Here is a 144,179-nt window from a genome sequence, read left to right on the forward strand (position 1 = left end):
TCTCACAAGTGGGCAAACCCATAGACCCAGGAGCGTTTATTCGTGTGATAGCACTTCCTCAGAGCTGACAGACAGTCCTTCACTCTGAAATCATTTTCAGGCCACCAGTGTACTCGGACACAGAGTGGACACAGCTGGGAGGAGGCCAGACTCATCCCACACACTCATACATGTTGTCCCAGAGACAAACCCAGGGCTGTGTGGGTGCTTTGCTTCCTGGGAGGGCGAACGTTGCAGATCGCTGCCAAGATGCTCCTGCCTGCAACACACAATGCAAACAAGAGATCTCCAGAAGCTGATTCTTCTGATAATAAACCAGAGAGAAATGAAGGGCAAGCAACACCAGTGTCCTTGAAGTTAAAAATACACACAGTTTAATACCAGATGCATTATAGGAACATAATAGAGAAATCTCTGTTCCAGTATGGGCCTTCCATATTTATGACACTTGGCTACCTTGTTCATAGATACACAGGGAGGAGTTGGTGGTGCCTCAACTACAGAAAGTAGTGGTATACCCATGTATATTTATGTTATCCAAAGCAAGATGAGCACACCACTATGGAAAAAAAATGATGGGGTGATTGTGATATTCATGGTTGTTAACTGGACTACCTATGGAGTTAACTCAAACCCAAAGAGCTGGTTACATCTGTGCTGAATTTTTGTTTGTTTGTTGAATCATTTGAGGTGGGAAAAAAAATCCACCTTAAATCTGTGCCACACATTCTCATGCCAGCCGATACAAGGACATGGAAGAGGGAAGCTTTTGCTCTTTGCCTGCTTGCCCTCACTCTTGCTAGCCAGTTCATTCCTTTACTGGTATCAGAGCTTACTTCCTTGGGATTCCAGCATATACTGAAGACCCTCTGAACCATCCAAACTTGTGACTGGATAACAGTTGAATTCTTGGACTTTCCATTGGCAGACAGCCATTGTTGGAATATTCAGATCCTAACTTCCAAGCCACTCTAATAATCCCCATTTTTACATGTACATAGATTGCATTATAGCAGTTTGGATTCTCTATATACCCCAACTAATACAGAGATAAATATATGCATTTGCTTCTGTTAGTGTGGAGAACCTCTGTGAAAAACACAGAAGGCATAAACAGCAGCAGTTGTCTCAGGGGTGGGGGCCTGAATGGTGGTGACAGAAGAAAGGAATCCACAGTCTACCCACTCATCTTCTTCCTCTTCCACTTTCCATCTCTGTCTCTGTAGACACTCATAGCTATTTTTAATGTGCCTGGCTGTTTTCTGTGGCTCCTATCCTGCTCCTCAAAACTGACTTTTGCTTAGTAGAAAATAAAGAAGCCGCTTCTAGAGATGGTTCTGTTTGATGGCCTCTTTCTTATGTACCATTTGACTCGGCATTAGGTTTTACTTTCTCTGCTGCCATTTCAGATAACAGCCCTCCACCCCTTCTTTTTTGGGTACTATTGAAATATAATGCTGTTTTCTGTAGTCCTGAAAGAAACTGCCCCTTATCCTTGATAAATATCACATCACCCCTCATGACTATGACATCAGTCCTCATGACTATGACATCACCCCTCATGACTATGACAGCATCTCTTCATGACTATGACATCTCTCCTCATGACTATGACATCATCCTCATGACTATGACATCACCCTTCATGACTATGACATCACCCCTCATGACTATGACATCATTTCTTCATGACTATGACATCACCCCTCATGACTGTGACATCAGCCCTCATGACTATGACATCACCCCTCATGACTATGACATCAGCCCTCATGACTATGACATCACCTCTTCATGACTATGACATCACCTCCTCATGACTATGAAATCACCCCTGATGACTATGAAATCACTCCTCATGACTATGACATCACCCCTCATGATTATGACAAACAACAAGGCAGTAAGGAAGGTGGGTCTTTCTGGGGTTCTGTAGCTAGGATACCTGTACCCTTCCAAATTCACATTGAAATTTACTAGTTCTAACATGCTAAGAAGTAGGTCCTTTAAGAGCGTATTGGTCATGAGGACTCTTTTCTCATAAATGGATTAGCACTATTATGAAGGATGAGAATTCGTTATCAGGAGAGGGGTTCCCAGTCAAAAAGTGAGTCCAACTGCCTTTCTATTTCTACCTCTTTGCCCTTCTGACTAGGCTAGTGCAACCAGAAAAGCCTGGGAAGATGCCAGCTCTCAATCCTGGACTTCCCGACTTCCATAATGAGAGCTTACAAATTTCTTGTTTGTTATAAATTACCCACTCTGTGGTATTTTGTTCTAGGAGGATAAAGCAGGTGAAGGTCCAGGGTTACCACACTAGCCTACACCAAATTGTTCTGTCTTCCTAAAATATGAAGCGATGGACCCTGGAGCTGTTTAACTCATTTTAGATGGATCTCTCTCTCTCTCTCTCTCTCTCTCTCTCTCTCTCTCTCTCTCTGTGTGTGTCATTAGCAGCTGAACTTCATCTTACCTTACACACACCTTAATATGGATACACTTAACATAGCTTGGATCAACTGAGTGTTGGAAAGGCGAAGCCTTTGGTTTTCTGATCCACTTATATCACAGAGATGAAGGATATCTGTCTAAATTAGGGAAAATCACAAAGGCAAGATGATTAACAGATCAACAGCATATTTCACACTCAGGGCTGGCTGGCTTGGTCCCGAATAACAGGCTTTGGGGGTGAGAAATATGAGACTATGTGGGATAAAGACATATGACTGTTACTCAGGACCACCACCAACCCCTTTTTTTGAGAATGGAGCTATCTGTTTAAACCTACTTAAAAGTGATTGGGTTAGTCAGTGCCATCTTTAAAAAATAAAAAGTCAATTGGAGTTTTTGCGAACTGATAAGTCTAGGAGCAAACAGAATTCAATCACCAAACCAGACATTTCAACACTACAGGAGCACGTTACTAGCAAGTGAGTTCTGATTACAGTGGCCGAAAGTAGCATCGGGAGGAAGATCAAGGAGCTACAGAGGCACCCTAATAGGGAAACACAAGTCTGGGTGGTAATGAATATTTTAATCTCTTCGAAAAGCCTGCAATTGATTTATCTTCAGCAGCATTCAAAGCATTTTGCAGCCATAATCTTAACTGATGTTTGGGAATAATTTGAATACCTGATGCATGTGAAGAAGTCCAGACTCATGTCTTCACACTGTAAAGCTTGATAAGCCACAGTTTTTCCCATATAGGCATGCAACTGATTTAACTATTAGCTTGACCCACAGCATTCCCTTGCAAACTGACAACCCTGAGAAAGCCCACGCCCGCAGTGAAACACTCCTCCTAAAAAGAGTGCAGGCTCCTTGCCCTTTCTCACAGTCCTCTTGGCTGCAGGAAAACAAGAATGCTCTTTGTCGGGGTAAAGCCAGGAGGGGCACTTTGGAGCTCATTTTTCTCATGATGCATTCAAATCAAAAGGAATGAAGATAATTTAATTTGAAATATGCCCTAGTGCTCCTTGTACTACCCCTGCGCTCCAACATGTTTCTGAAGAAAATGAGATGGTAAGAAATCAAACATAAAGAAATGCAGCTGGATGTCTAACATCTTAAAAATGTCCATTTAGAGAGCCTGCCTTGTCTTTCCTTTTATCCTCTCTAAGATGAAACGGCTGATCACTTGGTCTCCAGCACCAAAGACAAAGACAATGTATTTCAATGTATAAGGTAGTAGGTAGTATTGTGTGAGTGTGTGTGTATGTATGTATTTGTCCTTGTGTCAAGGGAAGATGCCAAGGTAGGCATCTTCCTCAGATGCTGTCTATTCTACTCTTTTGAGACAATACAGTGAGCCTGGAGCTCAACTATTCAGGAAGACTGGCCAGTAAGCCCCAGGGCTTCTCCTGCCTCTCCCTGCCTAGTGCTGGTATTACAAACTTGCTTGCTCAGTTTTTATGCTGAAGTTCAAATTCAGGCCTTTATATTGCATCGAAAACACTCAGCAACTCCGAGTCATCTCCCCAAGCTCTCAGATTGTTTTTGTTTAGCAATTTTATTTATTGTGTGGGGGGGTATGTACATGCCATGGTGTGTGTGTGTGTGTGTGTGTGTGTGTGTGTGTGTGTGTGTGTGTGTATCAGAGGACAGCTTGGTTCTCTCCTTTCACCATGTGGATTCCAGGAGTCAAATTCAGGTCTTCAGGATTGGTGGCAAGCACCTTCACCAATTTGCACAATTCACTGGCCCTTAATTACTTTTCAATTAAACAGTAGTAAGTTATCTCAAATAAAGTGTTCACTTTTGCTTTGTCTTTGGATAATCTATCCATACACTCACCAGTTAGAGCTATACAACCATCATTAGCATAACGCTAATGATGAAATGGTTCTATTAATTTAATCAAACTAATGTATTTGCATGTGACGAAGTTACAGTACTGGAGATCAAATGAGGCCTATGCAAGCCAGGCAAGCACTCCCCTAAAGAGGTGTATCCTAGGGGTGAATGCTAATTTCATACAAACACAGGAAGAATTTGAAGTTTTGCTAAATGTGACTTCTACAATATTCACGAATCAGGAAGGGTGAGAGAGCACACACTGTAGCCACACTGTATAAGAAAGGCCCAACCATTGATTCTCACAAGTTGTATGATCAGGGAAACCTCCTCAGAGGCAGGATAGAAGGACAGGGAGTCAAGGGGACATGGGAAAAGAAGGAAGCTCCTCATCCTGGGAACTGTTTTAATTTTGTGTTGGCTGAGAGTCAAGAGCGTCAACAAAACTGAATAAACCAAACCAGTTATAACATTGCCAGCAGAGAAACAATACTTTTTGTTTTCTTCTATGGATATCTCAAGTAAGAGTTAGAATAGCAATCTTTAAGTTTACCATAATAACACTCCCTTTTCACTCTAAACCAGATGAACATCAGAGACCACCTTGCAATTCAATTACAAAAGGAAAACTTTATAAGAAAAGCAATAAGTAGAGCCACTCATTTTTAACTTTGCACACTCTTTAAATCTGGCTCTATATTACCATTGAACATTATGACTTCAAGAACCACAGAGTCATATTATAGCTGTTGTTACAACACTCACACTTAAGTCTGAGGTGTTTACTGTCTCTTTCTTAGAAAGTCGTAGCTCTATTCCATACTGACTTGGGCCAAAATTGTTTCCTGTGGCCTATGTCAAGCTCCTGGCTTCATCTGAGTAAATGGAGGTCCTGGCAGGGGTGGGGGTGGGGAGGACTCCTCTGTCCAAGGCTGGATCATGCTTCATCTCCTACTGCTTACCTCATTGAACTCTCTCCCTCCTGTGTGGTAAATGGGATGAAAACAGGTGTACCTCTTCCAAGAAACAGCAAGGGCTGAATAAATTTGATTATGTATAGTAGAAGGCATCAGATATGGAAATGCAACTGAAAATCCTGAAGTCCTGGGGGAAGGGGAGAACAGCTATACTTCACCCTAAGGTATCACCATCTCCACAATGAACTTTAAGAGGGATAGTCTAAGTTTCAATTCGTTCTGTTCCCCTCCCCACATCACAAAGAAATCTGTCTCTCCCTGGCACTGGGCATACTTTGCTCATTTCACTGGAGACCAAAGAAGGAACCAGGGCCTGAGGGCATGCAGCTGCCTGAGGGACCCTCTGCTGGGTTTACAGTTTTGTTGACAGCTCTAAAAAACTAACAATGATGAAACAAATGGCATAAAATCACCTAGCCCTGTGAAAATCATGTTGGTTATACTATGTAAGTTGCAATAAGAAAAACCCTTCCTTCAGGTAAGCCACATTGTCATCTTGGGAAACAACTAACAAACACTTCAGTAACATTAAACAACAATAAAACAACCCAAATGCTGAAATCAACTGTATAGCATGAAGGGTGACACCAAAAATTCTGTGACACAAGACACAGATAACTAGTTGCCCTCAGAGTTCTATGAGAAACAACACTCAGTGACTACTTGGTCTGCCTTCATTGTTCTAACTGTAATTTTCCCAGTAGTAAATATAAAAATTGTTTCCCTAGCTTCATTGTATTTTCAAATATAATTTCACTCTTTTGAAGCAAAAGTTTGAATATAAACATTTCTCAAACAAAATAAAGCATTTCTATCCCAAGGTATTTCCACATAGTCACTAGAAACACAAATGCTGGAGAGAACCACATTTACAAAGCAGCTGGATAATATGCATAAAGAGGACTGAATAACGAACAGCAGTGAAGATGACTTCGACGACGAATAAAGCGCCTAGAATACTGGTGTATTTAGAGAACGCTACAAGCTTCCTTAGGTCCTCCGTGGCCGTGCATGCTTGAGTGACAGTTCTGATAGTACATTCTCTTGGCATGCTCAGATTTTGCTGCTTCCCAAGTCTTTAAGATGTGAAATGAAACCCCAAGGGACACATTAACGGGGCCAAAAGCACAAGCAACCAAAGCCAGCAGCCATGTCGCAGCGCCCTGGATTCCCATGAGAAATTCTGCAACCAGTTTATGTACGTCACTGAGTCTGCAAACGGGCGGCTGCAAGAGTTTAAAAATACTGTTTTGAGATTTCCCTGGTCATATTTACTTCCCCGTCTGACACTGTAAACAGAGAAAGGAGGATGTGCGGGTGCTGAAGTCCTCCCCCACAACCATCCCCAAGCCCACCATCCTCACAGCCCCCTGCAGCTTGCCCCCTCTCCAGGGAAGCTGCAGGCAGCCCCAGGTACTGCTCTGACATCCCTGGACATCTGCTTGGTTTGTCTATTTTCTGCTGCAAGCAGAGGACAGGAAGGAAGGGTTTGTTTCCTGTAAACAGAGGGAGAGAAAATTACAGCTATTATTGTTTTGACAACGGAAGTCCTAGCTGAAACTGGTAGCAGAGTTCATTCCTGACAGGCAGCGGGTCTGAGAATGGCTCTTGGCAAAAATTCCTCCCAAGGGGTCTCAGAGGAAAGCCGAATGCCTTGATGGCTTTGCACTAGATGTCTAATGGCATGGCAGAACCATTCTGAGCCATCCTGATCCTGGGCTCTGGAAATGGAATGCAGCCTGTGTTTTGATGAATGTTTTTCATACAAACCTCCACCATCCCAAGTGAGCATGACGGTTCTTGACCTTCAAGCACGTACTAAAGTTTATACAAACATATACCCCATGGTTCACAATGCCTTGATAAGGCAATTCATTTATATCTGTCTCCCCTTGTTCCTGTACTATCAAACTTCATTTCTTTTGCAGTCTTCTTGACTTTTTAGATATACACAGTTGCTGTGCATTTGGTGAAAAACTGTGAAATTACCCAAAATATCATAGGATCCTGTCTCTTGATTTCAGTTTCAATATTCAGTGTGTCTACATATTGCAATGCTTGGGTTTGACTCCTTAGGTCTGTATTTGTATCTTGAAATATTTTTCACTCACTTTTTAATCTGGTCAGTATTTGAAATCTAAAACAAACAAAACCAACCAAACAAAAGGAGGCTAAGAGATAACCAGATTCACTGGGCTGGGCACCAGGAAAAAGCCAAGTCAGGTAACTCCACCTACTAAAGACAATGGAATTTGTTATTTAAAGAGAATTATGAGAGCAATAAACTATGTTCGTATTTGGAGCAGGGCGCATGCTCTGTCAAGGACGTAAAGTATCCTTTAGATGCCTTTGATGAAGCTGCAACACTAGCAGAATAGTGGGGTTGTTTCCATCCTTGTCTGTCTTAACATCTCACTTGGCCGTCTTCCAAATGACAAGGTGTCTAAAAGTTCCATCACATTCTATCAAGGCTGATAGCTTCAATGATATCTATGTCCTTTGCCAACTGGGGACTCCAAGCGCCACCCGTAACGCATGCCAGATTCTTAGAAGTCACATTTACCTGACATAGTCACTTGGCTATCTGACATACTTCTTACACTTCCCGTACCTGAAACAGGACTCTACTTCCCATCGGAAACCTGCTGTTTCCCGGCACCCCATCTCAATGACTGTTGCCACCATTTACTTGGCTGCTCAGTTGGAAAGTTACTCCTTATTTTGCTCTGTATTGACAGTGAATCTTCCAGCAATCTCTTAGTTTTACTCCCCCCCCGCCCCGCCCCCATATCTTCTGTTGTGTCTCTTTCTCCATTCCTAGGTGCACTCTATAACTTCAAACCACCTTCTCTATTGCAGTGATTAACTGATGCATAGTCCGTAAGGTTAAGATAACTTTTAATAGATAAATGCCAACCAACAAGAAGCCAGAGCGTGACAAAGCAGCAAGGCCAGAGAGCTACCATGTGCCTTGTCTGTCCATTTAAAACTCTACCACGTCAACCTGACATCACCTTAACCACACCCTGATGGGCGTGGTCGGGCACACCTGTAGCCAGCCCTTAGGAGGCGTAGTTACGGTGTCTCCCTACACTTCTCTTTCACCCAGAATACTGTAGTAACCCCCACTTGAAAACTGTATTAGATGTTTACACTTTAATTTGTGAAACTGTAAATCATGGGGGTGGATAATACACCTCCTGAAAACCACAAGGTATTGAACAAAAATCTCAGTGTCAGGTGTAGGATACCTTGATTTGAGTTAGTTGTCATGTGGATCCCAAAGATACCTCCCTAAACAACACAAAGTATTGACACTGCTCTTGATTGCATACCAGAATTTGGTGGCAAGTTCCTATCGCTGAAATCACTACACTCTTTGGTCACAGAATATGAAAAAAAAAAGCTGGAACTCACCTGGAAACTTCCTTCTGCTGGCTAGTTTTCACAGTATTGGAAGATGCAATGTAGGCTGCTGGGGGTGGGGGAAAGTCAGCAAGATACAATAATGAGCTACCACCCTGGTAATGTGCAACAGTGGCTTGTGTGTTATAGGGAAAACCAATAACTTTCTGATTGAATTTAAGGCTGGAATCACTGCAGGACTCATGTTTTATTCATGTTTGGTAGTGTAAGCATGAATAAAAATATGTGGCTGGGTAGATCACAGTCCCTTGGGGTGAGCATACTGATATTATTTTGCTTGGTGGACATGGTATCAAACTGCCTTCTAAATACTTATATTTATACACATAGATTAATCTATCTCTCAGAAGCTTCTTTGTGAAGTGGATGGCCATTAATACAGAGAGTCCCTCTGGTCATAGCAGGAAATGCTCAACCTTAAATTGGTCATCTACAAATCCTCCCCTCTAAGGCTCAGGAAACATCACTGAGGAGGAAGAGCGAAGACTGGAAGAACCAGAAGCTGGGAAGGAGTGCTGAAGGGGAAAAAAAAAGTGTCTTCTTGGTTTGACCTAGCCATTGCACTCATGAAGTCACTACAGTTGTGGTTACCTGCAAAAAAAACCGGCATGTAATGGGGCCCTCTGATATTTCATCATGAAAGGGGGAAGCGATCATAAGGCCCACCCCTCCCTGAGGGATTATTGACAGCTAATGTTGGCTGAGGGAAGAAGTATCACTTTCTTTAATAGTGTAGCCACTCTACACCAATAAATAACCACTTAACCATGTTCATGTAGGCAACCCTATTTAAACTTAATAGGACATATGAACCAAAAAGCTTTGAAGGTGGGAGGGGTATTTATGGGGAATAAGAGGGGTTTCAACAGGAGAATAGGAAATGAGACAGGATAATAACGGGTAAAATGGACTAAAGTTCATTATATAAATATTTGGAGTTGTCAAAGAATACTTTTTGAAATAGTATTTGTTAAGTATGAATGAAATGAAATATGGAAGAGGTGGAATATCAGATATTGATCCTTATGCAGATGTTTTACTTTCATACTGTATTAGTCATTTTTCTGTTGTTATAAGAAAACACCCTGAACATAAGCAACTTAAGGAAGAAAGTGTTTATTTTGGCTTACAGTTCTAGAAGGAGAGAGTCCATGTAACAAAGGAGGCCTGGCAGCAGGCAGCAGGAACAAGAAGCTGGCTGATAACACTTCATCCACACATGAAGCCAAGAGAGAAGCTAAAAGCAAGGCAGTGCAACTCATGTGTAATCGCATTGATGGTGGCACTACTCACAAAAAGAGAAACTGAAAAGAAATTGGGGGAGGGGGAATGTTGCCAGGGCTGGGAAATGGCTCAGTTTGTAAAGTGCCTGATGCACAAGCATTAGGATCTGAGTTCTGGATATCCCAGCACCCATGTAAAAGCTCACAATTGTGCAAGCCTATAATTACCACTCTGGGGAAATGGACACAGATGGATCCCTGGAGCTTCTTGGATAGCCAAATCAATGAGCTCCAGGGTCAGTGAGTGACACTATTTCAAAACAATAAAGTGTTTTGAAGATGGCTCCGTGGGTAATAGCAGTTACTATTAAAATAAGTAAATCACTGAAATTGCTAGCATACACATAAAAAGCAGGACACAGCACCATGTACTTGTAATCCCAGTGTTGGAAGGTAGACAGCCTTACCCCAGAAGCTCACTGGGTAGCCAAAACAATGAATTTCTCATTTAGAAAAAAAAAAAAAAAAAACACCTGTCTCACAAAAATAAGGTAGACATCAATAGAAAAGGTGACCCCACCCAGAATTTTCTACTGGCTTCCTTGTGCAGGCAATCACATAAACATGAATATATATCACAAACATACACACATACACACACTTTTACCTCCTCACATATACACACACTAAATAGATGATGATGATAGATATATTGATAGATGGATAGATGATTGTAGGCTAGAAAGACAGGTGATAGACTATAGTCAGACAGACAAATAGATGATAGATACACAGACAGACAGACAGATTGCAGATAATTTTTTAAAAGGAAAACAATAAGATGAAGGGCAATCGAAGACAGCCAACACAAATATCTGGCCTCCATACACAGATGCAAACATTGCACGTGTACCCTGCGTGTCATATGCACACACCCATACAAACCTATACATATGCCACATACATATACACAAATTATCAAAAGGCTATTAAGTTTTAACGCCTTTAAGAAACCCAAGTGCAGATATGAGAATAGATAGTAGGATTCCTTCATGGAATTTCAAAGGAAAAAAAAGGTAGATAGGAGTAATAACCATGGGAGCTCTGATTAGAACCTGTGAACAACTGATAGAAGAACATTTCGTATTATGTCTTCACACCTTAAAGGCCAACTCACAGGCATAAGCAACCATGATCACTGTATGTGATGGGAAATTATACAGATTATTTTAAGGATATATCCTTATATATGTCACTATTGGTTAAAAAGAGTGGTGAGTGACAGCAAAGTGTATGTTTTAAGTTTGGCATGAACGTTTGCTATTTATTTTCCATCAGAAGTCTGAACAGGTTAAAAATGAAAAATTAAAAACTCTCCATTCTTTGAGCCATTCTTCAAAGGCAGCTTTATCGGGGTGAAGTGTAAATCCAATTAATCTTATCAATAAAAACCAGGAGTCGGAAATTAGGGTTAAAAACCTGAAATATCAGAGTAGAAGAGGAGCAACGGCCAGTTGCTTCCTACTTCTTCCATTCCTCCATCCAAAAGGGCCAAGATCCTGTGTCAGCCCCACCTTACCACTTCCTGTCTTCTCTCTACAGTCCTCCAAACCTCTATGGTCAGCTAGTGGCTCCTCCATCCTCTGACTCAAAGAAATCCTTATCAGAACACAAAATACCACACAATATTGGAGTACCAACATTGCATAGGTAATGAAACAAACATGTTCATTTGGATTTACTTATTTGTTTTTATTTTTAAATGATATATAAAAGTTGTTGTTTGTAGTTATGAAATTCCATATGGTGTTTCAATATATGTAATATTTAAATAAGAGTAAATAAAGATGTCTCCTTAATCATAACCTCTTCATGGGGAAACAATTAAAATTCCTCTAGGTTGTTGTTAAATATACTTTATCACCATCTATAACCATCCTACTGAGCATCGCATACCAGAGCCCCCTTTTCCCTTCTACCTGTAACTTAAGCACCCATTAATCAACCTTTCTCCATCTGTCCGTCACTACTCTCACCAGCCTCAGATGTCATCATTCTTTCATCTCTAGGAGTGGCTTGTTTTGACTTGATGTGAGGCCATGCTGCACCTGTCTTTCTGTGCCTGGCTTATTTCACTTAGCATAACAATCAATCTCCAGGTCATTCGTCATTCATCTTGTCATAATTGACAGAAGTTCATTCTTTGTGTGTGTGTGTGTGTGTGTGTGTGTGTGTGTGTGTGTGTGTGTGTGTATTAGTGTGTGTTTCTGTGTATGCACACATCATGTATATATATATGTGGCAGCCAGAGGTTGGTGTTAGGATGTCTTCCTCTATTGCTGTCCACTGTATTTTTTTTTTTTGAGACAGGGTCTCTCACTGAACCTGGAACTCAGCAATTGGTAAGACTGGCTGATCAGTAAGCCCTAGGGCGTTGCCTGTGTCGCCTTTCCTCTTGCTCCCTTCCCAACTCAAGCACCAAAGCTATAGATGAGTCGCCATATCTGGATTTTTATGTGGTTATCAGGTATCAAAACTTAGGTCTCTATTCTTGTCTGGAAAGCACTTACTGACAAGCCATCTCCTTAGCTCCTGAGTTTGTTCTTTCTTAGGGCTGAACAGTATTCCATTGTGTACATGTACCATGGTTTCTTTATCCAATTCAAAGATATTCAGAATAAAGGCCTTTGCTATAATTCTACTATAATTGTTTTATAGGTCAAAGAATCACACACACACACACACACACACACACACACACACACACACACACAAATCACACACTAGTGCATATAACACTAGTCACTCATCTCCTGATTCTTCGTCTTTTATTTTGTTCCAGTCACAATGGCAGACACTAATTGCCTGAATTGAGATTGAATGAGATCCTGTGTTTATCTTTGAATTGTTTGAAGCAAGGAATAAACCTGAATATGTGAAAGGAAAGGTGCATGTGACATACCACCAGATGAAGTGTCCACTTATCAGAAGTGAGCTCTATTCATTTCCTTGGGCTACTATATAAAATGCTAGAAACTGAGTGAGTTAAAATATCAGAAATTTGGAGCATCACAGTGTGGGAGACTGGGAATTCAAAAATCATGATATTGGTGGCGCCATGTTCCCTTTAAAGCCCTAAAGGAGAGGGCCCCTCCTTGTCTTTGGTGCCATCAAGCTTTCTGTGGCTTGTGACAGTGTAACTCCACCCTCTCTCTGTAGTCATATGTCCAGCTTCCCTTAGTAACTATGCATCTCTCTCATGATGTGACATTTTCATCCTTATGTCTCCATTTTCTTAAAAAGAAATCATCACATTGGATTAGAACCTACCCTAATCAAGTATGACCTCATTACATCTGCAATGAGCCTATTTTCAGCATCTTTTTCTTGAGAGGGGGAACGATTCCATGGATGTATTGGAAATGTGTGTATACTTACAAGTGCAGGCCCAGAGTAAGAGGGTTTGCAAGTTTTCCTGTGAGTGTGCATGTATATAAAATAAAGCACTCTAGCTAAGTGTCATTTCTTGCTCTCTATTTTGCTTCCTGGTTCAGATTCTCAGTGGTTATTTGGACAGCCTTTATGCTGTCCCATGTTTCCATTCACAATGAGTAATGGACCATTTCCGGGCTCTCACTCCCACTTTTAATGAACACCAACACTAATTAACTGACAGTAACATGTAGCTGCTCTTGGCTACACTCATCTCTCACTGAGGTCATAACGGGTGTTGGTAATGTAATTTATTACCATGTAAGGCACACTCAGAGACGCTCAGGGTGAGGACCACTTTTACAAATGCCAAAGCTGTGCAAGGCAGGCTTCTCATGGTAAGGTAATATGTTCCATAGCTCCTGGCCTTGGCTTAATGACACATCAAAGTCACAATGATTCCACTGGAATGCTGCAAAGATTTCCCAACACACTACCATCTGCTGGGAGGGACAGAGGGCCACTGTTTTGAATAAGGACTACTGCATACATGTTGAACTAAGAAGCTGCATTGAGACCCCCTGAAAGATCTGAAGAGCAAAGTGTGCCAATGTTCAGTCTCTGCCATAAATTCATTCTCCAACTAGCAGATCATACCTCAGGAGGAAAAAAACACTAAAAAGGCAGTATCAAAGATCTCTGTTTAGGAGAATGGCAGGCACCCAAGCCATTGTGTGCCCTGCAGTGAGGTCACCCAGGCAGGCTCCTTTAAGACCCAACTCTGCACTCCCTGTGAACTCTACCAAATTAGCTTTACACGATGAAGCCGTCTTGCTTCTTTAGAGGATCAAAGTAGTTGGACCGAGTCCCAGTGCTCTGTAGATAACCAGTCACAGGATACGTTTGCACCCTGTTGTGCCCCCCAGTACATCATGCTGCGGATTCCTCTGTATTTCAGTTTATTTCCATAGAGGGAACTTGGGTTCACATATTTCCCTGTATTATCTGCACTAATCTGTACACTCCACTCTCCTTACAACGCCTCTGGAACTGTGTAACATTGTTTGTCTCATGTATGGGGCTACTGTTCCCAATGGAGTCCTTTTATCCTTCCTATAATAACCTTTGTAATAGTAACAGCACCTCCTTGTAACACTTAAAATGCTTTTCTCACAAGGACAGCATGACAAGGGAAAGTATGTCAATATGATTCTTAAATGACATTTGAATTGTGAAAAGTCACAAGACTGCTTAAGCAAAATAAGTAACAATGAGAATGAAATGAAGTATTAACATAAAAAATGGAAGAGAATAATGCAAGTTAGAATGAATTTGAACTATCTAAGTGTGATATTTCTTTTTTACCCCCTGCTCTATTCATATAGACTAGCATGTCTTTCTACACACAGCCATATGTACAAATACATGATAAATGTGACCAAAAAAAAGGACAGAAATTGGCATATATATGTATACACATATGTATGTTTATATATACATACATACATATATATGCTATATATGTGCATGTGTGCCTGAGTGTGTGTGTGTGTGTGTACCACATGAATGCAAGAGCCTGTAACAGGCAAATGAGAGTATTAGGTCTCCTGGAACTGGAGTGATAGATGGCTGTGAGCTGCCATGAGAGTTCTGGGACTTGGACATGGGTCATCTACAAGAGCAGTAAGCATTCTTTACCTGGAAGCCATCTCTGTAGCTCCTGACTCTAAACTACTACCTTCTTTGATTCTGTATAGAGTACGGTTGTTCAAATGCTGTCACTGATCTCTAAAGGCTTTGTAATATCACTTAAAAATTCCTCTGACTAGCTTGGTCAGTACGTGCTAACTGCTTAGCCTAGTGCATAACACAATCTGAATGCCAAATGAACATCACTACTATTCCTAAATGTGCTGGTTTATATGAGAAATAACCCCCATAGCTTATTTGCTTGAAAAATTGGTCCCCAGTTGGTAAATGTTCAAGCAGATTATGGGAGTTTTTGAAAGAGGAACCTTGCTGGAGGAAGTGCATCACCAGGGCCATCTTTGACATTTCACAGACTGGACTCATTTCTTTGCTTAATATGTGCAGTTAAAACAAGATCAGTCAGCTTGCTGCTTCTACCATCATGCTTTTCCTGACTGTTCCTATGCCTTCCCCTCCATGAAGGGCTTGATCCCTCTCTAACTGAAAGCCAACATAAACCCTTTCGTCCCTAAGTTAAAAAATAATCCTTTGACTTCAGTTTGTGAAAATTGAAACACAAACAAAACAGGCTCATTACTTGGTAGCTGAATTTTAAATTTGTAGATTGAGTGTTTAATCACCCTAAATATTCATCATACCCAGACAATTTATTCCAATTGAGTTATTTTTGTTTCCAAAAATTGAGCCAGCCCTCTTTGGTGATGCACTATCATGTTTTTTTTTTGTTTTTTGTTTTTTTTTTACTTTATTAGATGTTCCTAGTTGCAAAAATGATGTATGCTCATTACAACTCAAAGAGTTCTATAAGGAAGAAATAATCTCCATCCAGCTGCATCTGTCTGACCTCCCCTGATGAGCAAATGAAAAGTCTATATTGAAGAATAATAAATAGCCATATGAACTAGTGTAGGGGGTTACTCACAATACATTTTAAAGGAAAATGATACCCTTTTGTTTATCTTTATACACATGTATGTCTAACATGGCTATAATATACTATGTGTGAACAGCCAAGATACTTGTAGTTTATTCACACTCGGGGTAGGAAGGATTATAGGAGCCACAGGGTTAGAGGACACCATGAGAACATGGTCCACAGAATCAACTAAGCAGGGCTCATAGGAGCTCACAGAGACTGAAGCAACAATCACAGAGCCTATATGGGTCTGAGCTAGGTCTTCTGCATATGTGTTATGGTTGTGTAGATTGACTTCTGTCTTATGTAGCCTTTTTATTGCCATGAAGAGACACCATGACCACAACAACTCTTATAAAGGAAAACATTTCATTGGGCTGACTTATAGTTTCAGAGGTTTGGTCCATTATCATCATGGCAGGACATGGTAGCATGCTTGCAATCATAGAAATGGAGCTGAGAATTCTGCATCTTGATCTGCAGGCAATAGGAAGTGAACGTAATGTTGCACTGAGACTGATAAAAGGAGACCTCAAAGCCCACCCCAACTGTGACATACTTCCTCCAGCAAGGCCACACCTCCTAATAGTGCCATTCCCTATTAGCTTATGGGGGCCAATTACATTCAACTACCACTGTGTTTTTGTGGGATTCCTAACAGTGGGACTGGGAGCATCTCTGACTCTTTTGCCTGATCTTTCGACCCTTTACTTCCTACTGGGTTGCCTCATCCAGCCTTGATGTGAGGGGTTTTGCCTAGTCTTGTTGTAATGTCTGTCATACTGAGTTGATATTCCTGGGAGGCCTGTTCTTTTCTAAAGGGAAACAGAGGAGGAGTGGATCTGGGGGAGAAGGGAGATGGTGGGGGAAATGGGAGGAGTAGAGGGAGGGGAAACTGTGATAGGGAAGCATTGTGTGAGGAAAAAAAGATGAAAAGTAGAGACAAAATAAAAGACAAAACGAATGCTTAAAGAGACTTTGTCAATAGCCAGCCATTATGTATGTGTCTTTTTTTTCTGTAGAAGAGATTCTCTAAAGTGGAAGCACTGAGCTAAATTATATGTATCACACTTATCATTACTTGTAGGAATAGTAGATGGGCATAGAATTAGTAAAATATCATAGAAATTAAATTAATAGAATAACTAAAATCCCATTTCTGTGTTACCTGTGAATGTGACCGGGGAATGCTAGCCAGAATATCTTATAATGTTGATGAGAATGTCTTCACATTGTGCAGGTAATTCCCCAATGGTCATAATCAGCTGTGTTGTTGGAGATATGACTTTATCACTCTTCAAGTGTTTATATAAGCTTTCAAAAAGAAAATGGCAATAATACAGGCAGAAAAGAGCTACAGTTACTTCCCTAATACAATCCAACAAAAAGGACACAGGAGATTATATGGGAATCTGACCATCCTGCTTAAAGACCACAGTGTTCCTGGCTATCCAAGTCATCCTTACATATCTCATGTAAATTTTGCCTGGAAAGACCAATAACTTCAGATTTGTGATATATTCTAGAATCATTCAATAAATAACAGAATAGCTTCTACTTTTCACTGTTGAGTTATTATCCCCATCACCTTTCTAATGTTATCACACAACTTGTCATATGTTGACAAAATGTGCATTGATAAGAACATGGTTCATGCCAGTTTATAAAGAGTACTTTGTATAGAGACCTTCAAATGTGTCCACAAATAATCATGACATGTTTCATCTCAGTATCCAATTATCACATAGTGTTTCCAATTGTTCAGAGGAGAGGGACTATTCATTGCACTTAATAATTAAAAGCAAGGTAATCATTGCAGAAAAGTTCAATTTTCTATGAAGCGTAAATTTTATTTCCTTTGACATACACTTATTAAGTGCTTCTTCTCCACCAGGATCAGTCTTAGGCATAAAGAACATAGAGATGGATGTACTGGTCCCTGTTCAAAGGAGTCAAGTTTCTAATATGGTCTCTAAAGCAGTGTCCACACTTAGCATATGAGAGGAGCTCATACTCAAAGATGTGTTAGTAAATATAACATGGCTTTTAGAACAATGTCCAACAGTTACTTTTCCACATAAGATATGACAAATAGGAACAAATAATATATTTGTACCATACTAATGTATAAGTACCATACTAAACTGGGATATATCATCTCAAGAGATACTCAAGACCTTATAGAAGTCTCACAGATATGTTTGTAATTTTCTGTCTAGATGATTAAGTCAATGGCTGTCAAGAAGCATTGGCACCACCCAAACCAACAATTTCCCATATCCACTAAATGTGGACTCAAGGTTTTCACAGCTAGTAGAAAGAGAGAAGAAATATTTGCAGCAAACTGCATATGGTGGTATATGTCTGTAATCGTGGCATTGGAGAGGTCAAAGCAGGAGACTCAGAAGTTCACGGTCATTTTTGGCTACATATCAAGGTCAAGGCCAGGTTAGAATACAGGAGAGAAACTCTGTCTCAAAAATATTAAAATAAATACATAAAGGGGGGAAGAAGAGGAGGGGGAGGAAGACAGCAGAAGAAAGAGAAGGAGGAGGAAGAGGAGGGGGAGTAACAATAATATGTAAATATGTTTATCTCACGGCCCTTCCCATAAGTCAGAGAGAGGCAAAACTCAAAACAGTAAATTCAAACAGTTACTTAATAAACAATCAGGAACTGTACGGGAATCATTATAGTGCTCCTCTCTTTTAACTGTATAAATGAATTATGAATATGTAATGAAGAGACAACACATATAAGGGAGAACTCCATGTCTGTGCATTCATTTATCTTATTGCCTGATTCCCAACATAAAGGATTTGAAGTGGTTTACAAGGATTGTGGAAATCTGACAGCTCCTCCCTGAATGATAATCCTCCACCCAAGGCTCATGGATCTATGTGGAAGTGGGGCAGAAAGACTTTAAGAGCAGGAGGTAGTAGATGACGTCACAGAAACATCATTTTCCAGACACAACAGGGCAGAGGTGGATATGAATCCAGAGCGTGTGAGCATGCACAAGACCTGCACAAGCTCAAGCCAGACAAAATCCCAGCACAGAGGAGGGAAGTGACGGAAAATCCCACCTCTGCCCATGAAGTGCTTTGAAACTGATAGCTGAGTGGAGAGGAGAAGTCAGTTTTCTTCAATGGAGTAACACTGGGTACACAAACCATGCTCCAGGGCAGACCACGTGCTCAGGAGTAGTTGACCAACACAAATTGGACTCCATGTTGCTGTTTTCCAGTCAATTTTGTTTTGGAGTGTGGTTCTTTTGTTTTGTTTTATTTTGTTTATTTATTTTCAAGAGATTAAAAAAAAAGAACAGGAAGTTAGTGGGGGAGGATCTGGGAGGAGTGTGGAGGGGAAGACAATCATCCAAATATATAGTATGACAGTCTCAGAGGATAAATAAAATCATTAAAATTATAACCTTGGGAGGGTGGTACAGATTTGGGGGATTAGGCAGAAGGATTTTAAGTTGGAGACTGGACGTGGAAACCTCTTAAAAGCAAAGCAATGAACTAGGTAAGGCCCTTAGATGAGAGCACACATCTTGGTTAAGAAGTATTTCCTCAAACAGCTCATATTTTATACACTTGGTCTCTAGCCAGCAGTATCCCTTTGGAAGGTCATTCAGGAGGTGGAGTCTTACTGGAGGACGTTGGTCACTGAGGGTAAGTTCTTGGAGTGTGCTAGGCCTAGTCCTCCCTGTCTGCCATGAGGTGAAGAAAGTCCTCCTCTGCCATGTGCTCCCACCACATGATGCCCTGCCAAGCACACCCACTATAAGCCAAGCTGCCACACAATGAACCCTCTGAAACCTTAAGTTGTCTACGTCTGGTATTTTATTCACAATGACAAAAAAATTGTAATCAAGAATATATTCAGTACCGCCTCATACTTCATGGTGAAATATAGTTTAGGATTCTCAGGAAACAGGAGAGGCTATTTTTCTCTCATTGCCTCTCCCTAACATTGCAGTCAAAGATCTAGCTAAGACAATTAACTAGGTAACAAAATAAGTTTAAAAGCATCCATATTACCCCTGAAGAGGTAAAATAATTTGTAAGAAATCCCTAACAAAGAACTAGGTAGTAAGGCTTACAAATGAACACAACTGGGAGGCAGAAAATTGCAACAGGGTGAGAGCACAAAGAAAATGTGAAGTAGCTTTTAAGCAATCCATATGCAGGAACTTTATGTGGATTTTGAATCAAGCTGTTAAACACACACACACACATACATACACACACACACTCACACACACACACACACACACACACACACACACACACACACACCATAAGCAATTCACAAATTGTAAACTATGAAGTTTTGGTAATAAGATCCTTAGCATCTGAAAAGAGGCCTATATTTTGAAGAGATTCTAAAATATTTATAATTCACATGATATCTGAAATTTGTTTCACAGTAATGAAGGGAGGAATGGATGAGTTTGCCTTGTGTTGAAATCACTGAAGCTTGGTACACACACTTTCCTTATCCTATTCTTTTCTTTCTACACTTGTGCATGTTTTAAATTTGGAATAATAAAAATTTCTCAAACAAAAAGAATTTGAAAACAAAGAAATACTTTAAGTGGCAAAAGGTGTTTGAAAAGATATATAAAGTGATGGGGCAATAGAATAAAAGTTAGACAAATGAGAAGAAAAAAAAAACCTTAAAATTAGCATCTCCTAAAGATCTACACACAAGCTACTGGTGGGTTGTGAGTTTGCTCAGAACTTTCTATAATTTAATAATAAAAGTGAAGTGTTTCATTTCCAGCATTTATGATGAAATCATTCAGAGAAAGCTGTCAGCTTAGTGTTTTATCGACTTGTAGTACTGGAACTCTTCTAGGATTCTCTGCATGACTCCTGAAGAGGCTGCTATGTAGTCACTCATGCATTCATTTATTCACTAAGTCCACTCTTCCTGCAATAGATATGCACGTGTTTCATAGGCAAGCTCTTAATCAAGAGCTGGGAACAAAAAAATACTTGTGTGCACAGTTTACCAGGGGAATTAAGATGGGGTTATAGCCGGGCACTGGTGGTGCACAGCTTTAATCCAGCACTGGGAATGCAGAGGTAGGTAGGTCTCAGCCTGGTCCACAGAAGAAGTTCCAGGGTAGTCTGGGATACACAGAGAAACCTTTTGTCAAAACAAACAAACAAACAAAACAATCAAACAAACAAAGATGAGATTAATAAATGGAGAACAGTCAGCAATGACACCCACACCAGGCTCATGGTGAAGGAAATGATGGGGGGGGTGATATCTGAGTAGAGAATGTAGAAATTACCCAGGAAGGGGAGCAAATAGAAAGCTGTTCTCAGACCGTAGAGAGAACTGGGCTGAAAAGAGAAACATCCAGGAGAACATAGGTGATGGAATAAGAGTCGCACAAGCCTAACATATCTAAAGCCCTAACCCCAGTGTTCTCTTCAGAACTCACTGTCTTCCCATCTTCTCACTTCAGGAAAGACAACCCTTTCCTGTTAAGTAGCTGCTAGCGCTGTCAATCATGGGGTTGTTGGGCAGCTTTTTTTTTTTTCACTATCATCTAGTCCTGCAGGAAAGTCTGTTTTAAAATTCATACAAAATCCAATTCTTTATCATCCATCTCCACTTCTGCTGTAGTTAAGTACCTGAAGGGTTCTTGCTAGCCCTTCCTCTCTTTGCTTCTATCCTTTTTATTTTTGTTTTACAGTGTGTGTGTGTGTGTGTGTGTGTGTGTGTGTGTGTGTGTGTGTGTAGGTATGTATGCATGTGGAGATAAGAGGACAGCTTGCTGGAGTTGCTGCTCTCCTTCCACCATGTGGGTTCCACAGATCAAATTCAGGTCATTAGGCTTGGTGACAAGTACCTTGACAAACTGAACCATCTCGACACCTACTTCTATCCTTGACTGTCTATTCCTTTCTCTTGGCACCAGGGGATTAAAGTATATAACCAAGTATATAACAACTTCCCTTTAATCAAAACTCAACAGCTCCCTCCCTCACCCAGAAAAAAATAAACAAAAGAATTCCTCTTACCGACTGGCCCTCCCTGGTGCTGATTCCTCCCAATGCCCTCAGCCTACTGATGGTCACCTGGCTCTTCCTTGTATGTGTCCTGCAAATCCACTCATTAGATATAGAATTTGATCCTGCTGGTTCCTCAATGTGGAATGCTATTCCTCCAGGCTTTTGTTGTGGTTGTTTGTTTCATCACTTAGCTTCCTAAGTATTACTTTGTGAGGATTTCTCCAATTATTGTGTATTAAGCAGTAACTTCTTGGTGCTGCAGAGATGTTTCAGTGGTTAAGCCCACTGGCTGCTTGTCCAGAGGACAAGGGTTCAAGTCGCACCATCCACACAGTTGCTCATAGCCTTCTTTAACTATGGTCCCAGTGGGTATGGCACCCTATTCTAGCCTTCATGGGCACTGCATACACTTGGTACACAGACATACATTCAGACAAATACTCATATATAAGAAGTAAAAATAATCTCAAAAACATTTTTTAAAAGTAATACCTCTCTCCAGAATTTTTTTTGTAACGTGCATTAAGTAAAGTTACTAATTTGCTATTTTTTAAAACAACTTCCAAATTTTAGCAGCTAAATAAAACAAAATGTATTTCTTGTTCCTACAAAAATCCAAAAGGATCCTCTTGATCAGGCAGCATTTTCAGGTAGCTTATCTTTCACTAGCAATTCTGGTCCCATGTTTGATTGCATCGGGGCTCTTCAGTCAACTTGAGCCACTGGAGTTTACTGTTGTTACTTGCAGCATCTGCCATCAGGTAGAAGGGAGGCAACAGAAAGTAATATCAGAGTTGATTTTATTCATTGTCCGCTACTTATCTCGTGGTTGTCCTTAACTACAGGAAATCAGAACATAAATGCTCTGTACCGGGGGTGGGGGGTGGGGGGGAAGAAACAGTATGACAAACAGTAGACACCAAATACCTACCTCACTCAGTCTCTGAAATATGAAAACTGTGTTCATTCCCCTGTAAGATGTCCCCCTGAGTTAAATTTCAGTACTTGTGAGCAATATAGCCCTCTCCATCTAGCACTGTGGCCCATAATCTAAGTGACAATTCATCTAATATCAACCAATATTAAATACTGGACAGGAATAGGAGGGTAGCTATAGTACAAACTCCTATTTGGAAAAGACAAAAACAGAGCCCTCCAAGCTCCTGGTCAAAGTTTTCTTCGGTCATGTTAAATGCATTATAAAGTCCGTCTTCTCAGAGGTCCCTGCTCAGAAGTGCAATGAATGAGTTCCTTTTTTTCTACTGGTCTTGGTAACGCCTGGCTCTTCCTCCTGGTGTGTTTTTGTGTCTTTCTTCTCCATGGTCCTATCTGGGGATGGAAACTATAGCCTCTCTGGGGAAAGAGTCAAGAGCCACTTCCTAGTGGGGTACTGTGGGGCCCAAAAGACATCTTAAGACCTAGATGGTGAAAGGTTTAGGTTTTTGATCTAGGATTATCCTTTCTTTGGGTATTTAATTTTTGCAAGAACTAAGGAAATTATTGGTCCATTTGCTGTTAATCAGTTCCATGTGCAAAGACACAAACTCATGTTTTGTTTTTTCCTAGCACAGCTCTCAAGCCTGATTTACTATCAAGAGTTCTTGTCTGGGTGCCTCTGTCTTCCATAGACTCGCAGTTCTCCAAGGTAATCCACACGAGGTGGGAAAACCACATCTTAATTTAATTTTCCTCCCTAGTTCAGATCATTTTGTTTAATCAAAACATTTTAGTGGTTCTGTATCCCTCAGAGACCTTTTCATCCTACATTTCAATGCTTAGCTACTTAGTAGCAAATTGAGTTTTCCTATATTCTGATGCCTCCAAATTTGAACTAACAGTTCCCTTTTCAATGCTATTTGTAAACAGATCCCTTTCTGGTTTCACCTCTGTCAAGAAGAAGTCAGTGGTAGGTGGCATATTACTACCAATCATTTTTTCCCAATCATTTCTGCTACAGATGCCAGTTTAGCAGGCACAGTGATTGTCTTCCAGGTTATCACAGGTGGGAGAGAGGGTCTATTCACAAGTGTCCCGAGCAAAAGCTAGATACTCATAGTTAATATAACAAGAGTAATATTTAATTATGCTGAGGGTCATCACACAAGGTTTACACTCTAAGTTCCTAATTACTGTCCTAAGCCTAGTTCCTCAAGGCTACTCACCTGTGCGATATATCTTAGCTGAAGGTCAGGTCCATTCTCTAACATACGTTTCTGATTCAAGGGATAAGATCTTGGGGCAGAGTCTCCAGCTGCAGGGCAGATCAAGGTGGCATCTCTCCAGATGTGCAGAGCAGAGCATCACAATTGGTCTCTAATTAAATACTGTCCAGTGGGCTATTGTGGGCTGTCTGGTTATCTTGAGTGAGTGATCACACTGGGTTCCAGTTATCAGTACAGACTTGGGTGTAGTGGGGTTCCTAACTTGGCTATGTTTACATGTCTAAAAGGCATGTTTTTACTATGCTCCATACACCAAGGATGAGGAAAGCAAGGTCAGAAGTCCTATCTTTAACCTCCTGTGATGGTTACTCTTCATTGTTAATGTCACTGAATTTAAGACTTAGGAAACAAACCTCGGCATATTTTTGTGGGAGCATTTCAGGAGGTTGAGCTGAGGAAGAAAGGTCTCCCAGCCTAACACTGCATGGTGGTCACACTGCATGGGGGTTCCTAGACTGAGTGACAAAGAGGAAGCACCCAGGGCATCAGCATTCGTGTTTCTGCCTCCTGACTGTGGGCATGATGTGACCAGCTGCCTGATGCCACCAGTCTAGTGGCCTGACACTCTCAGTCTAGTGGCTTCCTGTCATGATAGACTGCATCCTCAAGTGGGAGCCAAAATAAGCCGTTCCTTCCATAAGTTGCTTTTGTTGAGTATTTTGTCACAGTAATGAGACAAGTAACAAGTGCAACCTGAAATCCTACTACCATCCTGATGAGTGTAAGTAGTCTGAGGTCCTAAGCTCAGAAAGGAGGGAACAAGCAGACTTTAAATGGGCTTCAGGGTGCCTCCTGTAGTTTGGCCATTCACTCAGTGTCTCCTGTAAGACTGCCACTTACTCACAGGCCTCCTATAGTCTGCCACTCACTCACAACAACTCCTGTAGAGTTTCATTCTATTGTTTTTCAGGTAGGTCAGCAAAATTTTTTTCAAGTAAAATTTCAAATTCCTATTGTATCCATCATGCCTGTAAAATCAAACACAGTTGGGGTTTTTGTAGTTTGACTTATTTGCTTTTAGAGGCATCTATCTCTATCTCTATCTCTGTCTCTATATCTAGTCTGTCCTATCTAGTTTTATATTAAGTTGACACAGCTAGAGATAGCTGAAGGGAGGGGACTGCAATTGAGAAAACTCCTTCATAAGATCCAGCTGTAGGCCCAGCCTTCTCATTAAGGCCTGGGCTGCCTGGAAGACATCCACAGACACACCTGATCCCATTTGGCTCGGGCAGGTGCTAGCCACCCACAGGCCAGCCTGGGTCCTCAAGGCCTGGGCTGCGAGGAAGACATCCATGGGCCTGCTTGGGGCCTTGTGGCACCAACAGTGTGGGTCCGTTTTTGATAAGCATGTACGTGGTAGAGAAATGGGTGAGAAGGAGAAGCAGAATGGTCTTGGTGCTGTGGAAAGAGCAGAACTGAAGACGTGAAGGTGGTGAGGTGTACATTGATGTGATTGCCCTGCTTGCCCTCTGGGCCATGGTGATGTCCAGACCTGGGCTGCTGCTAAGGACCATGCCTGGGTCCCTGGCCCTACTGTAGCCAGGGTCTGTGTTGAAGTCCAAGGTCCGTGTTGCCACCAGAGATCACACAGAAACCAGGGGTCTGGACCACAATCTGTGGTTCTGTTGGTATCTGAGGTCTGTGCTTCCACCTGGAGCCATGATATCACCCAGCTCGAGATGTTGCTGTGGGCCATGTTTGAGTCCAAGGTCCTGCTGCAGCTGGGTCTGTATTGCTGTCTGCGGCCTGTGTACTGGAGGTCATAGGAACCATGCATGATAAAAATCAGAAGGTCATGGTGGCCTTCTGGCCCTGGGAAAGCTGGCCCTGCCCCTCACTGTACACTGCAGCAAGAGAGCTGGCCCTGCCCCTCGGAGGAGAGCTAACACACTTCCCCCAACCCAGGATAAATGGCCCACCATGGGTGAGAGGAGAACTGGCCCTGCCCCTTCCCTGAGGGGTAGTCCTAGTGGTCTAGACTGACCAGCTCAGTTACCACCCAGGCCCACGGCCAAGCCTTGGGTTGGCTCACCCTAACATCTACCCCATCTAGAACCTGTTGAAGCTCATGAAAGACTGGTCCTGTAGAACAATACTTGAGGATCTCCACAACTCAGGGTAGCTGAAAGGAATTTTGGTGAGGATCCAGTGATGATGGTGTCCCAGAAACCAGAAGCCTTGCACCGGACCAGTGACTCATCTGCAATGAACCAAGCCACTCATCAGTTGACAACATCTAGCTGGTTCCATTTCTTCCATATTGTAACTAGAATAGCAATGAGCGTAGACGTGCACGTATCTCCGTTGTATGGTATAGGATTCTTTGGGTATATGCCAAGGTGCAGCCTAGCTAGATCATATGGGAGTTCTAATTTTAACTTTTTGAGAAATCTAAACACTCATTTCTGTGGTGGCTAGACCAGTTTGAAACCCCACCAACAGTGAGTGACTATTCTCTTTTCCCCCCCACACGCCAGTCTTTCTTGTCATCTGTTTCCTTGGTGACAGTTTTTCTGATAGTGCAGAGATGGGATTTCAAAGTAGTTTTAATTTGTTGAAGATAATTTAGATTTCGAGAGAGACAAAGAACTTGAAAGTAAGATTTCAGGTTTCTGAAATCAGTCGAACTTTCTCTTGGTCACAGTGAGGTTTCCAGTCCCCGTGTCACCTTCCCTGCCCCTCACCATGGTTCTCTGAAGGGAGCCAGCTCTCCCCCCAACCATGCTGCAACAGTAAGCATCAGTTCCCCTCTAAATGTTTACCGCTGTTAGTTAGCCGGAAGTTTGAGGAGGAAGAATAGAGGAGAGCAAGATAAGAGATACCATAATAGAGGGAGCCATTATAGGTTTACAAAGAAATCAGGCACTAGGGAAATGTCTGGAGATCTACAAGGATGACACCATCTAACAATTTAAGCAACAGAGGAGAGCCTACTTTAAATGCCCTCCCCTGATAATGAGATTGATGACTAACTTATATGCTATCCTATAGCCTTCATCCAGCAGCTGGTGGAAGTAGAAGCAGACACCCACAGCTAAACACTGAACTGAACTGGAATCCAGTTGCAGAGGAGGAGTGATGAGCAAACAGATCCACACCAAGCTGGTGAAACCCAAAGAAGTAGCTGACCTGAAAAGGGGGAGCTCTTGGTCCCCAGACTGATCTCTGGGAAGCCAGCATGGGACTGATCCAGACCCCATGAAAGTGGGTGTCAGTGAGGAGGCCTAGGAAATCTATGGGGCCTCTTGTAGTACTTATCAGATCAGTACTTATCCCTAGCATAGGAATGGACTTTGGGAGCCCATTCCACATAGAGGGATACTCCCTCAGCCTAGACACATGGGGGAGGGCCTAGGCCCTATCCCAAAGGATATGACAGACTCTGAAGACACCCCCTATGGAAGGCCTCACCCTCCCTGGAGAGCAGAAAGGGTATGGGATAGGTAGGGTGTTAGTTGGGGGGAGGCAGGGGAGGAGGAGAGGGAACTGGGATTGACATGTAAAACAATCTTGCTTCTACTTTAAATAAAAAAAAAAAAGTGTTCTGGATGAGCATGAAGCACTTGGTAAGCTACTTCATGAAACCTCAGGTCTGGTGACTTTTAAAAAGTCAAGAGGGTGAAGGGAGTGACTTACTTGGGAAGCAAGGAATGTCCACCTCATAATGATTTTAAAAATGCTTCCTAAAAAGTTACCAGAACAACACATTGTGTGACATTGCCCCAGTTAATGGGGAATTCACCCTTATTCAAATGCATCACTAGATCCAGCTCGAAGCTTCCTGTAACAGTTCCTCATGTAGCTCTCAAATTCTTGTTAAGGAGAAGTTCACTATGGATTGAAATGCAACTCTTTTTTTGCATGTGTGGTAGAACACAAAGGCTATTTTGTTTCACAAGTATAACATGATGATTTTTATGGGGGAAGTGAAGAATAATGTATCCAGTGGGGGAGGAATATAATTAGCTTGAATACAGAGTACTGGAATTTGGCCAAGACAATAGCACAGTTATTGGGATGGAGGTGGAGGTGGCTCCGTTATGAATTGTACGGAAAATTAAAGTAAAAGTAGTTTGCCCTAGAATCTTGACTTCTCATGGTTATTGTTTTCCTTTCTCTCTCAAAGGGAAAATGTTCTGTAATAACATCCTGGGAGAAGGATTCGCAAGGATATTGGACCATCACTAACTGGTCCACAGTGGGAGGTACTGTGCTAAACCTTAGTCTCGTACCACTTCCCTGGAGCTGTTCAAGCAAGCTTCTTCCATATCCCTGCTAAGATCCCTTCTCTGTGCCCTTCCTAGCCCACCTGAGCCCTTGGTGCACTTTCAGAGAACCCTGAGAATTTAGGAATAACCCCAGACCATTTGGGAAGAAACTCCCTGGTTCTAGGAACCCAGATTATGATATAAAAGACAAGTGTGTGTGTGTGTGTGTGTGTGTGTGTGTGTGTGTGTGTGTGTGGTGTAACACAACTCCAGGTGCCCACGTATAATAGAATCAGGGCCTAGAGGCCAGATGGGATCTCTAAAATGTGGAGACAAGGAGGTCCCCAGGTCCCTTCTACCCTTTATTTGTCTGAGGCTAGTGCTGCTAACGTAAGTCAAAGTCCATAGTTCTGTTCTTACCTGTAGCCTAAATAAGTTTTATTAAACACACTATGCAAATTGCCAGCCAGAGGAGTAAGATTGGAGAGACACAGTTGAGTGAAGGAAACAGGAGTGGGGCAGCTCTCCCTTTGAAGTTCAGAAGGAAAAGCCTCGAATATTAAGTTTAAAAAACTGGAAAGGATTTTGAGCCAAAGTCAGAAAAGAGCTGACATTACTATTCTCACGAGTGTCAGCTGGTCCACCAGGAGCACCAACCATGGCTTATCCATTCAATAACGAAGGTCACAGCATGAGGTTCCAGATGCTGAATCTGTCACCACACTCCACCCACCACAGGCCTGGAGTAACTTCACAGCACATGAGCAGCAGCAGCCCAGATTCGTGGATGGAGAAGAAAAAAAATCAAGAAACTGAAATCTGTCTAATCAGCACCAAAATTATCCTCTGATTGACTCAGCAGGGCCTCCAGTGGGGCAGGCTGAGGTACTCCTCCTTTGAATTGTCTTTGAGTCAGAGGATCTCTGGGAATAAGAGATCCTCTTAAAACTTTAGAATCCTTTTCTATTTCTCAAAAGAAAAGCAGGGAGTGTGGGGTGGCTGGTGAATTGGGGGTGGGGGACAAAGGAATTGCTGAACAACCCCTAAGGGGTTAGGTTCAGATCCCTCACACCATGTATGTCTGGTGTGGTAGCATGTTCACCTGCAACTGCCCTGCTGGGAGGCAGATCCCTGGGACTTGCAGGCCACCTAAGCTAGCACAGAGCCCAGCCTCCAGACTCAGACCTTGTCTCCCAGAATAAAGTAGAAAACAACAGAGAAAGACAGTTAAAGCCAACCTGTGGCTTCCACATCACACCACACACACACACACACACACACACACACACACTCACACACACACACACCAAATGAATCCCACTGATGGAAATAATGATACTGATTTGTTGTTGCTCTAATATGCCAAACTCACTATTTCCTCCTCAATTATAACTTCCCCTTTCACCTAATGCTTGATCCCATTATTAAGAATCTTTGGAAACTTCTGTTTTAATAACTACATGATATCCCTTCATGTAGATTTGCAATTAAGCTGTGACTGATAATTCACTAGATGATTTTGTTTGAGATCTTTGTTCTTTGATGGCTTTAGCTATGTTGCTATTATATTTATTCTAATCTTTTCTTTAATAAAATGTTACATATAAAACATGTGTATGTGTAAAATGTATTCTAAAAATTAGGGTAACCAAGTCAAAGGGAAAGATTATTAAGATTTTGTCAAGTTGGTTTTTTAAAGCTGTGGATCTGGTTTAAGCATCAAATTCCCATTTTATTCCCCTCCAGCCAAATGGGATACTATTATTTGGTAACTACCTATCAATAAATGGGTGATCCTGGTATCCCATCCATTTGATTTTGTACTTATGTGAAAAGCAATGAAATTATGCCATGTTTCTCCATCAAATGTGTTAACTGTTTCCTGCATTTCTAGCAGTGGCAAATACTTTGGGACTTTACTCTGTGCCTAGCATTTTGCTGACTTACTGCTGTTTTTAAATCAGCATTTGAGATGTCATTGTCTCCTTCCAGAGGGGAAGCCTTCCAGCTGCATATATTTTAAATTGTGTTTAAACAATTTCACTTCCTAGCCAAGGAGTCTGGATTTAGAAGTCCAAATTCAATCTAACACTGAAGCTAGCTGGAATGATCGTGTCTTCTCTCCATTTAGGTTTATACATTTACTATGTTTCATTTTTGTTAAACTTCCAATTCTCCAAAGTTTGCATGCCATAATGCTTATTTTCAAAGGACAGACTTAACTTGGTAGCTTTCAATGAGGATTAATACCCAAGGTGATGTACTTAAAACCCAACAAGGGAAGAAGGCAGGTGTGAGCTCTACCAGCTGTAGAGGGGATCCTCACTCCAGGACAACATCCCAGCCAGACTTCATCAGGATGTGGGATTCTCACCACTGATGCATTTCCATTCATTGTCTCACTTGAGAACAGCAGAAGTGAGTGCTCTGGTTGGTGGCCTGAGCCTGTCCAGCCATTGCTGGGAAAACCGTCAAGATCACAATCCTTTGTTAGGTGACTTGGCAGTGATGCCAGGAGCTGAATGGATCACACAGACTGAACCAGTTAAGATCATGTTTGGTTCTCTTAAACAAGCAGAGAAACCCTCCCCCATCTCACAGCCTGGACACCGTGACACAACAACACGAATTTAGAGATGTTCCTATCTCCCATCCTACCCCCCCCCAACCACACCACACCATACTGCCAACTATATGCTGCACCAAGTTAGCTGATGGAAAATTTGGCCAGCCAAAGACCATTCAAGTTCAGGAAAAGCACCAATTGCACCAAAACTTGTGTAAAAAACCAGAAAAAAGAAAGTACATTGTGAAAACAAGAGAGTGTAGTGGTGTGTTAAGCCATCTTACAGCAATTTTGCTATTTATTGGCTAAATAGCAGAGAGGAGGGAGAATCTGTGCTTCACAGGTAAAAATCAGAAATACAATGGAAGGCGCTCCTAAGTTATGATATTTGCAATAGGCGAGTGGCTCAAACTCTGACCTGACCAAGGTAGGTCATAATGCATTTATAAGTGTTAAATTAAATCTTGTAGGGCCCAAAATTTCAGATTTAGATGCAGCCCCTACTGGCAGAGAGAAGAACACTGAACACATTGAAGAAGGTAAGGCCAAAAAAGAAAGAGAACGAAGAACCAGCAACCAAAAACTGAGTTGCTGTCTCTTCCAGCGGTGCTCTGCTACCCCAGACTCCTGGTTTTATTTAAAAAGCCCACTGCCTTTGAAAGTACACTGGGTCTTTTCAATAGCAGAAGATCAAATAATATTAATCAGGCCATGGGGCCTGATCCTTCAACGCAACTGTCTCTTTGCATTATAAGCATTCTCGCTGTGGAATGATTTTTATCTCAGCTTTCCTTTTCTTCCTTTTCTTCCCCCCTCTGCCTCTGCCTTTAAACCTGGAGTGCTGGCAATCAATACAGAATACCCTTTCTTGGCCACTTTCTCAATGGACAATTCATTGCCATGTCTTATAATGAGAAATGACAAGAAGGGGCAGGCTGTCCACCTCTCTCCTCTCTCTTCCCCACCCTCCTCACGCTTTGGCTTGCTCATCCCCGTCCACATCTTAGCGGGAAAACCACATCCTCATAGTTCAGGGTCCTCCCTGCTCATCACCTCGGCTGTCTCCAAATGGTTCTGCTTGATGAATTTGGTCGCACTAACCACAGATGTGTTTACAGCTGCTATCAATAGCTTTTCTGGAGACAATCTTTCATGTCGGAATAGTGTGATGCTAGTTTGCATCCTGCAGCATGTTTATAAAACCTGAAGAGGCACAGACTGTGGTGGGATGGTGCCTCCAAATGGTCCTCAGATATTTGACCTGCATCCTGCTGAAACCAGACTAGACTTCTATGGGAATTTAAAGCCACTAGGGACATGGCAATTAAACATATGGTGGTAAGTAGTCGCTTGAAACCTAGTCCCGGTTACAGACCCTCTCTCCACTGAGGTGCTAATACGCCTTCAGTAGAATACCAGTGTCTGGTAGAGCATAGCTTATTTCTTAGGAGAAAGGTGGAAGTAATCCCACAAATTTGGCCAAACTCCATATGATTTATGGATGTTTTTATTCCTGATATGCAAGGAGGTTGAGTATTTGGCAGATGCAGCAAAGCTCTTGAAGTCTTGTTTTGTTCATATGCTTTGTTTTTGTTGTTTTAATTCGGGAGAAAGTTTGGGGAAAATAAATTTTACCTTAGCCAACTGGAGCAATGTGATGAGAGCACAGACGAGAGCGCTCCGGATGTCTCTGGAGGCTTTGGAGCAGCATTCACTGAGGATGCTCATGCATCCACGGCAGAAACGAGCAGGGCTCTGAGTCAAATGAAAATTGCAATGCTGTCTTTTTCATGACCACGAAGCGGTTGCTGACCTGTAGAGTTATCAGATGCTTTCCACTGCATCAGGTTAGGGAAAAGAAGCCTCGTAGTTTGCTCTCTCTCCGAGTTCTGTATTAAACTTGAACCATGGTTGGCTAAGCCCCATGTTGCAGTTTGTACTTCAGGGTTTTGTTATGAGGATTGGTTATTTTGCCTTGGAAGTTCTGAGAACATGAAGCACTGTGTGCCTTTGCTGCTCCAGGGCTATGGTCCTTAAAAATGAACTCCTCCTACCTAAAGACCTCATCGCCGAAGATTGGAATCTAAATCACCAAGTCAATTTAACTAAGGCACATTAGACAATTGTGGTATCATTTAAGATTCTACGCTCTCCTCCATTTTAATTCTGAATTGGATTTGTCATGCAAAGGAATTTTTTGCGGCTTTATTTATTTACACTTATGAACAAATGTCACCTCTTAAAAAGAAGGAATGAAGTAATGCAGGAGGAATCCAGGGCCCACGGAAGGCTGGCGCCTCGGTTTTTGCTGCGGGCCTCTCAGCTTTGCTAATGTGATCCTTTGGTCAAGGGCGCCATCTCTCAGCAATGTTGCCTCCTGCAGCCAGAGTACAAGCAGTGTCGGCAAAAGCGCCTACAAATACTTCCTTTCGTAGCATACGGGAGACGCTCCTGAGTTGAACGGCGTTGGGTTTTCATGTGACTATCTCTGGGTATTTGAAACCCGATTTTTCTCTATTTTCACACTATCTGTGAAATCCATTTTTAAAAAGGATAATTGTCAATGGTACTCCTTTAGTCTGGATCAATCATAACATTTTTGGATGCTTTATTGAATGTTTCCAAACTTTCTTCCTGCTACGAATTATTCCTTATTGTTTTAGAAATCTCAGAGTTGCGCTCGACCTCTCTTATTTAGAGCAAGGAACCTGTGTTTCATCATAGCAGTGGCTTCATGGAATTTCCCCTACTCTTATCACAGCCATCGATTCCCACCCACCCTGGGGTCTGTGGGTGAGCGACTCTTTCCCTGACTTGGGCTCTCTGCATTTTATAACTTAGAGGGTAGAAGAATAAAAAATTGACTATCTGAAAATGAACTGTGATGTTCTAGACTGTATCTGAATACAATTTTGGTCTTTTTATATGCAGCATCTTTCTGTAACGTATGAAACTATAGGTGGTCGTTTCTATATAAGCATAACTCACAGTGTAAACCTCTTCATCCCTGTAAAGTGTTTGAAAAACCATTTTGGACCATTATAAGGAAGTTAAGGTGATGTGGGATGGACACCTGGTATATCTGGCATCCATATACTCTTTCTAAACATAACGACAAGGGAGTGTTACTATTACAGATGAAAGGTAACCTGATGAAGGTGCAAGCATTCAGGTTCAAGTCCAGCATCAGCTACAAATTAGCTCTGTGACTTAACCCAAGTCATGTCTACTGTCCCTGGAGAAAGGTGTGTGTGTGTGTTGGAAGACAAGCATGAAGGTAAGACAGGTGAAAAACTCCTTCCCCTTGGGACTGTGATCAGCAGTCAAGTTGACAATGTACTTGATACTTCTTTGATGGATGAATCTAATTTAGGTCAATATACAACAGCCAGAGCATTTCTCACAGCCAGGGAAAGAGACTGAGGTCTGTGATCTGTCACTTTGGATGGAGCTCTGGCTTCTACCAGCTGTGTGACATCTGCTCAGTTAGAGAAGATGCCTACATCTGGAGGCCTGAAGGATGCCAGTCCCAGCTCTTTGCATTCTGCAATCTGTGGAGATGGTGGGCACTGTGCACGCAGGTGCCCACCTGTAGCCAGTCCCAGCTCTTTGCATTCTGCAATCTGTGGTGGGCACTGTGCACGCAGGTGCTGTAGCCGGTCACTTTGTTCTCATAGCATGAGCTCTTGTTTATTTTTGTATGAGGTGAGTGACCTGGGAGAGTGGAGACATTGTTCAAGTCTCCTTCACCGATTATTAAACAAATTAATATGTTGTGAAATAAAATCTTCCTCAGCAAGGATTCCTGAGTGTGAAGGCAAAGCCCCAAGAATTTCTTCTTTTTCTTTTCCCCACTCACTCCCTTCTGAACAATAGCACTCTGAGAAATATTCAATTCTGAGAAACAGGTTGGCTTCCGGGTGTCTTCTGGACTGTATGCAAACCTACACTGTCCTTTCTTCCTTCCTTCATTCATTCCTATTTACTTATTTACTTTACCTTGAGGCAGAGTCTCACTATGGAGCCACTGTGCCTGGCAGCCTACACTGTCTTACTAGTTTACACTCTGTAAACTTTATATGGAATAATAATTATATCACACATATGTTTTTCATTTGCATCACAAACTGGTGTGTGTGCTCTATTTTCACTTTTAGATTGGGAGAATTATGCAGGATGAACTCTCTCCTCCCAGTGTGCCCAATATTCAAGCTACATGCATGATCATTGAATGCTTTGACATTAGATAAACATGGGCCAATGGTGATTCTTCTGCTTAATTAATTCTTTAAACTCATTTAAACTTAATCAATTCTTTAAACTCATTTATTTTGTGTTCACAAAATAAATGAAAGCAACCTGCAGAGTTTCTGAGAGTCTAGGAAGCCATACCTGAGAAGACTATAGCATATATTGAAAAAAATGCCAAGTAATATTTCTCTTAAATTATCTGTTAAGAATCTGTGGTGGTGGTGGTGGTGGTGGTGGTGGTGCTGGTGGTGGTGGCGGCGGCGGCGGCGCACGCCTTTAATCCCAGCACTCAGGAGGCAGAAGCAGGTGGATCTCTCGTCTGCAATGCAAGTTCCGGGACATCCAGAGTCGTTACACAGAGCAGCCCTGTCTCAAAAACCAAAGCCAAAACAAAAACAAAAAAGCCAAATCAGCAAACATAGGATGCTTGATGTCATCTGTCCAAGGTCCAGAACTGAGGAGAAAATGCTAATGAGATGGTGCCACCTTGTGGTTGTATCCCAAAACTACAGGCAGTTTCTTAGTAATGCCCTGAAAAGTGCCTCCAGTGTATTCCTTTCTTGCTTTTGAGAAGCTGGAAAGATAAGCACAAAGCTTTCCTGTGCATGACTTGTTCCCACATCCCTTCTCTCTCTCCCCACCCTGAGAGGGACTGTGGACATCACAGTGCATTCACCAGTGCCTAGAGATTTCCTAGTACCTTATACTATTGCATCAACTCTGGGCATATTCATTGGAGACTAGTCAGCAATTAGTTCGTGTATTCATCATCCTCAACATAACAAAACAATGAGATTCTTTTGGACGTTTGCAAGGTTAAACATGACCTTCATGACCAGTCTGAATTCTCTTTCCCCATCCAAAAAGGTAGATCCCTGGTACAGAAGCTTAAGAAAGAATTGCTCATCTTTAAGGGTGACAACTGTGTCCTTTCTAACTCAATGATGTTATGTAATGAAACCCAGAGTGTTTTCCAAACAGATAATCCAGTCTTGAATGCCCTAAAAAGAGAAAAGTGGGTAGATTTAGTTATCCTTATAGTATTCATCCACAGGTCTGTAATGGAACCCATGAAGAGAAACTATGTATACCAGGAGGAGGAAAGACCAAATACCCGAGTGTAAAGGAGTGTGATCTTCCAGTGTGTGGACATTTTCTTGCAAGGTTACATTTTTAGAGTTAAAGAGTACTTTCCACATTAGACGGTCTGGCTCCTTTCATAGGTTGTAAATAACTCTATGCTTATCTATCTTGTGTGTCTGTGATTTTTGTGTTTTAACCTTAATTGCTTTGTTTGGCTTTGTTGCAAGAGAGGTCTGGATCTATTAACAAGTCAGGTTGTAAAACACCTCCTACAATGTGTCATTTATTGGGAGGTAGTGAGCCCTGGAGAGAATTAGAAACAGCTGAGAGCTTACACAGGCCCATTGCTACTCCTGTTTTAAAGTTTAAAAGCTCCATTGCAAAGAGAGAACTCAAAGATGCATAAAGTTAAGAACAGATGTTGCTCAGCCATGGCGCTGACTGAGATGGACACTAGCCTCAGAGATGGGGAAGGACAATTCTGGAAACCTGGCATGCTTTGTCTTCTGATTACTACATTCCCAGTAGCACGGGAGCATGGGAGAAGAGAAACACACCAACGACACTCCTGCATAACTTAGGCATGTAGAAATTCAATGTCTCTTGAACCAACCACATCTGTTCTTAGAGAAATGATTGGTCTTATTTGTTGCATTCGTATTTTTGAGCCCCTTAATTGGGCTATTCTGAAACTACTGATGACTTACACCTTCATGTCATCTCTTGACCAAGGTGATTCTCTCTTTCAAATGGATCTCTGTTATGGAATAACCTTTTTTGCACACTGTGAAGATGTGTCTTCGCCAAGGTAACTTATTATTGGTTTAATAAAAGAGCTGACTGGCCAGTAGGTAGGCAGGAGGTATAGATGAAGCAGCAAGATACAGAGGGACCCCAGGAAGAAGAAGGGTGAGTCTAGGGAGAAAGGAAGAGGAAGCAAGAAATAAACATGCCATGCTGAAATAAGGTACTGCCACATGACAGGATGTAGATTAATAGAAATGGGCTAATTTAAGTTGTAAGAGTTAGCTAGTAACAAACCTGAGCTGAGCATTTATAATTAATAAGTCTCCGGGTAGTTATTTAGGAAGCAGCTGACAGAACAGAACTGATAGTGGTCCCAACAAAAAATTCCGCCTACAGATCTCCTTTCTACATCTGTCACCATCTTATCCTCACTGTATTCAGAGGAATGCCCTGGCAGGTTCTAGATTCTTGGAGTATAAAATAGCTCAAGCAATGTCTTCTCACACGACACTGTATTTATCATATTAACATGATAAAACTTCCCAAGAAATGGTTCAGGAACTTCAAAATATACTTCCAAAAAAATGGAGACTTTTTCAGTGACTTCATAGTTAACCATTTGGGTTACTCATCTAATTTTCCAATGTTTTGAAAGGAAAGGAGTGTCCATGAACTGCACTTGACTTGACAGCAGTTATGAACTTAAAGAATTGTGTAGGGAGACACGGTAACCATGCCTCCTAAGGGCTGGTTACAGGTGTGCCCAACCACGCCCATCAGGGTGTGGTCAGGGTGCTGTCAGGGTAACGTGTGAGAGGTTTAAAGGGATAGCCAGGGCACACCTGGAGGCCTGGTTACGGTGTCTCCCTACAGACTTGTCTTTTTTAACTATGATGGACCAAGTATTCTTGACACGGCTATGTCTTTGCATCCCTAAAGGAAGTTCTGGGTGGTACAGGTCAATTCCCCCAACATAGCATCTTCATACCATGAAGAGATGCAGGAGGCTCATGGCATACATTTGTTATAAACCTTTTCATGAGTAGAAGGAGGGCAAAGAACAGTATCCTAAAAATGTAAGCCAGTAACCGTCATTTGTTAGCCTTATCAAGTGTTACAGACTGTACGTTTTTGCACTGAAATATTTGCAGGATTACCTGTGCTGTAGGTACATATGCACTGGTATTACCACAAACATGTAAGAAATCCACTGTACTATGACTTACTGTGGTAGTTAGTTTTGATTGCAGAGTGAACAAAATGTAACATCCCCTGGAAAGGGAGTGCCAATGCTATTGGGGGTTTTGTATGTGTGTGTGTTCCTAAATACATAAATACAACTTGCTCAGTCTGCATAATGCCGTGTGTGTGTGTGTGTGTGTGTGTGTGTGTGTGTGTGTGTGTGTGTGTGTGTGTGTTTCAGGGCTGAGTATTTGGTGTTGGATAACCAACTGGTGTGCTCTTCTTGATCTCAGCATTCCTTAGCTGCCTGTGGTTGTATTTCTAGGGTCGAGGCCCCCTGAGCTTTTAGCACGTCTACTGGTGTCATCCTTGTTCAGATGATGTCCATGCAGCCGTGCTGGTGACACTTTATGGGTGTAGGGTCTAACATCTCTAGAAGACATAGTCTCACAGCCATCTCTCTATTCCTCTGGTTCCTGCAGCAAAGTTCCTGGCACAGATCAAATGTTCTTTAAGGAAAGAAGTCACCATTACTACACAGATACATCTTTTTTAAATCATTTTTTATTTGAATTAGAAACAAGATTGATTTACATGACAATTCCAGTTCCCTTCTCCCTCCCATCCTCCTCTACCACCCCCTCCCCAACCAAAACCCTACCTATCACATACCCTTTCTTCTATTCTTGCCCTGACTCAACCTTTCTGCTCCCTCATGACCTCTGCATCCTTCCTCTTCTTCCCTTCTCATTCTCGTAGATCCCTCCCCCCTCTTCCCATGCTCTCAATTTGCTCAGGAGATCCTGACCCTTTCCCCCACAGATACATCTTATATCTGCTCCCTTGAGTTCTCTTTCCAACTTCTGTAACTCAAAAGGAAGCAGTTACATGTTCCATGCTTTCATGTTTAACACTGCACAGGTTTTATTTGTGTGGGTAGGTCAGCAGAGCTGCTTATTGTGGTTCCAGGATTGAACTTAGGTCTTCTCACAGCTCTGAAGTTTTAGTAGCATCTCCATTTTTGCTTTCCCTTGTGTCCATCTGTCTTGTTACCACTGCAGTGTTCGCCACTTGCTGTTTTGGATGCTTGTGGATCTGTGCTCCGGGACACTTCTCTTTTCTATCATACTTCAGTTCTTAGCTCATGTACTAACGTAGTTTGCCTTTTATGATGTCACGGGCTACTGATGTGACTCCTCTTCTTCTGGACATCAAACCAGTAGAGCATTAGTGCCAAGTGTTTTGTTGGGCCAAATCCAATTCAAATTTTGCTTTGATTGTTCAAAAGCTGGAAACTCCAGATTTGGATTGTACATGGTTTTCACATTTAAAGCTTGTCTTACTTTTGAATTCTGTAAGTTCCACACCATTGCAAATGCATAAGATTCCTGGAATTTTGGTCTCTGGGGTTTGCTGCAAAAACCTTGCTTATAGACCTATTCTTTATCAGAGATCTAGTCTTTATTCACCTAGGGATTTCCTAGAATAGCAGCAATTACTGAATCCATTTTACTTGGAGGGAAGGAAGAAACCCTCCAAGTTATTGAAAGGTGGATGTTAGCAGAAACCTTTGCTCATTTAATATAACATATTCTACATAAGATAGTTGTCCCCTCTACATCAGCAGGTTTTGCATCCACAGATTCATTCAGCTGAGGATCAAAGATACTTGAAAGGGGGCTGGGAGAAGGCTCAAACATATAGTGGTTGCACAAATTCTAATTAGTATTAATAATAAAAACCCAGAAAGATCAGAGAAGCAGAGCAGCCAGCCACTAGGGATCTTACCTCTATGACTCTCAGTCTAGAAAGAGATTGAGTTCTTGTCTTCTCCTGCCTTACATTCCTCTCCTCACCCAGGCATATCACTTCCTGTCTATCTATACAGACCTCCAGACCTCTATGGTTAACTAGTGGCTATCTCTACCCTCTGATCTTCAGGCAAGCTTTATTTGTTATAGCATAAACAAAATATCACCACATATAGTGCTCACCACGCGAGCATGAGGAGCTGTGTTTGAATCCCTAGAACCCATGTAAAAGCCAAGTAGGCATGGCAGCCATCTTTATTCCTAGCATTTGGAAGGAAGAGATGGGAGGATTCTAGAATAATGTGGATAGATAAACTAGACAATGTGTGAACTCTGAGTTCAACTGCGGGAACCCATTTCAGTAAATAGCTATCAAGAAAGACATTTGAGGCCTCCATATACATTTAAGTACATATATGGCAATTCCAGGCCAGCCAGGCTGCATGACTGGAATTATTATTATTTGTTTTTACTTTTTGAGACAGTCTCTCTACATAGTACATGCTGTCCAGGAACTCACTATGGAGACAAGGTTAGTCGAGAACTCACGGAGGTCTGTCTGGTTCTGCCTCCCAAATGCTGGGATTAAAGGTGTGAGTCATTACACCTGGCCCAGGGAATCTGTTTTACAAGAAACAAAAAATCTAAACAGAAGCATTGCATGTGCACTAAGTATGTTGAGACTTTTTCTTGTCATTATCCTCTAAGCCATACAATCCAGCTAGTTACATAGCGTTAGGTATTATAAATAATGTAAGGATGGTTTCAGTTGTTTCAGAGGTTACATATAAACACATACACATATCCATTTCATGTTGTGGAATGATCTTTTTGTACATGGTGGAAAAGTGTCACTCTGATTGGTTTAATAAAAAAAAAACTGGATGGCCAAATAGCTAGGTAGGGTTTCCAGGCACAGAGGATGCTGGGAAGAAGGGTAAATATGAAAGGAGGCACCAGGGACACAAAGCAAGCAGCATGGGCATTACAAGGTAAAGGTAACCAAGCCATGGGAAAGAATGCAGATTGAAAGACACAGGTTAAGTTGTTGTAAGAGTTAGTTAGAAACAAGCCTAAGCTATCAGCCAAGTTTTCATGATTAATGATAAGTCTTGTGTGGTTATTTGGGAGCTGGTGGGTGGGACAGAGAAAGACTGGTTACAATTTCAGATGAGGGATTTGTAAATCATGGATTTGGGTATCCACAGAGGTCCCTGGAACTAATCTCCCATGGATGCTAACTACTCTATTTTAGTGTTGTTTCATAGAAGAGACAAAAAAAGTTTTAAAGGAGAAATGCTACTGCTGAGCACATACCACTGTCCACTTACACTGTCTAAGTGTAAGTGTGGCTTAGTGTAAGTCTAAGATGCCTGCTCGCTCACAGAGTAGAAGCTCGTCAATCAGAATTCCACATAAGGGTCTCTGAAATTCACTGGGAACCCTGACCCATTCCTTTTGAAATGGACAGATAATGTGGTCAATCAATAGTTTGGTTTCAGAGGGATAGAGTTCAAGTTTAACCCATGTGTCTAGAAAAGGATGATGAGTAACGGTAACCCCAGCCAACACAACAACTGTGTCTCATGGAAAATTACAAAGTAGTGGTCTATTCTGAAAGATGTATGAGCGACTAACCATAACCCTAGGCACACAGTCTGAAGCTACCCTAGATATTGGGGTCCATGGTGGAAGAAGTTTCATGGAGGTTGGTTTGTGTTTTTATGTTGTGGATGATTTGTTTTTGACAATCTCCCTATGTCACCTGGGATATCCTTGAGTTTGTGTTCTTCCTGCCTCAGCCTTCCTGAGAGCTAAGATTATAGTTGTCTATCTCTGTCTGGCTCATTTTTACCTGTTCTTAACTTTAAGGGTTAGTAGAAACTAAAATTCAGGCTTAGCTCTCTACTGTAAAATTCAATCTAATAGTCACAAAAACAGAGCTTCATGCCAAAAGAAGGATATCTATAGAGAAGACTTGAGGGTTTAGCAGGGACTGGTAGAAGGGATAATTGATTGATACCATTAAAATTGAAAAGGAACAACAACGACAACAAACCCTGTCCCTTACTTAATTTAAGGAATGGAGACAATGTTGTCACCGTCACCCCTGCTTCCATTCACTAGACTTGGTTCCTTGGCTGCTTCTTTTAGCAAAAAGCCAGCCCTGCCTCTTACTTTTATGAAACAGAGTCTTTGTAGCACAGGCTAGCCTCGAACTCATTCAGCAGAGGATGACTTCAACTCCACTTCCTAAGTGCTGGGATTAGAGGTGTGTGCTACCGTGCCAGTTTCTGTGATAATGGGAATCAAAGCCAGGGCTTCCTATGTGCCACTCAAGCCCTCTACCCACAGACGTACATTTTAACCTAGCCTCTTCTGCCCTTGGGCTTTAGTTAACGGCTGGAAATATAGGGAAGTTGCTTGCACGGGTTTTTATGCTGAACTGCAGTGCTCTGCCACAGGCATGAAAGTGGCAAAATAGAACAAAGCCTAATCTCTCTCATCTATCTCCCTTGAACAACTATTGCTTCTGTAATATTCCTTCCTTCCCAGGCTCCATTATCCTACATCTATAGTCTTTATCCGGGTTGCTCTCCTCTAACCTAGTTGCATAAATGATCAAAGTCAGCTTGTAATTCCCTTTATCTTCCCTGAGTCTGTCAGGGGAAAGAGTCTTTCCACGCTACTTCAAAAAGGAATTGTCACATAAAACTTGTGTATTCCTTTGTTCTTTTTAAATATACACATGAAGTCAGTTCTGATGATTGTGCCTCATCAATAATATAAAAGATGAAATTCAAAAACTTGCTTCTTGGATATACAGAATGTAGTTTCTTTGTCTCAGCACTCTGTATATTTTATGCTCAGTAATTCTTGTTGTAGAAGGAGTTTTTGTGCACTGGAGCCCACTTTGTAACAAGTAAAAGTAGTTGCAGCAATGGTACTTATTTCACCTCATACAAATAAGAAAGGTCACACAGCACTCTAAGGAACAGGTTTAAAGAACCAAGTGCTTCACCCAAGTGTTGGTGAGAGAGGAGGGGAGCACAGAGTTCTTGAGTGAGAACAGAATAGTGTCCTCTAGTTGACTCTAATGTGCATATTGCATGGACGAGTGACCCTGGGCAAAGAGAGGGGTGGGAGGAGGAAACAGATGAGCAGGAGAAATAAAGCATTGATGTGTTCAGCTACTGAGTTACAGGAGATGGGGGAGTCACATTCTCCTGCTATAATATATCTTGGCTTAAACTAGGCTGCCTCCTTAGGTAAGAAAATTGGAAGAGAACAGCTACACTGTCCCATGCCACATCTGTCACCGATAGCCATCACTTCCAGTGCCTTCCTCCTGCATTACGGGTGGTGAATTCTCCTCCCCAGAAGGCCAGCCTTTCATCTTGTGCACTAAACTGTATCCTTTCGTGCCAGGGCAAGATGTGCGGGGCAGAGGTTCCTCCACCTTGTACACTTGCTGAGGCCATTTCAGGTTCAACTAGAATTTGATCTCCTTGATGGAGAATCCTATGGGAAATTGCCCAACTCTATCCTAGGAACCCAAGGTCAGGATGTCCTAGCTAAGTTAGCTTCTGTTAAACTTGCTTCTGCACAGTGCCCCTGAAGCTGCTGACCAAGTCGTCATCGTGTGCTATTCCCTTCTCAGGTAGCTCTAGATGGTGTCACCTTGGCAACTAAAGTAAGATACAGTCCAAGGGGCACCCCCCCCAAAGCCACTTCCTCTAAATAGGCCCCCAGCAATGTCATCATATTATAAAACCATCAAGGGATTAATCCATTCCTTAATTCAGAGATTCCATGTTTTAATCCTCCCAGAAATGCCTTCACAGACACATGTAGAAATGTGCTTTACCGAAACTATTGGGTGTTTCTTAATCTAGTCAAATTAAAGATGGAGGTTAAACTTTTGTTTGTTTGTTTTCCAAGACAGCAATTCTTTCTCTGTGTAGTCCTGGCTGTCCTAGACCTCAATGTGTAGACCAGGCTGGCCTTGAACTCAGAGATCCACCTGCCTCTGGACTCTGAGGCTGGAATTAAAGGTGTGTGCAGATGTGCCTAGAGAGCAGAATTGTGGCTATTAGGCTTCAATGTGAGTCTTTTAAACGACTGGTTTAAGAACATAAAACTGCAGTTGGATAAGAGGCATGGACTCTGTGAAGTCTTGAAGTGTACTGAGAGCATGATAAATATGGTTGATAACAATATGCTATATTTTAAAAGTTGTGACATAGTATACTTTAAGTGTTCTCAAAACAAAAATGATGAATATGTGTGATATAACATGTTAATTGGTTTAACTTAGCCATGCCATTGTGAACATACTGTATTGTGTATCATAATTGTGCATGACTTTATTTATGACCTAAATAAATGAATGAAAAAAAAGTTCTTTTAAGAGTGAAGCTAAGCAATCAGATGTATCCCTGATACCTCCAATAGTGTTTGATATAAATTGGAGAAACAACTGAACAAATTGAGTGTTGTCTTGAATAATTATTGAACTTCTGTCATATGCAAATATCAACTACATAGAAGGATTTCAAGGGAACAAGTCAGTAATTTTCAAAAGGTTCACACTTGGTCAAAGGTTGGTGGTTCTGTGTGGGGAGGTTGTGGAACATGGAGCCTTGCTGGAGCCAGTATGTCACTGGGGAGGGCTTTGAGAGTTTATAGCCTCCCTCTATTGTTGTAGGGTATTCACCAGAGAAGACTGCTCCAACATGGGTTTAAACCAATAGAAAGTCTTTATTAGCTAGTTCGGTGTTTGAGAGCCCAATGTAGCCCTGAACCTTTCTCAGGGTGAGTCTTTAAACACAAATACCATGTTCTGGGTTGACATACTTCATTTAACAAGAACAGTTAGCCAGAAGCAGAAATACAGAAGCTAAAAGGCAAGGTTAGTACATTTTGAGAACTTTCCTAGAACTATGAACTTTGATGGATTAGACCTTTGTTTTAGTTTTTGGCAGGGAGTGCTATTTATGTGCTGAGTTTTACAGTCTGAATGGTACTTCCATCATGGAGTCAGCTGTGCTACAATCTAGGGGCCTAGTAAGGTCTGGGGTCCTGTTTTACCACTTCCTGTCCAGTTTCCTCACTCCCTCCTCCCCCCTTCTCTCTCTCTCTCTCTCTCTCTCTCTCTCTCTCTCTCTCTCTCTCTCTCTCTCTCTCCCTCCCTCCCTCCCTCTCCATCCTAAAGGAGTTGATATGATGTAACCTTTCAGTTTCTTGCTTCTGTCCCCATGCCACTATGGACTTAAGGTGCTGTTGGTCAGAGTGTTTTTGTTTGTTTGTTTGTTTGTTTGTTTTTACAGCAAAAAAGAGTGACTAACATAGTTAGGACCTGAACAGTATTTCTAAGGTGTATTTGGAGCCACGGGATTAGGTCTTACAGTACTCCACTAGTGGTACTGTAAAGCCTTTGCCTTTGGAGAACTTGTAATTGTTAAGAAAATGAATGAGTCCTTGAGAGTATGGAATTCTTTTTTTTTTTAATAAGCCATTTAGTAGATTCTACCTTGAGCAAACTTATTTGCATACAACATGGTAATAATAGCGGTTGTAACTCCATGTGGTTGTCCCATTGCTTTCCAAGCATTGGCCCACTTAAGCTTCAAACCCATCATAAATAGCAGCTATACAAGCAAGGAGACTGAGGGTTAGCAGGCCAGTGCCCTGTGGCACTTCCCTCCAGCCTATGCTTCCTCACTTCTGTAGGGCCAATGACCAACCTACATAGTGACAAAATGCTTACACTCTATTTGCCTCTCAGAAAGTTGCATTAAATTCCTGAGGCAACAGACACTATTTACATCAGTGAACACCACTGATGTTCTTTACAAGAAATCTTCGGGTAATGCTAGAGGTTTAAGACATCTGTCACCCTGTTCCCCAAACCTGTTTCTGGGGCTCCTACTCTAAGAGCCACTTTCACAAGCATGTTTACTGTGATGAGTTCTGATTTGAAACACTCTGACGGTCGCATGGTGGAGGGTGATCTACTGGGAGAAAACAGATAGGGACTATAAATAAAAAGAAGAATAAGACCTTCCTATTCCAAATAGTGATAAATTACTCACCCACCCTCAGAGCTGGAGATTAACTGGGGCTTCGGCCATGCAAGTGCTCCATCACTTTACCATAGCCCACTTCCAACATTGTCAATGGAGCTGACTATAATCCTGGGTACTGCTCACGGATGCTGGCTCAGGGTTCCATAGACTCTACGGAGCAACTTTCTATACCAACATTTTGCTAGGATGACTGACTATATGCACAATGGTGGATGCAAAATTTTCTAGAATAGTTCCTGCCTGGTACAGTAGTCTGGCCCAAATGGAAGACATGGCAGGTATGTTATGTAATAAGAAACAAGGACAGAGATGCCTGACCTATCAGAACCATCACAAGTATATTAATAAGCCGACCTGCTACATATAAAATTGAATTTCTTTTTATTCACAGATACTCCCTCACTTCCATTTCTCCTTGAATCTTGTCCATATCCATTAACTGCCTTTAAAAGCTTGACTGTTCAGTTGTCAATGGAAACAAGTCATGGTCCAAGCAGATGCCGATAATTATTTGTGTGTGTGTGGCGGGGGGGGGGGGGGGGGGAAGTGTGCTTCAGTACTTGGGGTATTAAAGAGGTTGTGATTTCACCACGAGCTTGCTCTTCCTAGCCCATTTTCTGCCTCCTCCAAAGTCGCCCGGTACATCTGACACTCATTTCCTCCCTCCATAGCTGTGCCCAGTGCCTCTGTTAAACTGGTTATGGATATTCAGCCTGTACGTGGAGCTCCTTAGAGCTCCCGCCAAGCAGACACTGAACTTCTAAGACGCAAGTAATTATCCAGCCTCTTCCTCCTGGGGCCCTTCTGCCCTTAGCATCGAACTACCACCAAGGTGAAAGCAGACAGTGGTTACTTGAGCACAGACTATGCAAAGTCCAAGCCCTGGCCTTCCACACGGAGAAGGTGTCCCACCCAGGGAGGAAGGGGGGAGGGAGGGAAGAAGCCTAAGGCGGGGGGAGGAGCCTAAATGGGGGAGGAGCCTATGGGCGGGGAGGAGCAGGGAGGGTGGGGAGGAGCCGAAGGTGGGCGGGGCGGAGGGTGGGGCCTAAGGGCGGAGAGTTGCTGCCGGCTGCTCTTCAGGTGCTCTCCATCATGGCTTCGGCCTCTTTGGGCCACGGAGCCGGGTTGCTACGTTTTCTGCGGCTGGTCGGGCAGCTCAAGGTGAGCGAGCGGGTGCGGCCTGGCCGGGAGGCGGAGGTTGGGGCTCAGGCTCCGGCCCCACGCCGCCTCCCTTCGCGCAGCCGGAGGTGCGCAGCCTGGATGTGCCGGGAAGGCGCTGGCGGGGACCAAGCCGACGGCTGGGGCTCCACCCGGGACCCGTGCACGTCCCGGGCCCCGCGCCGCCAGCTCTGGCCCTGGCCCCCACTACCCAGGCCGTGAGCCATGCAGCCGAGCTTCAGCGGAAGGCAGGGAGTCCTGCACATGAGCAGTGGAGACCTTCCCCTGTTGCTGGGACTTCCGGCATGACCATTTCTGTAATACAGTTTCAGCGTGCACCAGCCCTCGCCTGGCAGAGGTTGTGCAGAGTCTCCTACAGCCCCAGATCACCGGTTCCCCGAAACTGTGACTACTGTTCGTGAAATTCTTTAGAAGCATTGAACTCCCAGGGAAAGTGCAGACTCACATGATCACATCATGTCCTGAATAAAATTCTTGACCGAAACAGAAATTCCTCCAGTCCTTCTAGGTCAGAATGGGGTAGCCTGTCACATGTTTATGTACAAAACATTCTATTGTTTTCTTTTTGTGTGAAATGGGTTTCTAGATAGCAAAACCCACTGTTCTTGTAGTTCAGAAAAACGCAGGGCTTTGCTTTGTATTTTTCCTAACTACAAAGTACTGGTTTTGAGAAGAGGTTGGTAGCACAGGCTGGCAGCCTGGAACTCGGGTCTCCTTCACCTATTGAATGTTGGGGTTACAGCTATGCACCACCAGGCTTATCACCAGTTTTGCTTTTATTTCTAAAAACTTTGTATTTGGCCCGTAGTGATGACATTTGGACTTTACTTGTGAATTGCATTTTTCCCACTAGTTTGATCTCAGAGGTGGATCATTATTAGTTTTAATAAATAAAGCATTTTTAAAAATAAGTTTGAAACCAGGCCTCAGTGAATCTGTGGCCATCCCCTGGCATTGTCTTTAAGAGCCCCTGTTGGTTGTGTGGTTGTTTCCAGGGGTGATTTCTGTTTAATTCCTTATCTTCTTCATTAGAGAGTCCCACGGACGGGCTGGGTATACAGAAATGTGGAAAAGCCAGAGAGTGTGTCAGATCACATGTATCGGATGGCAGTTATGGCTATGGTGACCAGAGATGACCACCTTAACAAGGATCGGTAAGTTGTTGCAACAGTGATGCTTTCGAAGGTCTCTGGACTCTGTGAGGATTCCTTCAGTTGTAAACAACAGTCGACAGAGTGTATGTGTGTTGGTCTCCGTGGAAACAAATGAGAAATTAGGGCCTTGAAGGTATGTTTAAAATGCTATGGTTGCAGTAGTGTTTATTTTGCTTTTATGAATAGTGGTAGCCATTAGCGAGGCCATGCTGTTGAGGTTGTGTGGTAAAAAGTATATAGATGCTATAGAGAGGCACCCCCTTTAGTTAATCAGCAAGCCTTTAAAGTACTTGAGAACCCACAGGGCAAAGGCTTACATAGAAGACAGCAAATTATTGCTCAGGCCTGACGTGGCTTCAATAAAATTCACAAAATAATTAGGGTAGGGAATTAGACAGTTTTTCTAGTAGTTGGGGAGATGGCCTGCTCTCATTTGGTCTCCATGGATGAGATGGTGGCTGAGGTGAGTTCTGAAGGGTTGGCACAGGTCAGAAGTAGTAAAGGGCACTCCATGCAGAGAAGCCAGAATCAAAGCCCTGGGATGGGGTGGGGTGGGTGGGAGGGTACAATGTACTTTGGAAAAACAGAAGTCAGGTTGACTACAGCAAAGTGTTCCTGGGGAGCGGAGGGAGTCCTATTGCTCTGAAGATGGTGTGGAACATGGGGGATTTGGGGCAGAAAAAAAAAGCACAAAACAAAAGTGAAGTCAGTTTGATATGAACTCAGTCTGATATTTGAACTGGACTAGAAAGAAACTGGAGACAGGGAAACCTAGGAGGCTTTGAAGCCTCTTGTTGATTAGTGGGACTGAAAAACAGCCCATCCTTCTGGGGCATCTACCTCATTACTTGTATCTGTCATTCTGAGAAATATTATCGAAGACTAATAACCAAAGCCACATGTTAAATGACCAATGTGGAGCAAGAACATGATTTATCAAATGTAATTTTCATATCTCCACACCCTATTAAAGATGGTGGGCATCAAACTCAGGGCCTTGTGAATGGTAGACCAATACTCCATAAGCTAGAAGTCCCTGTTACCCATTTTACATTATAAAACGAAGGGTGGGAAAGGGAAGCATTTAAATTAAGTAAGTTAATTTGGTAAACTTCTGTAGCTAGTAAGGTCGGCAGCCAAATTCAAAGCCTTTTCTGTTCAGATGCATCCAATACCCTATGTATAGATCATTTTGGCACTAGGACATTGGAGGAAATGATTGATTCTAAATTTTGTATAAGTAAAACATTTCCTGGCTTTGTAATTTGAAGTTAGGAACTTCTTAAAGTGAGAATTATGCAATCAACCATTAAAAGAAAAATTCAGTTTGCGCTATACGCTCAAGTATTGTGTTAAATATTCACAAGCAATTTTGGTTCATAATTAGTGTAGGCTGGTGGAATATAATTACCTTAGAAAATGTTGTATTAAAATATTCTATGAGTGGGGAAGAAAGAAAAAACACATTATTAAATTTGAAAATAGTGTGGAAAAGAAATTTGTAGTGAATGTAATTTTGTGTAATTTTTCACCATTTCTTACCCGGTCAGATGTATACGCCTAGCCCTGGTTCACGACATGGCAGAGTGCATCGTTGGGGACATAGCACCAGCAGATAACATCCCCAAAGAAGAAAAGCACAGGCGAGAAGAGGTTGGTGCCGACCACTGACTCTGCAAAAGACCATCAGGAAACCTGTTGCTAAAGTGAAGAGGGTCGGAGAGGGTGTGCTTAGATTTTTAGGACCAAGATGTTTCGACGGAGCTCATCTGGTGATAGACAACTAGCTGAGTCTGTTTACGGTTTGGTACTTAATAGCTTAGACCTGGTGGGAATCGTGAGGGCAGGTCTTCAAGAGAGTCTCAAGTGTTACCTACACCATCTGTTTTTAGGAGAGAACAGTCTTCTCTGAGCAAGGGTGTCTTGGCCAGGAAATTGGTTTTAGCTTATTTTCAGCATTGTTTTATATAAGAATAGGGCTACATCCCTGTTCCAGCCTTGTTTGACACAGCAACAAATAATCATGTTGGCTTCAATTCTTGTTAGCATGAATAGGTAGATGGCATAGCTTTCATTAGAATAATAGAAATATCTGGGATTTAAGGCAGGTTGTGGAAATTATCACACATCCCCAGCCCACCAACTTAAACTATTTGGGGAGAAATTCTCTAAATCACAAACATATTTATTATTATATTGCTATTTAGTAAATTTTAAATTAGTCCTTTAGAGGCTAGAAATTTAAAAAGTAAAGAAAACATTTGCATTCATAGAAATAAGTAGCACTAATAAGATCCTAAATCAAGGTCAGTGGACAGAAGCTCTAAACACAGCGCAGGGCTAAAAAGAGACAATTTTGAGATCAAGGCAGGTAAACCCAGGAAGGAGGCTCCCCTTCATCCCTACCTCCCCCACCCCTCGCTCTTTCACCTTTTAAAGCTGAAGGGGTGGAACCCAGTGCAACCATTACTGTGAATGACTATTCCTATAGGCCTTTGAGATCGGTGCTAACTTATCTAGTGAGGAAGCCTTTAATGAGATGGTTTAATAGAGAAAGTAGGCTTAAGTAGCTGTTTTCTGAGCTGATGGAGACTGCAGTTGAATAGTCAATGGGGCTAAGATCCCATAAAGTAGAGATAATATAGGTTTCAACCCACCCTAAAATATGGGCACCTTGGGGATAGTATACGGCAGTGTCAACCATCCCTCTTCTTCCCAAAGGACAGGTCCAAAATATAGCCTGCATGTCATGATAGAAGGAACTGTTTCTCAATATAGGTCTAGACTGTTGTGAAAAGAATTCTTAGGTTTCTTGACAGAATGCATACAGAAAGAAAGCGTGCTGCTGAAATTCCATGTTGTAGAAAGGAATTGGTACTAGAACCAGAGGATAAGGGGTAATGAAGTGTCCCCTGGATTAAGAGGACAGAGAAAAACTCCTCAGTCATGAAGCTGGCTGGAGGATGTTGGTGTCATTGCTGTATAAATATGGGCATTAAAGTGAAAAGCCACGCTGAAGATTACCATGGCCTTAGACTGAGGAGCAGGCACAGGGAAATATGATAGAGAAGAGCGTTGCTGTCCCTCTGGAAGTACACAAGGATTTTCACCATGTAAGAGCATGCCAGAAACTTCCAGAAAAGAACCACAGACACTGTAAAGGAACTGCAACCACTGGGGGAGGAGAAAACCGAAGTCTCTGCAGACAGGTTGGGTCCTGATCTGTGTCGCCCAAGGGAGGATGGCAAGGCGCTGCCATCTTTTTCTGTGCCATATTCTGCTTAGGAAAAAAAGCCTTTCTGGCCCCTGTTGTCCTTGCTGCTGCCCACTACTGCTGATTCACAGAGGAATAAATGTCAGAGGCAGAAGGACTAGGGACACATCTTCAGGAACATCTAGTTCTTGGCCGAGAAACCCAGGCTGTGGAGAGAGCTGGTTCGCCCTTAGGTCTTCCTGCTGCTGATCTGGGTTTGGGCACAGGAAGGTTGGGATTCCTTATACAGATGGTGTTTGTGAACGAGATTTGTCTCTCTGAGCCATGCATTAAGATAATTAAATGAAGGCTTCTTGGCCTCAGGAGAAATGTGCATAATGTGAACCAAAAACATGATTTGCCCAGAAATTTCTTGACTGGCTAGCCAGGATTTAAGCTTGAAGGAGGGGCAGGGACTACTTGGTGAACTGAAGGATGACTATTTTAGAGGACATTGGATATTAGGATGAAAGGCAGAATGAGGGCATAGAAGACACAACTTGGCAAGGGGGCCAAAAACAACGCTTGTAGTCTAACTCCCTTCTTCCACCGTGACAACATGGACCTTCATTATAGATAACCCAAGCTCACCAGTGTTGTAACGTGGCCCGTGAGGATTAAGTGGCTGGGCTCAGAGGCTGAATATAGCAGTGACCAGCTGTACTCTTGCAAAGAGAGAAGTTTGTTCAATGGAGTGCAGAGTCGTGATATGCCCAAATCTATGAGGAGCAAAGTGGCTAGGTGAGAAGAGAAGAATGGACCTTTATCATGGGAACATTTGGAAGGTAGAGAAAGTGCAAAATCAAAGTGAACGTTTACAGAGGACTCAGGCTGAGCTATAAGGACTGTGTGTGTACACGTTCAGACCATACATCCCTCTTAGGAAAGTACCATCTTGCAAATGAGAAAACTGCAAGATGAAAGAGCTAAGTGGCCTAATCAAGGATGTTCAGTTAGTTAGTAAAGGCCAAGCCAACTGGATCTAGAATCTGAGTGAGCCACCACACTACCCAGCCGTGTCTTTCAGGGTGCCAGCCTTGCAGGTGCTTACCACGAAACTGGTAAAAAAAAATTGTGGATTTGGTGAGAGCTGAGCTCAGTTCAGTGGTAGCAACTTCTTGGCATAGTTTGCTAGCAAAGGAAGAAGCTAGGGGCATCATCACTCTAATTATGAATGAATGACACAGCGAAAGTACGGAAATAGGGTCTTGGCTCATGACCAGGATCTTCAGTGAAGTTGATATCATTTTTAAAGGTAGACAAATAAGGAATATTAGCTGAGGTCTCAAAAATGTAATTCTCAGCTAGTTGTGTTACTGTGGAGGTCTCATTTAGGCAACCAAATATCACAAGTCTTCAACTCTACAGGAAGAGCTATAGGTAATTAAAAGCTCCTGAGGACAGGGTCAGGGACAAGACCCTGATATATGGCCCAAAACCAACAGTCAGCTCTAAAACATGCAGGCACGCACACGCGAGCACACACAAACACACACATGTGCAACATTGGGTGGACTCAGAAGATTGTGTTTATTCATACACATGTGTGTACACCCATAAAATAATTTGAGAGGGAGTGGGTGAACAAAGGGGGAGTTAGAAGGGGTAAGTGGAGGGAAAGATAGAAGTGTTATGGATTTATGTTGTAGTATTTATGTATGAAATCCTCAAAAAATGGTAAAAAAAAAGTGTATAATTCTCATTGTATAACAAGTTATATTGATATGTATAGTATTAGGTCCAGAAAATATTCTCAATTTGAAGAGGAAAGCAACGTATTTGTTGTATTTTTATTTCCCAAAGAACATGGTAATTTTGAAGACGCTTCTTAATAAGTTAGTATTAATGCGTTCATCCGAATAGAGTAGCTTGCGTGAGGGAGACGAGGGCTGTGTTTTGTTCTGCCAGGTTAGGGCTGGGCCAATCAGCTAAGAAGAGGCAGAAAATGACTCCTGTTCAAAGCAAAGTGTTTAAGTATGTCCTCCAAGAAGGCTGGACTTCCATATACCTATACACAGATGCCTTTTGAGGAAAAAACAAAAAAACAAAAAACCAAGAAATAGTGTATTTCTGGAATAGTATAGTCAAAAGCAATTTCTAAAAATGTGTTTTCTCAAGTATATTGCTGAGATTTACAGTAAAGAAACAAGGATGCAAGTGAAAGATAGATTTTATGCCACTCAGTGGAATGACGCTACAGCTGTGTGAGTGAGCAGGCCACCCAGGATGGTAGTGCCACTTGTAAGAGCATACATAGTACTGGTACTGGTAAATACTGCTTGCTGTAGACGCAGATGTATTCTATAAGCCATTTTTCCTTCCAATGTCTTATAAGCAGACACACAAATACCCATTTTCATTTTCATTGCTTTTCTCTAACTCATTGTCTTATTTTATATAAGACCCTGCTATTACTGAAGTTGATCCTTTGGTTAACACCAGAGTAGAGGTAGTGGTAAACAGGATGAGATAGTGAAGGGATATAAGGCTGTTGGGAAGCCAGGTGCCCTTAAAAACATGCTATTTAGAAGAATACTAGAATGATCGAAGCCACGGAAGAGACTGGGCTAAGGCCACCGCACGAGACTTAGAAGTGTTTATAGAGTAAAGAACACCTTTTAGTCTACCTTTTCATTCTCAGTCTCCTCTCTTCTATGGATTTTGGATCACTCTCAAGCTTCTTGTGGTGACAAAGGTGTCTTTAGACTCTGCTGGACACAACATGGAAAGGCCCCAGAGTGATCACACATGATTTGCAAGGATATCTCCTCAAGTGGTTGCTGGGGATACAGTCACTCTGACCCCATTGGTTGTTGTCCTGCTGCTTGATACTATGTGTGATAATCAGAGGATAGGACGGTGCTTTCAGATGTTCAGCCTCTTGAAGTCATAAGGAGGACAGTGTTCAGCAGTGCATCCTGGGAATTTGTGAACCTCAAAAACTATAACTTCTGTTGTGTGGATGACAATGATTAACTTTCCATGTGATGATTTTAAGTTTTTACAATAATGAAAATAATAGGAAATGAATATAATACTTAAAAAAAAAACCTGTAAAGGCCAGCTTAGAATAAGTAGAATACTGGGAATTACTCTAAAGGATCTGAGCCTTTTTTGGCTTTTATAGACTAGATATTGACTTAGATGAAGGTGAATGTAATGGAATTGATGGTTTCGAATTTCAGGAGGCTATGAAGCAGATAACCCAGCTGCTGCCAGAGGACCTTGGGAAGGAGCTATATGAACTCTGGGAAGTGAGTATACATACTGGGTTGGTATATACTGACTTACATGGCTTATCCATGCTTTAGTTTCATAGGTTATATTAATAGTCTCTGCCTAATTTACTGTTGTTTTGTATCCCAGCTGCTACAGAAATGCCTCTGTGCTGATAGAAACTTTTCTTTGTCATTGTCTCTACTTCTCTTAGCACCACAGTGCCTGTACACCTCTTGGTACACAGTGCTTGTATTTCCAGCTGCTTTGTCCATAGCTATGTACCCAGCCATAATTCTTTATGTGTTTGCATTCATGTTCACGTGTTGTTCACTTGTGTTTATGTGTGAGTGTGGAGGCCAGAGGTCCACCTCACTTGTCATTCCTTGGGTGTCCTCCACCTTTGTTTTGAGACAGGGTCTCTCCCTAGCCACTGAACTCTAGTGGTTCCCATATCTCTCTGCTGCCTTTACCCTGGGATTACACACATGTACTCCCTAGCTAGCTTTTTCACCTGGGTTCTGGAGTTGAACTTAGGTCCTCTTGCTTGCAAGATAAGTGTTTTACTGACTGAGCCATCTACCCAGCCCCCATTTCTAATTCTTAAAACATGTGAATGACACTCTTAAAACAAGGCAAATGACACCTGAAGGATGACAGTTGATATTGGTTTAGGAAATTGGTACCTAGAGAACTTAGGGTAATACTAGCTGCATAGAAAATACCAGCTGGTGGATATTTGAAGTGTGGTCACCACAGCTGTTCAGTGTCAAAAACACCTGCCAGGCTAGAGGTTTAAGGGGGTTAGACATTCCTGGATTGTAATTTGTCTTTCACCATAAAAGTGAAATTATGTTTTGTTTGTGTCCAAAAGCACCACGGAGAGCTGTTATTGTGGTTACACTGTGTTGTGAGAGCATCAGAGATGAGCATCCACCACCACCTGCATTATGTTTTAGAGACTAGCCTTGGATTCCGTGGAGCCAGCGCTCCATGCTAAATGCCTAATTGCCCATCTAGGATTCTTTTCTGCCTGAAATTTTTCTCCCAGTACGTCAGATGTCAGTCAATTGGAGATGCAGTTGGGTTACCAAGCCATCTATCTCAGAGTAGAGTAGAGCAATGTGAGGCTCCACCAGGAGGCTATGAAAGGCAGACTTCACTGAGAGCACATCCTCCCTCAGGGCCAACGTTCCGGACTTTGCTCCCCTCCTCCTCTGCTCTCAGGACCTAGGGCTGCCTTCTAGTCCTGCTGCTTGGGAAACCCTAGCCTGAGTCATTTGGTGATTGGCCTTTTCCAGTCACACCTGCAGGTGGCAGAGTGCGGTGTGGGGTCCCTTCCCACCGTAGTGCCACATCCCTGGACTCAGGCACTTCCCTGTCGTCTCTGAGTGTCCTTTGCTCCCTTCAAGCACCTGTCTTGCTGCCTCTCTCCTCACCTTATAGCAGATCATCTTTTCTGTCTTTGTGTGTTTGTTTTTAACTAGGAAGCAGAGGCTATATAGGTGGGGACTTTTTTTTAGCTTTGTATGAGCTTGTACATGTTTGTGTGACATTTTTTGAAGAAGATCCCCTTGTTTGCCACGTTTCTCTACTTCCCTTCATTAATAAGCCTTTTATGTTTCCCCTTCTATCCTGTCACTCTCAGGACTGATGTTAGAAACCACTCTCCCAGCTATGAGTATCCCAGCTATCAGTCTGGGGACCAAGAGCTCACTGTTGTTCAGGTCAGCTGTTTCTGTGGGTTTCACCAGCCTGGTCTGGACCCCTTTGCCCATCACTCGTTCTCTGCAACTAGATTCCAGTTCTGATCCAGACCCCAGGAATGTGGGTTTCAGTGAGGAGACCTCAGAAATCCTTAGGACCTCCTGTAGTAATTCAGTACTTATCCCTAGCATAGGTGTGGACTTTGGGAGCCCAATCCACAAAAAGGAATACTCCCTGAGCCAAGACATATGGGGGTGGGCCTAGGCCCTATCCCAAAGGATACGATAGACTCTGATGACCCTTACCCTCCCTGGGGAGCAGAAAGGATATGTGATAGGTAGGGTTTTAGTTGGGGGGGCTGGTTGGGGAGGAGGGGAGGGAGTGGGAACTGGGATTGACTTGTAAAACAATCTTGTTTCTAATTAAAAAAAAAAAAATTTAAAAAAAGAAGAAGAAACCACTCTCAGCAATTCTTTGAATGGCAGGACATTTCTCACCTTGTAGTGTTCTTTGTTCAATCCTGACTTTTAAAAAAGAATAATAAATTTATTTTTTGTTCATGTGCATGTGTGTACACGCATGCATGACATAGCACATGTGTGAAGGTCAGAGAACAACTTATGGTTATTGGTTCATTCTTTCTAACCATTTGTGTTCCCGTGATCAAATTCATGTCATCAGGCTTGGTGGCAAGCACCATTACTGAGGCATCTCAAGGACCCCAGGCTTTTTTGCTGAAGGATAAAATTGGAGAATACCTTTACAATGAATTGTTTAAGGGGAAAAGACAACAAATTGCACACCTTTTAATGTATTCTGTAAATTCATTAGAATTCTCTGTGTGATCAGTTGCATTAGTTTGCTTTCTGTTTCTGTGATAAACACCACGAGCAAAAGCAACTCGGGGAAAACAGGGTTTATTTGGCCCACAGGTTTCAGCAATAGTTCAGCACTGAGAGAAGTCAGGGTAATAACCGAAGTGAGGGCAGAGGCAGGAACCCAGAGGAGCACTCTTACTGGCTTGCTTGGTCTGCTTTCTTCTGCATCCCAGGACCATCTGCCCAGGGATGGCACTACCCTCAGTGGGACTGAGCCCTCTCAGCCAATCATTAATAAAGAAAATGTCCCCACAGACATGCCCACAGGCCATTCTGATGGACTTAATTCAATCCAGAGTCCCTCTTCTCAGATGGCCCTAGTTTTGTATCATGTTTGACAAGGACTGGCCAGCACAACAATATACTGTATTTCCCAACACTCATAAAAACTTTTTTTTTACTATGAGCAGAAAAGAAATTCTAGATTGGTTTGCTTGACATATTCAGTTTCCTTTGGCTAAATCGTGAACTTGAATTTATTTAATATAACTACATATAACTATGAGTATGAATGAGCACAAATAAAATGTAGGTTTTTTTTTTAAGTGCCTTTGAGATAAAGCAAAATATACGGGGCTTCATGTTTAAATGATTCCCCTGTGTAAAATTCAGTTCTTACCAAATTCAAATGGCTGCCTTTATAAGAATAAGGCTTCAAATACAACCCAAGAAACCTTTCAGTGATTTGTATCATATCTCACTGCTAAGAAAGCATGACAGGATTATTATCTGAACATGTCTGGGTGGAATTACAAATGAGGATTCTTGGGAAGCCTTTTGGGAATACTTTGCTCTTAATAGAAAAATGGTCCTGTGCATCATTAGTTGGAACTTGTGGCAGGTGATGTGTTCTGCTCTGAGAAGAAAGCCCCCTGGAACTCCCCATTTCACTCAGGAGGGTGGGGGCAGTGGGAACAGAAAAGGTTAAAAAAAAAATGCTTCTCCCCTCCCACCGCATTAACCATCTCCTGCCACAAACACAGACAAGCAGTATGTAAAATTCATAGATTCTTGCTAATGTCCCCAGAGGGACTTAGGGACGTAACTAATTACTGTAGAACAAAGATTCCCAGGTAAACCTGTAATGAAAAGTTACTAGTGAAGGTATTAATTAGCCTAGAGGAAAAAGCAGTCTGAGTTGAAATGAAGAGAGAATGTAAATTTTGAGAAGTACAAGTTAAAAAAAAAAATCCTGAAATTAACTAGATCTAGTTTATTCAACTCAAGTGGACCAAATGGTCTGGTCTTAGGGCTTGCTTTGCAAGCATGAGGACTTGAGTTTGGCCCCCAGAAGATATGTTAGAGAAAAGGAGGGGAGGCAGGGATGGGGGAGGCAGACAGGCAGACTGAAAGCAAGTATAGAAGGGTATGCTTGCAGTCTCAAGTCCATGGAGGCAGAGACAGACAGATCCCTGGGTCTCAATGACCTTCTAGCCTACACAGAAAACCACAGGCTAATGAGAGCTCCTGTCTTGTCTGAAACAAATGGACAGCAATTACAAACATGTTCATCTGCACACACATGGACATACACATACATACATTTTTTTTTAAAGAATGTTCATCTTGAAACCAAGACAGGAAGAGAAGAATTTGGAAGTGTCTCAAATGTGTTCATCTTAGAGACTTCCAGTACATTGAGTAGTATCTGTGGAGTGTTTATCTTGCATGGGGTCCTAGTGCTAAACAGTACCCTGAAGTCAAATGTCTCATCTGTGTACAGTGGAGAAATGTAGTTGGTACTGAATATTTATTCCCTGTGCTATGACTCTGACTCCAGGTACCCAAATAGGAAACCCCCTAGAAGCCCCAATGAGGCAGCTTAATCATACCTTTTACATGTATGTCACTTTCCTTAGGAGTATGAGACCCAGTCTAGTGCAGAAGCCAGATTCGTGAAGCAGCTGGACCAGTGTGAAATGATTCTTCAGGCCTCGGAATATGAAGACATGGAGAATAAACCCGGGAGACTTCAAGACTTCTATGATTCCACAGCAGGTACTCATGCTCATAAGCATTTTTGCTTGCTTGCTTTAGGTAGACTTAATCTTAGTGTGAGGACTGATGGCCGTGTTGATTCCCTCTTCTGACCTTTCATGTAGAACATCTGGAAAGAAAATGGTAATGGCGGGATAGCTGGTTGTGATGCCATTGGCACTTAGGGACACTGCACTTTGACGTCCGTGCACCATGTTCACATTCTGCTTCTGCCACCTGCCAGCTGGTGGTCTTTTGATGTCTCAGAGCCTATGCCTCATCTCAAAAATGGGAACCGAAATTCCTTTCTTAAGTCCAAAATTGCTTTTCAGAGGGGGATAAAGCATGTGAAAGGGCTCTGATCTGTTAAAGTTATAGAGTTGAACAGTTGGGGTAGAAATAGTGAGTGACTTAAAATAGGGCTTTCACATCCTCCCACCAGGTGGATGTCACCATCATTATAGCACCTCATAGCACGACCCTGGACTCATGAAGCATGGGTTTGAGTCCTGCTTATGCCACATATAACTGTAAATCTCTAATAAACCGCTTCGGCTGTCTGTGTCTTTGTTTCCTTTTCTTTGATGGAGGTACTAAAGCCTGGTGTTGTACATGCTTGTAATCCTAGCACTCAGGAGGTAGCTGCAGAAGGGTTGAGTTTGAGGATAGGCTCAGCTAAATAGTAAGACTCTACTTTCAAAAACAAGAACCAGGGATATAGTTCAGTAGTAGAGCACTTGCCTGGCAGGTGTAAGGCCCCAGATCCCATCATCCAATATAGAAGGGGACATTAATAGGCCCTATATTACAGGACTGTGTAAGGATACAGGAAGAATCCATGTGATCTGCTTAGGGTGCACCTGCACTGTCAGTTGTCTTTATTTTGATGGTTTACAAAGCAAGCAGCCACGCCTACTTTGTCAGAGCAAGGAGCCACACCCACTGTTAGAGATTGATGTTCTATGGCTTCCTCAAATATTCCTTCCCTCCCATTTCCTGGGAGCCCTGTAAGATCATTCAAGTCTCTATTTCCCCCAGAGGGCTGCAAGGACTGGCCTTTCTCTGACCTGCCAGGACCCTTGTGTGGGCCTTACCAAACCCATGAACACTCCTGGCTCACAGTATTAATATAGCAAAATACTGCTTGCATGGGACTGAAGCTGTTGCAAGCTGCTTTTTTCTGCTTTTCCAGCTGCATTTTCTCTGCTCTAGACAGGGCTCTCAGTTTACACTGGACTGTTACTGCGACCTCCCTTGTACATACAGGCATCAGCTCATCTTGTGGAGGGTGGGCAGGGAGAAGGGGAGTGGGGATCAAACTTGGGGCCTTGTGCATGAGCTACGCCCTTAGGCTGATATCTTTATTTTAAGAACACACGGCTTTCCTCTTTCTAAAATCCTGCCACTTTTGACTGACCTAAAAAGTCCCAGGACCCACTGTTAACCTGTGTTTCTGGTGTCCTTTCCTAATCTCTGTGAGAATTTATTGTTCCTTTTTTGCTTAGTCTCCATTGGTCTCGGTTTGCTACAACCGGTAGTCTCCCTCTGGCTCTCTCCTTTTGTTAGCTTCAGTTATCATAACAAAACACCTGAGATGACCAACTTACAATGAGGAAGGTTTCTTTTGGCTCATAGTTTTAGTTTGTGGCTGCTGGGCCCCATTGCTCTGCATGGTAGGTATATGCTGGAGTACAGCTGTTCGCCTTCTCCTCCATGGACACACACTTGTAACTCCCCCTCTTGGAGTCTCTACCCCTTCCTTACATATTGTCTGAGTCTCTTTTCACAGTATTATAGCAGTAGGACCAAGTGCTTCTAACAGAAGCCACAGAGCCTGGGATGTTTCCTAGCTGGCATTTTTACTTTCATGGATTGCTGGCCCATGTTTTCAGTGACAGTTGGGTTTCAAGTAGCATATGCCACCCATAATTTAAAATATAGGCCATGTTTGTGCCATCTATGCACTTCACAGTTATCTTCCTTTGTAATATATTTGCAGTAGAAAAATAGAAACTGAAATATGAGCAGAATAAAAAAAATAGTGAGTAAAGAGTTGTCTAGTTCAAAGCCTTTGTTTTGCTGAGAAAGCAGCTGAAGCCCAGAAAGACTATGACTTGCAACAGCCGAGCTGAAGTTAAGATTCACCGCAATTGCACTTCAGCTCATTGCTTCCATTAAAAAGTTAGTAAGTCAATATCATGACCCATTGGAGAAATGGCTTCTCCTTATCTCAGCGACAGATGTGTAGGGAAAGGACTCATTCCTAAGTACAGGTATGTGAGAACCAAGATGAAGACAGGGCTAGCAAGCCAAGTATGTGGGAAGGGCTGGAGGAAAGAAAGGGAAGGGGAAATGATATAATTACATTTTCACTTTAAAAAAATTAAAAATGATTAACAAAGAAAAGGTTTCGTCAAAGAAGCACGAGGAAACATGTAAACTGTGTCTATTATCATTTAAATTTTTTATTACATTTATTTATTTCATAGCAGATGGGGACATGCCATAGCACATATGTGGAAGTTAAAGGACAGCTTTTGGGAGTTGGCTCTCCCCTTCCACCATGTGGGTTCAAAAGTGAATCTCAGGTTGACAGACTTGGCAACAAGTCCCGTGACCTGCTGAGTCATTACACCAGCTGCATTACAGCAGTTTTGAAGGGGTCCTCAGGCTCTAGCTTTGTTTTTGTTTTTTGTTTTGTTTTGTTTTCTCTAATTCACATGGCAGCTCTGTGTTCTTTTTCTGTCCTTGCTTTCTGAACCCTTGTGCTTTGGGGAACAGGAGAGTCGGTGACTGAGGGGTGACAAATGGAGGGTGGGAGATGAGAAATGGCTTTGGAACCAAAGCAGTGCAGGGTAGTGACTTGTTAGCTGGCCATCTATACTAAGTATCTGTCATGATTTATAATGGATGAGGGTGTGGTTACTGCCCAGAGCAAAATCCTGGGGAGGGTTGAGGAGCAGGGACAACGGTGGACATCAGCTACTTGAGATGTTAACCAGAGGGACATTTATAGTCTTTATACCTAGTCTTCCTGCAGACCCTTCCTTCCTTCCTTCCTTCCTTCCTTCCTTCCTTCCTTCCTTCCTTCCTTCCTTCCTTCCTTCCTTCCTTCCTTCCTTTCTTCCCTGGAACTCTGCTCTGTAGAACATACTGGATTCAGAGATCCTCTGCCTCCTGAGTGCTGGAATTAAAAGTGTGTATTAGCACCACCCAGCAGGCCATTTTCTATGTAGGTACTGGATCCCCTTACTTCATTTAAGTTTTGGAAGAAAAAGATGGGACTGCCCTGTGAGCTCCCACTCCCAAGCTTCCCCTATGGTCCCTGGGAGATGCAGTCAGGGGCTTCACGATGTTGTTTCCTCTAGTCCTGCCTTATTGATGATTCTCTACCTGATTCTCATCTTGTACCCTGGCGAAAGTAAGTCCTTCACCCTTTCCTGGGTGCCAGGATCTCTGGCTTTGAGGTATGGCCAAGCGCACAGAAGAAAGCCCCTGATAGCCATGAGGGCATATTGAAGAAATGGATGTCTTCTCTTGTCAATCTAGAAATGTCTTTTTCCCCTCCAGGAAAATTCAGTCACCCTGAGATACTCCAGCTTGTTTGTGAACTGGAGGCAGAGAGAAATGCCAGCATAGCCACAGCTTCCGCAGAGCCGGGCTCCTGAGCACAGCATGCGCCTTTCGGTCCTGCTGTACTGTTTTCTTCTCTGCTTCATTGGAATGTGTTTTCTACTGTTGGTCTGAGGATTTCCCAAGATGAGAGTTTTATTTTCCACTGTCTGGACTTGAACAAGAAATGTGATATAATCCAGGCCCCAAAAGAAGCCACCAAACTGGAAGTGGTCAGGAAGAAGCCATGGAGGAGAATGCTTATTTTGTGAATTAAGTAAATATTTAACACTGCAAACTTTGGCTTCTGTTTTGTCTGTCCTAAGTTACCTTATTTGGGCTAATTAGCCTATATTCTTGAAGAGAAGATTCATTGGAAGGTAGAACATTTAAGTGTAATGACTTAGGAACAGATACTTCATCTTTGGGTGCAGCAGTGAATTCTACTGTGCATGTTAGCCTCACCCAGGGGTGAGGGGAGATGTTCTTCCCCTACGGTCATATTCTGTTGCTGTTTGAGAGAAGCTTTCACTCTGGCTGGTCTAGGCCCTCTTAGGTCCCCCTTTTTCCAAATACTAGACCGTTAACAGGCATGTGGCTCCACACCCAGCTTGAGCCAGGTGTTTAATTTTACTGTGTGGTGCTTCCGGGCCCTGACTGTAGATTTCCAAGGCTGCTAACAGGTCTGTTGTCCTTCCCAGTGTGTTATCATCTGAGGATGTAAATTAGGGCATAATATTTCCAGTGCCACGTGTCCTCCCCTTTCCTTTTTTCTTTATGATTTATTATCTTGGTTATAACAATTATGAATGGGTGATAAAGGGTGCTGCTGGAGTCATTGCACCAAAAGTAGGTATCTGTCAACATTATGTTTCCTTTTTATTTCTCTTTGATGGGAATAATAATCCCTTCCACATGTCTTTAGTTGTATACTCCATCAAAAAGTGAGGAAAAAATGGACGTCCATGCAAGCCTACCTGGTAATCCAGCATGAGCAAAGAGGCCTGACCCTTTAATAGAAACATCACCTTCTAATGGAAGGAGGCTTTTGAGGTGGTATGGAACATTCTATGCAGCGTTTCTCTGGAAATTCTTTGTAGTATCCATGGATACCCAGTCTGCAGGAAGCAAGATACATGATTTCTGAAAAAGCAACACATGTGTATATATATTTACCAAGTTGAAGGTAAAGACTATGAAAACACTGTCTCTGAAGGTCTGATTGGTAGGCAAATCAATTAGTATTTTGGAGCCTTTTCTGTTTATAGGTTTGGAAATTTACGCAAAATAACCCCAGGTACAGTTCAAGAATGCCTTTTCATGGAGCAGGGCTTTGATTTTCAGTGTTCTGCCTGCTGCAGTTTCTCGTGAAGTGGGGGCAGTTTGGAAGTTTTGGAAGCCTTTGCTGGCTCACCCCATACAGTTTACATCATTATCTCAGTTTAGCATTTTCCTACCAAGTGGTCAGTGAGTTCACAATGAGACTTTGCCTAACCTTTATTTCTGAAAAATAAGTGTAATGGGACTATGATTAAAATCTTAATAAACACACACACACACTGAAGCTCAAGAAGGAAAGATGTTGAATCCATCAGTAGTGTCTACAAATATTGGAACATTTTTGCTTTTCCTTGGGAAGCTCTTTCTGCTTGCCCAGATTGGTCTTCTGAATAAAAAGTCCTGCAATTATGATGCAAAGTAAATAATTATTCTTAGGTTGAATTAAAAAAAAAATTTTGGTCACTTGTTTTCCTTGTGCCTTGGCATGTTTTCCAACTGTGACATAATTCTCTGTGCGCTTGTGTTGGGAAATGTCAGTCTGTCTCAAAAGCCTGAGGATGATATGTGCTGTGGGTGAGTGACTGCTCAAGTGGATTGTAAAGAGACGGCTGTTGGATTCAGTATTTTTATGTATATAATCTCACAGTTTAAAAGTGGGGAGCTCTGGTCTTTAAGGGAGACTTGCTGCTGCAGGTGGGTATGACGCATGTGTCCAGGTTCAAGTGCTAGGAGCCTGGGTTGGATAAAGTATGGTTGTCTGGGATCAAATGATAGGAGCCTGGGTAAGATATGGTATGTGTATATCCTGGTTCATGTGCTGGGAGCCTGGGTTGGATATGGGGTGTGTGTGTGTGTGTGTGTGTGTGTGTGTGTGTGTGTGTGTGTGTGTTGAGGTTCAGGATCTAGAAACCTGGATTGGATGTGGTTTGTGTGCCCAGGCTCAGTTTCTAGAAACCTGGGTTCAATAAGATGTGTGACCTTTAGGTTTGGGACTTAATGCAAAGTATGTCATGAGAGCATTGCTCTTGAGTAGTATCAATGCTGGTCTTGTGGAGTGAGTTGTTTTTCAAGAAGTTATTATAAAAAGAAAAAAAAACTGGCTCCTGATTCTCTCATTTCTTGGGTCACCATGTGATCATCATGTGATTGCTTCTGCTCTCAGCTATGAGGCCATCACCAGAGCCAAAGAAATGTTCATGAACGTCCAAAATTAGGAGATAAAATACACCCATTTTCCTTATGAAGAATTCAGCCCCAGGCATTTGTGGTTAGTTTTGGTTTGACTTGATATAAACTAAACCCTATACCATATGAATTGAAAGGACTAATGAAGGGGGTAGTAAGATAGCTCGGTGGGTAAAGGAGCCTGCTGCTAAGCCTGAAGACCTGAGTTCAATCCCATGGTGGAAGGAGATAACCAACTCCAACAAGTGCCTCTGACCCCCTATATGACCACTCAGTGTAGCACCTGTGCCCACACCACTGCCAGCCTTCACACACAGAATTTGTGGTGACTGAAATACACATTTTGTTTAGTTATTCTTCCTTGGGCACCACTTGACTTGGAATCATTTGATTTGTTAGTAAAAGGTTCTGTCTTTGCAGACAAATCTTTAGTTCTGGTAGAAGACTTGAATGCATATGGGTGAGCACAGCTGGGCATCACTGAAACAGAAGACTTCTAGATGGGGATGAGCTTGCACATGCAAAGCCAGTAGAAACAGGCCAATCCTAACTGAGAAGGCTCAGGAAGCAGGGAGCTCTTGAGGCTGGGCTCCATCTCATCTCTCTGAGACAGCCCACCTACAAGTGTCTGGTGTGATTATTCTCATCAGAGTGCTGTGACCTGCTCACAGGCATGACAGTGTGCAAGGTCATTTCCCTGCATTGGGAATTTTCACTATGGGGTCAGAAGGATTAAGCACCCTTGACTTAATAGAGTTGTTATAAATATGAGCATAGAGAAATGATTATTTTTTTTTTGAGTCTTGTTCTTAGGTAGCCTAAGTTGACCATAAAACTCACAAAGTCGGGCAAAGATGACCTTGAATAACCCATCCTTCTGCCTCCACTTCCTGAGTTCTGGAGCAAATATAGTTTATTAACAAAATTGATTAACAGAATTTTGATGACCACATTAAAAGCTTTGATCAGTGTATTAGAAACTTTGAGATATTAATAGATTATTTTTCTTGGATATTTTTCTATGCAACTTGGATACTGTGTTTTTAGATTGTAAGGCTCAAACAACTGTAAGACAGAAGTTGGTGGATAAAGATTTCATTTACAGTACCAGGCAGTGCTCTCCCTGATACAGTTCAGTGTACTGAGTGTGGTTCTCAAAAGATAGCAGAGAGTTCACAGAAGCTGACCACTTGGAATCCATTGGCAACTGGAAATTGAGTGTGAAAAACAAAAGTGTCCACCATACTACGGCTGGGGAACTGGTGCTGCCTTCATACCAGCTAGACAGTGTTGGCTTTTTGCCAAAGTATGCCAGAACCCCCTGCTAGACGTGTTGTGTCTAACCTGCCCACTGTGGATCAAGTATACAGCCCAGTTCCCTGTGCTAATGTGTTGGGCCTCACAGGTCATGTGACCATGAACCAGCTTTATTTTCAGTTAGATGTATGGGTCTGGATAGATTGTCATGCTACACCAACTTGAACAGAAGTTTTTCAAGTTCTTGAACTCATTCTAGAGCTGAAGATGCCCTGGAACTATTAGGTCTCCTGTCTTCACCTCCTGAGTACTGGGACGACAGGTGAGGATCACAACACCTACCTTATTCCTTGCTGGGGATTCAAACCCAGCACTCTGTGTTTAGTAGACAAGCCCTCTACCAGTCGAGTTGCATCTCCAGGCCATTGTGTGGGTTTTTAAAATTGTGAACCATCTTAGTTAATAGACCGATTTTGGTGTATTTTTACAAATGTGCCATAGATTACATCCCCACTACCAAACAACCAACAGAATCCCATTGTGAAGAAGAGAGAGTATATAATGTTAAAGGTAAAAGTGTTTGCAGGGCACTGGTGTATTTTCATACATGTGAACAACATGTAAACTGAACATTTGTTCTAAGCCAGCTTCTCCTGTGGTTCTCTTCTAAGATACTCTTACCTGAGTAGCTACTGTCCTAGGTGGATTGGAGAAATTTGAGAGTCAGTGACGATTGCAGCATTCTTAGATGACAACTGGTCTTACTTGTCTATCCTGCCCCTATAGAATCATTGCTACTGACTTTAAGTCATCAGTAGCCCCAGTAAACTAAAGAAATCAAAGTTCCAGTCATCATTAAAATTGATTGTTTTAATGACTTAAATGTACATAATTGATGGAGGCCAGAGAGGTCACAAGCAGTTTGGTGAAGTTTGTAGTAACTTGGCCGACTGCTGGAGACAGTCTCAAAGAGTGCCACCTATTGACCTTCAAACTGACAGCAAGCGCATCACTCAGCCTTCAAAGGCATGCACACTGTTGTGGAGACCAAGCAAAAAGCAAAGCTAATAGTAGCTGCGTGTTTGGGAGATACACATTGAGTTACACAGACAAGAATTATGACCAATTATGAACCCAATCCAGTTGGCCATTTTAAAAGGTGACAGTTGTGAATACTGCAGTGTGAGGGTCAAGTGGTCTGTCATCAACACAAACACAAATGGAAATCATTTTATTAAACTTTGGGGAGAGGCCATTTGAATAACAATATCAAAACTTGGTTTCCCAGTGGGATTTTGGTCTTTGTATCAGGAAATGAGCAAGCAGATTTGCTGCCAGCAGCCCAGGCTGACTGGACCTAGCACTGCAGCTCCTCATCTGTGGTCTGCCGGGGGCCTCCTGCAGCATTCTGGGAGCTGGCATGTGCTGTGGAGTTCAGGACCTCCTCGAAACTGCCACCACTGTGGTTCGTCCCACCTACTTTCGTCTGAAACGGGCAGGTAGATAAAAATACAGTTAGGTTTTCATTGTCATTTTTGTAACTTCTTTTTAAAATAAGAATGTCAAAAGTATAATTACTTTTGAGTTCAGAAATAACTATTTTTCCTCAGAGGCACATGAAGTTAGAGAAGTTAGTTTCTTTTATGTTCCAGAATGTCATTCATTTAGGTTCTAGGATAAGATTCCAAGCTTTAATTTCATACCAGTTTAGCACTCTTCCCTTTCTCTCTTCTATATGTAAGATTCTAATCCCTGTGGGAATATAATCAGATCTGTAGATGTGCAACAGCTGTCTCTGTTCATCTAGAGATTGATTTAATCAAATTGGAATTGGATCTTAGATTAATTCTTCCAGCTTTAGCAAATGTATAAACATCCTTACATGACTTGTACTTGGGTTTTCTGTTTGAGACACAACTAGTGGCCAATCCTAATTTTTGAAAAAGTATCTCAGTTTTGTTCAAGTATATGCATCTTCGTGTGGTTGTGGATACATGTTTGTGTGCACGTGTACATGCGTGTGTGTGTGTGTGTGTGTGTGTGTGTGTGTGTGTGTGTGTGTGTGTGTGTGTGTGTAGGCCACAGGATAACCTCAGGTGTGTCCCTCCTCTTTTATCAGACCGAGTCTCTCTTTGACCTAGAACTCTCCAAGTAGACTAGGCTGGCTGGCTAGAAAACCCCAAGCATCTACACATCTCCATCTTCCCAGAGTTAGGATGGCAAGTGTGTATCACTAACACCTGCATTTTCAACAGGGGTTTTTTTTAACTTGAACTCTGGTCACAGTGTCTGCAGGACAAGAAACATGTATCTTTCTAACTTATCCCTACCCCCTCCATTTTTGGGTTTGGGTTTTTGTTGTTTATTATTGTCCTGAGCACTAGGAATTTCATATCTTTCTAGGAAAGTAGGAAAATCCCCGAGAATTCTTTATGATGGGTCTCCTTTGTGTCCTTGTTTATTGACTCAATAAGAACAAAGAGGTCAACCTACATTTTAAATCTGTGCTTAAGTACTTTGAGTGACTAGTCATTGGAAGCTCTTCAAATCCATGTTTTATATTCCAACATGTTTAATGCACGTCTGAACACCCATACTGGCTTTTCCTTAACCATCTACAATGCATAAAACCACCGGGGGAAAGGACAGCTGAGAATATATAATGCTGCTGCTATTGCTGGACCCACTGCCACCCACTGCCACCAAAGTAATACAGGCATGTGTAGTGGACAATGTCCATGCTGCCTGGCCTGCCCTTTAAAAACCTAACCAGACAGGGCTGGAGAGATGGCTCAGTGGTTAGGAGCACTTGCTGCTCTTGCAGAGGACCCAGCTTAGGATCCCAGAACCCATGTGGTGGCTTGCAACCATCAGTAACTTCAGTTCCAAGGGATCTGAAGCCGTCTTCTGACTAACATGAGTAGCAGGCATACCTGTGGTACACAGATATACACACAGGCAGAAATACTCACATACATAAAAGAAAAGAAATTAATAAAAACTTAACCAGGGTTTAAAAGCAGTTCATTCATTAAAAAACTCCATAACTCAACTATCAAAAACTCCTTTTTTTGCCTTTTAAATTGTTATTAAATTGACTTTTCTACATTGCTTAGATCAGAAATATATCTAATTATTCCTACATTACTTAGATCAGAAATTAAATAATTAACTTTATGTATTTGTTTGTTTGTTTCCCTCCACGAAGTTCCTATGTATCCCAGACTGGCCTATAACTCTACATTGGCCAAGCTGACCGTAAACTCCTAATTCCCCTGCTTAAGCTGGAATTACAGGCATGTGCTACCATGCCTAGCCAGGAGAGCGATTACTATGAAAGGCCAGAGTAAATATTTCATACTTCAGAACCAGATCATCTTGAGCACTGACACTTAAGTGAGCTATCGTAGAAAGCAGCCACCAATAGTGCTAATAAGTGACGAGCATGGGCTGAGTAGGGATGGACACTGCAATTTGAATGTCATGCAATTTAAATTTTATACATCACAATATTATTTTGAATAAGTAAATATGCAAAACCATTTTTAGATTATATATAATCCAAAAATAGGTGGCCAGCTGCCTCAGGGGCCTTAGTTATGGACCTCTGCACAAGGCATCAAGCCCCAAACCTGTGATCTTAGCACTGGGCGGAAATGGGTAGACATCAATGCCCTCAGCTGTGTGACTTCCACTGTGCCATTCCTTTCCTCAGAGAAACAAGTAGGATTGATTTAATGTAATCTACTGGGTGAAGAGTGCCAGTTCCTTCGGGATCTTAAAAATAGGAATTCTCACAGGGTGCAGTAGCACATACCTTTAGTTTCCATACTAGGGAGGCAGAGGTAGGTGGATCTCTATGACGTAGAGCCAGGCTAGCCCATATAGTGAATTCTAGGACAGACAGGGCTACACAGTGAGATCCTGTCTTGAAAAACAAAAGCAAAACCAACCAAACAAACAAAAATTCTAGTTCTCTTCTAGCTTCCATTTAATAATAGAAATCCCACATAGTTATGTCAGGTGAACTCTAATTACTGGTGCTTCCTCTTATACTTTATCTAGTTTTTTTGTTTTCTCAAACCAAAATAAGCAAGATAAAGAGTTGCTTTTTAAGAACTCAATCTGGCCGGGTGTTGGTGGCGCACGCCTTTAATCCCAGCACTCGGGAGGCAGAGGTAGGCGGATCTCTGTAAGTTCGAGGGCAGCCTGGTCTCCAGAGCGAGTGCCAGGATAGGCTCCAAAGCTACACAGACAAACCCTGTCTCGAAAAACCAAAAAAAAAAAAAAAAAAAAAAAAAAAAAAAAAAGCAAAAAACCTCAATCTGGTAAACAAATGGGATGTGGAGATTTTCTAACCATGCGTGTTTAGTATCTGCCCATGGCAGTGCTTTGGGCATCAGAGTGTAATTCTTGGCTTAAGTGAAGACACAAACAGTAAACTTCTTTTGCACCCTTCTCTTCACAATATTGTACATCTAAGAATCTATCACTTTGTCCCCAGAATTAGAATCATTCTTTACGGACAGTTTCATTTGAACTGCACAGTAGGGCTCCTAATCTCTCAGAGTAACTGTCTAGGAAAACACAAAGCATTAAACCGCATCACATAAGCAATCCATCTTTGGGTTTTGAAGGCTCGATTCATTCTGTAATGTAGTCATCAGAAAGCAGGTTCACTGAAACTACGGTCTGCATGGCATTTAGGAAGGGTGGGTGACAGATGTCGGTGTTCATGACGAATCAGAACATGGTTAAATACACAAAATGTGCTTTTGTAGGTGTGGACTCTGCATCTGTCAGTTATGGATGGAATAGCAAGAATGCTGGTTAGCTCTGCAGATGAAACTAGACGAGCTATCCTCCAGTAATAAACTGCCAGCATGTTGGCAGGACCAAACGCTATATGATTATAATGAACTGGAAAGTTTTCCATGAACTATCACACTGCCCATTGAACTGCATATAAAAAGAGAAACACTGACTTGGAACAGTGCCCTCTGGTATGTGTCAGATTGCTTGAGGGGATGGTATTGCTTCACTGCAGAATGTTTGTTCCCCATAGACCATAAACCTGACCCTGACTCCCTGTCAGGGGATTAGAAACCAAGCTTAAAGTGGAGCTTGTGCCTGGAAACGAAACACGGAGGCATCCTGTCTTCCTTACTGAGTTAGTCCCTCAAGAGAAAACAGCCTCAAGGCCTGTAGGTGGAGACCAAGAGAGAAACTTCAAGATTTAGAACCCAAAAGCAAAGTGCAGCAAGTAAGCTATAGAAAAGACACTTTGATGTATCTGTTATTCAGTCTGAGCAGCAGGGAGTATGAGAAGTTTCTGCTGAAGTGAGAGGCTTCATGCAGCACCTGGCAATGGCTTTGACTGGGAGATGAGCAGGATGTGAGTCTTGTGAAAGCCATGGCCAGTTGCACACTCAGAGTCTGCTCCCAGGAGCTCTAGACAAAGCACGGCATCTGATGGATTTCACGGACATGTGCCTGCCTGAAGGAGGAGATTAGTTGTATGCCTTCTGTCTCCATGAGGAGAAAACAGTAAGAGTCTGAGACTGTGACAACAACGCTTACATGGGAACCATGAGTTTGCCCTTTTCCTAAAAGCAAACGGAAATGGGTTGTTCTTTATCATCTTTGGCTTCTTCATATCTCCTCCTTCTAAAGGAACCTAAAAAAAGTACAACTTCTACATCAGAACTCCTCTAACAAGGAACACAAACTGTAATCAAGAGCTGATGGGAGGCTGGAACCCAAGTGTTGAGAAACTGACTTGGGATGTTTGAGTCATTTACTTTTATACAAAACGTTCCAGTGAGAGACAGGCGCACAACACAGTATGTTGCTTTTTTTTTTTTTTTAATGCCCTACTTTACAGGACAATTTAGTGGTGCCTATTAATCCTTACATACTCAGAGGAGGGGTGTGGGGAGTTGACAAGCACCATACAATACTGACACTGACAGACAGTTTCACTCTGGAGCATTTAAAACCTGATCACAGGCCTTGAAAAGCAGGCCCTGTGAAAGAGCCTGCTTTAGGGAAGATCCTGCAGGTCCAAATCATTGGAAGCACCTGGGACCTGTTTAGGACTAACTTTCACCCTTGCACATGTGAGACTGACATGATGAGGGTCCAGAGACAGCTAAATTGTTACCATTTTGATCTCTAGATCCCAGTAATAATTAAAATATCAGAATGAACTATGTTCATGATAGTAATTATATCAAGAGGTAAGGACATCATTATTTGTGTGGCATCTTCCCAAAGTTTCTTTTAATAATTGATTTTCAATGTGTTTTCATGTTTTACATTTATGCCTCTAAAATCAAGATTAGTTTTGCTTTTGATATTTTTCTTCCTCCCTATAGATTAACATCTGTGGTTAGATAGTTAATAAAACCTTAACACCGACCACGGAACAGGTGTAATTTCTAATTACTAATGCATTCTGTGGCACTGCATAATTTTTCCACTGAGATAGTCATACTGTGTGTGGTCAGTATGCAAACTTGGTAGATAAGTCTGGGATGGTAGCAATGGCATTATGACACATGGCAACCAATTTGATTTTGCTAATTAGCATCCAAACCAGAAGATCTGTGAGCTATTATAGAAACTTTATTCATTTTCCATCCATAATCCTCTCACGTACACCTTTGGGTACGTGAAATTAAGCGGTGAATGAAAACCCACCTGAGTGTTTTATAATCAACATTAAGGATGCAGGAATATTCTTCACTGCTGATTTTATCTGGAGGTCTCCATGGAAGGAAAAGGCCTGTTTTTACATGTGTCTACCTTCTGACTTCATAGAATGGTGATGACCCTACCTTGCCTTCAGCACTAATGATAACAATGACTAAGCTGTCCTCATGAAATGGACCCAATCATACACAATTCACTTCATCTGTACCTTGAGGCTTGTGACAGTTGTCTCAACCCTCTCCTCAAATGATTTGAAAGTAGGAGAATTCCTAAAATAAAAAAAGAGAGGTCAGCTCTGAAGACCTTGTGTCTTAGCAATCATGTTGTTTGGTTTTCAGTTCTTGTTTGTAAATATCACTTCTGCACGAGAGCTGGCTGTCAGCTTGCCACCTATACCAACTATGTTTTAAAATGTACTTTGCTTCTGTTCAGATAGGTCCAAAAACATAGACATGGAATATTTCTAAGTAAAATGGTCACCAGATGCCAAGGATCCAACTATAATAATTTCCTAGTCCTCCAGAAGTCATTTTCACTGAGCCGATGGACTGCTGGCTAATTTTACATTTGTTAATTGTTTTCTACCACAACATTCCCCTTCCTAACTCAATTTTTCTGTTTGTTTTAGTGGAAGATCTGTCTAAAGGTCATGCATGAGTTTTCCTGCTTGGAAATTTATTTCAGTAAATTTGAGCCAAGACAGACAAGAAATAGCTCAAGGAGGGGAAAAAAAATGTTCCTGGTTTTTCTTTCTGTGCCTTAAAAAATAATGACATTGACAGATTCCAGGAAGTGGTGTTTCTGAAAGTAGATGTTTCATTATTTTACACCGGCTACCCCCATCAGCTTTCTAAGCCGTTTCTTTGCTAGCTGTATGCATTAGTTTTCCACCCCTTTAGGAGATGGAGCCTTCTTATCTCATTGGCATTTTATTAATGACTCAAGCATTGCGTTGTATTATCTGTCCACCCATCTGTGGACTTAAGTCATTTGGTGCTTTCTTTGTTGGATTTGACCACAATTGATATCACTGCATTACAAATGGTATCACTAAATCCATTTAAAGAAATAGAAGCTAAACTGAGAGCTGTATCTTAAATTTGGCATGTCACATTTCAGTAACAATTGCCATTGTATTCATGTCAAATATTTCAAATTTTAACATAGTTGATAAACTACTTGCTCTTTCTTGAGTACAGAGCATAATAAAATAAGAAAAAAAATGCCCTACAGAATCTTCATAAGGGAGTGTGGCTATAAAATGTTTGGTTGTATGGTGTGAGATGAGCCATGGCTTAAGACAAATGTATTCTCTAGGTCTTTGGTTTGTTGAGGATTGCTCCTATGACTTGGACAGTCCCCATGGCTAGAACTGTACCTCTATTCACACTGCAGGGCACAGCTTTATACCTCGCACATGACTCAACCATTAGTCAAGTCCCTGTGAGTAATCCTTCATAATGCCTCTGTTTCATGGTGAAATTACATTTGTATGACTCAAAATTATATACTGTGGTACTTCATTTTCTCTTCAGGCTTTATTTGGCTGAGACTGCCCACATGGCATCCATCAGATCCGTAGGCCTACAGTGGGTAGACAGTTAAGATGGATGGTTTGTGGGTATATGTTAGATTAGTAAACTTAATTTCCTTTCAAAGTTAACTCCAGGAAGTTGATGAGATTGTCTTTGACCTACCGACCACAAGATGGATTTCTGGTTCTCAGAGTGAAACCAAGCCTTCTTCGGACACCCAGATTTAAACTTGGTCAGTCAAGGAGATAAAAGCCTTGGGTTGCACTACCCAGTCAGGGTGTCTTATGGAAGTGGTAACAGAAAACCAAACACTGTGGTAAATTTCCCAACCAACTAATTGGGCAAATATCCCCAGCGTGGAAGAGACTTCATCAGACAGAAAAGAACAAACATTTCTCTAATTAAATTACACTAGAATGCATGCTGGAGAGCAGGGAAACTGTTTAATCAAACCTTTGATACTGCAAATGACCCTAGGAAGAATTTGGTTCTAGTGGTCTCATACTATTTAAAGTAACTGAGTTCCCTCTGCAATTACTCTAAATCATAATGTATAGTAGGAAGCAGAAGAGAGCCATAGGGGAGCCATAGTTCTGACTGAAGTGTGGGAAGGTCGCAGAGGCTCCATATGCTTCTTGTCCCACACTGCCTGCAGCCCAGGCTGCCAGAGCACCATGGGATGAACAGCAAATGTGGTTCCAGCCTGTTATTTTCAACACAGTGCTTTACTGTGGATGTAACATTGGTCTTTGGCAGAACTGTGCCTCTTCTCATTTCTGTTATGAACATCCATACCTCCAGACTATTACCACTAGTGATTTTTTTTAGTCATACTATATCACTGAGCCATGCAACCTTGAACTTGGGTATTCTCACCAGTAATCCATCCAGGATCTCCAGGATCATAGTGGTCTGTCATTGTTAAACTTTTAGCAAACAACTCTTCTCAACATCTTATTGACATAGTTCTTTTTTTTTTCTCCCATTCTCTCCCACCTCCCAGGTTTGCATTTAATTATGTAAAGGTGTTTAGAATGTTCCCGGCCTCATGTTAGTGCTTCAGATAATGTTACTTTGTTTTGACCTCACAGATCCATGCAAGGTAGCTCTTAGTTCTTTATAAATGGAGATTGTGATAGAAGTTCTCCTCCCTGATCTCAGAAAGGGTTGGATTTAAGGTCCTGTTTCTGTAAAAAACCCAAGTCCACAGCAAGTGGCCACCTTCCCTCCTGAAGATAGTCAGAAGAAAGTGAGAGGCATAGCATGGCACCACAGCTAATTCTTTTCTCATAAAGTGACACAAGGAAGGAATTCACATATAAAAATTCAAAAATGCTTCATATACATTCTACATTAATATGATGTGAATATTTTGTACACATTACCTCATGGCAGGCATACTTATGGAATGGCGAATGGAGTACCTTAGAACAAAGCACATTAAAGGGAGGGGGGAAGAAGACAGCACAATTTAAGTTTGTGGAAAAACTCTGGCTTGAAAGTTCTAAAACAGCTATTTCAAACAACCGATGTATTCCCTGCCCACCCAACTGAGACGTTATTTGTTTTCCTTGGGCATAAGTGACCACAATCAGCTTCCAAGGGCATAAGGGAGAATAGATGGCCAAGGCCTCCACTCTTTCCCAGGGGCCTTGCAGGAAATCTAGAAGGTGTGGTATCCCCCAGCACATCCCTGGTCTGCACTTCCTTCTCACACTGGGGAAGAGTAAGAGCTGCACCCAGGAAGGATGGCCAGGCAGGTAGATGCTAATGTTCCATTGGACAGAAACTGTCCAGAGGAGTGCAGATGGTTAAGAGAAGGCATCCTAGGAAGTGCATGCCAGGCTAACACTGTTCATCCACACACACCAGCTGCAAGAGGAGACTTCTACATCCATTCTGGGCTAATTGTCAAGAACAACTGGTACAAATGTAAACATGCCCGAGAATTTTAGGAGACCGATCCTCTTAATCCTAGAGTAGCTGACTCATTATCTCCCTTCTCCTTGCCTGGTATTGTCTATTGAGTTTTGCCCAGAACTGGAGTGAGCAGTTGGGAGGAAGCAATCTGGGTTCCATTACCCTGGGCTAGGGCTTGCTCTCCTGTAACATTTTAAACATTCGTCCTGCTTGCTCTTTTCCCTAGAACAGTGGTTCTCAACCTGTGGGTCACTACCCCTTGGGTTAGAGCAACCATTTTACAGGGGTCGCCTTCACAGGGGTCACCTAAGACCATTGGAAAACACAGATACTTAAATTATGATTCCTAACAGTAGCAAAATTACAGCTATGAAGTAGCAACAAAAATAATTTTATGATTGGGGTCACCACAACATGAGGAACTGCAATTAAAGGGGTACAACATTAGGAAGGTTGAGAACCACTGCTCTAGAAGCTAACATAACAGGTTCAGGTCTGTCACACATCCTGGAGACTACCAAGTAAAACTATCAGGATGGGCGGTCTTCTATTGAAAAGTGGGAAAGACAAGGTCATTCGGGCAGTACTGGTAGCCTCCCAAAGATTATATATAGAAAACACATCACTACAGGAAATCAGTATTGCCAATCTGTTCATCTCATTAAATACAATCTGGGATGGGAGTGGATTAAGTTCATACTAAGATTCCAGAAAGAAGGCTTAAGTTGAAATCCTCAGACTGGAAGCCATTAACTTATTTTTTTGTTTGTTTGTTTTTGTTTTTTTGTTTTTTCGAGACAGGATTTCTCCGTGTAGCTTTGGAGCCTATCCTGGCACTCGCTCTGGAGACCAGGCTAGCCTCGAATTCACAGAGATCTGCCTGCCTCTGCCTCCCGAGTGCTGGGATTAAAGGCTTGCGCCACCAACACCTGGCTGCCACTGACTTCTCAACCTAAAGTGTTTTCCAGTAATTTTCCTTCCTACAACTTCAAAATATGGAAATTAAAGTTTAGATGTCAGTGTGTCAAAGTTAAAGAAATTCGGAGAAAAGTGATAGGAGGGAAAGAGTTCTCTGTTTCATATTCTGCAAGTTTTATTTAAAAAAAAATAATAACAAAATAAAACTGGCTGTGGTGGCGCATGCCTTTAATCCCAGCATTTGGGAGGCAGAGGCAGGCAAATCTCTGTGAGTTCGAGGCCAGGACATGTTCCAAAGCTACCCAAAGAAACTTTGTTTCAAAAAACCAAAATAAAATAAAATAAAAACTAAGCAAACCAACAAACAATCAAAAAAAAAAAAAAAAAAAAAACTCTTAATTCCCACTTTCTTTTTAAACCTCTGAATTTTAGCAAATGAAACTGGTGGGAAAGATTGGAGAGTTAGATGAATGTGTGGTTCAATCAACCCCATCAGATTCGTTGCTGTGCAATTACCATGTTCCTTGTTTCATGCATGCTATGGAAAATGGTCTCGTTTTATGATTGTGACACAGCATGAAGGGAGCTGAGAGCCAAGGGTAGAAGGGAATAGCATGCGAGGAGGGAGCTGCAGACCTTACACAGTCTCACAGACTCAACATAGTGTTCTTACCCAATGGAGTGAGACCTGCAGCCAGGCAGCATGGGAGAGAAGAACAGGGCTGAGTTAGCACAGAAGGTACAGACATGACCTTATGTGACTTACGTCCTTTGCAAGAGCTCAAAAGAAAGGGTGAAGTAACTCCATTCACTGTTCTTTTGAATGCACAGTCGGCCTTCCCTGTGCATGCTGACGGGAAGTGTTTCAGGATCCCCACAGACATGGGAGTCCTTGCATAGAAAGCCTTAGTGTTTGCATATAGGTTTTATTCTATGCTTATTACTTGGATGCCTTTACAAAGGGTAAAGTCATATGGCATTCATTATGTCTTGTTACCTAGAGAGTCTCAACACAAAACTTGGTACCTCTTCAATAAAGGTGAATTAAAAACTATTTTCAACCCGTGGGCTCCACAGGTGCAGAAATGGCAGCCGATAGTACAGATTTTTAAATGTGTCTTCAAGATTTTTGTCTGCTGCTCTACTGAAATCTTGCTTCTAGCTGCTTTTCCCACAGTGATATGTTGATGGCAAGCCTCCGTCACATGCTTTCTCTGAACATTTGGTCCCCAGTGGCTCACCGTCTGAACAAATTCTGGGAAATTCTGAGAGGATGCCAATTTGTTATTATAAAAACTATCCCAACAGTTTATACTTCCTGAGAGTTCACTTCACAGATGTGACTCTAAGACCCAGGTGAGGAAGTACCACTAATGCTATGTATTTACAGATGGAAAAAAGACTAGACATGGTCAGAAAGTTGATTGGAACACAGAGGAATTTTATAGTATAATGAATAGTATAGGGTAATACCACACTTTAGACCAAGGGAAAGCTTAAGGTAAAATACCTGGTTAAAATTTTAACATTTCCTACTATCATCTTATAAATTGACACATTAGTTTGAACAAAATGTAAGAAGGAAGCTCTCTCATTTGAGTGTATTAACCTGAAGGAATTTAAAAATTGCATACACATTACTTCTTTGAGTAAAATTTGAAACTAAAGCCTTTGTAATACTTGATAAAAAAAAAAAAAAAACTAGAAATACATCTCTGACTTTTTTCAACTAAAAATTCTCAGGACTGTATTTAACTCTCTAGAAATGTATACTACATTTTCCAGGATTTTTAGCTACTTTTTGTTTTTCTAAAGCAATGAGGCTCGAACCTCAGACCTCACGAATGCTAGGCAATTGCTTTTCTACTGACATAAATCTAGCATAATAACACCCGTCACTTCACAGTGAAAACTGTGAATCTTTCAATGAAGTTGTAGCTAGTGAACAGCCTGGAACCCCTGGGAAATAAGTTTATACACTGTGGTAAAACAAAACACTTTAAGCTGGGCATTGGTGGCACGCCTTAAATCCCAGCACTTGGGAAGCAGAGACAGGAGGATCTCTGTGAGTTTGAGGCCAGCCTGGACTACAGAGCTAGTTCCAGGACAGGCTCCAAAACAATACAGAGAAACCCTGTCTCGAAAAACAAACAAACAAACAAACACAGGAGGAAAGGCAGTTGACAACTGGGTCTCACACTTAGCACAAAATGAACAGCAGTATACCAACACACTATGTACAACCGTCTTTGTTCCTCCCTAGAGAAACATGAGGCACCTTTATAAGACACAAGAGGTCCCCATTGCAGATGCTTCCTGATTCTCTTCGTGTAAGGACCACTTTGAGTTGGTTGTGTAATAAAGATTAAACTAGCACTTGAGTACATAATACATGCAGGGCTCTATAATAACCCAGTGGCATTGCTACTTGGGTTTCTCTCACTTTCTCTGTGATTGGATGGAAGCCAAGGGCTCCCTCTGTCACTGAGTCTTATCTCCCTGCTCCTCTCATCCGTGTTTGATAAGGGAGACAGACCATCCAGGTAAAGATGGGATCACTGCTTCCCAAAGCAGTCACTTTCCCAGATTCCCAGCCCCCATCCAAACACCTCTGAGCACCACCTTAGAGAGGAGCAATCTCGGAGCACACGTGCTTTAAATGCTCCAGAGATGTTTATATGGACTCATGAAGATGGATGAAAGCTACTTGGCAGAGTTGTGCAAGGTGCTAGTGTTCTAGAGAAAGTTCTCAACTGCATTTGTAGAGAACAAACTTTATAAGCATGGCAAAACATATTTTCCCATATATAATAGGCAGAAGGGTCTTTTTTGTGTAAGGGATTATTTTGTCCAGATAAATGGTTTGATGCTACTGATATGACTGCAAACTTTACCTATAATAAAATTAGCAGTAACTAATAATACAAAAATCTCATGCTACCTCTGAAGGCTTTCAATGCCTTTTGATAATGTGGTATTCATAAAAATGAAGATAAAACAATGCAGAGTATTCAAGTACATATCTGTAATTAATTCTTTTCACATGAATGCCTAGTGAAAATGGTTCATGGATACGAGACATAATTTTACAGCCTTCAGTGTAAGAAAGTAAATACAAAGACATGAATATTTATTTCTAGGTATCAAAGCTTCAGAGAAGTAACAGTTTGAGAAATCTATGACATAAATGTATATGCAGTTTTTGAAAAGGAGAAACTTAAAACTTCCCAACTTAAAAAATTAATTTGGTTTCTAAGAGAAAAATGAAATTGATTTCTAAAGAAAGATCTTCTAAGCCACACCAGTCAAATTTAAAATAAAATGACAGACATTTAAACAATACAAATATGACAGTAATAACTATGAGAAACATTCCCCTCACATATAATATAAAAAATAAAAATATCATATACATCACTGTTTTCCCTGTTTCTACAGTAAGGATGTTAGGGTTAATTCAAAGTCTATCTTTGTGTCCTTCCTAGTCTCTGTGAACTATTGACAACTATAATTGGAGGGTACTTAAAAGTTCTACTGCTGCTGTATACTGTATGATAATTCAGTTATTAAAATCGAAGGTGTATAAGTTCTTAATATGTGTCAATATACTGGTAAAGTAAAGAAAGAAAACTACCAGAAGTATAAACCAAGTAGTATCATTTTAAAATATAAAATATACCAGATGATTGGATACAAATATATAGCCCAGAATAATTTATCAGAGCAGATGCCACTGAATATTTCCCTATATCATTTAAATTAAGATATGCGATGCTTAATATCCGTTGACAACTGATTAGATTTAGAATCACCATGGCAACATGTCTCTGGATGTGTCCGTAAGACTGTTTTCAGACAGGCTAAGCTGAGGAGGAAAGACTCACTACCCATAGGGTAGGTCCAGGACTGAGAGGCCAGAATTCTCCTCTGTCTGCTTCCTGAAGGTGACCAGCTACCCCAAACCCCTTTGCCATGACCTCCTGGCCAGGATGAACTGTAGCCTCAAACTACAAAACAAAACAGATTCTTCTGGAAGTTGCTTTTGTCGAATATTTTGTCACAGTGAAAGAAATGTTAACTAATTGGTTCTTTGTGCACTGGGTTGTTCTGAAACCCCTCCTCATTCCCTCTGACCTCTCCTTTTACTGATTGAAAGGGTATGGCTGGGGCCAGGCTTCTAAACTAACCTTCAAACAGAAACTATCCCAACATGAAAATTTATCTCTGCCACCAAGCAATGCCATTTCTACCCATTAAAGAAAGCACGAACACCAGTACACAGTGCTCTTTGGCAGAGCTCCTGTTTGGTTTGCTTGCTTACCTCATATCTCCAAACTTCTTGCTGATGGCGGTGCCCACATTACTGAAAGCTGCTGTGGCCTTCTGCCCCGCATGGCTCAGGGTTTCATGTGTTTTCTTGTACCTGGAAATAAAAGAGAACTATGGGCCATGTCAGAAAACAGTCTAAGAATGGAGTCATATGAGGAGAATTCTGAGTGTTTGTAAGCAAACAAGACTAGAGTCTTGTGGCCTCCGTTTCTTCAAAACACAGAATTGTTTTTGGGATGTGTTTTTTGTGCTCCTCTCAGGGTGTATTGCATAGGAGTGGGTTTACTTCAGCTGCTGTTTTTCATATACCTCTATGGAAAACACGTTTTTGTCACATGTGGCTTGTCCTTGTGATTGAACTCCTGTGATCCTTCTTAACCCTCAGAGTATAAATTGTCTGATGCTCTGAATAAAGTCAGCTATTTCATGAGACTTAGTCCACCTCACCTTTAGGTCCAGCTCTCCCAGGTTCACGCTGCCAACTAGAGCAGTAAACAGTAAGTGATGATAGGAAGACAAGGTGAACCAAGGGATGTAAGACGTGAAGGGAATCGTCATCCTGGAGTCTGGTTAAGGTCTCTTGCCGGCTTGGGATCAAAGAATCTATCACCACTAACAAAACTTGTTGTGAAGGTTTTTACACAGAGACAATATTCCTTTTAGATACTGATATTTCAAAAAAAATTGTCAAAATAGCAACAAACCATACTTAAGACCTTTGAATTTAATTTCCTTCTTTCTTAGATGTGAACCTATAAATTTCAAAAATATTTCACAAAAAAATATCCATTAACTCGGAGTTTATTTATATCTCTGGAGAACAGATTGTATATCGAAAGCCCTGGCTGGGAAAGAAGTGAGAAGATGGAAGAAAAGACCCTCCAGAAAATCTGAAGTTTTTTTCTCTGCAGAAGTCTGAAAACAGCATATTCAAAGTATAATTTTACTTTGTACATTTTGCACATGACTGGGTTTTAATTTTAAAAAATTATGACCACATGAAACCATAGAGTGCCATAAGTTTATACATTATATAAAATATTAAAATACAGCTTGCTGCTAATAATAAGGCAGTTACCATAGCACTACATGTAAAAGATTAGTAATGAAAATGGCAATCATTATCACAAGATTTCAGAGCTCTCTGATCACTAGATGGCATGCGCTGAGATTCTTCAGAACAAACCAATACCTGACAGAATCCAAAAGCAGTATGCTGAACACTAATTACCTGAGCTCAACAGCATTTAGATGTAAAGCTTTTGGCCTTAAAAATCAGTGTTGGGGCTGTAGAGATGGCTCGGTGGGTGGTAAGAGCATGAACTGCTCTTGCAGAGGACCAATACCATCAGGCAGCACCCACACAAAGCTGCTCACAATCACCTAGAACTCCAGTTCTATGTGTACACACACACACACACACACACACACACACACACACACACACACACACACACATGCAAGCATGCACTCACACAAGTTAAAAATAAGTATTAAAAAAGGAAATTAGTAAACTAAGGGGCATGTATTTACAAGTGAATCAAGAAAAAATCTGGAATTCCTACCAATTATATTTTTAGGATGCTGATAGAGTTTTCACAAAGCAGTAATGGGGCCATGAAACCAGATCTATAAAAAGTATATTCAAAACCAGAATGGGGGCATTGTGGAGGTAAGGAAAACCCTGCACAGTATGTACATAAAACAGGTTCATGTACTAGGGGTTAGGATTCAGAGTTAGCATTATTCTAGAACTCTCTCTGCTAATACTGATATCACAATTCTGAAAAAAAAAAAGTAAACAGTTTTTCCTATGCAAAATTTCTTCTCATGCAGAGTGGCAAGGAAAGGTAACATCACCTGGCTGGGGGACCAGCATTACCTTTGACCTTTTCTGTTTTCCTCTGTCTCCGTATCCAATCCATCAAGAAGTCCTCCCAGTCCATTTCAATTTTCACGTAGAACTAGAGCTTGTCAATTTTCCCACCACCTCTATGCTCTCTATTCTTCATCTGGCGCCATCCCTTACCTGGACTCTTGCAATGATCTCCTAACCTATCTTCCCAATTGTATCTTTCTCTTCCAACAGTGTCTTTTCAACACAACAGCCGGAGAAAGTCATTAAAACATCAAGCCAAGAGTGTTGCTTTTCTGCACATCCCCTTCACCAAAGTCCATAAGCACTGACTTTCCATGGCTTTACACAACCTTGCCTCAGCCTAACCACCCCTCCCTCTGTCTCTTCCTTGCTCACACTGCTTGCCTCACTGCTCCCGGAAGATGCCAGGCCCCATCTAACCTGTGGGACAGGACTCTGCTCTAATTGTTCTGCTTTGTGATGCCATCCCATTTGGCAAGAAAGGGGTCAGGTTAACGTTAGTGTCCTATTCAAGGGTTAAAAAGCCTGCATTCTGAGGAAGACTGGAAGCTACCTTTATTGGTCCAGTATGGCCGGCCGGAGCTTCTTTGGAGCCTTGACCATGTGAATGCCAGCATAGAAGAGCTAAGCAGTAGGTGGGAGGTCACAGAAAGGGAGGTAAAGGCAGTCATGGAAGTCTGAGAGGAGAATGTCGACTGGGCACTGACTCAACATCCACAACATCCACCCAACACCCACTCCAATGGCCTGAAAGACACTGCAAAGGGAAAGGGAAGCGAATGGTGTGACAACCTCGATCTTCACAGGACGCTAAGTTGGGCTACTAGAATATTCCTTCTGATGTCAGTCTGGCACCACTTTGGCAGTTTCTTGCAATTAGCCTGCATCTTTACTCCTACTGTAAGTTGGCCTACGTAGTTTAACACTATGTGTCTGAGAAGGCTTTGAATTTTGAGACAAGAGATCTTTTGAACACACATGGGATATTCTGAATTGGACTTAATTTAAAACTGGCTAGAAAAAGAATAGAGGAAAGCAAAAAAGGGGTACCATGATAGAGGGAGCCATTATAGGTTTAAAGAGAAATCTGGCACTAGGAAAATGTCCAGAGATCTACAAGGATGACCCCAACTAACAATGTAAGCAATAGTGGAGAGGCTACCTTAAATGCCCTTATCCAATGAGATAGGTGACTACTTTATATGCCATCCTAGAGCCTTCATCCAGTAGCTGATGGAAGCAGAAGCAGACACTCACAGCTAAACACTGAACTGAACTGGAATCCAGTTGCAGAGAGGGAAGAGTAATGAGCAAAGGGGTCCAGACCTGGCTGGAGTAACCCACCGAAACAGCTGAGCTGGGAGCTCATGGACCCCAGACTGACAGCTGTGGAACTGATCCAGACCCCCTGAATGTGGGTGTCAGTTAGGAGGCCTGTGCAGTCTATGGGGCCTAATAGATTAGTATTTATCCCTAGTACACAAATGGACTTTGGGAGCCCATTCTATATAGAGGGATACTCTCTCAGCCTAGACACACTGGGGAGGGTCTAGGACCTGCTCCAAATGATATGACAGACTTTGAAGATCTCCCATGGAAGATCTCAGCCTCCCTGGGTAGCAAAAAGGGGATGGGATAGGGGATTGGTGGAGGGCAGGGGAGGAGGAGAGGGAGAGGGAACTGGGATGACATGTAAAACTGCTTGTTTCTAATTTAAATTTAAAAGGAAAAAAGCCTCACAACTAATTTCAATGCCAAAAAACAAAAACAAAAAACCTGGCTAGAAATAAGGTTACATTGTAAGCAGTGTTACATTGTTTTAAAGGCACCCCACCTCCCATGGGAGGTAGGTACACACAAACATCTGTTGACTTTTGTGTTAGTGACATTTATGTATCAACAATGAAACGTGCATCTCTCTTTCCACTTTCAGTTTCATTGCCACAGTGCAGCCTTATGCATGGCTCAATGCAATACTAAGGATTATTTCCCAGAAATAATCCACAAATCCATTTTGTTCCCTTTTTATTTTTTATTTTTCCTTTTGTCGTGGTACGTGTGATGCTGAGAATCGAATTTGGGGTTTTGAGTCTTTAATGTTAAATCTGAAGGCCTTTGTGATGACTGGAGGCATGGAAAAGTGCTGTGGCTCCATGGTGACAGGGATAGTGCCCCCTCCCCCATAATGTCCTGTCACCTTGGAGATGCCACTGAGGTGAGTTGGATCAGCTTTTTATAGCTCCAGTTTCATGTAGAGAAATAATAACACCTGATTTTAAGAGTTTTAAGGTATGTAGGAGACCCTGTCTCAAAGATAAACATCACCTGAGGTTGTCTTCTGGCCTCCATGCACATGTAAATATGTGCATAAGCTACCACACACACACACACACACACACACACACACACACACACACACAATTCTAAGGGGTGTGTGTCTGTGTGTTTCATTTTCCACCTCTTCATTAGTCAAGCTGTTTCTTAAGAAGTTAGTAGTCATTTTGCCTGGTGCTTAGAATCAATAACCAAAAAGACCTCAAGGGGTAGGCAGTGAGAGGGAGTTATGTGTGGGAAGTGATTACCAACACCATAGCAACCAAGGACCTATGAGAAGTAGGTCATTGAACTCAGTGTACTTAGAGGCTCCAAGGAGCACCACTTATAGCACTGCCTACATAAAGGGTACCTCATTGTCCATGCCCTGTCATTTTACATGGAGTCCTGGTTGAACTTGATCTTAAACTGAGTGAGCAATATAGTCCCACCTACCTCCTGGGAGCCCAAGCCCTGAAAATTGCACTCCTGTCAGGTCCCTGACCCCAAAAGTGTGTTTGCATTTTACTCTTTTTAAAGTTAAAAATCTAATTTCATTTATTATTATTTTATATTTGTATAGTGTGGTGTGTGTGTGTGTGTGTGTGTGTGTGTGTGTGTGTGTGTGTGTGTGAACTTACGTGAACAGTATGCATGTGGAGGTCAGACAACAACTCTCAGGAACTGTTCTCTCCTGCTACCTTGTTGAGACAGGGTCTCTCTTACTGACTCCATAGCTATGTGTACTGCAAGACAGCTGGCCCAGAAGCTTCCAGGAGATTTTCCTGTCTCTGTCTCCCATTTCTCTGTGGGAATCCATGTCTGTATGGGAGTGCTGCAATTACAGATGTTAGCCACCACTTTTGGCTTTTTGTGGGTTCCAGGTGTCAAGCTCAGGTCATTAGGCTTGTATGGCAAGCACTTTTATCCATGGAGCCATCTCACCAACCCACACTTTACTTTGATTAGGCCATGGAGCCAGGCCTGGATTGTATTCTGATATTTAAAATTGTTTTTCAAGCATAGCATATACAGCTATCTTTAATAATAGTCACATAATGAAAAGTAAATACTAATCTGATTGATTACACTTATAACTCAAATAGAAAACTATATGCAGCATTTTAGTAAACTATATCCTTTTATATTATCTAGAATTTAGCATCTATTTATTTGTCAGCCTCAGCTATTATGCTGCAGGTTGAACCCAGGAGCTCACACATGCTAAGCACACATTCTACTGCTGGGTTACACCTCCAGCTCACACAGGATAAGCACACTTTCTACTGCTGGGTTACACCTCTAGCCACTAGCAGATCTCATTTTACACTTAAGATGCTTTACAGCATTAGACCTTACATAATTGACAATGCAGGGTAACCATAATGTTTTCTTCAGGTGATGGGGACAGTGTGAAGATATCCTCTGCTTGCTGTCACTTGTGCATTCGGTGGCAGACAATCTGAAGACACAAACTACACGAGGTCTGTGTTCATGCTTCTTCTGGCCTCACCACCTCTTGTACAATTCTTTCAAAATACCTTTCTGCTGTGTTTTGATTTTAGCTGATGGCTGTCTTTGTGACCTGCCTGCACTTCCTGAGGTTTGGGAACACATTTTTGTTCATCATCACTGTATCTTAAAAAACAAACAAACAAACAAACAAACAAACAAACAAACAAAAAACCCTAAATCAACTAAAGCAAGATCCTCAGGATGGGGCTGGAGAGAGAGCTCAGAGGTTAAGAGCACTGGCTGCTCTTCCAGAGGTTCTGAGTTCAATTCCCAGAACCCACATGGTAGCTCACAACCATCTGTAATGAGATCTGGTGCCCTCTTCTGGCCTGCAGAAATACATGCAGGCAGAACACTGTATACATAATAAATAAATCTTAAAAGAGAGAGAGAGAGAGAGAGAATGTGTTGGATTTAACATTTTTTAAAAAAATATCCTCATGATGATGAAGAAAATGGAAATGTTTTTAGTTCAATTTCTTGACAAGCTGCTGGAGTTTCCAGTGTGACATTTTCAATGCTGAACAACTATGGCCTGAAGGTGGTGAAGGGAAGTCCAGCCTCAATGTGGTAAAGCAGGTTCTGGCAGAAGACAGGGATGAGCCCTTCCACATAAAAGGCAAATGCCACCTAGCAAGTAACTGGTGCTTTGCAAAGGTTCAGCTATGACAGTGACAGCAGCTGCCATCTATTAAGTATTCATGCGTATGAATTCACCTAAGATCACTCACTGACACGGTGTTTTTCTTTTCTTTTTCTTTTTTTTTTAAACATGGGTAAACATTTCATTTTTTAAATTGCAGTTAATGGGGAAAGTAGCCTTTGCTTATTACCAGTTGAGCTTGGTTGAACTATTAAGCACTTAACAGTTCAGTGAGCTGTTTGGCCAGTACACAGAGCATCTTCTGCAACTCTCTTTGGGGGACTTCCCTCCAAGCCAAATAAAAAGAATTCTACTGACTTTGTACATGAATTCCCTGATAGGTCACACACATCCCAGGATTTACAGTTTTAAAAGGCAGTGCTAATATGCAAAGGAAAGAGAAGTGCAGGACTTAGACGTAAGCATTTTCTACATATAACTAGAATAAAGAACTAAAAGTTCAACTGTTTTTACAAGATAATTCACAGCATGAATATGTATCCCCTAGGAAGAGATTTTAGGGTGCATTCACCAAGGACATACACACAAAACCATTTAGGATCATTTTCTTCTAAAAGCATCCTAAATAGGTTATTAAAATATAAATTTACCACTTCTGTCTGGAGAAAAGAATCTACTTCCTGGTTTGGGTAATCCACTAGGATCCTGAAGGTAAGGAGAACTAACTGTGATTCCAGGAGATGGGTGTGCACAACTTTTAACATTGGATCTTAATTGCCATTGATATTGAATGCAGCAGAGCTACAGAGCACAAAGAGGTAAATATCATTCGGACCGTGGTGACCTGGAAATAGGGCCCATTGCAAAGAGCAAATGAAATCACAAACTGAATCTCACGTCTCAAGCACTGTGAAGCCTCTGAAATGCTGCAGGTTGGGCTGTAGTCTTCTTTACATATAGCTTCGTTATTGAGCTTTTCAAAAAGGATGGAGGAGTTGACATTCCTTTTTAAAAACTCCTACCCTCTGTTGACCTACCATTTGGTCTGTGGCACAATGCACAGACGTCTACTAGTGGGAGAATTTCATGGGTTCACAAAGCATAACATTGAATACATAAACAAGCATACTGGCTCTAAGCCACTTATCTGCACCCTGCCTCCTCAAGGTTTAAAACACATAAAAGAAGTCTAGGTATGAACAAAATGAACAAGAACAAGAGCAACAACACCCTACACACACACACACTCTCTCTCTCTCTCTCTCTCTCACACACACACACACACACACACACACACACACACACACACACAGATGACCCTTGTCCTGCTTCTATATTCCTCAACTATTTCTATAAAGGAGACAATTTAAGTCCATTATGTAATTATTCTTCCTCATTGGGTCCTATGGCAATTTGTATCCTATTGCTGAGGAAAATATGCCAAGATCTTTCATTAGCATACCATAGATTTTTCTTTTCATTATAAATCAAACTAAATAGGTCACAATTGCCTAATCATTATGCAAAGTATCGCCTCTGGGAATCACACGCATTCTCTGAAGGCTGGAATGCTTTTCAGTGCTTTGAAGTCTAATTCTTCCCAGCTAACTTGCCACAGCTCATCATTCTCTCACAGTCACATTTTGACCCTATATGACATAGAATGCATGCTAGAATGGGAGTCATGAACACTAATAAAGCGGGGTTTAATTAACTTAGGGGGGAATTGTTTTGTTATCATCCTTCCAACATATGATTAATAAGGCCCCTCCCCATTTCCCTCAGCAGCCAAGCAAATAGGATTAGGGGAAGACTTTCTCCTCCGGAAATTATATGGTTGACCAGCTTGTCTCTCCTCACTAGTAAGGGGTTGGCTCTTCTCTACCAAGGAAAGTTCACTTCACTTCTAAAGGTTAGGGAGACCGCAGTCATTGGACATATCAGTTTCCAAGTCTATGTACACCCACAGCTTTCAGTGATACACACACACACACACACACACACACACACACACACACACACACACACACTCCTTTGCCCTTAACTTTTCTCAAATTGTCCTTATGGGGTAGTTCAGACATGATTGAAACAGTCATTAAGTGTCAGCTCTACCGCTATGTCTCAATCCTCCAGAAGACAGCGTAGAGTCCCCAAAAGCCAACAAAGCAGCTGGCACTATATGCATACAGGATTTAACACATTGAACCATCATGACCTTTCACATTGGTACTGACACGGTTTCATTCCCTGTGTACACAGAATCCAGGCTGTCATAACTCCAGCCCTTGAGAGCCACAGCAATGCTCTACTGACATTGAGCTAAACAGAATGGATACTGTGTAGTCCAAGCACCCATGTGAGTCACACTCCATCACTGTGCATCCCTCATCATCTGCCTCCAAACTACTGGGACTTCTTGTCAGACTGACTTCCAGTTCCTTCCCCTGCTCTCTGTGGCTCTTGCTTACAATAGTCTCATAAATAATTTTCCAATTCCCACCCATACCCCTCCACAATCTATTATGTAACCTAATGGAAATGATCCATAAATATGCATCAGCCCAGGCCATTTCCTGCTCCAAACTTTCCAGCAGGATCTAAAGCCCTTGGCACTGAATTCTCACTTGGCCTAGAGGCCTCAGTCACTGTGCTCTCATCTCACCACTGTTGGGAGCTGCAGAGTACCGAGCCTAAAAGATGGCGCCGGTTTCTGCCTTCCGCCAGCCCGACGGCGAGTGCTCTCAGTGATAAACAACTCCTTATTAGGAGAGAGGCCACGTCTCCTTCTAAATCTGCTTGGTGACAACCTATCCTAGCGTGTCACCTGGGCATAGATGACTGGTAGTTGCTGGATATATTAAGCCCTGCCTTCCTGGGCTCAGGGCCACTTCCTGTAAATCAAGGTTCCCGAATAAACTGTGAGAAGAAGATTCCTCGGTGTTGCGTCATTCTTGCTGGTCAAGGGTGGACGTGACACACCACATACAATCTAGACTTCTGTAAGAGACACCCCCCATCTGCCCCAGCTTCAAAACAAGTCATGCCTCAGAGTCTTGGTTCCCACTTTTTCTCAGCCTGAAAATGCTTCTCTAGGTCATTTAGTCCTGGATCTGTCAAGTGTCTTGGAATCAGGTCCCAGAACAAGATTGTCCTGCCTGGGACTCCATCCCAGCAGCCCCAACCCTCTTCTCCAAGTCTCTTACTGGCAAATCACCCTCTGCTGTTGTTCTCACAGCACATCCTGGTAAGTCCTCCCTGGTAGCTCCTCACAGGTTGATTTCATCACTCATTTCTTGCTTGTTCCCTTTCTACACTGAAAGAAAGGTAGGCACCTTGTCAGTCCTGTTACCCCGAGGTCTAGATTAGCCTTACATAATGATTGCCTAATAGCAGACATTCCTCAGCACTTGTTGGATAAATGACTGGGTAGGACCCTCTAATGGCTTTCTATTCCCTGCAGAAAAAAAGTAACTCTATCAACAGAGGTAACTGCCCCTCCTCCCAAACCAAGCACGCTAACTGGATGCTCTCCTTGGGAGTAGAGTCTTCTGTCCTGCTGTGCCATCAGCAGTAAATGTCACCCTCAAGAGGCACCCCCAGTCTCCCTTGAACAGATTACATTCTGAGGACTTCTTGGAAACCCTGCTATCACAACCCCTGGAGTGGCAATATCCCCAGGCTGAGCTCCTGTCCTGCTTCACACTCCCACACTGCCGTGCATTTGCCTTTAGTGAACAAACCAAACGAAACTCTTACCTTTCTGATTCTATAATCCCAGGGACTGAATCTGTACTATTCACCCAACAAGAAGTTTTCCACCTGGTAGACTGCTTGGCTACAAATTTGTTTTTGCAGACATGAAAAAACAGAGACTACCCATTCTTCCATGTCTGAATAGACTTGAAGACTTCATGGAACTAGCCTGCCTGTGATGCCACATTCCAGGAAACATATGCCTGTCTCCTCTTCCTGCCCCCAGTACAGCTTGGCACACTGGACACACCCTGCACAGCTATTCCCTCCTGTACTTACTCCCCATCTTCAGCTATAAAACTACTCTGCTCATATTTGGTAATTCCTGAAGTAAATCCAGGAGGCCAGATGAAGTTTAGATCAGTATGGCTTGAAGCCCAGAAGCCTAAATTCAATGCAGAGGGCAATAGACCCAGGGAAACTGGAGCATGTTCAGCCACACAGTGTCAGGGCAATTCATTGATATTGGTCATTAAAGGGCAAAGATAGAAGCCCAGACTATTGATAGATAAGCTAATTTAATTCAGTGTCTAATACTCCACTGAACACTGGAGGTTGTTCATATGGTACTGTTGCAGTACTTATTTTAAGTTGTCGCACACAGGTGTGTGGTTTACAACCCTTTTGTAGCTATCATCATCTGATGAGGGAAGGTTAGTTAGCCAGCCCCTGGAGAGGAACTTTGAAAACCCTGAGTTTGTGGTCTTCCTCTGAATGCATCCTATCTAGATGAAGCTTTGGGTGCATGCACATAGAAACCTGGAGGGCAGATGGGCCACACTGCAGGGGAAGAGAAACAACATGGAATGAAGGCAGCTACTCTGGGGAGCCTTGGGCTACTTTCAGGTGCATCTTCTCATACAAAGGGCATCTTGCACAGCACCAAATGTTCTTGGAATTAGTGCTTAAGAACTAAAAGGTGAAATTAGCATCTTACAAAAACTGAAATAATTGCTGTCAATCATCAGTGATACTTCTTACTACCAGGCACTAAGCACTTCTTACTACCAGGCAAAGAACTGCAAAGAGAAAAACTGATTTCCACATAGGCACTAGACATCTGTAAAGGCAGTATCTTTCCATGCTAATAAATTAAGCAGGGAAGAAATGCATAGCTCAAAGGCAAAAGAGTTCTTGTTGGCTGACCTTGGGACTAAAGTTAAGGCTTTGGACAGGAAGCCCTTCTAGTTTCCCATCAGCCACTAGTACTCCATACACAAAAAGAAGAAAAATCTTATACATAAAAGCCTTTTTCATATAAGAACATCTAACAAGGAAAAATATAAATCATCAAGAAGAGCTCTATATGGATTTTGGATCTAGTCAATTTTAGTGTGTGAAATTTTATTTATTTTTTATTTTCAAGTACTTTATAATAAAGTCTTAACAAAAACATTTCTAAAAAGAGCCATAGCTAAACGTTTCACATATGTTAAAAAAGAATCCAATATGTTCACCTGTATAAAATAAGAGCATTGCAAGCCAAACAACTTGTAGGTCAAAACCCAACTTTAACTATTCACTGCAAGAGAAACATAAGGTATATTCCCAAAGATTAGAGGAAACAGCTTTCATTTTAGTCTCCTGCAATCTGTACAAAAACTGTGAATGAATTTCTTAGATTAATTGAAAATACACAGTGAGTGTCAAATATTCTGAGAAAAGAAAAGCCCTGCCCATTTACAGTTTATGCGAAAAGACGGAGGGAGGGAGGAGGGGAAAGTATCCCCTACAGAGGCATAAGGACTTGGGTTTGTATCCCTAAGTATCTACCAACAAATTGAGCACAGCAGCATGCATCTGTCCCCACACCGCTGGTGAGAGAGGAACAGAGAGATCCCCAGAGTTCACTGACAATATGGATTTATAAGCTCCCGGTCCAGTAAGTGACCTTGGCTCAAAAGATAAGACAGAAGGTGATGCAGAAAAGCATAAAACATTGACCTCTGGCTTCTATATGCACCCCATGAACACATACATGGATATGAACATATATCATGCACACACATACATACACTGGGGGGTTAAAAACTATATTTAGCAATGGTTAGCAACAATATGAAATATGGCTGTGTCTCACTTTCCAGCCAGGCTGTATTGCTGGTTCAGACCAAGAGTGAGCTAAACCCAGGGTCCTAAGGGAATGAGAGAAGTTGAACTAAAGATTTGGATGCTGTGGGCTGGAGAGATGGCTCAGAGGTTAAGAGCACCCACTGCTCTTCCAGGGGTCCTGAGTTCAATTCCCAGCAACCACATGGTGTTTCACAACCATCGATTATGAGATCTGGTGCCCTCTTTTGGTGTGCAGATATACATGGAAGCAGAATGTTGTATACATAAGAAATAAATAAAATCTGAAAAAAAGAGATTTGGATGTTGCTCCAATTGATCAGTGGAGATACAGAGTCCAGCTAATCCTTCACATGGCAATGGGTGGGAGCTGAAAAGGTCAGAGTGTGTCTTGCTTACAGGTAAATCAGGGGCATTGGGAATCTTACTCAAGGCATATGGATGGGATGGCCTTGGCAGGCAGTGGTTTCCTGGAGCAGACATGGGGGCTGGGGTGCATGTGGGGAGCATATTTCCAGATTCACCATTTGCAGGATCTGTGCAAAGTTCAACATTATCATTGGTTTTCCCAGTTTTTCTCAATATCTGGTTATAAGCCCCCTAATAACATTTCCAATTTTCCCCCTCCTGCTGGACTCAGCGTCACTACGTTAAAATATGGCTGCTGAGATCACTTCCTAGGGCCTCCAGCTGCCTGCCTCTGGCTCTTTTTAGAGAGCCTGAAGAAGCCCTGTGGTTTATAGCTGCAAGGTTTGACACAGACCTCAAAGGATAGATCAGACAAGGGGCTAGAATTCTTCCTGGACAAGCAGTGTCTTGGCCTATGGAAGGGCACCATGACCTCAGACATTCTCGAGTCTCTATGTTTGCAAGGACTGAGGAGAACTAACACTAAGCCATGGGAAAACTCAATAAGCAGTGTTGAGCAGTCAAAAGACTTCCCTCCATCAACTGCTTAGAACATGGTTACCCTCGACTGGGGTTGGGGTGGAGGGTGTTGATGTCTGTCTCCATATCACATTTCAACCTTTTATACTAATACTCTCTTCATGCCAGTTATGACATGCCTGATTTTGGGACTCTAAAAGAATTCATCTTTGCCACCGTTCAAAGATAACTACTTTTGGAAAAGTAATGTCAACAAGGGTTCTCAGAAGACAGTTTTGTCGACTCTGTGTTAGTCCCTAAAAGTTTATGACCACTTTTAGGCACACACTCTAGCACCCTACCATAAGCCCAGCTGTTTATGATAACTTCAGTGTTGTGTACTGATGAATAACACTCATCTTGAACAGAACAGGAAATTGTCAATGATGAACTCTCTCTGAGGCCTATACACCCCTTGTTCCAGGAAACAGGTAATTTCAAAGCATAGCCCTGCCCTGATACCAGCCAGAGATGCCTGAATGCCAGGAATCCCACTTCAGGTGGGCTAGCTAAAGCTGGTTGGATGCCAGAGGGTAGCCAGAGTTACTACCAGGCAACTCTAACTTTACCACTATACTATCCCATCCCAAAGCCAAGTCTCCTGGCCTTTTCACCCCATGATAACTGACAATCACCAAGGTAACAGGATCAGAAAGAGATACAAGAGTAAAAAGAGGCAGCACCCAATTTCCTGGGAAGCCTCTGCCCATTCCCAGAAGACACGAGATATCAACTCACTCCAGTCAGAATGGCTAGAATCAATAAATCTGACAACAAATGCTGGAAAGGATGTGGAGAAATAGGAATCTTACTCAGTCTTGGCGGGGTATAAATTAATATAGCCATTGTAGAAATTAGTTTTGTGCTAGACTTTGTTGACTCGCCATTTCTGAGGAGCAGATAGGGGTGGGTTGGGGCAGGTGGGGGCATGAAGTGGTAGGAGGGGAGGGAGTGGGTACTGTGGTTGGTGTGTGTAAGGGTTCAGGCATTATGGTGGCCTGCCCCCGTCACCTGGCAGAATGCACTCAGGCAGTACCCTGGTCAGCCCAGGGTTCCAAGATTGCATCATCTGCACCCAGGTGCAAAAGGACCTCTTTAAAAGACAGACGGACCCCTGCCCACTTAGGCTCTCTTCTCTTTCTGATCTCTCTTTTCCCTCTCTCTTTCCCACTCTCTTTCCCTCTTTCCCCCAGTTTCCCTGGGGCAGATAGGACTTTTCCTGTCTCCCTCTTCTCTTCTGTCCTCTCTCTGTCTGTGTCTCTTCACCTCTTTTCTCTTTCCTTTCCCCTCCCTCTGCTTTCTAATAAAACTTCTCACTTAAGCTCTGTCTGCCTGGCATGTTTGTCCCCCACCTTGGTCAAGCTCGCCTGCCATGGAATCTGCCAAGGTCCCACACACAAGGTTCCCCTCGACATTTACCATAACAGTATGTAAAATGAATAAAAATAAAAATAGAGAGATTTCCCAAGTATTAAAAATAGAACTATCATATGATCCAGCTATTTCACTCCTGGGCATATCCAGAGAACTCCATAACCTATCACAGAGATATGTGCACCATGTTTATTGTTGCTTTATTTACTATAGCAAAGAGTTGGGATCCAACTAACTGTCCATCAACAGATAAATGGAAAATAAAAACCCACTATGTATATATACACATCCATATGTATATGTGCATATTCATGCATGTATATACATATATGTGTTTATGTAGATATATGTATTTACACATCTATATAGAGTGGTATACACATATATTTACATGTATATACATAGTGAATTTTCATACATAGATTTATATTAGATATAGATATAGTAGAATATTATTTAGCTCAAAAGGAAATATAATCACAAAATTCATAGGAAAATGGATGGTCTTAGAAATGTAAAATATTAAGTGAAGTCACACAATCTCTGAAATAAAAATACTTCATGTTCTCCCTCATATGCATAATCTACCCAAAGCCAAATGAGTGTGTAGGCATAACATGTAGGATAAAAAAAAAAAAAAAAAACAAGAAAGCCTAAATGTTAGAACGTAAGAAAGGACTGAATGCAGGTGATGGCCATGAGTTTTGAAAGAGGATGTAAAGCTACTCGTTTTTCTAGTTCTAACTCTTAAGGAATTTTGGTTTGGGTGCATAAAAATATACTTGATAGTCAAAGTATAAAATCTAGTGTAAGTAGCTTCTTCTTCAAATGTTTAACTGCACACAAGTTCACTGAGCTACACAGACTTTGGGTCTGGTTAACTCCAGTGTGATTTTCTTTTGCAAAATTTTCACAATAAAGACTATAAATGAAACAACTAGTTGAAATAGAATTAGAGCTTGAGTTGGTTCTTTGGGTTTTTGAGGTAGGGTCTGGTGTCTCACAGGCTGGCATCTAACTTAGTATGTAGTTGAGTATGACCTTGAATTCCTGATCCTCCTACCTCTACTTCCCCATGCTAGAAGGGAAAGAAAGCCCAACCCACCTTCATGCAGTGTAAGAGAATGCACCCAGGACCTTCTGTATTTAGGCAAGCATTCTACCAGCTGGGCTGCATCCTTGGATCCCGAAATTAAGAATTTTTAGTCAACCTAGGCTTATTGCAGGAAGTTCTTTAATAGTCTGCTTTACATGCAATATACTTATCACTCACATTTCTTTCCTCTGCTCCTAAAGGAAATACCTTCTTCATACCTACAAGCACCAAATCAACCTTGTAGGAAAAACCTGAGGACAGCAAGAAGAGCGGCGAGACTGCAGAATTCCTAATTAGTGAAGCTCTGCCGATATACTCACGCAGTTGTGGTCTGCATGTCATGCCAGCTTCTGCTGAAGTTCTGCTTTAACTCGTTCATCAGGTTCATGCCAAGTTTCTGTTTGATCTCAACCAGATGTCTTTCTTTTGCTGACAAAACTTGTCGTAATGTTGTAATTTCGTCTTCTAGCTAAAGGTGAGAAGAAAATAATTGGCAGGGTGAAACAACAGAGCTAATGAAAAATACATTTCTAAAAGGTTGCGATGATTTGGTGGAGTGTCTGAAGCCTATCAGTGGCCTCATGCTGCCAGCCCCCAAACTTAACCATGCAAATGACAGTCCACTCTGTGAAGCTGAAACTTAATACGGGATGCTTAGGGTTAATGATTCCCAGGGTACTTAGTTTCCCTTCTAACTGATTCAGATTGGGCACCAAGACATACAAGAAAATAAAAATCACCTGTAAGCCTACAAGAAAATAGTATTTTTATTATATTTCTGTATGTGTGTGAGTGCAATCATGCCAAGGCTCATGTGTGTGTGTAAGCCAGAAGACAACTCATAGGAGTGGGTCCTGCCTTACCGTGTGGGTCCTGGGAGTTGGAGGAGGGTTGTCATCTTGCACCAAGTACCCTAAGGTACCGGAGCCATCTCACTGGCCCAATAATTATGTCTTTTAAAGATTGGTTTTGTAATGCCCACATTATTTAACAAAATAATTTCTTTCCATGCGTTACTAGTTAGTGCTTACTTATTTTTGTTGGCCACACGTAACTGTGCTGGGATATGAATAAACTTGGCTGATATTGTGCTTTTTCCAATCTAGTACCATAAAAAGGTAGGAACTATGGAGGTGAGAATATGTGAGGAAGTAATTTGGGTTGTGTTCTCTTTAGCAATCTATGGAGCTGATACAATAAACTGCATGTATCTTAAATGTACAATTTATAAGTATAATACATAGGCATATGTATTACATGAATATATATGTATATATATACATATGTTTATATATGGACATACAAATGTATATACATATGTATCCATGCAGTCATACTGCCACAGGTACCTGAAAAATATATATTACCTCCTAGCCATTCTTTGTAGTTTTCTCTCCCTAATTCTTCCCTGCCCCCCTAAGTCTTTCCCTCACTAGGCAATCACTAATATTCTTTTTTTTTCATTCAACTGAGTTTGCAGTTTCAAGAATTTTACATAGTTATGTCATACCTTGTATATTTGTTTTGTTTGGCTTCATTCACTTAGCACAGTTATTTGCAACTGGCTAATGTTGCTACATTTACCATGGTTCCTTCCCTTTTCACTATAGAGCACTGCTCTGTTGTGCGGGTTTTGCCAGTTTGTTGCTCAGGAGTATTTGGATTTAGCTAATACAAATGAAACCACTGTGAAAGGCTTTGGATGGAGGACACAACTCTTTCCTCCATGCTGCATGCAAGATCACTATAAAACTGTTTTTACAAGTTCATTTCTAACTAAGGAGTTACATAAAATACTCAGAGTTTGGGTTATATATGTTCTATAAAATCCATTTAAAGTTCCCAAAGTCTGATTTAACTGCATGTGCCATGCTTTATATTACAACTACATGGATTGCTCTAATATTAGGGCTTAATTTCCCATCTTGGTTTCTGGGAAGCACAAGCATTCATGCTTTCCTTCAGCAAGGCAAGCAAAACCATTATGAGAACATCCTCTGTACTCCACATGTGCAAGGTAACAGAAGTCTGCCAGTTTACTTAGCATTCTAAGTGTTTTTTTTTTTTAAATAGGGAGCTGTGTCTCATTTACATTCACAGTCTCACTTTATCTCTGACTTGGGGACAATCCCACCAGGCATCTTTTAGACATGTTTCTTGTGTCACTAGAGAACAAGCTGCTGAAAAATTGTGACTGCCTTTGAAACAAAGAGTCTTTTCTGTGGCACAAGGAAGACATTCCAGTACCAAACAGTAGGAATGATGCTGTGATTTTTCTTCTCCTGTTTTGGCCATGGTGAGGCAGTGGGTTCAGTCCTCATGCATGATAAACAGGCACTCTGAACTGCTCCCCCAGATGGGAAGCCTCACAACACAGATTATCACGTCAGGAACAAAGGTACAAACACACAGGAAAAGCATCGTAAACAGCTCACTATAATAGAGCAATATCTTAGGGTTTTTAATCTCAGGAAAATGTTCCGACAGCTTAATGTTATGCATTTCTTTATGTTCATGGAATGTTTTTTATATGTTCTTGGAAACATTTCCAGAAGAGAGACAGAATCACACATCCCATGTGCATTCATAACCAGTAGAAGCGTGTCTTTATCTTGATGAGCAAGTCTTCTGTCTGCATGCATAGGCTGACAGCTGCAAAAGAAGGACACTCAGACTACCTGAGGGCACAGGCTTTAGTCTCCCCATTTCATGAGAGCACAGGGTTATTTTAAAATCACATTTCTCTGTTCTTTATTATCATGTCATATTCCACTTCTTATTTTTGTCAAGCTGTCTTCCCGCATTCCATCTGCTGCCTAAAATGGATATCGCTTGTTCTTGTTCCACAGTCACTGCTTGGGTGACTCCCTTTACTCTTTGATAGCTACAGCTCTCCTGCTTCTTTCATTTTGAGTGACTGAAATTACTGGGACCTCTGGTTCCCTATTGGGGTGGGATGGATATGTAGGATGTTTCTGCAGTTTCTACTGTGTGATAAGAATCCTGGGAAAACTTCTAACTTGCAGAGGTAAATTACCGATGTAGGGCAGGAGAAAGAACTCACAGATCTTGATAGTTCAGCCTCATGCACTTGGAGCTGTATAGGCATAGTGAATGACTTATGTGTTGTGAAGGAACAGAGAAAATAAAAAGAATCAGTTTCCATTAGAATTTTTAATAAAAAACATTGACACTCCCCACAAAGCGATAGAAATTGGAGGTGACCTACTTATCCCTCATAATCTCTATAGTTTGGATCTGGAACATGTCCCAAAGGCCCATGTGTCAAATGCATGGTTCTCAGCTTAGGAAGTGACAAAAAAAAGGAAAAGGGAAGTATTTCCTAATGAAAGAGAGTTTGGGTGTGCCCGCATGGCTGGTGTTGGGGATGCTGCTTTCTCCCACTGTCTTTTTTTTTGCTTCTTGCCAACCATAATGTGAATCATCTTCTCAACCACACACTCCCACCATGCTACAATGCGCCACCGTAGCACCCATGTTACCTCCAGCAACACGGCCAACTGACTGTGAGTCAACACTTCTGAAACTATGAACCGAAATAACACAACCAGTCCCAATGTTTGGGGGTTTGATGATAGCAGAGATTTAACCACAGTTCATGAAAATCACCCCAAGGGCATATGTAAAATGCAGAGTCCCAGGTTCGTGCCCCCCACTTTCATTACTATGACATTCTGAAGTATCAAGTGAGGCCAAACATCTTCTAATATCCGACAAGTACCCCCAGATAGTCTGGTCCAGGTGAGATGTGACATCTGTATTGCGAGCATTTCTGTTAGTCACAGCAAATATAAAGCAAGATGAAGTGCAGGTAAATCACATTGACAAAAGCATTTAAAATGCTCTTTCCTGGAGAGATGGCTCAGAGGTTAAGAACACCAACTGCTTTTCCAGGGGTCCCGAGTTCAATTCCCAGCAACCACATGGTGGCTCACAACCATCTGTTATGAGATCTGGTGCCCTCTTCTGGTTTGCAGACATACACAGAAGCAGAATGTTGTATACATAATAAATAAATAAAATCTTTCTAAAAAATAAAATACTCTTTCCCTCAGGTTAAAATTACTTCTTCATTAGAAATAGACAGTTGGTTCTTTGACTTCTTTTTAAATATTTATTCCTTTGAGACAGGTTCCCACTATATAATGTTGACAGGCCTGGAACACACTAGTTAGGGTTATTTGATTTTTTTTGACTGCCTAGACAATCTCCATGTGAGAAATATTTATGTCCAAGGTCAACTGGTTATTTAAATATGGTTAGCAAGGAAACAAGTGCTAGCGAAGATTTGAAGAAAAGGAACCTTTATGCAATGCTGATGAAAAACTAAAGCGGTCTCAGCACTATAGGAAACTTGTTTTAACCCGAAGTTAAATACTGACCTACAGTTTGGCCTAGTAGTACCATTTCTACATTTATACCACCATAAACTTAGAACACAAATGTTCACATCAAGACAGTTTATAACCAAGAGGGAAAACGGGCCATATGTCCCTCAAAGGTTGAACATAGCAAACTCTGTATACATAAAGCAGGATACAGTGCATCCATACTAAGAAACGAACCCTTAATACATCCTACTGCCTGGATGAACCTGGACCATGTTTCTGCATGGATGAACCTTGAAAATATTAGGCTTAAAAAAGCAAACCAGACACCAAAAGCTCACATAGCATGTAAATCAATGAATATGAACTACTCAGGATGGCTGACCACAGAGACTGAGGGCATCATGGTAGTTGCCAGAGACTGGCGGAGATGCAATGTATGAGAACTGTTTGATGTCTATGGTTTCCTTTCAGAGAGGGTGACAGAAATTTGTGTTTTGGAGAGAGATTGAAGTAATGTCTATAGAATGTTTTATGCTTGTTGACAGTGTTGAATAAACTTATCTTAGTAAAAATACAAAAAAAAAAACCAAGCTGAATTAGCTAAAAAAAAACTAACTTTAATATACAATTTATGTTGTAAGATTGAAAGTTTAATTATCCATTTTAATTGCTACATTGTAAGGAATTTATAACATAAAACCAGAAGAAATGTTTTGATAATCTGTTCATTGTCAATAAATCATTTTGCATACTGCTTCAATGCCTGCCTCTTTTGGCTGAGATTCCTGGAGAACTAAGATTAAAATGCTGGTACTGTGTTGGAATTGAGAGAAAGGCCCAGGGCCAAGTCATTCTTTTCCAATCTAAGTAGCATGAAGGTCCAATGTGTTCTTGGACCTCCCACCCAATGAGGAAGAAACCAAAAGAGAGGAGGGAGCTTCAAAGTAGGTTCTGCCTATTGATGATGCTGGATGGATTTTTTCCCCCACTCTTATTAATGCCTGTTTTTCTTGATTCATTTTATCTAGGGACATTGGCAATACTGAATTGTTATATAACCACAAATTGACAGTGCTGGTGCCCACACTTCCATCTTTCCAAAGTCAGGCACATTACAGAACACTGTGCATCAAACGCAGCTTAGAGGAAGCAAAAAGGGAAAGAGATGACAGCAAGAATTATTAAGTGAAAAGAGAGATAATTAGGTATTTGAAGACCTTAAGCAGCTGGGGATAAGGCAGAACAAATACCAGAAATGAAAAAGCCCCTTGTAACATAGTGATAAGATCCATAAAATCACATACTCCACTTTGGGCATTAGCAATACAGAGTTTTGATTAAGCTGCAAAACAACTCAAGCAGTGATTGGACACCAATGCACACCCCACTGCACCAGGATAGGGGTGATATTGGTTTCATGTCCAAGGAATCTTAAGAATACAAGTATAACATAATAAAAGAAACTGCAGTTCAAGTAGTGCTCAAAACATGTTGGCTGTATGGATGGACAGATTTAGAAGACTGAGGACACCCTTATTGGACCATTCACAACAAAGTGTGTGTGTGGGGGGGGCAGCCAGAAGGCAACAGGAAGCTATGAGGGAACCATGAAGAGGAACAACCTGTGGGACTTGATCTCTGCTTCCACTCTGTGAGTCTCAGGGATCGAACTCAAGTCACCAGGCTTGGCTACAGGCACCTCTACCTGCTGAGCTAGCTGCTGGCCTCTGAGGAGTCCATACCATGCCTGAGAACCCCAACAAGACCTTCCAGATACAGAGAAGAGCTACTTTTGAGCAAGGAGACCACCTGTGGAAGGCTGAGATGGGGGCTGAGCTTTCAGAAAGTGCCGAGATAGCTGAGAGTGATCTCTGTGTGTTCTTGTAACAACTGGATCCTAGCACTGCAAATAAAATTGCAACGTGTCTGCAGTGTAAAGGCCCTGTGATGTAAAGTCCCTGAGGTGCTGGCTGCACAAAAGCAGGAGGCTCTGTGCAAGAGCAGAGAAAGGGGAAGGAAAGCTGATTTTGGAAAAGGGCAAGGCCAATGTGAGGATAACGAGGGAGAACTGGAAATGGGTGAGGGAAAATTTCAAAGATACCTGTGCCTGTCTTTTCACTGTCTGGGGGACAGACCCTGCCCAAGTGTCTCTGGAAGTCATGATGCTAACTTTTACCCTTGGTGAGTATCTCTGAAGTGCCCAAAGATAAACAGGAAGTATTAAAGGCCAGTGCACTGGGAAGGTTGGAATCATGAATCCCAGTAACCTGAACACAGTCACAAAGGGTCTGGTGTAACCATCAGAATTCTGACCCCAAAAGTATCAGAAATGAAACTTGCTGGAAGCATGACGCTGTGACCAAGAAGGCAGGGAATTCTGAGATGTTGCTGGTTGCTTGCATTCAGGGAGCATCCGTCTCAAACCAATGCTTACATTCCCACTGAGAAGAAGAACAATCCCTGCTCACAGTTGCATACAAGAACATACTGAATTGTTAGATGTATATAAGCACATCCCAATAATCCCAGAACCCAGACAAAACAAGACACTTTATAGGAGTCATTCTGTTACAGGAGGCTTCTTGTGCTGACACTGGAGCTCTTGTAGACAGGGATTTATGGTCCAGCTTCAAGTCAATTAGCCTGTAGCAGTTTATAGAACATAATTTTTGGATACCACAGTTGACATATACAGGTCCTAAGACAGAATTTTGAGTCATGAGACCTCATGAAGTTAGCCTATTACCCATTAAGGCGACCTTTGTTCTGCACTCTGGCATGTGCGACCAATCAGCGGCCACACAGAAATCCAGGTAAAAAGCCACTCTTTTGAGACAGGGTGCTTGCTGAAATATTTCCCAGTAGAGTTACAGAACCAAGTTGGTCTCTTATTTTAAAATGAAATTATTTTAAGGGCAGTCACACCAAAACAAATACTACAAAATCTCATCTATATTTGATACAAAAAAAAAAAAAAACCAATAGAAGCAGAGTAAAATAGTGTTTATAGGCAGGGGAGGGAAACAGGGCAGTGAGGAGAAAATGGTCAAAGGATACAAAATTATTTTAGATAAGAATAAGTTCTGAGGCTCCACTGCACAGTAGGGTGATAATATTGACTATACATTTCAAAGTAACTAGGAGACAGAATGGTCTCACCACACACACACACACACACACACACACACACACACACACAAAGTAGATGTGTGAGGCGGCAGATAAACACGATACATCTTTATTCGGCTGCCACATGCTACACACATATATGAATATATCACACTGTACCCTATAGGTACATGCTACTATCATGTGTCAATAAAAATAAAATGAAAACTTATAGCGGGTGTGTTGGTAAACATTGTTAGAACCCAACTCAGCAGGCCAAACAGAAGGAATGTTGGTTCCACATCATCCTGGGTTATACAGCAAAATTCAGCCTCAAGAAAACACAACGTAAATAATAAAACATAGTATAAAATGTACAGCAATTTGTGGCAATCAGTTAAGACCTTACTGAGACAGTGAGCTATCATAGCGCATCAGCTGTGGTGGGGCCCGAGGCTGTGTCCTGAGCCAGTGGGGAGGTGACAGCAGAAGAGGAAGCCACGGTTTCACAGGGACAAGAGAATCCTGCCCTGAGAACTGGATATGGAAGGAATGGTGGCTTCTACCTCTTCTGTCATCCTGCTTCGCTCTGCTGCAGGACCCCTTCTCCAGCCCTGTCTGCAAAGGAGACAGCCCTAAGCTTCGAGTCAGTGAGTGAGAGGGCACCACCTGCAAAAGGCTTGGCACTGACCTGTGCTTTGGATGAGTCTGGCATTTTCCTTTCCCCTACAATGGGTCCCTACAGCAGCTACAAATGCTCCAATTAAGCCCTAGTTAATTGTAGCTTACTTCTCCAGCCCCAGAGCCTTATTCTTGTCAAGAGAGCCAAGTCAGCTGCTCTTGTAACTGATATTTTCATTAAAATAATAAAAATTTTGAAGAACTGATTTTAATAAGCAAATTACACCCATGCCATGGTTTATTTATTTATTTATTTTGTTGCTTCTGAGACAAGGTCTTATTATGTGGTCCAAGCTAGCCTGGGACTCCCTCCATAGCCCAGGCTAACCTCCACTCTTCATCTTCCTGCCTCATCCTCCTGAATGCAAGGATAACAAGCATGCACAGCCACACCTGGTCTGTCCCACGGTTGTAAACACATTCTACCTGATTCTCAAGTCATTAACTTTTGCACAACATCTCTACACTAAGGAAAACAAGAAGTGCATACTTAACACTGTTATTGTGAATTACACAGCACCGCCACCCACTTTACCATGGCAGACGCTACCAGCATCACAAAAACACCTTGGAAAAAAATGAATCATCCTGCCATGTGTTCATTTATGACACTTCACCACAGGAAAGACGACATCATTGCAATAGAGGACCTGTGTTGAGCAAAAGATAGAAATAGAAGATTACTAAACATACCTGAACTAATTCTGCCTTTAACTCTTCCTTCTCCTCCTCAGAGAGCATGTTAGAGAAGTCAGCACTGGCTAGTGCATCCTCATCTCTTCCTTGCAGTGGTTCTGTCTCCAGCAAGCCTTCAGGCAAAAGTGACAAAACATAAAGTGAGGATTATACATTTAGCCGCCTTCCATTTCTGTAACCTGGAGAACTCCATACACTGACTGACTCTCATGCTAAGAGACAACTAAAAATTCACCAAAAGAAAATTCACCAAAAGAACAAAGCCCTCATACTAAATGTGTAATGAACTCCAAGAAAACAAATATTGAGAAGCCTAAAACAAAAGAAACAATAAAAAAAAAATGCTAAGGGAAAGCCACAATGTGAACAACGGGTTGGAGAAATGGCTCAGTGGCATGTACTACTCTTATAGAGAACCTGAGTTCATTTCCCATGTTAGGTAGCTCACAACGACCTGTAATTCTAGCTCCAGGGCATCCCACACCTTCTTCTAGATAGGGGGTACTGGTGCTCACATATACATATACCTCCCCAACATATACTTACACACATAATTCTGAAAAAAAAAGACGTCTTTTTAAAAATATAAACAAAGTAAGCTGTCACAGAATTTACCTGGGTCATAATAGGTTCACCTTTAACTGCCTCATGGGTTCAGGGAGCAGAAAATGAAGGTCACCCAGGGAAAGAAGCGCAATGTGAGACTTCACATATACCTTCCTTCCCTGAAGACATCTTCAAGGCCACTTGCCTGGTTTTGAAACTCAAAGATGAACAACAGACAACAACAACAAAACTCACCCACCCCCAAAACGCATTACCCTATAGTGGGGTGCATACAAACTTACTGCTTAGATGCACTTTGTCTTCAAACAATCAGAGCCCCAAAAATTCTTTTCTATTTTTGATGGGGTAACATGCAGAAGCTGGAACAGCCACACTTAGAGGAAACACAGAAACAAATGGTTCCCCAAAGAGGAAAAGGTGGGAAGTACTTAGTAACACAGACTAATCCTATGAGAACTCAATGTATAACTAAAATGCCTTCTTAGTTAAGATACACAATCCCTGGAGAGCCCTAGGCCATCTGGCTGACCCACTCACTAGCCTGTGGTGCTTGGAGAACCCAGAGCATATCCACAAATATGTACAGACAATATTTATTTATGACATAGAGGGTTTTTAAGCATTATTCATGTGGAAATAATAATGTACACATTCATACATGTCTCACAGGACGAAACGGAAAGTCCTAGAAGATGATCAGTTCATGTGTCAACCTTGATCAACCTTTGGGAAGGAGAGATTTTTTCCAACAGGAAACAGAGCAAAGCATGTCAGAAAGATTTAGAATATCTCTTAAACACCACCAGAAACAAAAAGACGTAAGAACATACTGCTATATAAATGATTAAGGAAATATCAGTTCCTAGAATATGTAGAATTTCTACAAACCAGCTTTTAAATGGGGTCCAGCAATCTTAACTTCCCTTCCTGTCCTCCATTTCATGTCTCCTTTCTCATTCCAGTCCTTAGCAGAGCTCTTACAAGGGCCTGTCCTCCCTTGGTCCAAAAAAATGTTAAAGCTAAAAGAATCTAGACACAAAATATCCAAGAAATCTGGGACACTGTGAAAAGACCAAATCTACCAATAATAGGAATAGAGGAGGAGAAAAAACCCAGTTCCAAGTCACAGAAAATATTTTCTACAAAATTATGGAAGAAAAATTCCCTAACCTTAAGAAAGAGGTGCCTATCAAGATATAAGAAACATACATGAGAAGACAAAATAGACTATACCAGAAAAGAAATTCCCCATGACACATAATAATTAACAAACCCGATGTATAGAACAAAAAAAAAAGAATGTTAAAATCTGCAAGGGGAAAAGACCAAATAACATATTAATAAATACAGAACTATGATAAAAGCACTGGACTTCTCAATGGACAGTCTAAAAGCCAGAAAGGGCTGGATAGATGTTATACAGACTTTAAGACAACACAGATGCCAACCCAGACTACTATACCCAGCAAATCTTTAAATATAATAGATGGAGAAAATAAGACATTCCATGATACAAACCAAATTTAATCAGTATGCATCTAACCAACTCTACAGAAGCAAAATTTCAATCTGAAAAGGTTATCCACACCCAAGGAAACACAGAAATAAATAATTCCAAGAGCAACAAATCCAAAGAGGAGGAAAACTCTACACCAAAACAATAAAATAACAGGAATAAACAAGCACCAGTCATCGATAGTTCTAGACATCAATGGTCTCAATTCCCCCCATAAAAAGACAGAGATTAACAGATTGGATTTAAAACAGGATCTATCCTGCTGCTACATCCAAGAAACACACCTTAACAACAGGGATAAATATAATCTTAGGGCAAAGCACTGGAAAAAGATATTCCAAGCAAATGGACCTAAGAAACAAGCTGGTATAGCCATTTTAATGGCTGACAAAATAGACTTCAAACCAAAACTAATTAGAAGAGATATCAAGCCAGGCGTTGGTGGCACACGCCTTTAATCCCAGCACTCAGGAGGCAGAGGCAGGCAGATCGCTGTGAGTTCGAGGCCAGCCTGGTCTCCAGAGCGAGTGCCAGGATAGGCTCCAAAGCTACACAGAGAAACCCTGTCTCGAAAAAAAAAAAAAAAAAAGAGAAAGATATCAAAGGAACTAAATATTCATCAAAGGAAAAATCCACCAAAAGGACACTGCAATTCTTTTTGCTGCTGGTGGTTTTAGTTTGTTTTCTGTGTTGTTTTCTTTTCAAGACAGGGCTTCTCTATGTACCAGCTCTGGCTGTACTGGAACTTGATTTGTAGACTGAGCTGACCTTGAACTCATAGAGATCCACCTGCCTCTGCCTCCCAAGTGCTGGAATTAAAGATGTGTGCCACCACCACCTGGCTGAGGACACTGCAATTGTTAACATCTATGCCCCAAACAAAACACACCCATGTTTGGAAAAGAAACCACATATTGATCTTCTCACACTAATAGTGGGAGGATTCAATACCCCGCTCTCACTGATAGATGGATCGTCCTGACAAAAACTAAACAGAGAAATGCTATAGCTAACTGATGTTATATACCAAATGGACCTAACAGATATTTACAAAACATTTTTCCCAAACACAAAAGAATACACCTTCTTCTCAGCACCTCATGGAACCTTCTTCAAAATTGACTATGTTCTTGGACACAAAGAAAATGTTAACAGATACAAGAAAATCAACATTACACCCTGCATCTTATCTGACCACCACAGACAAAAGCTAGAAGTCAGACTCTGAAGACACCCTAAGGAAGGCATCACCCTCCCTGGGGAGGAGAAAGGGTATGGGATAGGTAGGGTCTATCTGTGGGGGGGGGGGACAGAGGAGGAAGGGAGGCAGAGGGAACTGGGATTGACATGAAAAATAATCTAGTTTCTAATTTAAATAAAAAATGGAGAGGAAAAAAAGCCAGATGTCAATAGCAAAAACAGCTGGAAGTGCAAAAACTCATAGAAACTGAATAAACACTATTAAATGAAAACGAGGTCAAGAGAGAAATTAAGTAAAAAATTAAAAACTTTTTAGAATTGAATGAAAGTCAAAGCACAACATACCCAAACTTATGGGACGCAATAAAAGCAGTTCTAAGGGGCAAATTCATAGCACCAGTGTTTTATATATAAAAAAAAATTGGACAGACCTCATATTAGTAACTTAATAGCATATCTGTAATGTCTATAACAAAAAGAATAAATAATACTCCAAAGGAGTAGAAGGCAAGAAATAAGCAAATTTAGGACTGAAATAAAAAACAACAACAACAATACAAAGAAAGAATCAATGAAACCAAAAGTCGGGTCTTTGAGAAAATCAATAAGATTGATAATCCCTTAGCCAAATTAACTAAAAGACAGAGATTGATTAAATTAATAAAATTAGAGACAAAATGGAGGGACATAATAACAGATAATGAGGAAATCCAGAGAACAATAAGGAACCTTAAAAACCTATACTTCACCAAGTTGGAAAATCTAAACTAAATGCATATACTTCTTGATATATAACACTTACCAAAGTTAAATCAAGAATAGATAAATAGTTTAAACAGACCTATATTGCCTAGTAAAATAGAGGTGGCAATTAAGTCTTCCAACTAAAAACACAAAGCCCAAGGCCAAATGGATTTAGCACAGAATTCTACCAGACTTTCAAAGAAGAATTAACTCCAATACTCCTCCAATAATTCCACAAAATAGAAACAGCCTTGTCCAATTCTCAAAAGAATGCATGCAGAGTGCCTTCAGGTACCAAGAACACTAGTCAGTAGGGGTGAAGGCCCTAGATAGGCATCAGCTGTATTGCTTTATGTGTAGTGAATTATATAGGCATTGTGTTCAGCAATAATGCCTTACCATCAGCTTATGGAGAGCAACCAACAGACTTAGCAATAGCTGAGTTGTTTGGGGTTTCCTATGGAGGCCCATTGGCCAGTAATCTAATTGGATATAACCCATTCCCAACACTGAAGGTACCATTTGGTGGCAATAGATGTCTAGTTACAACTTTGTCTTCCCTGTTACTTGGTGGTTCCCTTTGGATTTCTTTAGTATATGTACTTATTTTCAGAAAAATGTACTGTAGTGGGTTTCCATATGACCCTTCAAACAGGTCTTCATTTTAGCTGTCCTTCCCTGTATCTCGTCACTTGCTCCTCTTCCCACTCCCTTTCCCTGTAATCCTCCCATTCCAGTCTCCCGACATCTCTGTATAGCTACCTGTTCTATTTCCTCTTCCTAAGTAGATTCATCCATCCACCCCCACTCCCTTCCTTACTCTATAACCAACCTTCATGGTTATATGGATTAAAACCTGTTTATTGATGGCTTAACAGCTAATATCCATATAGAAGCAAACGCATACTATATTTGTATTTGGGGGTCTGTGTTACCTCATTCAAATTATTTTTCTAGCACCATCTATTCATCTGAAAATTTCGTAATTTTGTTTTTAATGTCTAAGTAATATTCCATTGTGTAAAAGTACTACATTTTCTTTATTCATTAATCCATTGACAGATATCTAGGTTGTTTCCAATTTCTGACTATTATAAGTAGAGCAGCAATGAACATGATGAGCCAGTGTCTCTGTAGCAGGATGGAACAGTCTATGGATACATGCCCAAGAACGGTAGCTGGATCTTGAGGTAGATCTATTCCCAGATTCCTAAGGGACTGACACACTGATTTCCATACTGGTTGGTCAAGTTTGCCATCTTAAGACATAAAAAAAATATTAAAGAAACATATCAGACAATGGAACCATGGACCATGATCATGGATCAGTAGGGTTAATATGGTGAAAATGGCCATCTTATCAAAGCAATCTACAGATTCAATGCAATCTCCATCCAAATTCCAACACAATTCATTACAAGAATTGAAAACACCATTTTCAATGGAAAGATCTCCCATGCTCTTGTATAGGTAGGATCAACATAGTAAAAATGGCAATCTTGCTAAAAGCAAATCTACAGATTCAAAGCAATCCCCATCAAAATCCCAACACAATTCTTCACTGACGTTGAAAGAACAATTCTCAGCTTTATATGGAGAAACAAAAGATCCAGGGTAGCCAAAACAACCCTGTATAACAGAGGAACTTCTGGGGGCATCACCATCCCTAACTTCAAGCTCTATTACAGAGCTATAGTCCTGAAAACAGCTTGGTATTGGCCCAAAAATAGACAGGTAGACCAATGGAATAGAGTAGAAAACCCTGATATTAACCCACACACCTTCGAACACCTGATTTTTGGCAAACAATCCAAATTCATACAATGGAACAAAGAGAACATCTTCAACAAATGGTGCTGGCATAACTGGATGCAAACATGTAGAAGACTACAGATAGACCCAAGCCTTTCACCCTGAACAAAACTTAAGTCAAAAATGGATCAAAGACCTCAACATAAACCCAGCCACACTGAACCTATTAGAAGATAAAGTGGGAAATACCCTTGAATTAATTGGTACAGGAGACCACTTCCTGAACTGGTAGCACAGACACTGAGATCAACAATTGATAAATGGGACCTCCTGAAACTGAGAAGCTTCTGTACGGCAAAATACCCAGTCAGCAAGACAAAATGGCAGCCCACAGACTGGGAAAAGATATTCACCAACCCCACATCTGACAGAGGGCTGATCTCCAAAATATACAAAGAACTTAAGAAGCTAGTCTCCAAAACACCTAACAATCCAATTAAAAAGTGGAGTACAGAACTAAATAGACAATGCTCAGTAGAGAAATCTAAAATGGCTAAAGACACATAAGAAAGTGTTCAACATCCTTAGCCATCAGGGAAATGCAAATCAAAACAACTCTGAGATACCATCTTACTCCTGTTAGAGTGACTAAAATAAAAAACACCAATGACAGTTTATGCTGGAGAGGATATGGAGAAAGGGGAACACTCCTCCACTGCTGGTGGGAGTGCCAACTTGTACAGCCACTTTGGAAATCAGTATGGTGACTCCTCAAGAAAGTGGGAATGAATCTACCACAAGATCCAGCAATTCCACTCTTAGGCATATACCCAAAAGAAGCACATTCACACAACAAGGACATCTGTTCAATGATGTTCATAGCAGCACTATTTGTATGTAATAGCCAGAAACTGGATGCAGCCTTGATGCCCCTCAACTGAAGAATGAATAGAGAAAATGAGTACATTTACACAATGGAGTACTACTCAGCAGAAAAAAAAAATGGAATCTTGAAATTTGCAGGAAAATGAATGGAACTAAAAGAAACCATTCTGAGCAAGGTAACCCAATCACAAAAAGACAAACATGATATGTACTCACTCATATGTGGATTTTAGGCATAGAGTAAAGGATTACCAGCCTACAATCCACACTGCCTGAGAAACTAGTAAACAAGGAGGACCCTAAAAGAGACAAACATTGTCCCCTGGAGAAGGGGACAGGGTAACGATCCCCTGAGCAAATTGAGGGCATGGGAAGAGGGGGGAGGGAGCTATGAGAATAAGAAGGGAAGAAGAGGAAGGATGCAAAGGTCATGAGGGAGCAGAAAGGTTGAGTCAGGTGAAGAATAGAAGAAAGGGTATGTGATAGGTAGGGTTTTAGTTGGGGGGTGGTAGGGGAGGAAGGGAGGGAGAAGGGAACTGGGATTGTCATGTAAATCAATCTTGTTTCTAATTCAAATTTTAAAATGATTAAAAAATAATAAAACATATAGAAAAAACACCATTTTCAGCTTTATAACACACACACACACACACACACACACACACACACACACACACACACACACACACACACCAACAAAACCCAGGATAAGAAAAATCAAAATAATAATGAAGAAATGCTGGAAGTGTCACCATTCCTAATCTCAAACTGTACTTCAGAGCTAGAGTATTGGCACAAAAACCGGCACACTGATCAATAGAATAGAACTGAAGACCTGGTACTCCTTTGCTCTATGTCTATGTTCCATCCATTTTCCTGCAAATTTCAAGATTGCATTTTTTTTTCTGCTGAGTAGTACTCCATTGTGTAAATATACCACATTTTCTCTATCCATTCTTCAGTTGAGGGACATCTAGGTTGCTTCCAGGTTCTAGCTATTACAAATAGTGCTGCTATGAACATCGTTGAACAGATGCCCTTGTTGTATGAATGTGCATCTTTTGGGTATATGCCTAAGAGTGGAATTCCTGGATCTTGTGGTAGACTGATTCCCATTTTCCTGAGGAAGTGCCATACTCATATATTGATTTTAGACATAGAGTAAATGAGTACCAGCCTACAATCCAGTACCAGCAAGGAAACAAGGAGTACCTTAAGAGAGACATGCATGGTCCCCCAGAGGAGAAAGGGACATCTCCTGAGCTAATTAGGAGCATTAGGGAGGGAAGAGGGAACTAGAAGAAAGAGAGAGGGAGAACAGGAGGGGAGAGTAGGACATGAGAGAGCAGGAAGATTTAGTCAGGGAAAGAATTGAGGAGAGCAAGAAAAGAGATACCATCATAGAGGGAGCCATTCCAGGTTTAAAGAGAATTCTGGCACTAGAGAAATGTCATAGAGATCTATGAGTTTGACCCCAACTAACAATCTAAGCAGTGGTTGAGAGGCTACCTTAAATGCCCTTCTCTGATAATGATATTGATGACTACCTTATATGCCATACTAGAGCCTTCATCCAGTAGCTGATGGAAGCAGAGGCAGACTCCTACAGCTAAACACTGAGCTGAACTCTGGAATCCAGTTGCAGAGAGGGAGGAGTGATGAGAAAGGGGTCAGAACCAGACTGGAGAAACCCACAGGGACAGATGACCTGAACAAGGGGTTGCTCATGGACCCCACACTGATAGCTGTTCCAGACCCCCCTGAGTGAGGATGCCAGTTTGGAGGTCTGGGCAATTGTGGATCAGTATTTATCCCTAGTATATGAATGGACTTTGGGAGCCCTCTCCACATAGAGGGATACTCTCTCAGCCTAGACACACAGGGGAGGGTCTAGGACCTGCTCCAAATGATATAACAGACTTTTAAGATTCCCCATGGAAGGCCTCACCTTCCCTGAGGTGCAGAAAAGGGTTGAGATGCGAGGTGGGAGGGCAGGGGAGGAGGGCAGGGAGAGGGAACTGGGATTGACATGTAAAAGAAGCTTGTTTCTAATAAAAAAAGAAAGAAAGAAAGAAAGAAAGAAAGAAAGAAAGAAAGAAAGAAAGAAAGAAAAGAACTGAAGACCTAGCTATAAGGCAACACACCTCTGGACACCTGATTTTTCGTAAGGAAGTTAAAAATACACACTGGGTAAAAGACAGCAACAAATGGTGCTTGTCAAACTAAATGGCTGCATCTAGAAAAATTCAAATAGACCCACATCTTTCAGGCCATAAAAAAACTCAACTCCAAATGGATCAAAACCTCAACATAAGATCAGGTACACTGAATCTGAAAGAAGAGAAAGTGGGGAATGGCTTTGAACTCATTGGCACAAGAAAACACTTTCTGAACAGAACACCATTAGCACAGACAGTAAGATCAACAACTAATAAATGGAACCTCATGAAATTGAAAAGTTTCTGCATGATAAAGGATACCATCGTTTATAGACAGTGGCAGGCTACAGCATGGGAAAAGACATTTATCAACTATACATCTGATAGAAGGCTAATATCCAAAATATATATAAAAAATAAAACAACAAAGCAAAATAAAAAAACCAAAACAACAACAACAAAAAAACCCTGGACATTAAGAAAGCAAATAACCCAATTAAATCATGGATACAGGTCTTAACGGAGAGTCCTCAGAGCATGAAGCACAAATGACCGGGAAGCTCTTAAACAAATGTTTAACATCCTTTGAGACTTTTATCTTACACCAATCACAGTGGCCAAGATCAATAAAACAAACAACAACTTATGTTAAAGAGGAAGTGGTATGAGGGGAACACTCATTCATTTCTGGTGGAACTACAATCTTAAAATAAAAAAAAAACAGCCATACATACTACATGTATGTAGTACCATAAATAGAATTGTTTAATAAAAGAGAAAATAATAAATTTGAGACTGAGAGCAGAACTGGAGTATTCTGTTGGCCATGTGAGATCTTTGAAATCCAAGTAGACTGTAAAGCACCAGTCATATTGCCATATGCCTGCATTTGCAAGATCAAAAACTGGCCTGAAATATTACATTTAACTCGCATATAAATATAAATTGCTCTAGATCCCGGTAAAGAGTTATTGTGCTGGTCCCACAGTCCCAAGTTAATGGTCCAACCTTAGGTTACTCTAGCTACAAAGCCCATGTCCTTGACTGCATTTTACACCTCTCTATTAGAGACCTGACTTAATTTATAAACACAGAGATTTACGTCTATCATTTCTGGAGACTGAGAGGTCAAAAGTCAAGGGGGCCACATCTCAAGAGGATTCCCTGAAAGAATTATCCCTTGGTGGAAGGAGACAGAGCAAGAAAGCATGTATGAAATGGCGGGGGAAGGAAGGAGGGTGAGTTCAATATTAAATGGATCCTATTCCTGTACAAACCTCCTTCACCAATAGCTGTGTATGATGACAGAACTCTTGTGACCTCACTTCTCCGTCCTAAGGCACTGGGGATTAGCGTCTACTATGAAAACCTCGGGAGATCTATTTGCAACACACCAGTGATTCCCTGTACCTGTTGAAACAGGAACCATCCGTGTGTTGGCAGCTATAAATCAAGAAAAAAGCTCTAGGTTACAGGGACCTTTTTAACACTGTGAGGAAATCACCTATGGGTGTCTGCATAGTCTCAGTGTATCTTCAAACACCACCCCTGGGGATTCAGTAATGACTTGTAGCCTTCCGTGAAGTTCTACAGACAGCTATACATCAAAAGGATCATAAACACTATTATCCTTTTTTGGAGGATCAGTCATACATTGTTAGCAAAGATTAGGGAGTTTCAGATTTCTTTGAAATATAAAATAATATTGTACTATACCAGTGAATTAAATAGGTCCAGCTCTGTAACCAAGCAAGGGAAGAAAGGTGTATTCTTTCAGAAAGAGCATGAAATTGTCCCAAGATTTAATAAAAGAAGGAATGCAATAAAGCAGCTTAAGTGAAAACTTACCATGATTTGAATAGTAGATTTAAGACTTAATATTTATTACTTAATTATATTTTCTTCATAAAATGAGGTAAAAATAACTTCAAAATATCTGTTTGTTATCAAAGGGATAAACTATTGAGTTAATCTCATTACTGGGGGATTTATGATTATCTTCAAATGCACAAAAAACCTTCATACATAGTGATGCATGGAAATTAAAGATACAAAATATGTTTATTTATTAATACTGTACACTCTGCATATTTACTTAACTTATCCCTCAGACTGAAGTATTATTTTTCATGAACCTCCATCATTCAACTGCTTCCCTTTCATCTGTTAGCAGCTCTTATCTAATCTGTTACTGTATTGCATTTCCTGTTGCCCTGGAGTTCTGGCAGAGGCTTCAAATGCCAGGAGTGGTACAATGGGTGCCTTACATCCTCACATCCTGAATTCAAGGCTTGGAACCTGATGCAGAGCATGCCAAGAGATTTTAAAACTGGTTTTCTAAGCTGAGCACCACTCACCCTGGCCTTTGAGACTGGGATCAGAGTGGAGGGAGGCAGGGTCATATGGGGAATTTCCATACACACATAAGTAGTCAGAAAAAATAAATCAGAACCTTACCTCCTAGAAATCTTCAATAATATCACCATATCTTTCCCACATACTACACAGTGTACACACTCTCCCTTCACACTCAGATATCAGAGCACCTCCTGACTGTCAGTGTCTTAACTGACAGCATCAAAATTTTAGTGTCTATAAAATGAAAGTCATCTTAAAACTTTGACATTTTAGGTCTTAAAAATCATACAGTGGGGAGATTTGTTCAAGGACTCCATGACATTCCAATGATCTCTGATGACAAAGTATTTTATATAAAATGACTTAGTATTTACATATAACCAAGGTACTTCCTCCTGATATGTCAATATCTAAATAACTTATAAAATATAACGCAATGTAAATGTTATCCATCAAGTTTTTATACAACATTGTTTAGTGAATAATTAAGGGGATAGTTTTATGTGTTCAGTACAATTAAAAGTATTTTAAATACTGTTTGCCTTATTTACACTTCTTTTGCTGTGATGAAATGCCATGACCAAGATGACATATAGATGGGTTCATTTAGGCTTATGATTCTAGAGAGATAAGAGTCAATCAGAACCATGGTAAGCATACACAGTGAGGGAGCACAAGCTGAGAGCTCACATTTTGAACCCAGGGCTGGAGAGATGGCTCAGTGGTTAAGAGCACTACCTGCTTTTCCAACGGTACTGAATTCAATTCCCAGCCACCAGGTGGTGGCTCATATCTTAAACCCAAGCATGAAGCAGAGAGAGCAAACTAGAAATGGTGCAAATCTTTAAACTCTGAAAGCTAGCCTCCACTGACACACTTCCTCCAACAAAGCCACACCTCCTAAGCCAAACAGTGCCAACAACCTGGGGACCAAGTGTTCAAATACATGAGCCCCCAGGGAGCATTCTCATTTAAACCACCACACAGTTGGTTGAATCTGTAAGAAACCCACAGTCAGAGAGAACAGACATCTAAATCCACACCTGACCTGTATTCCTAAGAATGAAAGCATGCCATTTTGTAACGTGATCTTTTTTCCACACAACTTTCTCCACTCCTTCTTAATCATCTCACTTAAAACCTGATAACATAAAAAAGGTTTTTATGTTAACATAAAACATAATAACATAGCAAAGGTTCTCAGTTGGTCCTACAATGTATTTAAAGTGGATATTTCCCAATCCAGTCATGAAGTTCACAACAATATATTTGTATATTTTTTTAGGCATCTCTTTCTTTGGACCTCTAATGACTCATGGATGAGACCTAGCTCAGTTTTCCAGATTTCATTACAATATCTTAATTGATGGTTTATTAAGTGAATATGTGAAAGATTCTATCTCCAAGGAACAGACCACTGCAGAACAAACTCCTTTTCAACTTTGCACTGTAATGGCTTAAACCCATCTTTTTTATCTAGAACATAGGGATAATAATGTTATTCATAAGGATAGTTTATAAGGGATTACAGTTTTGCCAAATTTCCAGTGTCTGGCATATAATAATCACTAAGTACTTTAGTTCCACTTTCAGTATAATAAAACAATATTATTTTTATTGGAATAATTATTAAGTTCAGGTGCTGTGAGAATAAAAATAGTGATTACTTTGACCTTAAGTTACTGAAAAAAAATTCTCTATGGAGATAAGCTACTAACATAAATCCCTAAGTAAAACCACTACATGGCAGGCTTAATGAGTGAATTCACTAAACGAATGCTCTAAACCAATCGTTCTCAACCTTCTTAATGCTGTGACCTTCTAGCACAGTTCCTTATGTTGTGGTGACCCCCAACCATAAAACCATTCTCATCGCTACTTCATAACTGCAATTTTGCTACTGTTAGGAACCATAATGTAAACATCTGTGTTCTCTGATGGCATTGTGGGTCATGACCCACAGGTTGAGAACCACTGCCCTAAACCATCACACTGTGCTCTATCATTTGATTATTAGAGGGGTGCCCTTCTAATTTGTCTCTACCCTTCCTGGCCACTGATTAAAGGACTAGGGAGGACACTGAAGTAGCCTGTGCAATCCATGCTTGGGGTGTTGAACTAAGGCAGAAAGGCCTGGAGCACTGTTGACTCTGCTCCCCGCATGGTAGAATGCATGTGGAAATCTCCCCCAGAGCTCCTCCCACCCCCCCCCCCACCCCCCGCATCCTGTCCTTTGAACAAAACTTTAGGGAGAACTACAGGCTTTTCCTCTCTTTGGGTGTACTTATTCTTCCTTGCTGGGAGGCCTCATTGTCTGAATTCTGAATGTTTGAGTTTTTTTTTTCCTTTATCCTAAAATAAACTTTATAGTCTTCATTTGAAATCAGTCTAAAGGTCTGTTTTTTTTGTTTTTTTTTTTTTTTAAGAAAAAAAAGCAACAGCAAGTTAAACAGAGACACAACATTACAGAATCCAGGTAAAAGACGATAGCCTTGAACTCCTCTTCATATTTAGCTCTATAATATCAATGCCTAGCCATGACATCAATTAAATTAATTAAATAGGAGATAGATTGTTACTTCAAACTGGTTTTTCACAAACCCTGAGTCATTTAGTCATTTTCACAGACGTTAAGGTCTTGTCTAGCATAAATGGCCTTCTAGCCTAAACTATTGAAGAACAACAAATGTGAATTTCCTTTTTTAGTCTCCCTGAGTCCATCCCCTCCACTTTGCATGGGATCAGCAGTCAGTCATCACCCTGTCCCACTGCCCCTAGGGAAGCAGCATTCCAGGCATTTCAATTTTCAAAGCCGGATGGGACTACAGTTATCAGTCATGTGGTCTGTGGTCTCCACTTGAATCCTGAAGGGAGATCTTACCATCAAAGACTAGGATTTCAGTAGTGTATCTGGAAACATCTTATTCATGTATAGTAGAAACCCCAGTGTGACGGTTAGAATGATAACAGCCCCCATAGGCTCATATATTTGAATACTTGGTCAGTAGTTAGTGGAACGGTGGAAAGGAAAAGAGGTGTGGCCTTATTGGAGGAGATATATTACTGGATTGGGCTTTGAAGTTTCAAAAGTCCACACCATTCCTAATCTGTCTATATCTGTTTCTGTCTGTCCCTGTGTGTTTCTATCTATCTCTCTCTCTGCCTCTAATTTGCGGATGTCAGCTCTAAGTACTGCTCCAGCAACATGCCTGCCTGCCTGCCTGCCACCATGCTTTCTGCCATGATTGTCATGGACTCACTCTCTGAAACTATACACAAGCTCCCAGTTAAATGCTCTCTTATATAAGTTGTCTTGTTTATGGTTTCTCTTCACAGCAGTAGGAAAGTAACTAAGAAATGCAAGAGATCTTTTGGAGATTCCTCTTTGATAAATGGTATTTTCTCACTTTCCCAAAGAAGAAATAGCAGTTTGAGAAAGTTGGTTGGTTTTTCCAAGTTCATGAAAAGTAGACTTGAGTTTTGAATGAAAAGCTGCTAGAGTTCATGGGATTTTCACACAGCCACACCATATCATGTGGGGACTGGACAGGAATAAAATATCTCCCTGTCCTAACCAAACCCCCATCTCTCTGCCTCAGGGACTGGGCCTTTTAGAATCTCAAGTTCTGGAGCTTTGATAGCTGAGGCCTCCCCACTGGGGAGAGCCCTGGGTGATCTTTTAGCTCCCAAATTTGTCTAAGTTGTATTTGTTTAAAAATAACCTAAACGTTAAAAAAAAAAATCAACCTAACCACCCAGTTGTTGTAGAACACTATTTTTAAGATGCATTACATTATGCTGTGGAACATTTGTTTAATGATGCAAAGATGTGTTGCATTCTTTTATGTTGCATTTGTTTAACTCTGTGAAACTGTGTTGCTTTGCCTGTCTAAAACAACTGATGGTCTAATAAAGAAATAAACAGTCAATAGAGAAAGGATAGGCGGGGCTGGCAGGCTGAGAGAATAAATAGGAGAAATATGGGAGAAGAAAGAAGAAGAAGCAAGAGAGAATAAGGAGAAGAGGACATCAGGGGCCAGTCATCCAGCTACATAGCAAGTCACCGAGAAAGAAGAAAGGTATACAGAAATAGAGCAAGATAAAAGCAAAGATAGATGGGATAATTTAAGGTAAGAAATGCTGTCTAGAAACAAGCCAAGCTAAGGATAGGCATTCATAACGAAGAATAAGCCTCTGTGTGTTTATTTGGGGCTGGGTGGTGGGCCCCCCCAAAAAGCCAAGAGTAACTCAGCTGACAACACCCAGTCTTCTGGATGCTGGAACTGTGCTGGATGCTGGAACTGTCATAGCTTCTATCCTTTTTAATTTTCATTGTTATGACAACGACTCAAATTTCATATCCTGCTTGCATCCTTTCCCCATGACTCAACTATACAACACTTAAGTAAATATTTTGAGATATTGCTATCATGTCAAAATTCAGTTCAAGAAACAGCCCACTGATGACATCCATAGCTTCTAGCCTAAATGTGAAAATTTTTATACATATGACAACTGTGAATGATATTCATGCTGACTGCCTAAGATTTCTCCCACCAAAGCTTCATCCCAGCCAGGCTGTCTATCATACACAATGCTCCTCAGTAGTGTTTATCTGTTCTTGAGTGTTTACTGCCACCATGTCAATTTTGAAAGCCTTTTTCCACTTCCTCCACAGTTTCTCTTCCAAGAAATCTACCAAGCTGTCAGTAACACTAGAATAACTACATGTTAAGTTACTATAATTATGAAACAAGTTTAAGAAGCAAATATTTCAGGTACTGCCTATTGTTTACTATCTTTCTTAAAATATGAAGTATTCATGAGTCACCACTATTGATAATATTACTTGCCAAGCTTTGGTTTCATTTAATAATGTGACTAAATCCAGAAAGTTTATCTATAATGATCAGCCTACAATTATATCAATCAGATGAACAAATACTTTTGGATTTTACCAATAATTTTGTCTCAAGATAATTTTTAGGTTGTAGAGATCAAATTAAAATTTTAGACTTTGGCTGGGTGATGGTGGCACATGTCTTTAGTCACAGCAGTCAGGAAAAAGAGTTAGGCAGATCTCTGTGAGTCCAAGGCCAGTCTGGTCTATAGAGCTAGTTCCAGGACAGCCAGGGCTACACAGAGAAACCCTGTCTCAAAAAACCAAAAAGAAAAAACTTAGACTTTGTCTTCCTCATTTTTATATATGATGTGTAGGTGACAATACAAATAGATGATTATTGTGACAGGTTAAAGCACATCTGTGGTTGCAGGTAGAAGTGACAAGCTATTGCAGATTGAAATAAGCAAATATTTGGAGTTATTTCCTTCAACCTCTCATTACTCCAAACAGACAAGGGCAAGAACTCTCTTTTGACTTCCAAAGGAAACATATCACTGATGCAAAATTCTCTAGTTATCTGTGTACTCTTAACCGTTTGAAAGCCCAAATCAAAAAATTCAAAGGAATACCAAAAATGATTGAAAAGGCAGGCAGTCTCAAGTTGTTAGTCAAGTGCCAATTGTAGCTAAAAAGTAGCCAATATACAATATACAGTTAAAAGTTCCCTTAACCTAAACTATCATCTCGGTGGTCAAAATGTAGCTAGGAATAAGAAACGCTTGAGATCCTGGACTGGCCTCATTTGCAGAAGGCTTCCTGGTCCTGTGCCCAAATTATGCCTGTAGGAAAGCACTGACACTGTTGAGAATTTGGGGTGTTAGCTAGGACCTGCTCACCACAGGGTACAAAAATACTCTCCAGGCCCATGAGAGTGGCTTGTCTCGGTTATCATCTTGCTGGGCTAAGGACAGAACATGTCACTGTATTAAGACACGGATTTCATTATTTTGTAAGAACAGCTGGCCCACTAGGTCAGGGGCCCCAGGCTAACTCCATATTAGAGAGAATCCATATTCTATTCCAAGCTGTCATCTGCGGCCATGCAGGCTCAGGAATTTTAGTTCACAAGTTGCAAACTTTCATTCTCTCTCTCCCTCCTTCCTTAACTCCCCCTTCCCTCCCTTCTACCCTCACCTCTCCCTCCTTTAATGATGCTGGGGATCACACCTAGGGCTTTATGTATATCCATACGAGTAAGATAAATGATCCTGGAGGTTAGCTCCTATCAGTAGCTGAAGACACACACACAAGAGGTCAGCTTGTGGGTGGCAATGTCTGCTAACAAATCTCCTTGGAAACTGATCTGTCCAGCTGACCAAATACCACGGGGTAAATTCTGCAGGTTTCACTTACAACAAAACATACATCACATATATGGAAACAAAGAGCCTAATGGAGAGCCAAAGTTATCTGACAAGAGAACTGGATGGCTTCACAGTATTTGGACATGTACTATTTGTATTTCGATTGCATAACTCATTGTATTTTTTTTTCTCTTTAGACTATGAACTGCCTTATTCTTTGTAGCTCCCTACTTTGCTCATGGTAGGTACTCAACAATTATTTATAGAATACTTTAATCAGCCATCATAAATTTGCATATTACTTTGAAATGCATATAATACTCAGCAAGGGTGTTTGTGTCTTGCTTCTGTGCTTTTATGATGAAATAACCAAGGCTGAGATCCAACAAGATGGTCATTGACAAGGATGACAGATAGTAAGTCAGACAGTGCACATCAGACTGTCAGCTTTGTTGCCATCATCACTCTTCCTCTGTGAGCGGATGATGCCAGAGGCTAGTGTTCATTGTACCAATATTCCACTCAAGTTTGTGTCTTCATTTTGCTATATAAAACAAATACCAAACACTCTCACCCTCGGGAAAGCTCCAGGTCAGTAAGAGGAGAAACATTAAACTGAACAAGGTTGTCCATGACATGATGGATGGCCCTGAAATTTTAGTTTTGTTAAGTGACAGAAGCCAGCCACTGTGAGGTCTCATCTGCTAGCCTGAAGAGTTGAATCATGTTATTTGTCTGGGACCCTTTGCATTAGAATCATTGCCTATCTCAGGACAGAGGTGTGTTAGGATTTTAAACCTCACTTGTTATTTATGTCATTGACAATCTATCATTTTCTTTTAAAAAGATTTACTTGACCGTGAATACTGTTGACATTAAAAAAACAAAACTGTTTTACAATGAGGTCAAGGGAACAAGTATAGAGGAATCAAGTTTTCAACAAAAAAAAAAAAAAAGAAAGAAAAGAAAAGCAGAACAGAAGATCTTAAGTTTCTTACAGATAGTGGGTGGTGTGTTCTTCCAGGAACTGCCTCTGAACTTCACTCTGGTGGGGCCGACTTGACTGAACCAGTGCGAGCTCTTGAACCCTCACTTTTATTCCTGACATTAGGTCACATGACCTTGCCTGCTGATGTTAGTGTTTCAACAACCACACTCAGAACCAGGAAGACACAGTGAGTCAGTTTTCATTAAAAGGTGTTATAAAATATTTATCAAAAAAAAAAAAACCCCAGCTTCTCTAATCTCCCACATTTCAAGATTAAGGCATTTCAGATATTTTTGTTGTTTTCAAGGATTATTTGCTAGTCTTGAAAGACATCATTTGACACATGTAAATACAGACATACACCGGGTAAAACTACGAGTGAGACAAAAACAACCCCCAAATCAAGTCATAAAAACACAACAGCCACAAGTTGATGCCTAAAAATGTAAATACATAACTATAGAAAAAATATTTAGCGTTCCTGATGGATAGACTCCAGGAACTTCCTTCTGAATGAACCCTCCCATTGCCTGGGGAAATATATAAACTCCTGCAGGAATGAGACCCCAGCAAGCCAGAACAGATGAACCAGGGAAGCCTTCACATCATCTTCCTGCCCTCGACATTGCACCCTCATTTCACAACACCCACCCTCCAGAGTCAGAATCACCTCTTGGGGCTGGAGGAGTGGCTCTGGGGCTAAGAGGGCTTGCTCTGCAAGCATGAGGACCTATGTTCAAATCTCTAGCACCCTTGTGAAAATTTGAACTTGGCTGCATCAGTGCCTGTCACACACCACTGTGGGGAGTGGAGCCAGGAGGCTCCTTCAGAATTGGTGGCCACAAGCCTAGCTCTGGGTTCAACAAGAGTTCTTGTCTCAAGGGAAGAAGGCATGGAGTGAGACAGTTGACTCCCAGCCTCCTTCTCTGGCCTTTACATCCATACATTTGAGCATGCTCACCAGCACACACACACACACACACACACACACACACACACACACACACACACACACACCCTGACACATACGTTTCACTTCATACAGCAAATCATCCCTCGTTCAAGTTGGAAAGGAAGCCAAGCCTGAGGAAAGATAAACTTCTGAATTCAACAACCAGCTTGCAATTTTACCACAAGCAAAGACCTTATTTATATTCCAAAAATCCCCAGAGTAATGAATTCTTTGGAATTCAAACTTACTATTAAAAATTAGCACCTGATTTTTTTTTTAATCCTTTCTTGTCTTTCCACCTTTTTCCTTTTCAAACCACCAAAAGTAGACTTCAGAATTGGTCTTCCTAGTTACAAATTTACGATGTGGATCTTCCCAAGACACCCAGCGTATAGCATGGCTCTGAGTATTTTTTATGTCCCACACCCCCTGAGGGAATGAGGCATAGACAAGCCTCTTCAGGACAGGATACATTCCATTCTAGGTCATTCCTTGAATGTTCACTCACCTTTTTAATTGAAGGGTCAACCTAGTTCAGAAAAAACAATAACATCGTTCCCTTAGCAACGGAAGACATCCCATGTAATCATAAAGCAGGATAAAAATGCAACTTTGTGCTGAAGAGGTGGCTCAGTGGTTAAGAGCACTGACTGCTCTTCCAGAGGACCAGGGTTCAATTCCCAAGCACCCACATGTCAGCTCACAACTGTTTATAACTCCAGTTTCAGGGGACCTGACATCCATGGCAAATCACCAATGTATATAAAGTAAAAATAAATGAAATTTTAAAAAATGCAACTTTCTTCCAAGATCTAACCAAAGACAGGAATAGGTAGTAAGAAAGACCTTCTTAAATGGGCCTGGGCTTTGTAAAACTCCCTGGTTCTTAAGCAATGGCAAGGGTAGGGCAAGGGTTAGAGAGCATAGCAAAACTGGCAGCAACGCTCAGAGTCCTGAAGCTCTGAATTCGTCAGAGTACAAATAGCCATCTTCTGGCTCAGCAAATCAGTTCTGAGCATTACCCTTTCTCTAGATTCTGCGATGATGGCTGCTACTGAGTGTGTCCTAGTAAAATGCCCTTTACTCCTGAAATCTGCCCAGGAAAACAAATGTGAAGGGACATGGGAACACATGTTTCTGAACTGTGAAATGTTTTGCAAGAATTAGAAAAATTTAAGACAAGCCTTAGATATGAAAATGCAATGGACAAATGAAATACACAAAGACACCCAACCTCACTGAAAGTTAATGTCAAAAGGTATGCAAATTTCCATCTAAGCCACTATCAAACTTCATATGCAGGACAGACAGCATGCTGTGTTTAAAAGCCGGGGAAGCAATGGGACCTCTGGACATCATTGGCTTGTGAACTGTAATAGGCTTGAGGAGCCTTTGACCTACCGCTCCTGCTTTTGAAAATGAATCTGTAAGAAAAAAAGGGATAGACCTAATGAGATATGTGTAAAATATTAAGGTGTTGCTGGTAATAGTGAGAGCTACAAAAATTAAACCAAGCACAGTATAACTGGATTGTGTATTATTTTTTCAGCTATTAATTAAAAACAATGTATGGACCATAAGAGATGCAAAAGGGGAGTTACTGAGTTGTGTTTGCCTATGACCCATTTCAGAGAGAAATGAAACACCTTTAATGTGTAAACATGGCTCTCCGTAATTATCAATCTACATTCAAACTTGAGGAAGGTTAGAAAAGACGAGCAGTAAGTAACGAAATCTTGGCAACAGCAACAAAAGGTGACATTGGAAGGAAAAAGAAAACTCCCATTGTATGAATGCATTACCTGACGGGTTACAATAGGCACTCAATTACTAACTTTTCTTTGTATTTTAAATGAATGTCTTAATATAAACGAATAAATGAGAAAGGATTTTAGGTGACAATTTCGGAGCTAGATATGAGATACTATGGTCAATTATAATGACAAATGGTGCTTAAATTCTGGCTGTTTAATTTTTTTAAGTATCCAAACAATGAGACCTTTAGTTGGTCTCATTGTTATTATAAAAGGGAGTCTTTCTGAACTGTTAACACAAAATTATTCTCACACAACTGTAGCAAATGCAGCATTTCCATTCATCACAATCAGTGACTTAGTATTGTACCTTTTCAGTGGAATCAAAGAACATGTGAGCTCACAACAGCACCGATGTGGTATGATTATAGCCAACAATATTAACGGAGGCATTTATTGAAGATTGATAACAATAAAAATGTGGAATATGTTAATCATTCAAAAGAGATTATATATACACAGGACAAGAAATCCATTCATCATAAGATGTTGAGTTCCAGAAAAACAACAAATGATAACACAAAGTTCAAAATACCATGTGTATTTAAAATATTTGTATCAAATATTACATATATTTCTTCTACATACAAAAGGACTATAAGAAGAAAATTCACAATAAGTATTAGTGGGAAGTGAAACTATGAGTTAGTTTATTCACTACTCCTGACTACTTTCTTATGTTTTTCATGTTATCTATAATAAATATGGATTAAGAAAAACAAGATCTTTCTGGAACTGGTACCCTGGGGCTCTCAGTCCTATTCTCTCACTTAGTAACCATCTGGTCTGTAAAACCCCAGTAGGACCCCAGTGGCATTTCACTGAGAGTAAATGAAAACATAGACTTCTCCACAGCATTTGAGCCAGGAATGGCTCTGCTCTGGTCCCTGCTGCCATTCACCAGGAACCACTGTCTGCCACAGAACTCCATCATTCTGCCACCTTCTCCCAGGCAGCAGCTCCTACCCTTTCCTGCGTGTGTGTGTGTGTGTGTGTGTGTGTGTGTGTGTGTGTGTGTGTGTGTGTGTGTGTAATTTCTCTATAAAGCTCAATCAAAAGATTTTCAGACTCTAACTTCTTCTCAGAATTAAGAACTGCTTCCCCCCCAAATTCCCTGCCATTTCTCCCACTCCAGTACTTATCACATGATTAGTGGTTATCAGGAACTTCCCATAGACTCTGCCAGAGGAGGGGCATAGCCTGAATCGTCTCCCATAGCTGGAGCATACCTGAGGTATTAAAAAGTATTTGAGACCTGAAAGCATATACACACAAGTAAGATTGTACAGCATGAGCAGGCTGTACTTATGTATTTAGAAATATGGATATGTATATTTCCATACACACAGACATACACACATATATATGTAACAACAATCAAAGAAAAAGGAGGCCACAAATTTGGAAGAGAGAAAGGTGGGATACATAGGGGAGGGGTTTGAGAGAGGAAAGAGAAGGCAGAATGATGTAATTATAATCTCAAAAGTATTCATAAGAAGTATTTGGTGGATAGTCAATGTACAGCTGAATAAAAATAAAGGACAATATTAATACTGTGAAATCATTTAGATTTACTATAGTATCCACCCCCAAATGATTAAGTCAAAGAGAAAAAACAAAAAGGCACAGTGCCTCATGAATGGGGCCATCCTAGAAGCCTAAGCAAGAGAAATTTCAAGATTCAACATCAGAATCAAAAGTCATCTTCCCCCATGAGGGGTCAATCAAAGTGGGCCATGGTTTTAAAGGGTGGAGGAGAAGCCACTGGAACTCTTTGCTCTCTGGTCTACCCCAGGATCCTAGACACAAAGCCTTCACTCCCCCCACCCCCGGAAACAAATGACTATGAAGGAACATTTAAAAATGAGTACATGTTGAATTATTGAGAACAGTGTCTATCATTTATCTCTAGTTTCTGAAAACACTTTCTGCATTGCAAATATAATTTTTTCAAAGAAAACACATCACTGAATCTGTTGTTAATGCGACTGCTGTCAATTTTCAGTATATTCTTAACTGACTGAATCCTGAAGCACTTTTTAAAGAAAGAAGCTCAAACTTTCTTCAGAATTTATTCATGGAATTTATGACGGGCAAAACACAGAAGCAGGAAGAAGCCTAAGTCCTCTTGCAAAATCCATGCCAGACGGCAAACACAACTAAACAATGGAAGTCTAAAATGCTAAAAGAAAGCAGGGCTTTATAGTAGTGCTCTCCTACAATGGCACTACCTCAGAAGAGGAGGAGTCTAGAAACTTCGAAATGTGCCAACAATCACAGGTCCTTCCCTGGGTCCTAGGACCTAGCTAGGGCAGTGAGGTAGCAAATAGACCAGAAGACGTTATCCAAGTTAATGGAAATTAGTGAAAACACAACAAAAGCAAAGCCTGAAAGCGTAGTCTCAGAACCAAGGGCACTTTATACCATTTTTCCCCTCTAAATTAACTTTTAATTTTGTTCTTCGACAACCTCACACATGTGTATAGTGCATTCTGATTACTGTCCCCCGACCCCATTTTCTCACCCATTCCCCCATCTCTATAAACCCTTTGTCTTTTTATTATGTTTTGGGACTTGCTGCTGAGTTTAAGCAGGGGCATCCATGTGACCATGGGTTTGGAGCCAGTTTTTGGGAGCCTGATAGTTCAGCATCAGTTTCTTAACTAAAGACAGTATCTGTCTGTCTCCCAGAATCGATCAGCAGCCAACAGTTAGCGGGAAGGGGTGGGGCCCTGTGAGTCCCTCCCCATCCTGACTGAGTAACTATTGACAGGCTCAGTCTTCTGCAACCGGACAGTATCTGCTGTGAAATCATGACTGAATTGGCCACGCCTAGAAGGTAGAGCTTCATAGCTACGCTCCCGTCTTTGGGTTCTGATATTTCTTCCCACCCCTTTTTCTGCTATGTTTCTGAACCTTAGAGCAGGTGGTTTAAGTGACGTGTCTAGGGATGAGTCATTACCCATTCTTACCACTTCTGTGGCCACATGAAAGTGCTCAGTTCTGGCATATTTTATTTATACATTGCAGGCATTCTAAACATAGTATTTTAATGACATTTTTTTTTTTTTGCTTGAAGTGAGGCTATCTGCACATAGAATTTAATGTGTGACCCTCCCCCTTTTTTGATCCTATGTCTCACAAAAATGTAATGATTTCATAGATCATATCAACCTAACAAAATATTTTTAGGTTGTGTTATGGGTGAAAGTAAAATAAACATAACCTAGCCTTTGACCCTTTAGTTTATACTTATCAAGTTAAATAGTTAAAATTCTTGTCTGAATTTAAACTGAACAAACAATGACAGGGTGAAATCTTAGCTCTTGGGAGGCTAAGGCATATGATCACAAGTTCCAGGCAAGAACATGAAAAATAATGATAAAAAAACATTTTTCTTTGGGTATCAAAGAAATATTTATATTTGTTTTTCATTTTTCGATACAGGGTTTCTCTACATATTCCTGGCTGTCCTGAAACTCACTCTGTAGACCAGGCTGGCCTTGAACTCACAGAGATCCACCTGCCTTTGCCTCCCTAGTGCTGGGATCAAAGGCCTGCACCACCACCGCCCAAATTGAGACGTCTGTATTTCAAGGATACTATTTTCTCTGCTCAGAATGAGGTTCTAGCCTCTCAGAACGTGTATAGATTCCATGAGAGAATCACTTTGTCTCTTTCAGTGCCATCAGAGATCCTTGATGAGAATATGAATCATGTTCTAATTCCTGAGGACAGCAGCTAAGTTCACATCCTTTCATCTAGAGCTACATAGTCCGTGTTTGCAGCCTCAGCATCATTGATATTTTTATTGTAGAATTTTTTGTTGCGGGGGCTGTACTGTTCACTCACTGTAAGATGTTCAGTAACATATCTGGTCTCTCAACCCCCATGTCAGAGGAACAATGAAAATAGAGTGGTGAGATGGCTCAATGGGTAAATCCCTTACTGTGTAATAATGAAGTCCTGGATTTGGATCCCAGCACACATGTAAAAAAAAAAAAAAAAAAAAAAGCCAGAGGTAGTGACGTCCCTGTAATCACAGCTCTGGGTCCCTGTAATCACAGCTCTGGGAAGTGTGGACAGGAGGATCTCTAAGGCTTACTGGCTATCCAATCTAGCTGACTGGCAAGCTCCAGGTTCAATGAGAAGCCCTATCTAAGAAAATAAGGAAGAAGGCAGTACACGAAGACACCTGATGCCAACCTCTGGCCTCTACACATGAACAAACCAGCAAACACATCCCATGCATACATGTGTACACAAATTCATATCAGAGAGACAGAGAGAGAGAGAGAGAGAGAGAGAGAGAGAGAGAGAGAGAGAGAGAGAGAGAGAGATTTTCCAATATCCCTTTTAGTGGAGAGCTTAGAACCACCAAGAAAGGTCTGCTTAGGGAAGAGGCGGGTTGGATGTTCTCAGATATGGCTAGAGAGATGTCACTTGTATTCACAGTGTCAGGCACTGTGTCAAGTATGTTTTATTTTTACCACTATTCTCAATTTGTACATAAAATGACTGATGTTCACACAGAGAAAATGGCAAAACCGAGTTCTGCTTTTGCTAGATTCAGGTGACCTGGCCTCCCTGGCTTTGGGCCACATGTTTCCCTTACACTATGCATCCAATTTGAATGTGTGCAAGGATGGCAGGGGTAGTAATTGCATCCAGTTTATAGAGTGGAAAATGAAGGAACAGAGCTTCTTGATTGTTCTACCTCCAGTAAGGAGCTGAAAACCACTTGTCAAAAGTAGTCATAAAAGTCACTGGTGAAGACAGCAGGCTCAGAGGATTCAAACAGCCTGAAAATATTGAAATGCCTGTAAGGACCTTTGTAAAGTACTGTGAATGCCTGGAAACCAACTAAAGACTTCTGTCTCCAAAAATAGGTGCGCCAAAGTCTCGTTCTTTCTGAGAGCAAAGCAGCAGTCAAGGTCACACGTAGTTTGGGTAGAGAGCTTTGGTCTTGTTGGTCTTGGCATGAAGTTTAACACGCAATCCACTTTCTATGAGAGCTTTGATTGTATTAACCTTTCAAATCTTGGCCTGGGGAGCCAAGGGCTCACTCAGAGGCTCCAGAGCTAATCCATTCTGTGGCTTGCCCAATGCATGTGATCTGAAACTGAGGTAAATGTCCAGCTCCATCCAAATCCTGTAACAATAAATCCAGTTAACCATGTGGTGTAGGGCAACTTGTACCCCCTACTCTCTCACATTTTTCTCTCTCTGGAGATTCCAGAAGTTCTATTTTAGCCACATGCCTAATAGAGTCTCAAAACTGAAGGGGCAAATGCTAATTGCCAAGATGTGGTGGCTTTGTGTTCCCGTTGATGAATCACCATTTTCTCAGTCATGCAGGCTCTCCGTAGTTGTGATCATCAGCCGTATCTGAACTTTCAGCACTGACATGAATATCCAAGGAAGCAACTAGATAAATGACTGCTATCTTTTGGGGGCAATCACTTGGTTGAAAGTTGTCATTGACAAGGGGCCCTTGTTTATAAAACATGGGCTAACCTTAAGAAATATTAAATTGTATGTTATTTTTATAAATATTGATAAGCACCCCTTACTATATTCTATCTTATAGAGAAAAATGAATTTGACTTTAAAAACTCCTTTTACATATTCTGTCTCTTACAGGTTCTGCACCTATACTTTCTAAGAATTTACTTCCAGATGTAGCAGGCAAGAAGGAAGGGGTGTCTCTCTATTTGGAGGGAAAGATTTTCTAGCATTCTTTCTGGTAGAAAAGCAAGCCAGCGATAAAAATCAGCTGCAGGGGAAAAGGGTGGAGGTCGGGAGGAAGAGAAAAGAGAGTGACATTTCTTGTGCTTTTGGGTTTGTAAACTTGGGTTCAATCCCACTCCACGTTCAGCTGGATAGCACGGAAGACGTGCGCACTAAGAGAATGGACACAGCCGGATGAAATGGTTAAGGCCTGGGAGGCCCACATTACAGGATGGAGGAAGATCTTTTTCTGGAAAAGAGATGTGGCTGCAGACTGTGGGGAAGGCTTACTTAAAGGAAAAGGCCCCAGCTCTTTTCTCATCAACAAATGAGGAAGGCACACTAAAATTTCAGCAAGAATGAGTATGAGGTTGTTTGGGGAAACATTTCCAGACTATAAATTAAACATAGCTCTTTGTGGTACAGACAGATTAAGGACATATTTTTCTGCTGCCAGTGAGAGATGTCACATTCGTGTGAAGCTCAGGCCTGGTCAAGTATTTCTGAGAAGTATTTCTTTTCCTTGGGTGTCTCTTCATGCTAATCACTTTAGGACATGGCTGAAAGGCGGGGGTGTGAAGGCGGCACCTGACACTGACTGGCCTAGGGGTTCTGAGCAAGGTTCTGACTGACTCTCACCTCTGTACTTCATGTATCAAATCAGGCTGACACGATGTCACAGCTCTAAGTCTGCTTGGGTACCATGGAGATGAGGAAATGCAGAGCCTAAGAATAGGCTGGTATAAGCTACAGAAGTGCAGGGAAAAGGGAAGTCTCTTTCCAGGCAAATCTGTTGTGCATTTTAACGGAACCAGATAAATACTGAAGTATATATTATGGGGAAAGCAAGCATCTTTTTCAATGCGTTAAATATCAGGCACTTTTTTTTTTTTTAAAGCCAGCACACAAAGTAATTCCTTGACATTTTTATATATGTACAATTGTACCTTGGTCATATTCAACTGCATCATTATGCTTTGTCTCCTATCTCACGGCCCCTTTCCTCTCCCCCATAGTCCTCTGCCTGCTTCCATGCAAACAAATACATCCTTACACATATGTTTCACACATGAGAACACGCAATATTTGTCTTTACTTCGTCCCCTTCCTTCCCTTATCCTCTGTAGTTCTTCCTTCATCCCTTCCTTAAGGCCTCTTCCTCCCTGATAACTTCCCTTTTTGTTTCTATTTTCATACTCCATGTGTGTATTAAATCTAGATTCTGTACATGAAAGTAAAAATATCTATCCTTCTGAATTTGGCTTATTTGCATAGTATGATGACCCCCCCCCCCAGTTCCATCCACTTTCCAGCAAATATCATGTACTTTATGTAAGCCAACAGAAAACATAACTCAATAACCATTCATCATGCTGTGTATTTCTTTTTTTTAAAGATTTATTTATTATGTATATAGCCTTTTGCCTGCATGTATTCCTGCACACCAGAAGAGGGCACCAGATTTCATCATAGATGGTTGTAAACCACCATGTGGTTGCTAGGAATTGAACTCAGGACCTCTGGAAGAGCAGCCAGTGCTCTTAACCTCTGAGCCATCTCTCCAGCCCATGCTGTGTATTTCTTAGAAGTAGTTGGGCTGGGGAGAAGTCACCATGGTGAACTGGTTTGCTCTGCCATCATCAGCACCTGAGTTTGGATCCCAGGGCCTTGCTGGTCAGGCAGTCTAACCAAAATAGTGAGTAGCAGTTTTAGTGAGAGAATCTGCCCCAAAAGAAAGGGTGGAGAACTATAAAGACACACAAGCTGGACCTCTGGTGTTGATATATACATATACAGACACAAGTAACCTCCTGAACCATATATGTATACAACACACACACATACATACACAGAGACACACATACATGAAAGTAATAGGTAATTATCCATCTTACATGAAGAAATAAGTCCAGTTAGTAATTATTTGAATTTTTCTTATTGGTAAAGAATACGCCAAAACTCTTTAGGGTTTGCAATTTCTTTAAATAGAAATATAATTACATAATCCCCTTCCCCCTCTCCTTCCAACTCCTCCCACATTCCCCCACATTCCCTCTCAAATCCATTGCCTCTTTTTCTTTAATTATTACTGATACACACACACATACACACACACACACACACACACACACACACACACACACACACACACACACAGATACAACCTGCTAAATCTCTTTAGTGTGGTCTATATGTATATAATTTCAGGGATGAAAGTTTGGTATTGGATAAGAAAGAGGGCTCATACTAGGGAAGAATAACTCTCCCTCTCTCAGCGGTGGTTAATTGCCTGTAACTCTTATCTAGGGGTAGAGGTCGGTGGTGGTTTGAATGAGAATGGCCCCCATAGACTCATGTACTTGAATACTTGGTCCCAGTTGGTGGAATTGCTTGGGAAGGTTTGGAGGCATGGCTTTGTTGGACATGTATCACTGGGGGTTGGTTTTGAGGTTTCAAAAGATTTCCAGTGTGATTACCAATTACCATCTCTACCTGGTGGTTGTGCATCAAGATGGAGCTCTCAGCTCTTTCTTTGCTCCTCCATTGTGAGCATTAACCCTTTGAAGCCATAAGCCAAATTAAATGATTTCTTTATAAGTTGAGTTGGTTACAGTGTTTTATCACAGCAACAGAAGAGCAACTAAGACAGGCCCAGTGAGCTTCCCCCTTCTACATTAGCATGCCCTTTGGTGTTGTCATTATTCAGAAAGTCACCAAAACTTTTTTCTGCATAAAATTCAAGTAACCATTTACCTTACTGAGGCAGTAATTAAAACTTTGGAACTACCTTAGATGTTTCGGGAACCCATGCAAGTTCATGTTTGATTTTGTTTTCTCTCTTCAGTAGTCACAAGGATTAAGAATGTGAGTTCATGTGCTGTTTTCTGGGATTTTGTTTTTTACTGTTTTTGTTGTCATTTTTTTTTTTAAATGGAGTGTGCTGGATGTCTCTACAATTTTGTTCAAATGACTGCAGAACCTGGAAAAGCTGTTGCTGTTATTGATGCATAACATATTGCTAGTATTGGTCTTTTTATATAAATATGAATATATATTATACATATATAATTTGAATTTTTGGAAACTTTAGCTGTGCTGTCAACTTTGGATAAAAGTATCCCAGTTTACCGTGTTGAGTTGTCATAGTACAGAAATTAACAGCCATATTGGTCTAGAAATGTTGAACTTAATTTTTTTCCATTTGTACAGGGGAAACGCACTGTATTAAATATGTAAGGTCTTATCTACGTGGGTTTGATTACAAAAACTAATAAAGTGTTCTCTAAATAAAAAAAAGGCATGTCCCCCCCCCCAAAAAAAAGAATGTGAGTTCAAAGCCAGCCTGTTCTACAGAGCGTGTTCCAGGACAGGCTCCAAAGCAATACAGAGAAAAAGTCTTGAAAAACCAAAAAAAAAAAAAAAAAAAAAAAAAAGACTATGAGATGAAAACATAAAACATAGAATCTTAAAAACAACCTGAGCTTTGGAAGCTACAGAAAGCCCATTTTCCCTTGTTGTCCTGAGTCTTTGATGATTCATCCATCTAAAGCCAGATTTAAGGGCATCATTCCAGGCCTACCGAATTGGAACCTTTGAGGTCAATCTGGAGGATACATGTGTTTTTAATCTCTGCAGGTCACATGTTGGACAGCTAATGTGCAAGATCAGTGATTTTTATATCAAATGGTATTATGCAAGAGGCACCTCTGTGGGCTCAGCATTATTTTAAGTCTCAGAGACACTCTCATTATTAGAACAGGCAGGACCCAGTTTCTCTGAAGCTAGAAAGATATGAAAAGCATAGAGACATCAACTTTCTTAGCTGTCACGGTGCTGCCAAGACACTGGGGCAGGAGACAGTAGAGAGGATGTCCCAGTGTGAAGCCAGGAATAGCATGGGAAACCCTGGAAAGTTCCTGGTGAGTCAGTTGCTTTGCCCTTGCGAAATTCCAATAAAAACAGCTTCCTAGGGAGAGGTCACAGCCAGCTCAAGCGTCCTGTGTCATGCATATGTGGAGATTTACTTATTTTTGTCCTTGTTGATTGGCATAGGATCTCCCTATGTTACTCAAAACTCTTAGGTCTAAGTGTATGTCAGCCTCAGCTCCCTGGGTAGCTGAGACCACATTTTCACCAACATGCCCAGCTGTCTACGAAACTTTAAAGGGACCCTCCATTCTTACAGAAAGTACTGAAGAAATGTAACATTCCCTCCTGATCCTTCCCTGCTGTCAGTTGTCATTTCCAACTAATCATGAAGTTGAAACTTCCAAGGGGAAAAGAAAAGTCACATCATAAATGGTCTCAGCCTATTTTAGTTTTCCATTGGCTTCGGTTGTTCTTTCCCCCTAATCTTTAAGAGTCTTGTCTTGAATTCTGTTTGAATTATGATATCTAAGAGTACAAAACTATAAACAGCACTGTTGTGTTCTCAAGAAAAATGAAGACCCTGTAAGCTCTATGAGAGCCCAAGTAACGCCTCCAACAGCACAAACTCCTCAGTACACCCAGAAAGGCACTTAGTAGCTGCACAATGAGAAGCTGTTGTGTTACCAATACACGACAGTTTGTGTTCTTCCAACACTCATGCTGGACTGAGAAACGAGGGTCATCTATGCCAAGATGCATACTTTAGTGTATATATTTTAATAATTACATATATCCTACTGCTACATGTGTTTTACTTGTTTTTCATATATATGAAAATGAATATGAGTATAAATATATGTATATATACTATATAATGTATATAGCACATAGTGTATATTGTATATACTGCATAGTATATACTGTATATACTATATGTAGTGTATATAGTATATATAATATATGTACATATATATATTCTCATTTTCTTATATAGGTATTCTACACAAGCACACACACACAGCGCATGCCCCCATATAGCTTGCTGTTCTTCCTCAACACCCTGCCACTGTGTAGTGCCACATGTGGGTAGGTTATCACATGAGGCTACCTTGGAGGATTTTTCAGCCATCCTTCAGACTACTGGATCTCAGCTGTTCCTCCGTTACAGTCTTCCTGAGGGCTGGACACCTGTCAGAAGAAGGAACTGACCAGAAACAACATAAGTGTGGACTGGTTTTAGCTCCCAGTGTGAGGGCATACTCTATCTAGGAAAGGCATAGTGGCAGGAGCAGCTCACAGCTGTGGCAAAAGGAGCAGGAGCCTGTTTCTTCACATCTTAGCAGATCAGGAAGCAAAGGGTTAGACTAGAAAAGGGATTGGGCTACAAACCTCAATACCTAACAGTGGCCCACTTCCAGCTAACTCCCATTCCAAAAGTTTCCACAATGTCTCAAAACCATGCTACAAGCCGGGGACTAAGGGTTCAAACACAAGCACCTGTGACATACACTCTACATGGAAACTGTAATGTGCATGGAGAGTCTTCCCTGTCATACCCCACCTGGGTACCAGGAGGGAAGGAAAAGGGCAAGGCAACATAAGCAGGTGTGAAGAGCCCTTACTGGCATTCTTACTGCAGCCAGGTCTTAGCTGCAGCCCCGTACACCAGATTGAGAATCAGTGCAACCCACGGAGGGCTCTGGAGTTGGGTAAGTCCGAACCTAGCTCTGGGGCTGGGTGAGCCTGAACCTAGCTCTGGAGTTGGGTGAACCTGAACCTAGCTCTGGCAACGCAATTATTTGTAGAAAGTCCCTTGTATCTCTCTTGGCTTCTCTGATTTTCACTTTCCTCATCAGCAAAATACAAGAGCTGATAGCAACCATTTCAAATACTTCTTCTGAGGGTTAAATGACATTCAGTTACATAAACTATTGAGCACAGTGTTTAACCCCATAAACAAAATGAGTAGATGTTGACTATGATTATGATGACCAACCAGCCAGGCAGAGCTGAACTGCCAGGTCAACAACCTTATAATTAAATATTTGCCACAGACAACAGGGATGCTAATAAATTGTCCAAGAACTCACACGAGACACACCTATTACACAGCCAGCTCTTACCAGGGTACATCAGGAAGATCTGGCTTTATTTTTAAAAGTTTGTTGAGGGGGAGGCATGCACGTGAGCTTGTGAAGCAAGCTAGGATATCAAAGCAACTGTATAAAAGGCTTAGCTGGTGTTTGGAACCTACGACAAGTGTTATCTTTTCTCTCTGTGTTCCTGGGAACTCAAGAGAAGTGGGCTCAGCCCTAGCTGGCAAGTTACCAAAACAAAACACACTGCACATTCCTTCAGTAGTGGTGATGGACTTCTGATAAAGGTGCTACTGAAACCCAAGCAAACAAAACAGTTCTTCCTCCCCCAGCAGATGAAGAGCTCTCTGGCTGGATGATGATAGCACAGAAGGGTCTCTCCGTCTACAGAGAGGAGTTTGAATGAATCACACCACCGCTGCAGCACACACATCACGCTGAGACAAGGGAATGTGGGCTTTCTTCTATTCCAAAATTCTGATTGCTACAGATTAGTCCCAAAGAAATGTCTGCTGCTCCTGCCGTCTACGTTCTAATACTTTTCTATACTAAGGTGGAGGGCGGGGGGTGACTGTGACAGGGCAGTAGGCAAAGGCCTCAGATAAACAGCTGGTGCTCTGAATGCTAGACAGGGCCACCAGGAAAACAGAAATTTCCACTTGGAGTAAAGGCCAACCCTGGACACTCCCACTCTTGTGCCCTGGGACAATGAAGAAGGGACAGGGTTTATAGAAGAACCAGAAAAGAACGTGGCCACAAGGCAGCTGTGCCATGTTTTCAGTCATAATTTCCTTCAGCTCTTTAATGGTTCTAATTAGATTCTACCCCAGATGATCATCCTTACACTATTATATCATGTGAGTGCTAGTTATTTGGTTTGATTTTTAATGAGTCTATCTTGTTGATAAAAACTAGTCAATCATGATTAAAATATGTTGACATCTCATGAACATGAAGGGAGAGAAAAACAGAGCTATTTTAAAGTTGCCTGAGAACTGTGAAATGTCTAAAATTGTTCATTTATTTCTTTTCTGGCAAACTTTTTGTTCCTGCATCCCCTCAGCTGGTAGGGAAGAAAGTAGATTTGCAGTGCACAAATGTCTGCATCTTGATTCCATGGTGAAAAGCACTTTCAACGGCAACCAGCAAAATGGAAATTTGGTTGAGCCTGGGGACGTCTGATGTGACACAAGCCATGCCATATTTTCTAACAAGTAGGTAGGCTCCTCTAAACTCTTTCTATTGGAACATATACTCCACCCCAATTTAAGTGTAGCATCTCTTCATTGTGTCCTTTAAAATTAAAGAAAAGGAACAACATCTATATTTCAGTGTGACCAGAAAAGGGCATTGGGTTTTTCTGCGCCAAAAATAGGGAGGTTCACCCATCTTCATGAAATCCATCAAACACCCAGGCAACAGGTGAGATGCAAGCAGTAAAAGAGTTTTGTTCTTCTATAAATCCATGCAGTAGACAATAGGATTCAGAATATTCCTGAGAAAGCAAGGATGCAATTGGACAAAATAATACTGGGGGCGGGAAGGCCACCACCAACAAACAAAATCCAAGGCCAGCAAAGAATAACTTAGCTTAAAGGGAAACCATATAATTTGAATATAAAATTGTCACAAGATTCCATGTGACAGAATGCAAACCATTGAACCCAGTGCATAGAGTGGAGGGAACAAGAATGCATAGTTTCACATTTTTTCCTTGTTCTAACATGAGAAAATGACAGACAGGAGCAACAGACACTTGCAGCCATGCTGACACAAGACTGATGCTTGGTTTCATGGGTCAGCTACTACCAATTTCTTGTGGTGATGTCCCCATGCTGCTTTAATGCAGTAAAGTTTTTAAACAGAATAACCTAAGAAATCAACTAAGCAAATGAACTATAGAAATTGAGATATAGCAACAATAGTTCACGTCACTCAGGGTGGCTGGTAACAAGTTTAATATATTGTATTTGGACAGTCCTACCAACCAAACCAAATCAAACAAAAAGCATATTGATTCCTGTTATTCACAGAGACTCAGCTGGCAGAAATAGTTCGAATTCTGACCAGTGTAGTCCACAGAGGGAAGCTATTTCTAGTCTGGTACTTGAAGTGACAGTGTAGCTAACTGTCCAGTCACATATGGAAACGACAAGTGAGTCAGGAGTCATTTCTCTGTCCTATTTGTTCTAACCCACAACACCTCTAGGCTGGTAGAGGATTCTAGAAAGGGACCAGATGTGGGAGGCTCGGCACTAAGGGTTAATACCTTGACTTCCTGCACATTGGTGTGCCCTTTGTTCTGTGTTTCTGTCTGTGCAGGTTATTGTTGCTGTGTTTCTACTTTAGATCCTTCTCTGAGGGGTGCACAGTAAATACCTTTAAAAAAAACTGCTTACTTCAAATCCACATGCAGTCAGGAAATAAAATCAAGTTGCCCCACTATCAGATTTGGAAGGACCTCAGAGTGGAAAAGAAATAACAATGAGGTTGCTGAAAGAAGGCTTGTGGAAAAGTACTAATCAGAGAGAGGCTCTCATCGCCCATCACCGTGGGATGCATTAACTTGGGACAATATCCATGAAATCAAAGGCACTTTGATTTGATTTGATGTCAATCAGCAGGGGAAAAAAATGTCAGATTAAAGACTCAAACTCAAGGCAGGTCAGAATAGCCTTCATTTCCAGGTGGATATTTCCAAATGTTTCTTAAATTAGGCATACTGTAAAAGGTATCATGGAAGAGTCCACTTTCCCATCAGACTGTTTGAAATTCTTTGTCCCCATCCAGTTAAATATAAAACATCATTTTTCTTTGCGGTCCAAGAGTGAATCAGGCTTTCAAACACTTCCACTTATGGCCTGAACATCAGTCACTTCTATGTTTATGGCACACACAGATCCTGTATTTGGGACAGCATGTACAACCAACCGGCTTCTAGTGTCCCCCAAAGAATTATGCTAGAATTTTGCCCAAGTAGGGGAATCATTAAAATAATATGCACAATTGTCACTTAGTTCAGAACAGAATTTTTTCTCTGACATCCTTAAGCATGTTGTTTTAAAGACTGAGTGAGAAAGGTAACACAAGAACACTAGGGGCAGATGCCTTCTATTTATACGAAATGACCAGCTTCCTCATGACTGTCCCAACTAGTAAACAAAAGTCATTACTACAGACATTGACCGTGCAAAAAAGTTTTTCATTTGCCTCCAGTCTAACCTTATTTTCTAAGTGTATTGCAATCTCTACTATGATAGAGACATAAACCTGTATCAAATCTTCAGTCAAAAGGTCCTGGCCTTTCTGGTGCATACTAATAGAAACAAAACAAGCCTGGATCTGATTTGACCCCAGTGAGGAACTGTCAGGCTAGCCAAGTGGAAATCTTTCGACTCTGGAATGCCAGACATGCAGTTCTGATGGGATTTCTTCTATGCTGTTTTGTTTGTTTGTTTATTTTTCTCAAACTTCAGGTCATTATCACAGTTAGTGGGTCCTGAAGTTAACTCAATGGACTGACCAGAATGACTATTAATAAAAATTAAGTGGAATAAAAGAGAGTAGAAGTGACAGGGAGTGAACACAGAAAGGCTAAGCAGTATTTCATGAGGTTCTGATTTGCTTTAGTATAGTTTCTCTGTGTATAAACACACATATACACAATTAACATGAACCACTGTGATCTTTGTTGTCCAAAAGCACTTGTAAAAAGGAGAATTCCATTGTTCCATGCAGTGTCTGTATTTCTACTCATCATCAATATATCCTTTTTGAACAAGGTAGATGCGAGTGAGTGAAGGAAGCCACTTTGGTCCCTATCAGCCAACAGCTGTGAGCGGAAAAATCGGCATTCCATGCAAAAGACAGATCTGCTATAGGATGAAAATATACTTCTCTACTTGGATACCAAGTGGGTGACGTGGGCATCTCACTCAACGAAAGAAACCCTGAAAAGTTCCCATTTGAGTCACATCTTTCTTCAGATATGGTAGCTTGTCTCTAATCTACCAAACTGTGAAGATGATGACTGAATCCACAGTATACTATGGTAATTATGGGAAACTCTTCTTCAATGGGTAGTCATGTGACCATGTAACATCTCAGTGGAAAGTTCCAACCCAGATCTGCATTAATCATTCTTCAAGTGAATGATCCATCTGCTACTTCTTCCAACCCCTCAGCAAAAACCCATTGTTCCTCAGTGCCAACAGGAAAGCTTTGCTTAATCTCTTATATTCCAGAGACAAATTAAATGCATTACCTTGTCTCCAATGAGATATTAAAAATTCACCTGCCAATTTCTGGATTTAAAAATAACACCAGATTCTATTATTTACCAGCATGTCGATGTGTATATGCATGCATAAATAACCTGTGTGTGAATATATAACCATGTATATATGAACACTTGCATATATACAAACTTGTATGTATGATATATAATTATATTCAAAGGCAGTTGTTTTGCAACTATTTGTCAAAAAGTGCCATGTTTCTCTATACCCTCTCCATCTTACTACTCTTAACAACTCACACAGAACACATATGCCAAATAGTAAAACTCTCTCTTTTAAATGACTGCTGGCTACTTCATGGTAAACAAATACCACATGTATTCAAACATTGGCATTTAAATAGATATTTAAAATGTAGCTTCTTTCCCCTCCCCCACATCCTG

The 144,179-nt window shown here is 41.3% G+C and overlaps 2 protein-coding genes across 4 annotated transcripts; one reads left to right on the forward strand and one right to left on the reverse strand.

Moving 5' to 3' along the window:
• Positions 1–47,204: 47,204 nt before the first annotated feature.
• On the forward strand, positions 47,205–63,451 carry Hddc2 (HD domain containing 2). Its single transcript, XM_027398434.2, has 6 exons — positions 47,205–47,338; positions 48,389–48,510; positions 50,061–50,163; positions 54,949–55,017; positions 59,424–59,562; positions 63,112–63,451. Exons 1-6 carry the CDS (start codon positions 47,270–47,272, stop codon positions 63,207–63,209), a joined length of 600 nt encoding a protein of 199 aa, XP_027254235.1. The 5' UTR covers positions 47,205–47,269; the 3' UTR covers positions 63,210–63,451.
• A 4,782-nt stretch (positions 63,452–68,233) lies between these two features.
• Tpd52l1 (TPD52 like 1) lies at positions 68,234–106,720 on the reverse strand. Of its 3 annotated transcripts, XM_035440339.1 has the most exons (7): positions 106,658–106,720; positions 98,144–98,292; positions 82,285–82,386; positions 78,637–78,651; positions 76,511–76,549; positions 73,799–73,859; positions 68,234–68,362 (listed from the first exon to the last, which is right to left on the reverse strand). In XM_035440339.1, the coding sequence occupies exons 1-7, from the start codon at positions 106,703–106,705 to the stop codon at positions 68,234–68,236; spliced, it is 543 nt and encodes a 180-aa protein (XP_035296230.1). In that variant the 5' UTR covers positions 106,706–106,720. The 3 variants fall into 3 exon arrangements, with proteins under 3 accessions (XP_035296230.1, XP_035296229.1, XP_035296231.1); XM_035440338.1 differs by lacking the exon at positions 78,637–78,651; XM_035440340.1 differs by lacking the exons at positions 76,511–76,549; positions 78,637–78,651.
• Positions 106,721–144,179: the final 37,459 nt, after the last annotated feature.

This window comes from Cricetulus griseus, chromosome 2, assembly GCF_003668045.3.
Source record: "Cricetulus griseus strain 17A/GY chromosome 2, alternate assembly CriGri-PICRH-1.0, whole genome shotgun sequence".
Classification (NCBI taxonomy): Eukaryota; Metazoa; Chordata; class Mammalia; order Rodentia; family Cricetidae; genus Cricetulus; species Cricetulus griseus.

Excerpts from the sequence above, each read along its gene's own strand:
- Hddc2 (XM_027398434.2), top strand. The coding sequence starts at position 47,270 with ATGGCTTCGGCCTCTTTGGGCCACGGAGCCGGGTTGCTACGTTTTCTG. Across the intron at positions 47,339-48,388 it reads GGCTGGTCGGGCAGCTCAAG|AGAGTCCCACGGACGGGCTG; the intron begins GTGAGCGAGCGG and ends CTTCTTCATTAG. Across the intron at positions 55,018-59,423 it reads AGCTATATGAACTCTGGGAA|GAGTATGAGACCCAGTCTAG; the intron begins GTGAGTATACAT and ends CACTTTCCTTAG.
- Tpd52l1 (XM_035440339.1), bottom strand. The coding sequence starts at position 106,705 with ATGCTCTCTGAGGAGGAGAAGGAAGAGTTAAAGGCAGAATTAGTTCAG. Across the intron at positions 98,293-106,657 it reads TAAAGGCAGAATTAGTTCAG|CTAGAAGACGAAATTACAAC; the intron begins GTATGTTTAGTA and ends TCTCACCTTTAG. Across the intron at positions 82,387-98,143 it reads GACATGCAGACCACAACTGC|GTACAAGAAAACACATGAAA; the intron begins GTGAGTATATCG and ends TTTTATTTCCAG.